At 31.9% G+C, this 144179-nt stretch overlaps 4 protein-coding genes across 5 annotated transcripts; all 4 read right to left on the bottom strand.

The window, feature by feature from the left end:
* Positions 1–35535: 35535 nt before the first annotated feature.
* LOC143063553 (hepatic lectin-like) lies at positions 35536–45980 on the bottom strand. The gene is made up of 5 exons (XM_076235760.1): positions 45888–45980; positions 44305–44399; positions 43191–43284; positions 37666–37879; positions 35536–35650 (listed from the first exon to the last, which is right to left on the bottom strand). The coding sequence occupies exons 1-5, from the start codon at positions 45925–45927 to the stop codon at positions 35617–35619; spliced, it is 477 nt and encodes a 158-aa protein (XP_076091875.1). The 5' UTR covers positions 45928–45980; the 3' UTR covers positions 35536–35616.
* A 4018-nt stretch (positions 45981–49998) lies between these two features.
* LOC143063552 (uncharacterized) lies at positions 49999–68112 on the bottom strand. The gene is made up of 7 exons (XM_076235759.1): positions 67977–68112; positions 60250–60307; positions 57932–58115; positions 56642–56795; positions 54691–54902; positions 53086–53234; positions 49999–50180 (listed from the first exon to the last, which is right to left on the bottom strand). The coding sequence occupies exons 1-7, from the start codon at positions 68008–68010 to the stop codon at positions 50039–50041; spliced, it is 933 nt and encodes a 310-aa protein (XP_076091874.1). The 5' UTR covers positions 68011–68112; the 3' UTR covers positions 49999–50038.
* Positions 68113–72140: 4028 nt separating this feature from the next.
* LOC143063548 (protein mesh-like) lies at positions 72141–142729 on the bottom strand. 2 transcript variants are annotated; one of them, XM_076235754.1, is made up of 18 exons: positions 142478–142729; positions 141578–141871; positions 140518–140655; positions 138020–138182; positions 136563–136817; positions 135930–136072; positions 135204–135352; positions 133876–134139; positions 132893–133191; positions 131289–131426; positions 130719–130877; positions 127897–128034; positions 126884–127009; positions 125297–125542; positions 124615–124788; positions 123529–123708; positions 122150–122263; positions 72141–73608 (listed from the first exon to the last, which is right to left on the bottom strand). In XM_076235754.1, the coding sequence occupies exons 1-18, from the start codon at positions 142670–142672 to the stop codon at positions 73172–73174; spliced, it is 3612 nt and encodes a 1203-aa protein (XP_076091869.1). In that variant the 5' UTR covers positions 142673–142729; the 3' UTR covers positions 72141–73171. The 2 variants fall into 2 exon arrangements, with proteins under 2 accessions (XP_076091869.1, XP_076091868.1); XM_076235753.1 differs by lacking the exon at positions 72141–73608 and adding an exon at positions 120645–120915 and having other exon boundaries at positions 121303–122263; positions 142478–142728.
* Positions 102225–116660, bottom strand: LOC143063551 (uncharacterized). Its single transcript, XM_076235758.1, has 7 exons — positions 116547–116660; positions 111991–112048; positions 109461–109644; positions 108698–108851; positions 106810–107021; positions 105457–105605; positions 102225–102406 (listed from the first exon to the last, which is right to left on the bottom strand). The coding sequence occupies exons 1-7, from the start codon at positions 116578–116580 to the stop codon at positions 102265–102267; spliced, it is 933 nt and encodes a 310-aa protein (XP_076091873.1). The 5' UTR covers positions 116581–116660; the 3' UTR covers positions 102225–102264.
* Positions 142730–144179: the final 1450 nt, after the last annotated feature.

The following is a 144179-nucleotide window of genomic DNA, read 5'->3' as shown; positions in this document are numbered from 1 at the left end:
GAAAAGGGCAGTGGTCATTGTTAGTATTAGCTTTATTTAAAGTAAGTTCAACAGGATAAATTTCATTAATATACATACTGAAGTCGTCATTATTGAGAGCCAAAATATCATCCAAATATCTAAAAGTATTATTAAATTTGTTTATCAGATGTTGTTTCGATGGGTCTTTGCTTATTTTTGTCATAAATTGTAACTCATAACAATACAAAAACAGGTCCGCAATAAGTGGTGCACAGTTAGTCCGCATTGGAATTCCGATAATCTGACGATATACGGAATCCCCAAAGCGAACAAAAATGTTATCTAGTAAAAATTCAAGGGCATATATAGTATCAAAGCATGTCCAATTAACATAGTTTTTTTGTTTATTGCTACTAAAAAATGACCTAAAAGAGTTTGAACATATATATTCACATTCTGATTTTTTGAATACCCATTTAATTAGGTGTGTGAATTTTTTCTTAATGAGAATGTGAGGCAATGTGGTATACAGGGTAGAAAAATTAAAACTTTGAACAGATTCAAAATCACCAATATAAGCATGCAATTTATCAAGTACTTCTAACGAGTTCTTGACACTCCAAAAGTAATTTATTCCACTATTTTCGAAGGCCTTATTTGAACAATTTATTATCAGGTTTTTAATTGTACCAAGTGTGCTGGTAATTATTTAATTATGTACATTTTGTTGATAATCTTTAGTAAGAAGTGATAGATTTTTCGCAGGATATAACTGTTGGGCTTTTACTTGTGTTTGAACAGTGACGTTCAATTGTAAAACATTTGCACTAATGAAATAAAAAAATCTCTATTTACTGATAAATATCTCTTTTGATATATATGATAATAAACCTTCAAAAGCCTGTATCATTTGTCATGGAACACCAACTTTCACTGGGCCATTAATTTAAATACTCGTGTACTTCTAAGTTAAAGATGTAATTTTCATAATGATATTCAAACATATAAGTACAAGTAGCAGTGCGTGGAATAGGCATACTGACAATGCATTCTATTTTACCAGGAAGTCACAAAAAGGTAGCATGCAAATACATAAATTAAATATATCAATAGGTTTTCAATATACAATTTGATTGATAGCTGGTTCAATAGAAAACATCTATAAATAGTTAATTATGCATTAACAAAACGAAACATGTTACCATTGTATAGGGTATATTTGGTAATTATATTATAAATCACCTACGCACCGAACACTTCAGACATACATTTGCAAGTTTAATTTACATTTGACACTCTCCCTAAATAAAAAAGGGTATTGAATATAATAGTCATTCCTGTTCTGACTGGACGTATTTGTACAGCACTTCATTACTGTGCAAAATAAATAGTATAAACAAAAGAAAACAAAGGAAAAACTAACTAAAATAATATTGACGTAAGAAGAAGACTCGTATTTAAGCTCAATCGTGTAAATTTCAATTTAACTGCTGCTATAATAACACCGAATCATAAAATTGTGGAATGGCGATTTGATTACAATACAATAAAATGGAAACAACGCGTTATAAAATTCATTCGCTCGAAGCGCTTTTTCTTGATTTGCCTTAATCAAGAACGATCAAAAACGAATATTTGAAAGCCAAAGAGGAATAAGAACCGAAACAGTATAGGAACTGCATGACAAAAAAGGACATTTGATAAAAATAAGTAGCCAAATCTTTGTCTGGGGTAGTTGAAACCTTAGTCTCTTTATAATTTTAAAATTTCAGAAAGGTGGTTGGTTATAAATCATGTCAGTACCAAAGTACCAAAGTACTGACTACTGAGCTGGTGATACCATCGGGGACTGAAAGTCCACCAGCAAATGTATCGACCTAGTGCAGTAAATAATGGAATAACAAGTTATCTTACCCTTCCGGAGCACCTGAGATCACCCCTAGTTTTTTGGTGGGGTTCGTGTTGTTTATCCTTTAGTTTTCTATGTTGTGTCATGTGTGCTGTTGTTTGTTTGTCTTTTTCATTTTTAGTCATAGCGTTGTCGATTTGTTTTAGATTTATGAGTTTGACTGTCCCTTTGGTATCTTTCGTCCCTCCTTTATCATTAAATTATATGCGTCCGAAGCACTTTTCTGGATGTACCTCCATAAGGAACACTCAAAGCTAAGTATTTGAAAGCCAAGGATGTATAAGAACCGAAACAGTTAAAGAGCTGTATGACCAAAGAGAACCTTCTAAAAATATGCTACTGTCAATTTTGCCCGAGGGAGTTGAAAACTTAGTATCTTTAGAATTTCAAAATTTCAGAAAGTTTTGTGTTACCCCCCTCGGGGACTGATAGTCCAACAAGGAGAGGTATCGATCCGGTGCTGTGAAAATTAAACAATATGACAGACATGTATTGAAAGCTATATTCCTACTATATAACAATTAAAAACGAAAACACAACAAATAGTCACAAAATGGCTGCAAAAATCACCATGCTTACGAGCAGTCTTGAAGTAAGTATCCTAGATTGTGAATATTAATGTTAGCTTATGAATTTCCAAACCAGTTGTCGAAAAGAATAAACTGCAGTCCGTACATTTTATGCGTAATAACATATTTTGTATATCATAAATCATCATTTGATTATATAATTTACTTCTTTTTCAAATTAAATTATTTTGTGCAAATTTGTTTCTTTAGAATGTTTTGTCGTTGAAGCTAGTCATTGGATATCTAACGTGTATTTTGTTTACATGATAAGTGAACTAAGTTTTTTCTTCTTAATGTTTCTTTATATCTTTTTTTTTATTTCTTATTTAAATTGCTTTTTTTATTTATTATTTAAATTTTTTATTTCTTATTTAAATTGCTTTGATAAATGATGTTTTATCGACTTTTAATGTATACTTCGGCTGTTGTTTGCTCTATGGTCGGGTGGTTGTCGCTTTGACATATTCACCATTTCCTTTCTCAATTTTATTATATAAAACTTGAAATCTCCTCTGAGATAACTTTTAATGTAAGCATTCTTGTAAGTGCTTTTTTCATTATCATATTTTTCAAACATGTGACGAACCATTTACAACTGAGCTGATTTTCTTCAACAGAATATATTAAGGGTACAAAAGCAACGACAAATTTAATATTTAAGTTTGGGAAACCCCGTTACATTCATAAACACTTGGTATGTAAGTAGTGGTATAGGTGGTGTCTAGAGTTTTACCAAATGAAAGCATAGGAGTAATTTACGGCCACTCAAAGCAGTCTGTGTTGTGTACTAATGTATTGATAGTGTGATCTCCGGTGATTTTTCTTTCTTTTTACTTATTGTAATCTATCGAAAATGGGGTAAACTTGTAAATATTTATTGCAGAAAATCTAATCTGAACATACAAATTATTTTTTTCATACCCATGCCCTTATCTGAATTGTTAATTTATAAGAAAATGTTATATTAAGGTATATAGGATTGTTTTTCTGAGACAAGTGCCTGTGCGAAATTCCCCTTCTGTTGACCTGTCAATAATATATCAAATGATTGAAATCGAAATATACAACTGCGTATATAATCATTGACCTGGCATTAAAGTTCATAGGGGGTGTTCACTACAAACCAAATTAAAGTCGTCCATCTTTACTGCGCTAACATACACCCCCAAAAAAAATCAATTGTATATAAGTAAACTCATCATAGATACCAGGACTAAATTTTATATATACGGCAGACGCGCGTTTCGTCTACAAAAAGACTCATCAGTGACACTCGAATCCAAAAAAGTTGAAAAAAAAACAAAGTACGAAGTTGAAGAGCATTGAGATCCAAAATTCCTAAAAGTGTTGCCAAATACAGCTAAGGTAATCTATGACTGAGGTAGAAAAGCCTTAGTATTTCAAAAAATTCAAAATTTTGTAAACAGTTAATTTATAAATATAACAATATCAATGATAATTCATGTCAGCACATAAAGTGCTGACTACTGGGCTTGTGATACCCTCGGGGAAATAAATCTCCGCCAGCAGTGGCATCGAACCAGTTGTTGTAAATAAATTCATCATAGAATACCAGGACTAAATTCTATATATACACCAGACGCGCGTTTCGTCTACAAAAGACTCATCATATTGTTGTCAGGCCAGGCCAGTCATCTTTAATTTGTAGCACTGGATGTCCATTACTAACGGGTAGTACTGATATTTGGTATTCATATTTAGTGGAGATAGTCCGGATTTTTCATACTTTTGACATTATATAAAGGACCGTCCTCTGACTTCAAAATTAAAGAAGAAGAAAAACTAGTCAATTTCTGCTTCGTTAAATGAAGAAAAAAATATATGGAATAATGTGAAAGTGTTTTCCCAAATAACACAAAAACAATTATTAACATAAAAATTTGAAAAGCCAAAATATGAAATAGGATGACAACTAAATGGGTCTTACTTTGCATCAGGGAGTTGCAACCTGAGAGCGAATTCAGTGCTGGATTTCAACTGAATTGTTTGGTATAAAACTGGCTGCAGTTTAAAAGTAACGAATGATAAATCGATTGAAAGAAAAAAATCTGTGTCACAAACCTATACTAGGGGAAACACGTCAACTATAAGAGGAAAACAACGAAACAACAGAAACACTGAAGTGCAACAAAAACGACAATGCAACACACACAGATAAGACATATTAGATAACAATAATCATTTTCCTGACTTGGTACAGGATATTTTAAGAACAAATGTTGGGTTGAACCTGGTTTTGTGGCTAGCCAAACCTCGCGCTTTTTTGAAAATGTTAAATATAACACTAAAATAACAGCATTACATGACAGGAATACAGTACAAATAAATGCAAGATCTTTCAGGACAGGGTTAGGATATCTTAGCTTAGTTCATCCTAAGACAGCTTCGAGATGAGGTCTGAGATATATCCTAGAATAGTCATAAGAGGATCATAAGACATATCTTATAACAGGTCTTAGGATAGCTTTGTGAAACCGTCCTCAGAATTACAACTAAAAACGATAAGACATTTAACAATATCCGATCATAATTACAAATACAACATCATTACTAAATACATGAATGTTGGATAAACAAATACCGTGCCACGTCTTATACCAATGCGAATTCACACTCTGCAAATCTGTCATATTCGAGAATACCGGTAGGTCGTGTTCGGTACTTAGACCAGACGTGTAAATGATAAAACACAATCTACAAAATTTGAGATGGGATAAAAATGTGCTTTGTTAGTGTAGACATAGACACGTCGTATGAATCAACCAATTCGTGATGTTGTCCATAAAATTTACGGAGTGTCATTTATAATCTTTCCCATCATACCTTTGTTGGAGCTGTTTATGCGTAAGGAACACATTCCTGTATATGCAGTCCGTATAGTGTGAACATGCACGAGCACAACGTATCTACTGACATATGCAAGCACCGTATGATGAGGCAACGGGTATATTACTGCTGAGAAATGGCAAATTGATAATTGGGAAGTTGAAATCGTTCCGTTTGTCATAGATTTTATTGTGAAGTCGTTCTAATTTTCAAAAAAGAGATCGAAATCCGGTTTCGGTTTCGAGACAAGTTCGGAACCGGTTCGGTAGATTAAGTAGAAGGTTTATTAAACCTATCATTAACTGAAACCAGTTTTGAGGCAACAAATACGCACACAGTTTTTATAAAAGTACACTTATATATGTATTTGTAAGCTTGAATTACAGACTAATTGTACCATTTAAATATCATGCCTTCCCCGAAGCACATTTGTATATCATGGCAGCCATACCTAATCTCCTCATTTTTATATTTATAATGCAAGAAAGAAGGTTTACATGCAGACAGCGTGTGCTTCAAATTATACAAATACGAAAAAATAATATAGTTATGTCTGTCATTCTTGTTTATTTTGTTCATTTTGATTTAGCATTAATCAAGCCTATGACTATTTTTTTAATTGTTTAAACATTTTTATTACATGCACGGACCTTTTATAGTCTACTTACTTCACGGTATGGGTTTTGCTCAGTCATTGTTGAAGGCCGTACATAATACCCATTAGTCTCATTGGCATTCGTACAACAGATCTCTATTTTGATGTGTTCATTACATACTAGTATGTAATGCTGCTTGTAGTTATCACTTACTCAACAATCATTCTAGTATTAAATAGATACATGTAACTTATGTGACATATACATAAATAGGGAGGATTTTCTTTACGATAGATATGCAAACACCAATAAAAATGAAAGTTAATGACCATATTAAGTTAACTTTACAACGTAAACATGGGGAGAAAGTACACGGTATAATGTTTTATGCTGTTATATTGTATACTTACTTACACACGCTTATGCTTCAGTTGACACTAAACATATAAAGTTAATAGAAGTAGAAAATAAAATATAAAATTTCTTCGGTTTTTTTTTTTAATAAAAATGAAAATTGTTTGTTTGCGTGTAAGATATATCGTATTTAATGTGAACACATTTTTTTTTATACATATATCTATTGAAAGAGTCAATGCTCTTTAACTTCGTACTTTATTTGGCCTTTTAATTTTGTTTATTTGAACATCGCTGATGAGCTTTATGTAGACGTATACATCTATGGAGCGTTTTAATTATTATGCAAGTCTGTCTATAGATAGCTCTTGCAAAAATGAATTTCCAAATCTGCATGTCTCTAACACAGCAACAGGCAATAAAGCATCAATTGGTGGGGAGAAGACATTTTTAGCACTTCATTTCAGCAATGGTGATCTAAGAATTATAACTGCTTTAAGCCATTTTGTACAGAATATTTGGTTGCAATAAAGGAGAATTTATAAGACCTTTGGGTTCTAGAATAAAAAAATGTACAGAAATAACACCCTTTTACATCAATTAGACATCATTCTGTCAGTCTTTATATGTTTGTGTTTTGTCCTATATATTTGCATTGGGGCTTCAAATAACATTTGTATTAACATCAAATACCGTCAAAATAGCACATTTTGAGATCTTGTCATCAATTTTTAGATTTAAGAAACAGCGTTATCGAAAAATAAGTTTTCCTACAAAATGAATTTACCAAAATGCTAATGTTTTTAAAATATCTTTTAGGGTAAAACTATTGCTCATATATATTTTGGCAAAACATTATTGTGAAATAAGCTTTTAACGTTGAATTCGTTTTATCGTATCGAGCACCTAGTAGTAATGTTAATGTTAGCGAGTGAAGTCAAAATTGTAAGCGTGTGTTTTTGAGTTGCTGTGTTGTTTTTTTTTACACGAATGTATATCCAATATCCTTTGTTTTTTTTTTTGTTTTTTTTTATTATATTAAAATATCTTTATGTTAGCAAATATCACCTACTACTTACACACAATCTCTGTTAAAAAATAGCATGAACTTTAGTAAATATTTTGACATGCAAAGTTTCTAGAACCTTTATGTTACCCATTCATATTTTACAACGATAACCCCATAAAAAACAAATACTGAGTATTCAAAAAATAAGAGTATATTTTATTTCAATAAAACGTGAACATTGTTTATGCTTTGAAGAAACATTTAAACTTTCTTCTTATTATATTTTAAATCATACTACATTGTATATAAAATCATGTTGTACTTTAATGTATAATTTAAGAGCTCAGGATCGTTTAGGTGTGACAAAATAAAAATACCACTAAATTCCTGCAATTAAATAGGCTCAATTTATGATGACCACAAAATCCTTTAGGCACGGTACGAATTATCGATCTAATTTTAAGAGCCATTATCAAAAGAAATGTTTGTCTTTTCTATATTAATCCTATAAGCTACTGTGGTATATAAAAGTCAGTTTCCAATCCTCTAAGTAAAGAAGGATTTACCTATGTTTCTTGTATAAGAAGATTTTCCTTTTGTTCAGCAGTCTTTGAGCTTTCTTTAGGGCTTGAAATACGGGGCACTCGGTCAACAATCACGTGACACCCCCAACGATGATCTATTTTAAACTGGGTATATAAAGAGAGCACTCGTGTAGGAAGGTCGTCACAGTAGAAGACAACTTCTAAGTAGCAGCATGTATAGGAAGGTTTAAATCGCTACACACGGATTTTAAATGGTTATATCTTAATATTGATTTTCTGCTTTCTAAAGATCTACAATACGCACATATGTCATTATTAGACTGAACTTTTATTTAAAAGTCCATTAAGTTGGAAACGTTTTCTAATTATCGTTTTTTTTCCCCATTTCGACATACTTCCTATTTCTTAAAGGGTAATTGACCCAGAACATCGATCAGTTAATATATACAATGAACAAATACTTTTATAACTAGCATAGACAGTTAATTGACAGTAAGGTTAATAACAGTCTAGCAAACATATTCATACATGTTAAATTTTTATTTGGTTGTCCTTTATAATAGCCTTGAAAAGTAATCAATGTATGTAAAATACTGAATTACTTTATAAAAGAATTTCTTTAAATGTACCAAGTAAGGACGCACATTTTTATAAATTCCCGACTTGCCTTTGCCTTATGACTTCATTGGACTTTTTCTTACCTACCGAATGATAAAAGTGAATAAAAAAATTCTGAACTCCAAGGAAAATTCAAAACTGAAAGTCTCTAATCAAAAGACAAAATCAAAAACTCAAACACATAAAACGAATGGATAGCAACTGTCATATTCCTAGCTTAATGAATGAATTTTCTTATGTAGAAAATTGTGGATTAATCTTGGTTTTGTAGCTAGCTAAACGCCTCACTTGTATAACAGTTGCATAAAATTCTATTATATACATAACGATGTGTGAACAAAACAAACATACATATTTTAGATGAGTTAAGTATGGCGTTCATTATCACTGAACTATATAGCTAGTATATATATTTGTTTAGGGGCCAGCTGAAGTACGCCTCCGGTTGCGGGAATTTCTCGCTGCATTGAAGACATGTTGGTGACCTTCTGCTGTTGTCTGTTCTATGGTCGGGTTGTTGTCTCTTTGACAGATTCCACATTTCCATTCTCAATTTTATAATAGGTAAAAATGACAACAATAGGGGTACAATAGTCATGTTATAATCTTTTATTAAATCACTGTTAAAACAAGGAAAAACAAAAAGGCATATAGACAAAGATTATTGACAACAACGAAAGACAAGAATACAAAAAATTACAATAGCGAAATAACACAATAACGGGATGTATGTGTACCAAATAGAATTAGCAGTATATCATAGATATGTCCATGGCAATATTCACAACTTATAGGAATAAAAGCATCGATTGGTTATATTCATATCTTACAGGGCTACATGTATATCATTGGTTATATTCACATCTTATAGGGCTAAAACACTGGTTTTATGCACATCATATAGGCTAAAACATTGGTTCCATTTACATCATATATGGCTAAAGCATTGGTTATGTTCATATCTTATAGGACTAAAGCATTGCTACATTTATACTATCCAAACGTGTCATTTATCACAGCAGCATACAATGTCATTGTCCTGAAGTAACTGAAATATACCATTTATTACCCTTGTAAGGAAAACAGTGACATACATTTATTTTACAAAAAAATGTAATAAGAGATGGAACATGATTTCCGAATTAGAGATGTAAACTTTGATGTATAAGCGTAACTATGGTTTAGTGACATTTAACTGGGTATCAAATAAGGCCTCTTCTCTTATTTCATTCCCCGATCAGCGAACTTGGTTTTTATTAAAGGTAAGATGAGCTGCCCCTTTCGACATTAAATTACCACTATATATCATATATACACAATTGATTCTTGTTATACAATATCAACAATGCTACTCAGAAATTAGAAATACTATAAAGTGTAAAAAAGAACGTAAAACCTAGTTTTACATTTCACCAGTCATGCAACACGATACTATAATAGTTGTAGCGACTAATACAAGTCATTGTTCAGGTTCATGAGTTTGATACCTCATTTTACTGTCTAATCATGATCTTAGTAGAATAACAGAATGGGGACATCGCTTTGGCGTGGTTTTAGCATTCAATGAATGTGTACGGTTTGAAATAGTTTATAAAGGATACAATGAAAAACGAAATGAAAATTATTAAGTAAAAGAAAATCACAATGACATCAATATTGCAAATATTTGACAGCATACAATTTGATACAAGAGACTGCACATGCGCGGTTGACAAAAAGGTCTGAAGTCATCAACTGAAATATTTGAAATGGGGATCAGCTTTTTTCACAACGTGCATCATAGTCCGGAAATTAATAAGGGTTGATCGAATTGATAATATACAAAAGGTAACAAGCAAAAAGTCCCTTATTTCTATACAATAAGAAACAAGCAATAGATAGCAAACCAGATATCAAATATATAAAAGTTATGAGATGCGGTAAGATTGCTGATGAGACAAATATCAACAAAGGTCAAATGAAGTGGATGTAAGCAATTATAGGCAACCGTATGGCAGTGAAGAAAATGCCATACCATAATGTCGGCTATAAAAGGACTCGAAATAAAAAATATGAAACTATTTAATTGAGAAAACAAACGGCCTAATTTATAACAAAAACATTTACGGAAAAAACAAAAAGACATTTTTGCAAAGTACAGTAAGTGCTAAGATATCCTTTATAAAATTTCTTACATATTGTGCATGTATCAAAATATTCGATAAGGTCACTTTTAAAGTTTACTTATGGCCTTCATACTTGGCTTATGTTTCCTAAACATATTCGACTTTCGTGTACCAGATGAAAAAAAACCAAGAATCTTTAAATAGTCCTTCCAACTTTAGTAGTTCTTGTTACCGTTACGGAAGGTTTAAAGAGGCATTATCTTTCAAGGTCGCATTTACCGATTTGACTCAAATTCTTATATAAACATACTAAAACGTAAATCCAAATTCCACAATTGCATGACTTCATAATTTGTATCAGCATTTCATGTGTATTTTAGTCAAGACGCCATCTAAAATTCACCATCGAGTTAACCTCCGAAGACTAATCATTAAACCCGATGTAACAATGAATTGAAAAATAAATAAAAACGAGCACCTGTAATTGAAATTTTCTGATTGGATTCTAGTAATCGGTTAAAAATAAGCTCATCGTTGTTTTTACCTGTATAAAAATGATTTTTTGTGTGTGGATCGAATCTGTAAATGAAATTGTTAACCTTTGTTTTACTTTCAGATTTGTCACTTTTTTCATTTTAATAGCTGAACATGCTTAGTATATACGTAACCTATATTCAGCTTAGGGGTTTAGTTGGAGGTCAAATGAATTTGGATTCACATGAAGTTGATTTATTGACAAGTTATACAACATCGATGTTTTGAGCTTATTTTGACAAATTCTGGTCAAACTGACCCGAATTTGTCAAGATGTGCCTGTCCCAAGCCAGGAGCCTGTAATTCAGTGGTTTCGTTTGTTTATGTGTTACATATTTGTTTTTCATTCTTTTTTTTATATATATAAATAAGGCCGTTAGTTTTCTCGTTTGAATTGTTTTACAATGTCATTTCGGGGCCTTTTATAGCTGACTATGCAGTATGGGCTTTGCTCATTGTTGGAGGCCGTACGGTGACCTGTAGTTGTTAATTTCTGTGTCATTTTGGTCTCTTGTGGAGAGTTGTCTCATTGGCAATCATACCACATGTTCTTTTTTTATATTCTTAGTACGAAAAATTTATTCAAAATTCCTCTGTTATTAATTTTCAAAACATATGTTATGTCACTGACACCGTTGACTTTTCATACTGACATTTCCGAATTTTCTGAACATATTCTGTTTTGTTGTTGATGTTCTATGATAGTTTACTGAGAGTATATAATTTTTCTGAACCTAATTGTCCTGTCTGTGATTTCAATGCTGTTCACTCATATACGGTTGTAGGCTAAGCTATCTGCACTACAAATGTTATTATGTATGTTTAACGTCTGTATTTACCTGTTAGAAGCTAGGAGTCTTCAGTGGTTGCTTTTGATTTTCTCGTTTGAGCTGTTATCTTTTTTGTTACGTCGAGGCCTTACTTTTTAGTATGGGTTTAGTCTTTTGTTGATGACCGCACGGTGGCATATAAGTATAAACATCTACGGCATTTGGTCTTTGGTTTATTATAGTTGTTTCGTTAGCAATCGCAACTATTATTCTTATTTTTATATTGATCGTGTTAGGCGTGTAGACAAAATTGCCTGGCATGACAGACTATTCTATGAAATAAAACAATACTTTCAACGGTGGCTAAATCTTTTTTTGTATGCATGATAGATTAAACCGAAAGAAAACACAATGGTTTAAATGCTTGATATATGCTTTTTTCACACATGGCAGATTAATCAGAAAGATGACACGAAGATTTCAATGCTGCTTTATGATTGTTCAGGAATGACAGATTAATAATAAAGATAACACAATGTTTTCAGGCATGACGTAGTAATCAGAAAAGCAACACCATGCTTTCGATGCTGGCTATATGCTTGGTAGGGCATGGTAGATTAATCAGAACGATAACACAATGCTTTCAATACTGGTTGTATGCTTGTTCAGGCATGGCAGATATATCAGAAATATAACAATGCTGGCAATTCTGGCAATATCCTTGCTCAGGCATGGCAGATTAATCAGAACGATAACACAATGCTTTCAATACTGGTTGTATGCTTGTTCAGGCATGGCAGATATATCAGAAATATAACAATGCTGGCAATTCTGGCAATATGCTTGCTCAGGCATGGCAGATTAATCAGAACGATAACACAATGATTTCAATACTGGTTGTATGCTTGTTCAGGCTTGGCAGATATATCAGAAATATAACAATGCTGGCATTTCTGGCAATATGCTTGCTCAGGCATGGCAGATTAATCCGAAAGATAACACAATGCTTTCAATACTGGCTGTATGCTTGTTCAGGCATTACAGATTAATCAGAAAGATAACACAATGTTTTCAATACTGACTGTATGCTTGTTCAGGCATGACAGATTAATCAGAAAGATAACACAATGCTTTCAATACTGGCTGTATGCTTGTTCAGGCATTACAGATTAATCAGAAAGATAACACAATGCTTTCAATACTGGCTGTATGCTTGTTCAGGCATTACAGATTAATCAGAAAGATAACACAATGCTTTCAATACTGACTGTATGCTTGTTCAGGCATTACAGATTAATCAGAAAGATAACACGATGCTATCAAGGCTAGCTATTTGCGTGTTCAGGCATGGAAGATTAATCAGAAAGATAATTCAATGCTTCCAATGCTGGCTAAATGCCTGTTCAGGCATTGCAGATTAATCAGAAAAATAACATAATGCTTTCAATGCTGTTCGTATGCTTGTTCAGATGCAAATGTTTATTGACTATCATAATAATGCATGCAATGAAACTTAAGAGTTTAAGTTTTATGTCTTTACAGTTTGAAAGTGATAATCAATTTAATGCATTTAATCTTCGGTGAATAGCTGATATATGTTAAACAATCGTATAAGCTTACAAACGCAAACATAGTATCTTAGATAAAAATAAATATGGATGAACTATAAAGTCTTAGAAAGATGCCACCGACTAACGTAAGAGTTCATGCAATCCCAATTGTTGTTACTCGTAGTTTTGCAAGTTTGTAACTTGAGTTGCATGGTTTCCACATGAACACTTTTAAAACACAAATTTATACAAAAACTGCTCCAACAGATTTCTGCATAAGAACGACCGAATGTTAGATAACGCATATTGTATGCTTGATATGACGACATTGATTGGCCGAAACGATTTACCTCTATCTCATTAGAGGAATGTTTAACAGTCTTATATCATAAAGAAGCAGAATAGAAACTCCGATCTTCAAGAAGCTTAATCTGTTAAAGCACCTGGTATGGGTTCGTTTGGTTTCAACCGGTTCCATAAGTTTGGTTTATCTTGGTTTGTTTATTAAAATGGATTAACGATATTCAACAATCAGAAAAACGGAAGTACATTACCGCTCGTCTATGAATTATGTCTGCATAGTTTGTCCATTATAAATTGTTTACAAACTCTTATTTTCTCTGAAGATGTTTTAAGTAAAGATATTTAGTTGGAAATTAGATGTTTTCAATTTTTACTGCATTTATATTTAAAAATTTTATATCCGATTTTATTCGGATAATTATATCCTCAAATCGAAGTTGTGAAAACAAATTGAAATGAAACCCTAGTTTCCATTTAATTTCTGTCAACAATTTCCTCCACATGTAAAATGATAAAAATCGCCATATAAAAGTAATATGAAATGATCGCGTTATAACTTTTTAGATCAAATAAAGTTCTTTGTAAACTTTTCACTTCGGATATTTATCCAACTTTTAATGTCTTACACGATCATTCATTCTATTTTAAAGATGCAAATTTTGTTTTTCAGAACTACAAAGTTGTCGTTAAAGAACTAACAAAAAACAAATAAAATATACAGTAAACTAAAATAACCGAATTATAGGCTCTGGTCTTGGGACGGGCACATACATAATGTAGCGAGGTTTGACATCGTAGCGGGAGCTCAACCCTCTCCTAACACGGGAAAGTTGTACAACATCACAAACCAAGAACAAACTGTACACAACAAAAAAATATATGATAAACAGCAACAAACGACTAAATTACAGTATAATGGCTTGTGTCAGGAAAGTTAGAATGTATGGAATAATATTTGCCGTGGCACAATCCAACATTGACCTCAGATAGTGATGTAACAGCACAACATAAGGACAAACTAGAAAATCGTTTTAAAAGGCTTAACTTATTGGGTGGACACAAATTAAACAAAAAGAAAATGATAACTGACAAAACGAGGTATTAGGGCACAAAGTATAAATCTGTCAGTACCGGTCGTTGCTGAATTTTCGTTGGAAGCCAATAACAACTAATAAGTAAATCAATTATCTAAGGCTAAACTATCAATCAGTACACATCCAAGGATTAAGTGTAGTGTCATAAACATTCAGAGAAAACAAACATGACCTAGTATAATGCCAAATTTAGATATCGACATAATGTGAGACCGTAATTGTTCATAGCAAATTACAAAACAATGATAAAACTCAATTATAAGAGAAAGTAAAAAAAAAAACCTGACAAAATCAAGCGTTATCAACTAATGGAACACGCAACCAATTTGCATATTTCTGGCTTGGTACCGACATTTTCCGAAGGAAATGGTGAGTTAAATCTCATTTAAAAACTAGCTAAACCTCTAACTTGTGTGAAACTGAGTTACTTATAGTTCCGACACATTGAACATAATATATATAGTTATGTTTTAATTTTTTGATAAACAATCAATGTTTGTACCAATAAAAACGATACCCAAAGATGTTATTTCAGTGTTAAATTGATAACCTTCCAGAAGAAATGTATTTTAAAGATCAATAAGTTAACATGGATTGTATCGATATCATTACTTTACGAGAAATATACACAACATCACTGTAAACATTCATTTAATCTGTGATTTCCCGATTGCAAATAGTTTTCTACTCTGACGTACAAACACAATCTTAAAAGAATTTAGTAAAGTCATTTGCGGTAACGAAATCCAAGTTTGATGTGTTTGAGCATTTGATTTTCCCATTTGATAATGGACTTTCCGTTTTGAATTTTCCTCGGAGTTCAGTATGTTTGTGATTTTACATTTTACCACTGATACTAGATAACGATCGTCAAAAATTAAAACGTCACTTAAAACACGATCTATGCGAACAAGTTGTGATATGTAAACACCGTAAGATTGGGACAAAGGGACATCTCCGTTAAAAAAAGTAACGATTAACAAAAGGAACTAAACATTTAATGGGCGATTGGTGCCCATAGGAATACCGACAATCTGTCAATAAACTGTATTGCCGAAACATATGTGAATGTTGGCAAGGAGAAAATTTACAGATGTAAATTAGTTTCTCATGATTTACATATTTGAATAAGTGCTTTATAATAGTCAAACATGTTTACCAACGTTGCATCACTCTTTTCTTGTTTAGTAGCTAGTAAATATTGATCAAGAAAATTTTCAGAAAATAGATTCTGTCCTACAAACTTATTTTGACACCTAAAACAAATTGTTTTTAAATTCCCAATTGTTGACTTTGATTATTAAAGAAATCAACATCTCCAATCAAAAATCCGAAGCATGCAATTCATTTACCCAATTACCGCATCGACAATCTCTAGTTAAAATACACATGCATTGTTCATTCCATAAAGAAGAATATGATTTGTAACTTGTGTATATTGATGCGAGTCGTCTGTTACATGTAAAATTCAACCGTTCATATTTTGATATACTTTGTCCTTGATAATGACATGCTGCATGTAGGATGATATCTATTTTCCATTGGTGAAAATAACTTTACAATGATATATCTCCGTTGAGGTGCAGACGGATAACTGTTGGCCTGCAATAAATCAAGATGAGAATACATTGTGGGCGGTTTTGTCGGGAAGGAATTTTAAATTCTATAACAAAAACCCATTAGTTTCACATGGAAGCATACATATTTCATTGAAACAATGGTACACATGTACTAAGGAAACGACCATTCATCAATTGTTCTTTTGTTTCTTGTAACAAAACCTTGATTTCGACTTAAAAAGATAACCAGTTTCATATGAATAATACTTTTGAAGTAGAAAATCAGTTTCGAAACTCAATGAAGATTTATTTTATTGATTTATTTTTATAGCGGAATCGAACACTTTGTTCTCACCTTCACATTGAAACAATTAAGTAAAGATAACTGCATGCATATCATGTATATAAAAAGTCAGAAATATAAACAGTTTGTTAATAATGTGACTATTTTCTTAATGGACTGAGAGGTACATTACAAGAAGCAATAGACTTCTTGATATATTAACAGCAAATGTCAACAACACAAGAAGAACATTAACCCAGCAGCATGATAACCGTATTTTCCAAAGCACAGTGTACTGATACTGATGTATGTGAGTAAAATCAGTATACATTTGTGAATATTGAACAGTTTTATTTATATATTTTGGGTCTATGCCTAATATTAAAATCACCGTTTTGACTTAATGCACCTAGAAGTAGCCACATACAAGGACACAAGACTACATTTTCCCACACCATTGTACGTAAGAAACACTGAACCCACATAATAGATCTTTTAAACATTAACTATTTTATCTCATCTAGAAAAGTTGTATTTCGTTTGTGTTTTTAAGGGAGTTTCTTGTTTCTGTTATCTTTACATACAATCGTTTTGGTTTTCCGGAAACAGACTAAATAGAAAATACAATTCGGCATCCTTGTTATACGACATAAGTATGTTTTGTAAAATAAACATAGATATGTATAGAGAAAGTGAGAAAACACATTTCGCTCTATGTCAGCTAGCTACCTTCGATGGTCTGCATACAACTTATGTTTGTTAAAATATGTAATTGGATCTCTTTTGAACCTATTTATATTTACATACTTTACTTAATAGTTTGTACAGTGACGGAGCAATTTCTTCCTCAAAATGGGTTAACAAGTAACCGTATGTTAAGGTTAGAATATACAGATTGAATAACAAGTTTGGGGGTGGACGTCACATGACCAATTCATTTTGGATGGAAAAAAAAGAAATAAAAATGAAGTTTGTTTTATAATTTGACAATGTTATTCAAGGTATCTCAATGTAAAAAATGTACATTTTTATTTAGTAGTAAATCTTTCGATCAACACAATAAAAAAAAAAACTCACGAATAGTCATTTGATACGGTGCTTTTTTTGTCCGCAATTTGCTTTTTGTCCGCTTCTGCTCCTTTGACTTGTGATTTTTGATTGCGCACTTCTTTAGTGTGTGTGTTGCTTGTTCTTCTAACAGCTTTATTGAACATATACCATTATTTGATATATATCGCTTTCAGTGTATAAAAAAGAAGATATAAACTGACACAGTTTTATACATTCGTCTTGACTTCCCTTGAACTTGCTGTTAAAATGATGGATCCATGCAGAAGTTAACAACAAGCAATAAGAAGCCTTTTACTATTTAAAAAAATATTACGTCACAGTTTCATATATAACTGTTATACAACACCGTGAGAAAGAGCTATTTGTCTCAGAAAACACTTTTAAGGAAATTTATTACAATCTACAATTGTTCGGTACAAGAATATTATACAACAGCAAAACTATCAGTAATATTTTGATACACTAAATTTTCGTTATTTTCAAATTAATTTCTCGAAAGTGAGGCTCTACAAGTCTAAGTTTAGAATTGGAATTTAAAAGATATAACATAGGGAGAAATATTAAAACTTTTAAGTATCACCAAAGGTTAAGTTGCACGAATCTACAATCTTTATATATTTTATAGACATAGCAGAAACCATATAGATTCTAATAGCCTTGTTACATGTCTGAGCCATCGTAGAGATAACAACACCAATGAGATATCGGAAAGGGGAGGACTCGATGACCACTATCCTTCAACACTGAGGTTGTGGGTTCACCTTCCCTCTTGATTGACCCAGTTTTCCTGCCAATGATTTTCATTGAGTACTCCGATTTTATCATTTATCCAACAAACAAATCTTGTCGTTATTATATAGAAAAGAGACCCGAAAAGGGCATTAAACACCAACCACCAATCAACCAATAAGTTCACTTTGTCTTGCTATCGATTGAAAACATAAACTTCATTAATGAACATTAAGTTGGTCTCAGTAAAAACATGAAAATTTAAAACATGGTCGAAATACTACAATGCACAGAAATGATGAAAGTTTTCACTTTCATAATGTTAAAACAAATTTAAAGATATAGGTAATCATCGGGAATGGCCATTAAGCTAAATTGAAAGTTGAAAAAAAATGTATTTATTGATTTATCATGAAGTTACAGTAATAATTTCGAAATGAAAAAATGTTTGTCATTATTTTTTTTTACACCCATTCTCTTGTTTCGTGATGTATTTGAGAACAGTCAAGTTGACACATACGATAAGATCAAATTAAAATTTGAGAACGTGCATTTGGTATAAACGGGAACCAGTACAAGTATACATCCAGTTAGATAACAAATTTAAAATTATGTGTATATTTTGATGTATGAAACAACACATTCTTTTGTTATATATTTGAATTTCAAATTACCACTTCTTACACATTCATATAACGAACTACATTCCAAACTTATCCACAATGGCCGATTTTTTTTATTTTTTTTTGTTATGTAATGTTCGTCCGAAGCCGAAAAAAATATATTGTTCGAAAATGCAGGAAATACGTTGAATTTGTACAAATTTCAGGTGAAAAACTGTATTTAATGCTCATTCAATGTTACAATTTACACATATTTATGCCGTTTTCTCCATGTTCGTTTCATTCTTTATAGATTTAATTGTGATAACATTTAAAAAAAAAACCACTTCCTATTTAAAATATATGTTTAAGACGGTTGAAAAAGTGTATTTTACAGTGGCCGTCAACTTTGTGCACGATTAATCTTACTATGAATGCAAAACAGACACAAAATCTGCCAAAATCGAAGCTTTTCACTTTTTTTAAATGAACCTTTGCGCTTTAATTTTAGGGACATTTAATTTGAGTTATACAATGGTAAAGAGTTTAAAAGTTAATTTAATATAAAAACACACAATACATTCGTATACTTTGTATACAGATAAACTACTTCATTTTTCGCCATCATGCTTGTGTCATATGAGAACGACAACACATCATAAAAGTGCAACTGGAATAAATTCCTTATAACAGCCCTAAATCTTTCTAAAGAAAAAAAAACACGAGCAGCAGGGGTTGAAAAAAAATCATGGTTCGATTTTCTCAATTTGAAACATGCATGCTAGATAAGTCATGGTGGTACAGTTCCATGGAATATTCACGCAATAGAATATATATTTTCAAATTTGAAATTCACGAATTATATAAGCTGATTGACGAATGAAGGTAAAATTTTAAATATTCCACCCTTAAACCCTTCGTTTTCTATACGTTTACCCGAATAATTTTATTCTGATTTTGTCGTTGTTCAGAATAACTTTCAAAAAATATGTGAACATCTGTCCATGACTTTGTTTAGTTGGGTTAAGATTACAGGACAACTATCATAGGTAAAAAGTACAAATTGACGGTCAATTTATTCCAGGTGTATTATACTTTAGAGCGCAAATGTCCTTTCGTGTTACAGGAAATAAAGCGCAAAAATGCAGCGCCCGACAAATGTGAGCTTTTTTTTCTAGGAGATCTTGTCATTAAAATTCAGATATGAGCAACAACTTAACTCAGTCAGATATTTTGCTATAAAACTTTGCGTTTAATTTACATTTTAGGTTAATTTGTTAATCTCCACATGTTAATGCCGTCATAGTGACACCACAAATGACTTTTCTGCACTAAAATGCAGATTATACTAACCTTTAATGTATATAAATAAAATTAACATAAATTAAAAAAATTGTATAAGTTTATTACTTTTTGCAATTTCAGAGTCCAAAAATGGCCCCCTTTAGTTTCAATTGTCTGTCGAAATTTATATTCCACTGTAAAGGTATATAAAATAATAAGGTGGATAAATAAAACTGAAAATAAAAGCTATTTTTAACAGATTGCCGATTGTCGTTTATAAAGTTTATTACGGTATTTGCAGTTTCTCAAACAAATTTTGTAAGCTGTAAAGTATATATAGTTACAAAGTCTAACGACTTGAATTAATATTGCACAGTACATAAAGTAAATTGTAACTATCAAATGAACTCTTGTAATGAAAAGTTCTCTTAAAACGAAGTATTTTACAAAAAGTACTTAATATTTCTAATATTTTTTGTTCAAATTTTATGTTTATAGCTTCATGATTTGCATTTCTTTGATGGGATATTACTTTTATATATAAAACACATCTATGACAATACATTTTTTTTCATCATAAAAACATGAAATTTGAGATTACTGGTTAACACCCAGTTATAAAAATTTATCGACATAATACATAATAACCTGTAAAAATTGTCAATCATTATTATAATAATAAATATTTTTTAATATGTTTTTAAACAAAAAACACTGAGATTAAAGGACTAGCGATGATAAAAGTATCCATAGGTTCTATTATCTCTTATGTTATGAAATAAAATTTTAAATTATCATGCAAATCATCTTTACTTTTTAACTTCATAGAAAACTTACATTACGGAATTTGGGTATTCAGACGTAAGGTTTCATTCAACGCATATGTGTACTGTTATGCCACTAATCGTGGATAGGGGAAAGGTTGAATAAGCAGAACCATGTATACTACTAACCCTACAGAAATAAATGACTCGAAAACAAGTTTTTACGACTAACCAAAAAATCTACATGCCCAGTCCAGTGTAAATGTAGTAGTAGTGCCAGTGAGTTTTTTTTTTTTTTTTTTTTTTTTTTTTTATATAAAAAGAAGTCACAATGCTTTGCTTTAAAAATGCATAAAATTAACGAAAAAAATAAATTGAAAGTTAAAAGTTTTCTCTGAAAACAGAAAACGCTTCACTATATCCTAGTTCATGAGTAAGTGAGACGCAACTTTCTGTGAACAATTTCAAACGGCACAAACACTATAGTCTTTATTACAGCTCACCTCTCTTTTTCTTTCTATTAATGAGAAGAAGAAAACCTAGGCACCGGAAATCTATTTTTAGTATCAAAATGTCTATAGTATTACTCTACAATATCAAGGAATAAATCGTACTAACAAGGTACAACACTAATGGACGATACCATATAAAAATGCTTGCTTATACAGATACTGATTTCAAAAACGCTGCTCTGAAAGTTGAACGCAGGCTTATAATACATATGCACCAACGTTTGAGCAGCAGATACAAAAGATGGAATGTTCGGATTTAAGTTATTTAATTATTGAAAAATACCACTTTGTTAACAATGTCTACTGAATTTTCTCCATTATATTTGATACTAGATCGCTACACTTCAGTTGTTTTCCTTTTAATAAAGATGGACAACTTAGTGTTTATCTTTACAAATATTTACATAAAAAGGACATTTTTATCAGGATCTTCAATCTAAAAGTGGACAATGGGGACATGCTGATTTTTAGATAGAAGGTGTAATTAGGTTGTCCTCTTTACAAAAAGGTGTGGAGTTTGATGGTCAAATGACAAAGGCTTGTATAATTTAAAAAAGGTACTGGTTCAGTCGATATCATCATTAACGGTCAATAAATTGTATATAATCCCGATTTTTTCAATTCCATTGTCCAATATAGGCGTGGTTATTATTTCAAATTTGTCATTAAAGTACAAGTTGTAAATAAAAAAAAACAGTCGTAGCTCAAACCATAATTACACCAGTTTTGATATTTACTATTATAAATCTTTTAACTAAACACTTGAAATAACAATTTTGATTGTTTGATTGTTCAACAAACAACATACAGATTTTATAATTGTCTTCTAGTGTGTGTTATCATTTGTATCTACCCATTCAGTGCATTACGTTTGTGCGCATTACAATTACATTTGCGCGCAGCTTTTGATTACAATTGCGCCCACTTATTTGACATGCGCCCTATCCATTAGCTTCACTTTAACTTAAACTTGTAACCCAAGGGCATCATTTGATAATATTTCTTCTTTATCATGTTTATGTAGATTTCGAATTTTTAGCGCAAAAGTTCCTATGGAAATTGTTAAACTGCAAAATATTGAGAGGGACAATCTAATTAGTATTTTGTGTAATTCCGGTGATATTGACGACGAGTCTCACTATATTTTAGAATGTTCGGCCATAGACGAAAGTAGACAAACTCTACTAAAGCATCAGTTTGTCAACAGACCAAACATTAAAAAAATTCAAGGTCGATGAATAGCAACAATCCGTCTGAACTTTACAGTCTGTGCAAGTTATAAGAATAATTATTAAATGTCTAGAATCTGCTGGGTAACTACTGTATGTCTCTACTTTACATTTGTATCTAAAATTTATAGTATAAAGATATAAGAAGATGTGATATAAGATTGCCAGTGACACAACTCTCCATTCAAATCACAATTGTAAATTTAAAGTAAACCATTAAAGGTCAAAGTACGAACACCAAACTGCAACAGTGGCGGATCCAGAGGGGGGGGTTCCGGGGGTGCGCACCCCCCCCTTTATTTTGGCCGATCAATGCATTTGAATCGGGACATATGTTTTGCACCCCTGCACCCCCCCCCCCCCCCTTTGCCCTGGCCTAGCACCCCCCCTTTCGAAAATTCCTGCATCCGCCACTGCTGCAAGCTATAAGGGGCCCTAAAAAAATCACTAGAGTAAAACCATTCAAACAGGTAAACCAACGGGATAATCTATTATAAAAAAAATGAGAAACGAGAAACACTTATAAACCACATTAACAAACGACATTCACTGAACATCAGATTCTTGACTTAGGTCAGATGTAAACACATGCAGCGGGTTTAAATGTTTTAATAGGTACCAATCTATACTCTACCTGAAACAAAAGTTTAACATCACAACAAAGAAGGACACACTTTAAAAGATCAATTGAAATGGCTTAACTTCATCAAAAGACATATTAAGTGAACATACACTGAACGAATAAATTTTATCTATGACACAATGTAAATACAAAATCAATAAAATAAGGGGAGAGATATAATACAATTTTAGAAAGACAACCACAACATAAATAAATCTTTGAATGTTTAATGAAGTCTCATGATAAGAAACTGATTAAAATGACAGTATTCGTGAGAGGCAATTGATAATTTTAAGTAGAAAAAAAAACTGTTGGAAGAAAGAACTATAATTTCATCACTTCATGCAAAGTCACTGCCGAAATACCCAAGAACTTTCCCAAGTTGTAACACATTATTTTCCCTTGTTACGTTTTCGACATTAAAATATAGGATGGACTGCGATAGTACGTCTAATATAATAAATATTTACTCGGTACATCCTATAAATCCGTTTTCTGAAAATCAACTTTTTTATTGCTTTGAATAATTTGACATACCGTGACATTATAATGTTAATAGCAATCACTAGGTTGACCCCTATGTGTTAGGGTTTTAAGAAAACCCTCAAATTCCGTGACCATAAAGTTTGAGATTAGATTGAAAATTATTTAATTATACTTCATGAACCTTTGACCTGGCTAGGATATTAAATCCAATTCTGAGAAGCGTAAAAGGTCTTCGTGATCGACCAATTTTTTGTTCACGGTATTTTGGTTTCCAATTCGGATATCTGTCGGTAAATGACCAGTCCATTCACACGGTTATTACAAATGAACAGTCATATTCAAATGTTAAATACTTGTTGAAGATTAATCTATTTTATTTAAAAATAGCAAGGTATTTAAACCGAAAACGAATTATAACGATATCAGTCTACATGCGAATGATTGTAAAGTAACGTTAACTTTAATGAACTTTTTCATGTAAATAAATCAATTTTATAGGTAGTTTGTATAATTGTGGTTTTTAAATTTTAAACAAATTCTATTAATTAAAATAACTTTATACATATGTACAACGTTTAAAATTCTGATTTAAAAGTCTGACAAGGAGAATGGGATAATTGTCCTGTTTATACGTGTCACTGGAATTTCAATATTGAAAGATTGTTATATCTACTAAAATAGGTGATTCTTAAAATATGTTTAAAAGATTTTCACCATTTTTATACAAATAAAGATATTTAAACCTTCATGCACCTGTTTCTGTTTTAATTTCGAAATAAGAATGCTAATAATTGCAAATTAACTAAAAGAACAATATATAAGTAAAAGGTTTTTGAGAGACAAAGTATATCATAGTGAAGTTTGGAAGAATGATGCGGTTGACATTTCATTTCACGTTACATATATCATAAAAGACATATGACATGACATGCTATCGTGTCAGAACTTTATAGTGTATATATAGAATAGATCCACGCCTATTCAAGAACAGTTATACGTCCTTGGCTTTCAAATTTATGGGTTGTAGCTTTCGTGATGAAGTAAAATCCATAAAAGAGTTTGGTTGCACCAAATTGAAAAAAATATCATATATAAAGATACGACATTATGAAAGATTCCTTGACCTTTTAAAAAAAATCTTACTTTGAAAAAATTGACTGAGATCTGCCCCATCTAACTGCGGGATCACTAAATATTTTGCATGTAACGAAAATTCCAAATTAGAAGTTATATTTTGTTATCAGTCGAGTTTAGTTAGTTCAAAGATGGTATACGTAATATAAGATACGAACATTCTTGTTGTACATCAGACACTATTACATAGGAGCAGGACAGACATACAAATGACAACAGAGGAAATACATCAAAGTTATATCAATATATAAAACTAGAATTTTGAATATATTGATGTCTCATTTTCACAAGCAATGAACACCTAAAAGCATTGTAAGCTTGAAAAAAGGAGATATTAATCATGAAAGCTTGAAAACTGTTCTCATTTCTGATGCATGATATTAGAAAAAGTATGTCTAAAACAAGCAATTAACCATTAAGTCGTACGCGTGTTATTTATATTATTCAAATTGTGTTGTCTTCATACATGGAAAATGGCAATGAATTTGAAAAGTGACTGAAAACTAGAAAGATTCGATGTCATCTGTCTGAACAATAGGCATAAACTTATCTTTTGATAATGTTAAACATTTAGAAATATCTTATTTCATGTCCTGGTTTAGGCAGTAAAAACCGCCTTTCATTCCTATTACCATACTTCATAGATCGTGATGTTTAATGAATAGATTAGATATCCTATTGTTGACTTGCACGTCAAGGTCTTTAAGAAGTTTAAATAATTAAATTTAGATGAGTGAGTTACGTAATACACATCTATGTGTTCATTAATAAACAAAACACCCACTTAGAAATATTTTTTTTAAATGCAAAGAGGGATTATTGACACAGTAAAGCTACTTTGACAAAAAATGATATTAATGACATTTTCTATACACTATATATAAGCCTTTCTAATGTATGCCAATAATTTACGTAATATGCAAGATTGGTATAAATTTTTCCTAAAAAGGAAATAAATAAATAGCAGTAGTAATGAACTGACATTAGTGAGTAGAATAGAGGATGGAAACGAGGCATGTGTCAACGATGCAATAACCCGACCGAAGAATAGAAAACATCCCAATGGGTCTTCGACGCTGCTTGAAAAAAACCCATTCTAGTTTTGTCCATTACCTTTTACGTCTTATGTGCAAATACGTGACATGGATTGAATTACACTGAAATATCTTATAAGTAACATCCGAACACAGAAAAAAAAAACACAAATATACCAGGCTTATACATGTGTACGACAGATGCGTGTTTTGTCTAGTAGTGCCCGAATCAAAACATTTGGAGGGTCAAATGAAAAACTCAGCTGAAGAGCATTGAAAACAAAAACTTTAATATTTTTTATACGCTCCCCATATTTTTTTCTAACCCAAAAGAGCACGTAAAATGAATATAGATGCACAAAAAATGCAAGATATAATTATAGATGTCACAAAAGGGAAAGAAACTCGCTTAAAAATGAGAATGAATATTCCGTTTTCAAAAATCTTATTGACGAGAATATTCAATTTCATCTATAAGGCAGCATAGACTCCGTGTTCAATATAATTAAAAGTTTTTAAACCTTCCCAATTCATTCGAACGACCTAACATTCCCGGCCATCCGTGTTAAATCTCTTTCACACAATGTCACCAGTATGTATTACATGTACAATATCCAGAGGATACAAAACAAATAATTAGTTCAGTAAATAGGGTCATGACCTGGGTGTAACTGAGACTCTTAATAACGTTTAAAAATTGCCATGTAAGAATTACAAGTTGGGCCAACAATTCGTACATCTATGGCCCTGGTAAAATGGTCGATTAAACAAGAAAATTATAAGTATCAACGATGACCAGACACCTGTGTTCAACGATGACCAGACGGCTATGTTCATCAGTTCTGTTATGTATATCATCTTAACATACTGTAGTCGTTGCGCCTTCTGGTACTTTACGAAAATTTTAAAGACAAATTTCAATATGCCTCATCATCCCCCGAGATAAAGCTGAATTGAGAACTGTCCCATTATTGATTAGTCACATTTAGAGATAGTTTGATATAGCTCTATCGTCATAAAAGCATGAACACAACTTGTAATAAACATTATTGAAATTACATCAAACTTTTTTTTTTTGCGGCAATCAGGTGGTCATCAAGAGTCCCTTAATTCTTTTCCGGCCTATTTCATTTTTTTTATATCCGGTTAGATAGGACCTGTATTTTCAGGTATCAACTAGGACACTAATAGAATAGCAAGTATGTAGACACGAAAACCAAAAGCAACTTTTTATTCTGAAATCCAACGAAAGCATGTTTGATGTTGGTTATAATTTGATTATATGAAAGGTTTTACTCATACATGTACCAATTGTGGGAAAAGTCGATTCAAGAAGTACAAAAAATCTACGGCAGTTTTTTTAGATGAATTCCCCGTGGCAATATATAAACAAAGTCACGGAGAAGACCATAGAACTTTTTGAGAGAAAAATCCATCATATGAACATATTTATTTTTCTTTTATTGCCATAAAACTCCTTCTGTAAAGCTTGGGTGAATTGTTTCTCTCCTTGCACATATGACCAAGGTGTATCTTTATTATATAAAGATCAATTGAAACTTTCTCTATTTTTTTAGATCGAAAATAATATAGTTGGTAATGGTTGAGGGCAACCCATCAAATTTTTTGTTGTTGAAAACAAATTTAAGGGTCATAGAGTATTCTAATAATATTTCTTTCTAAATATTCGATCCTGTCTTTAATTTTGAATTTCTTCTCAGCCACCGAAACGCAAATGGTTGCTCCTATTTGTGTAAAAAACGATATTCTTTATTCGTTAACGCAAAACAGAGCGGTGCACATATAAAATCCTTATAAATTAGTACACGCATACTGAAAAAGTATTGAGTTTCAAATTACCAACAAGTTTTAAATATTTACATTTGAATAACCAAAATCGGATAAGGCTTCCAAAGTATAATTAAAACCCACTTAAAATATGAAATACACAGGCGCACAAATGGTCAGCATTTAATTTTAAAAGTCAACATTTGACACTTTATAATATATGTTAAATGCAGAAGTTTTATTAAATTGCATTAAGATTAAAATCTCCAGATAATGAGCACCTTGCCGGTAAAATATGAAATGTATGTTTAAATTTTAAACAACGTCAAATCCGATCGCGAAAAACAGTTATATCAGTTATTGCTATCTTCATTTCAACTGTATACACCGCCGGTACATGCATTTCGACATTTTGAAAATATTCAGAAGATAAAGATTCTAAATATCTCAGACACAAGTTGATTCTAAACTGTTTTTGTTATCATTTCTATGTACCTTTCGTTGTATAGCTCTTTGATACGCATTCAAATACATTAACACACTTTGCTTTGGAAACTTTTTGGTTCTGATGTTCCTGATGGAAGTAAATACAGAACAATACCATATCTAAAAAGTGTTACTTTGGTTTCAAATTTATTCTCATAAATTTTTCAAATTTTGTTTTGCTTGAAATTTTAGCGGATTTTATGTAAATTTTAAACCGAGTTCGCGTATGGTTGCATTTTGCATTCTTTTAACGGAATTGCGGAACTCTCTCCCACATATATTCCTATTGATTTTAAATTTTCTTTTGGAGGTGTTGGAGTTCGGTTTGATTTTGCATGTTATCGAGAAAGACAAGAATACAGAAAAATACAGCAGTACATTTAATTACGTTATATGCACGATTTTGAATAATAAAAACAACAGTCTGAGACAAAAAAGAAACTTCTCTCTATTCTTTTTGACGCAGGACGAATTGTTACCATTTTTAAATGTCAATACATTATGCGTTAACGTTAACGAATGAAAAGATATTATTTCTCTATAATGATATATCGGCGAATGACTACCTGCTTAATAATATCTCTCATTTATATACTTACTTATTTATAAAGCGTCCCATTTTCTGTCCCACATGTAGCGTATTCATAAGATTGATTAAGCACTAAATGAAAAGAATTTGAGCTCGCTTTAGAAAAAAATAACACGCAATGACAATGTAAGTTGAAATATTAAATAAACCCGTAAAATTTAGAAATGTCTTTTTTTATAAAACTTTTTTCTATATAACAATCTTTTTTCTTGAATAAATATTTCATACTTTAAAAGATCGCCAATGAAATAAACACCTTATTTGTAACATGCATCCGAAGTGCTTTTCTAGATTGGCGAGAAGAAATGTAGAAATATTTGGAGATTTATAGTATGGTGGTATGTTTGTTTTTTTTTAATCTTTTTCTAATTTTTTCCAAAGTATCTTTTTGTAGGATTTCACTAATATATGCTTAGTTTATCTTGTACTTGTATTTAGAAAGTCAATTCCTTTTTATTCCAGTTGAGGTCAATTTTGTCAATGTAAGGAAATGTCTTTTAAAAAACACATTAAAACAGAAGTTTGGTTATCTAGAGAATTGATACACTTTAGAAACGTTAGTACTATAATCAATCTTTTTGGTTGTGAAATTCTACATGTAAGAACCTGCGTAAATTAAGTCATCATAGATACCAGGATTGAATTTTGTATTTGCGCCAGACGCGCGTTTCGTCTACAAAAGTACGGAAGCCGATAAGGGCCATTCAAAAAAAATAAATTATGTCGTAATTACGACATAGCATGTCGTAATTTCGACATAACATGTCGTTATTACGACATCGCTATGTCGTAATTTCGACATAACATGTCGTTATAACGACATCGCTATGTCGTAATTTCGACATCGCTATGTCGTAATAACGACATGTTATGTCGAAATTACGACATGCTATGTCGTAATTTCGACATAACATGTCGTAATAACGACATACACTATGTCATTTTAATGACAGCTATGTCGTAATAACGACATCGCTATATATTTAAAAGAATATGTATTATGATTGCCAAGAGACTTAATGACACAGAAATTAACAACTATAGGTCATCATAATGCCCCCGCATAGTCAGCTATAAAAGATGGACGGTCGAAAGATACCAGAGGGAGAGTCCCCGAAATGCTGTGTGGCAGACAGTGTTATTAATTAATTATTAGCTCCCTTGGTAAAACTCCAAATTTCATATTTAATGTATTTCATTGTCAAATAATTACATGAAGCGTAATAAGTATATATTTGTTAATTGCATAGCTTTTGCTATTTGAATTAATTGGTTAATGATATTTATTTATATTGTAAAGTTTAATTTTTGCATCGTCGCAAAATCTCTGGTACCTTCTTCGGTTACCTTCTGTAAGAAACTTATATATTTTATAGATCCCATTGAAGTTCAACAAAGTTCCGATCGTGGAAGGGCTATATAGCCTGTCAAGGTCAATAAAAACTTCTATTTGTTTCAGTCCTACCAAGGCAAGCCAAGCTGTCCACCTCCCTGTAAAGAAGTGCAAACTACATGGCTTCTTGTAATAAGGGTGAACTGAAGTATTCATTGCTCTATATCTACTTTCAAACGGTGGGCACGATGTTCCTACAACCCCTAGGATTTAAAACAGAATCTTCAAAATTTCATCCGCAAAACAAAATAAAAATGTTAGAAAACACGAACCAATATTAAAACAAAATCAATATATGTTTTAAATTATGTTTTTACAGCTCTTCATCATTTAGTAAGTAATACCTAGTTTATTTGAGGATTAAAATAACAAAGCTATGTGAAAAAAAACGGATGTCCAACGTTACATTTATGAAAAACTGTTTTAACTCTTATGTAAAGTGATCCTATTTCTTATTCTCTGATCTTTTTGATTCTTGGCAGGAACAGCGACATGTGTCGGTTCTTTGTGGCGTTAAAGCCGTTATTTTGCCAAATTTCATTTGACTCGGTGGCTGCATATTAAGCTGGAATAAGAAAAATGTCCAACGACGTATTTCGTTAACTCAACGACTGAAAGTGAATTTTATAAGTAGATATAGCAGAAAATGAATAAAAAGAGTAAGACACCAATAATATCTAACAAAAGTACAAATATTTGCCTCATTGTTCGTGAGTTCAAATATTGCTAATTCAATAAAATCTTCTCTTCACAGTCGTTTTTCTAACGGTAGCCATTTTGTCCACGTTGATATTTCATTTTCAAAGCAGTTAACGCGTATTTTTTGTAATTGATCAAAACAAAAGTTAGATACACGAAGAGTAAAAAATGCCAAGATTCTTTTCTTATTAACTACATATTTGGTGGGTCTTCAAGGAATAAAATGATTCCACGCATTACAAAACGGTAGCCAATTTGTCCAAACATCTGAAAACGTCTAAAATCCGAAAGACGATAATTTCCGACGTTACATATGCTAAAGTTTCAATTAAATGTTCATGATAATTAACAACAAATCATGTTATGAAATTTGGAAAAAAAGGTTGATGATTGCTGCCGAAAAAAAGAATAGTGCATGTTGCTATAGACTCCGCCCGGGGACATAGGTTCGACACAGGTTAAATTTTGCAATTTTTATTAATCGTTTATAGAAATAGCTTTTAACGATTTATTTGATAGAATGGGGAAATGGGGAAAAAATCACATGATCTTCGTCCAACTTTTGCAATGACAAATTGGAGACATCAAGACAGTCCTCTAAATGTAAAATGCGAATTGAAATTTATGTTGCGGAAGTACTCTGAAATAGACAATTTAAAGTCGTCACTTCAGTAAGGTGCAATCACCAATAATAAAAGACTTAATACCAGTTCACGGAATGTTTTAATTCGCAATTTGTCCTGCTATTCATGTTATAACTGTCGTGATGAAAGTAATTCCTGTACTAGCGAAGCCGGAACTTTTCGTCAATATAAACTTGTGCATGAAATGGAGGTAATTGAAAGACGAATCCCAAACAGCGACGAAAACTGTTTCATCGAATTAATAAAAAAACCCGGGATTATATTAGCCGTTTTCGCGGACGACCCAGGAGTAGATTACTATATTTTAAAATGTATATCAGAAGTTGAACACTATAGATGACTTGGGAAATAATTCTCAAGCCAAGGGTCAAGTAATTGAAGGGGTGTATTTCGACAACTTGTGTGCCAGGGAAAATACAATTCTATTCAAATTTAACCAAGGGTAAAAATGTCCGATTTACTTGCAGTGTCAGATATATTTGAATTGGAGTTGAATTAAGATATAGAAATTTTACAATGACAGATGATATGCACCTTGAAAGTTAAACATCCTATGATAAAAGTTTTGTACATCTAAAAAAATTTTTTTTTATTGAAAACCGTATACATGTACTTCCTCCCATCTTTCCTTCCTACATTACTTGCGACAGTTCTGCATTTTTTGTTGAAATAACTTAAAGGATAAACATTATTAAATCGAATCATTTCCACAACTTGAGGTAACTTATGATAAAATGACATCACAAAACGAACAGAACCAGAATCAACCAACATATAAAAAACCGAATAAAATTTGCAAATTAATCGAAGTCAAAAACCCTCTTCGACGCCGCATTTTAAGTGTAACGTGGTGTTGTAGGAACATCGTGCCCAACGTTTGAAAGTAGAAATAGAGCAATCAATACTTCAATTCACCCTAATTACAAGAAGCCATGTAGTTTGCGCTTATTGATTGGGATGTGGAAAGCTTAGTTTGCCTTGGTAGGACTGAATGTCAGTCCACGTATAGTTCCACTTATTATTCTTCCAAAAAATTGAAGTTTTTAACGTCCTTGACTGGCTATGTAGCCTTTCCCCATACGCCGGTAGTTAAATGAACTTCGATGGGTTCTATAAAATATATAAGTTTCTCACAGAAGGAAACCAAAGAAGGTAACCAAAGATTTTGCGACGATGCAAATATTAAATTTTACAATATAAATAAATATCTTTAACCAATGGATTCAAATAGCAAAAGCTATGCAATTAACAAATATATACTTATTAAGCTTCATGTAAATTATTTAACAATGAAATACATTAAATATGAAATTTGGAGTTTTACCAAGGGAGCTAATAATTTATACGTAACACTGTCTGCCACACAGCATTTCGGGGATTCTCCCTCTGGTATCTTTCGTCCCTCTTTTATAGCTGACTATGCGGGGGCTTTTTCTAATTATTGAGGGCATTATGATGACCTATAGTTGTTAATTTCTGTGTCATTTAGTCTCTTGGCAATCATAATACATATTCTTTTATATATATGGCGATGTCGTTATTACGACATAGTGATGTCGTTATTACGACATGTTATGTCGAAATTACGACATAGCGATGTCGTTATAACGACATGTCATGTCGAAATAACGACATCGCGATGTCGTAATAACGACATGTTATGTCGAAATTACGACATGCTATGTCGTAATTACGACATAATTTATTTTTTTTGAATGGCCCTTATCGGCTTCCGTACAAAAGACCCAGTTACGCTCGAATAAAAAAAAGTGAAAAAGGCCTTTAAAGTACGAAGATGAAGAGCATTGACGACCAAAAATTCCTTGAAGTTTTACCAGATACAGCTAAGGTTATCTATTATTGAGGTAGAAAAGCCTTAGTATTTCAAAAATTCAAAGTTTGGTAAACAGTTAATTTATAAGTACTGACTACTCGGCTGGTAAAAGATTAAACGAAAAAGGATTCGTAAATCTATAGCAATAAGTATGAAAGAAATCGTTCCGTACTTAAGGGCTAGCATTTATTGATAAGAGAGAGCAATAGCTCTTGCACGAAAAGACACTCTTAATTGTAGATTTCGAAAAAGAACAGGCTAATGCCGCTACAAGGCAGCACTCGCACCCGCAAAGTGGAAAGGGATTAATATAAGTTGCAATGACTTGTGTCCCAATCCACTATAAATACATATGTTTTAAACTAATATATCTACAGTCTTGTCAAAATTTCTACATTAAACGCTAAGGCCTTTACATTTATAGACTCGATTATCCAGACGCTCGATCCATATGCATATGTTATTGTTGGCTGTAAGAACGATAACTCTGGTGCATCTAGACTATTACATTTATTGTTCAAAATATAAAGAAGTGTTGTGATTTAAATACGTCAAATTTATTAAAAAATGTCAGAGTTATTGCTCGTTGCCCTGTTCCATATTTTCTTAATTATCTTCTAGTAGAAAGTCGTCCTGTATCACATCATATATATTTTTTCTGTCTTGATTGCATAAAGGACAAGGTATGATAAGGGCCGTTTCTGGCCCCCCTTTTTCCAGAATTTTTAAACTTTGAAGTTGAAACCCATCACGCCTGTGTAATGAACTGCAGTATCTGTTCGTCCATGTAGAACCTTATTTTTAGGTGTTATGTACTCAAATATGTTCAAACTTAGACCTTATTTGTTTGCCATTTCAAATGTGTACTTTGTTTTGTCTGGAGTTCTATGTAAGTGACAAAATTTCATGCCAAACCTATACCGATTCCTGGAGTGCAATGATACTTCTTACCTAGCTGTTCAATGTACAGGTAAACTATGGCCTCTTAATTCTATTTCACATTCCCCCCTCCCCTCACGTGACAAAATGTCGAGCACGTTCGTTAATTTGGATCTGTCCGTCCATCCATCCGTCCGTTCGTCTGTTTCTGTCCGGATATATAGGCCCTTTATAGCTTTTTGTTCGGTGTGAGCCAAGGCTCCGTGTTGAAGGCCGTACATTGACCTATAATGGTTTACTTTTATAAATTGTTATTGGGATGGAGAGTTGTCTCATTGGCACTCGCACCACATCTTCCTATATCTATATATGTCTAGCTATCTCCTTCAGTTTTTGAGCTAAACAGCTTTTTTATTTATAATAGAGGTGTGTATGTCTACAGTGTTTTGTTTTTTTTATAAAATTTTCTTTAAATGTCCGATATTTTGACACATTAACTTTTTGGTACAAGCTATGTATATGTTACAGGCATTTTGTAAAATGACTGAATTTTCAGGCAATTTAGAAAATGCCTAACCTTGACAGGCATTATACAAAATGACTAAAAATAACTAGTCATTTTGTAAAATGACTGAAATTTTGAAGCAAAATTCCACAAAGTTTGTCGAAAGTATAGCCATCAAAGGCTAACAGTTAAAAAAGTACCTTTGGGTATAATTTGGCAGTAGATTTTTAACCAAATATATCATAATGATAAAGTAAGTGTTATTGAATTTGTCTCTTTAATGGAACTGACAAAGGTCTTTACTGAGTTTGGCTATAGCTCGTGTTTCAAGTGAGTACAGGTCTACTTTGAATAAACTAATTATATTAGATAACAGCAATAGTTGTTTTTCTGTAGATTAATATAATTTTGCTTTACTCGTGAAACTCTACTAAAATAATTACGATAATAGGAACGATTTGTCGTTCCCTATTGTCAATTTCCCTTTTCTGGACAGTGATGTGGTGTTTATATATCCCAACTCGTTCGCTATGCCCGTGTCTGTAGTGACTTTTTGAACTCAATTAATTATGTATCACTGTTAAATTATCAACTAAAAAAACCCACGAAAGATACCAAAGGGACATTCAAACTCATTGGTCAAAATTTATAACCAGATTGTTTAGTTTTATTTTTAATAACAGAAAAAAATAATAGATATGTATTATTGATATAACACACTTTCTATTAGCCAATGATATTATCGCCATCTCCTGGATATCTACAAAAATAATCGATTGATTACAACTATTTTTTTAAAGTGTCCTTCAATTTGGTAGAATTCTAAATAATAATATAAGTAGTCTGAGTAGAAGTAAAAGAAGAAATAGTAGACCTTATCATTTATTTACTACACGTAAGTATAGTGGCATCACGGTTAAAGACAACACAGTGAACATAGAACACTAATGCATGGTATAGTTTAACGTTAAGGTGACTATTTGTTACAACATCGCTGTAATAATGCATTGAAGTTTAAAAATTGTATATATTATCCAACTTTATTTTTTCAGCATTACTTTTAACCTGAAGGCTGACATATTGACCTGGAGTCATTTGTTTTCATGCAAACAACAAATTCAATCTGTGAACAAAGAATCGTGTTTGAAATATTATTGAAGATTTTTTTCCATGCATGCAATAAGCGGATATTCACGAGTGGACTGGATTGTGACCCTTGTCTAACGAAGATGTTACTAACGTAAAGAAAAAGTTGAATTTGCACAATTAACAAAAGCTTGATATTCAATTAATGCCATATAAAAAAAGTTATGCTGGTACACTTAGATCCATTTCAATGCCGACGTCACAGTCAAAGTAAAGATTAGTTGTTTTTTGTTCACTTAACACAAACTTGACGACTGAGTCTCTGCTAATGTAAAGAGTACTCATTTTGATAGACTTTGCACAGACATAACAACCGAGTCTCTGCCAATTTAAAGAGAAGTTGTATCGATACACCTATCACAAACAAAAAATCTGAGTATCTGCCAACATGAAGAGTATTTGTATATTGTACACTTAACACATACTTAACTTTTTAATATATGTCAATTAAAAAAGTTGTACACTTAACCCTTAACGACGGAGTCTCAGTCAATGTTAAGTGTACACTAAACACAAACTTGACTACGAAGTCGCCCGGTGAAGAGTCATTTGAATTTTAGCACATGTACAGACTTAACGACTGAGTGTCTACGTAAAGGGTAGTTTTTATGATACACTTAGCACAAACTTAACATGGGGTTTATATGTATAGAGTAGTTGTTTTGTACATTTATCACAAACTTAACATGGGGGTTATATGTATAGAGTAGTTGTTTTGTACACTTATCACAAACTTAACGATGGGATCGCTGCATATGTATAGAGTAGTTGTTTTGTACATTTATCACAATCTTAACGATGGGATCGCTGCATATGTATAGAGTAGTCGTTTTGTACATTTATCACAAACTTAACGATGGGATCGCTGCATATGTGTAGAGCACTAGTGCCACTAGTAGTTGTTTTGTACACTTATCACAAACTTAACGATGGGATCGCTGCATATGTATAGAGTAGTTGTTTTGTACATTTATCACAAACTTAACGATGGGATCGCTGCATATGTATAGAGTAGTTGTTTTGTACATTTATCACAAACTTAACGATGGGATCGCTGTATATGTATTATAGTAGTTGTTTTGTACATTTATCACAAACTTAACGATGGGACTGCTGCATATGTATAGAGTAGTTGTTTTGTACATTTATCACAAACTTAACGATGGGATCGCTGCATATGTATAGAGTAGTTGTTTTGTACATTTATCACAAACTTAACGATGGGATCGCTGCATATGTATAGAGTAGTTGTTTTGTACACTTATCACAAACTTAACGATGGGATCGCTGCATATGTATAGAGTAGTTGTTTTGTACATTTATCACAAACTTAACTATGGGATCGCTGCATATGTATAGAGTAGTTGTTTTGTGCATTTATTACAAACTTAACGATGGGATCGCTTTATATGTATAGAGTAGTTGTTTTGTACATTTATCACAAACTTAACGATGGGATCGCTGTTTATGTATTATAGTAGTTGTTTTGTACACTTATTACACACTTAACGGTGTGATCGCTGCATATGTATTAGAGTAGTTGTTTTGTACACTTATCACAAATTTAACGATGGGATCGCTGCATAATAATGTATAAGAGTAGTTGTTTCCACTACACATAAAACTTACTCGTCCTCACAAATGAAATATTCTTCATACGTGCAATGGACGTCATTCCATCTGTAACTTAGACCCGGATATATATGTGCACAGTCTTCATCGTGTGTGCTACCACCGTTACTAGGTTGTCCTGGATACCAGTCAGTATAAGTCAAATTTGCCTCTGTTGTTGCCCATTTCCAGTATCCTTCAACCACATCATCAGTTGAGTCCAACCAGAATCCTTAAAACAAGACAATGAAATATAGTCAAATATATAGAATATTAGAATTCTACATATCGTTATCCTAACCTTAGAATTATAAGAAGTAAACTATTTTCATAAATACATATAAAAACATAGAAAGATCGTCCAAATTGAATATTGTCTTATTCTGCACGAACAATGGCTTTTTAAAATGAAATAACAAAATTAGGCTCAATGTACATTTAAAAATGGTGAAGTCCATGAAAACAGGACTATTTTTTTTAAATACTAAGGCTTCCTACCTTATGAATAGATTACCTTGGCTGTATTTTACAAAACCTTTAGGAATTTGTGGTTAGCTTCTGTAATATATTTGCTATGTAATAATACAATCCAGTTTCTATAACTAATTTATTAACAAGTACATCGTTTGATGGTCAGACTACAGAATGACAACATGTGTATAAGAACTTCAATTGATCTATTTAATTACATGTTTATCTAAGAATGTGCAGACATGTGAGAGTTGCTGATCTGTCAATTATGATTACTGTAACAGATGATACGGTAATAAAGTGAGGTGAACTTTATAACACTTCTCCGGCCTTAGATAAAAACAAATTAAAAACAAATTAACTCAATTACAGAAAATTAATGTCTTTTCACGGCTACTGATTGATAAGTCCATATCAGTTTGAAAACAAATAAAAATGTCTGATCACAAAGATTCATTCGTTAAAGTTTGTCTGCACTGAAAATATAATTATGTCCTACTATGAAAATAAAAATAAAAATGTTCGCACTGGTCTTGTTGTTATTTCTTACACTAATTGATATGTACACACATGCACTGCGAAGTACTTAATGCACTTCAAACGGTTGTGAGGATTATTATGCCTCTTTATAAATCAACCATTTATTTCAACACAACATCCTTTAAATGCGATGGTTCTTTTCTTATTCTCTTCGGATAGCGTGGTTCCATTTGTTCAGTCATGTTTGACGGTTTCTCGGTTTGCGGTTGTTCGGTCTCGGGAGTACTTATCGGTATAGTTATTTCTGGCTCAAACAAATCACTGTCATTGTCACATTTTTCTTCATTTTCGTTGTTTGTGCAATCGAAGTTTCGTACTCTGATGTGGTCAATATGTCTACGAATGACACGTCCATCTTGCAATTTAATATGAAATGAAAGTGGTCCTGATTGTTTTATAACTTCTCCTGGAATCCATTTAATCTTTGAACCAATTGCGAAATTTCGGGCAAATACTCCCTGTCCTACATTAATTTGTCTGTTCACAGATTTCTTATCGTGATAATGTTTCTGTTTTTTGTCTCTCCTGAACTCGCTTCTCGATATTTGGAAAAACTAAATCTAGACGTGACTTGAGTTTCCTTTTCATTAGCAATTCTGACGGTGCCAGTCCTGTCGTTGTTTGTGGTGTAATACGGTAGTTGAAAAGAAAACGGTTCAACTTTTCCTGGATAGTTCCTTCTTTGATTTTCTTCATTCCTTCTTTGAAACTCTGAACTGCTCGTTCAGCACAACCATTACTAGCTGGATGCCACGGCGCAGAAGTGCGATGTTCAATTCCATTTGATTTCACATAATCGGCGAATTCCTTACTAGTAAATGCGGCTCCATTATCTCTAATAATAAGATCACATAATCCATGTGTTGCAAACGTTTGTTGAAGTTTTGCAATCGTAGCTTCGGATGTTGTAGAATTCATAACGTGTATGTCTATCCATTTTGAATACGCATCAACCATGATTAGAAATGTTCATAAATGGTCCTGCAAAGTCTATGTGTATTCTTGACCACGGATGGCTCGGATATTCCCACGGATGTAACGGCGCTTCTGCTGGTAACTTGCGGTTTTCCTGACAACTGTAACAACTAACTACAGTTAATTCCAAGTCATTGTCCATTCCCGGCCACCATATATAGCTTCTTGCTAGACTTTTCATTCCAGTAATCCCTGGATGTCCTTGGTGTAATTCATTTAACATGGCTTCACGTCCTGGTTGTGGTATGATTACTCTTCCTCCCGACAATATGCATCCGTCCTGACTACACAATTCATTTTTTCTGCTATAATACGGTTTTATGTCTTCACTGGGACATTTTGACGGCCATCCATTCAAAATGTATCTAAGCACCATAGACAGTATTGTGTCCTTGCGTGTCCACTTTTGAATTTGTTTAGCATCAACTGGCGTAGTGGCTAAATGTTCCATTAATAATATAGTATCACCTGGCGTTGGTGTCTTTTCAATGTTTGGTTTCAGCGGTAGTCTACTAAGTCCGCATTACCATTCAAACTCCCTTCTTTGTATACAATCGTGTACTCATATGCAGCTAAAGTCAGTGCCCACCTTTGAATTCGAGATGCGGCCATTGTAGGTATAGGTTTATCTTCTCGAAATAAACCTATGAGCGGCTTGTGATCGGTTATGATTGTAACGGGGTGTCCATACAAATATTGATGAAATTTCTTGATACCAAATATTATGGCCAGACTCTCCTTCTCAAGAACGGAACAATTCTTCTCTGCTGATGTAAGTGTTTGAGATGCATAAGCTATTGGTCTGTCGCTGCCGTCGTCCATTTCATGCGAAAGTACGGCGCCTAATCCATATGGTGATGCATCACATGCTAAAATTAATTTCTTTTTCGAATCGAAATGTACAAGTACTGATGCGGATTTCAACAGCTGTTTTGACTCTATGAACGCTTTTTCCTGTTCTTTTTCCCAACTCCATTTTGTGTCTTTCTGTAGAAGTACATGTAGCGGCTTTAACAAGTGAGACAAATTCGCTAAGAATCTATTGTAATAGTTCAGCATTCCAAGATAAGCTTTCAGTTCTGTCACATTTGTCGGACTTGGTACTTTATCGATCGCCTCAACTTTACTCTCAACTGGATATATTCCGTGTTTGTTTATTTTAAATCCCAAATAAACAACTTCTTCGGCCATGAACACACACTTCTGTTTCTTTAACCGAATTCCAATTCTCTTAAATCTAGACAATACCTCAGAAAGAGTATTAAGATGTTTCTCCCTTGTTTTACCCGTTATCAGTATATCATCTACTCGAACCAAAACATTGGCTATACCTTGAACAACATTTTCAAGTGTTCTTTGGAAAATACCTGGGCTGGACGCTACACCATACGGAAGTCTATTGTATCTGAATAAACCCTTATGCGTGTTTATAGTCACATACCTCTTACTGTCCTCATCAAGTTCAATCTGTTGATATGCTTGGTTTAAATCCAATTTTGTATATTCTTGTCCTCCTCCAAGCGTTGCGTATAAATCCTCTGTTTTAGGAATAGGATAATTATCCAACTTTGAAAACGGCATTAACGGTTACCTTGTAGTCACCACAAATTCTAATAGATCCGTTCTCCTTAACTACAGGTACTATCGGAGCGGCCCAGTCGGAAAATTCCACTTGCTGAATCTGACCCTCCTTCTCAAGACGTTCAAGTTCCATCTCCACTTTATCCTTTAACGCATACGGCAAAGGGCGAGCCTTGAAATATTTCGGTACGGCACTCTCATCAACATAAATCTTGGCTTTCATGCCTTTTACAGTTCCAAGTTCATCTTTTAAAACCTCATTATTTGCTTCCAAGATCACATTCAAATCACTTGATTGATTATCACTTCCAACGACGGAGAAAATATCCTTCCAATCCAGTTGGAGTTTGTTCAACCAGTCTCGGCCAAGTAAATTCGGACCTTTACGCTTCACTATTAGTAATGGTAATTTTGGGCTTTCCTTTTTGTAATTGACATTGACGATTGCACGTCCTATTACAGGAATCTGCTCTCCCATATATGTTCGGAGTTTAGCACTTGTCGGTTCGATTCTGAATTTCGACTTGTATTCCTTGTAAGTATCCTCGCTCATGATAGAAACTGACGCTCCGGTATCTATTTCCATGGCTATTTCACATTCATTTACATTGATTTGCACTTTGTATGCCTCATTAGATTTATTTCCAAAATGAAAAACTGAGTAAACTTCATTTTCACTTTCACTACTTTCATCCTGCTCCATGAAATGAGCACGTGGTTTAAAACGTGATTTAAACTCTCTATGATTTTCACTTAAATTCCCATTGGCAGATTTGTTACGGCATTTCTTTGCGATATGTCCTTTCTTTTTACAACTGTGGCATTTTGCATCCTTAAACCTGCATTCAGCGGCTAAGTGATTTCCTCCACACCGGTAACAATCTCCTTGTTTCGAATTTCCAGAATTGTTTCTTGTATATGATTTTGAAACTTTGTTGATTTGTTTCTGAAATGTTCCATTTGTCCCACTCGCTTGGATGTCCTGTGCATTCTTCTCTGCAGTCTCCATAGCGGTAGCAATTTCCAATGCCTTTTCAAATGTTAAATTCGGCTCTGCTAACAGCCTCCTCTGTATGCGGTCACTCTTTATCCCGACGACTAACCTGTCACGTAACATTGCGTTTAACGTGTCACCATAATTATAGTGTTCTGTCAGACTTCTTAGTGCTGCAATAAATGTCCTCACTGACTCGTCGCTGTGTCTTGTCCCACTGTTAAATTTAAACCTCTGAATGATTTCTGATGGTACTGGATCTCGGTGGTCCTTCACTAGTTTTGTTAAATCGGCATAATACAATCCAGTTTCTATAACTAATTTATTAACAAGTACATCGTTTGATGGTCAGACTACAGAATGACAACATGTGTATAAGAACTTCATTGATCTATTTAATTACATGTTTATCTAAGAATGTGCAGACATGTGAGAGTTGCTGATCTGTCAATTATAATTACTGTAACAGATGATACGGTAATAAAGTGAGGTGAACTTTATAACAGCTTCGTACTTTATTTTGTCGTTTCACTTACTTTTCTTTTATTCTAGCGTCACTAATGAGTCTGTAGACCAAACGCGCGTCTGGTGCAATACAAAATTTCAATCCTTGCATCTATGATGAAGTTCTCTATAACTGATGTCCAAGTTTTATCACTATTGGTAGTACGTCCTGGTTGTTGTTAACTTAATAATATTTTTACAGGGTTTTCTCAAACGGCTGAATACCAAACATTTGCAATAGATACATTCGGGTGTATTGGTTCATTTTGAAGTTTGGGCAAAACTAGTTATAAAGGCAAACAATTACAAAGTTGAAGAGCTTTGAGAACCCAAAATTCCAAAAAGTTGTGCCAAATTTAAAAGCTTTATTTGCTGTTATGAAAACAATCTTTTTAATGAAAAACTCAACAAAGAAGACAGGGGAATTTTTGTGTATACTTTTTTTATATAAGATTCAGTTTTTTTTTTAAATGTTTACCTCTTTTTAATGTCATTGATGTGTTCCTTAAGAATATCTCTTCTTCCTTGCTTTCAACAATGACTAGATTTGAATGGTGAGCATTACAAGATGCGTGTTAATTACGAAATACAGACTATTTTATTGATTACAAGAAAATAAAAGTATCTCTATTCGACACTATAAGTACAAAAAGCGTAGAAATTAAAGACATTGACAATTCCTTGTTTATGTGATGTTGTGATTTTCCGAAATTCTCTTTGAAATACTAGTATATATGGAATAATTTCTATACATCCTTTCCGTCACTGAGAAATAATATTGGTTAACGATTAGCATTACATGTGCGCGCTTTTATTTAAGACATGTAAATGATAGTTATTTAACACTGGACACTTTTAATTTGCAAAATACTAATTTGCAAATCCGCCGCCGCCTCAAATAAGAGCTACAATGTCATGTATATAACCAAAATGTGCGGAATTATATGGGATTCAATAATTTCATTGGTTTTCTACTGTTACTATTATATCGATTTTGCTATTTGATTTAGAAAAAGCATGGGATTTTTAATATCCTATTGGACAGGGCAAAATCCCATGGATCGACCATTATCCCATGGGATTTTGGTTAAATCCCATGAGATCTGTTTTGGTCCCATGGGATAATTTATATTGGTTAACGATTAGCATTACATGTGCGCGCTTTTATTTAATACGTGCAAATGATAGTTATTTATCTATTTACCTCAATACGATTTTTTGTTATCTTAAGGTCCCTTCTTGTCATATTGCTAATCTGTTTTAATTTATTTATTCCTTTGCTTTCACATATTTGGTTTTGAGCTTTTCTAATAAAGCCAGGTAAATCATCCTCATCATCTTCAGTATCCTCATCATCATCAAGTATTATATTCTAGAATGTTTTATGTGTTGCCTCAAGAAATCCATGTCTTACATTTTTTGGGTATTTTATTAGTTTGTTACCATTTATTTAGAAATCCATTTACTTTGTCCTAGTAGTTTATTCGTGTTTTGTCTAAAGAAATTAATTTACTATGTCATATTATTTTGCTTGTATAAGTTTATTTTTTCAACAAAATGGGGTTCATATGACCTTATTTGTTTCCACTTACAGCTGCCCTGAACCAGTCAAGCTTGTATGAACTGAAGAGATAGCAAGATTCGGAGAAATAGTACCAACCAAATGGACATCCTGCATTTACTGCACCTGTTGAGAGCAAATAGAAAGTATGCATGAGTTGTTTTAGAAATTTTTGAATTCAAAAAGAAAAAAAGTACAAATAAACACATTCAGAAAGATAAACTAAAACAAATAAATGTGGCAATTTAAAAAATATATTCCAAATGGTATCTCAAATTTTGAGACAAGAGGTCATAAACACTCTATTATAAAATACATGGAAATGCAATTTAATGACAAGTCAGGAGTCTGTAATTCAGTGGTTATCTTTTGTTACTGTGTTACATATTTGTTTTTCGTTCTTTTTATGCCCCACCTACGATAGTAGAGGGGCATTATGTTTTCTGGTCTGTGGCTCCGTTCGTCCGTCCGTCCGTCCGTCCGTCCAGGTTAAAGTTTTTGGTCAAGGAAGTTTTTGATGAAACTGAAGTGCAATCAACTTTTAAACTTAGTACACTTATTGCTTATAAGATGATCTTTCTAATTTTTAAGCCAAATTAGACTTTTGACCCCGATTTCACGGTCCACTGAACATAGAAAATGAAAGTGGGAGTTTCAGGTTAAAGTTTTTGGTCAAGGTAGTTTTTGATGAAGCTGAAGTCCAATCAACTTGAAACTTAGTACACTTGTTGCTTATGATATGATCTTTTTAATTTTAATGCCAAATTAGATAATTACCCCATTTCACGGTCCATGGAACATGGAAAAGGATAGTGCGAGTGGGGCATCCGTGTACTTTGGACACATTCTTGTTTGTAGATACATTAGGCCGTTTGTTGTGCTCTAAAACTTTCTCACCGTCAATAATCATAAATTTCAAAATGATTGCCGAAAACACATATACAATGTCAACGATTATTTCACGCCCATGATTCATAAAAAGTGTCGATGGACAGTGTTTGATGTCTTGGCTTATTTTTAACTTGTACAGTTTCTCTATGACAGTTGTCAAGATAATTGCCTAATTTATTCAACAACATTCAAGGCAATACCGGTAAATGTTATAAGGAGACCATTGACAATAGTTGTTATGATAATATAAGTGAGAGGTTAAGCTAGCTTCAAAACTAGGTTTAATCCCCCATTTTCTACACAGAAAAATGCCTTTACCAAGTCAGGAATATGTGAGTTGTTATCCATTAGTTTGATGTGTATGAGCTTTTGATTTTGTCATTATTAGGGATTTTTCGTATAGAATTTTCCTCTGAGATAGGTATTTTTGTTATTTTACTTATTTGTATATATAACCGTTATAAGAGAGCGGCATTTTGTTTGTAATAAACATAGAATTAATGTTAACGATTACATAGAAGTGTTAGGTACATGCATCAATTTATGGTCTCATATTGTTCTAATTGATATAGAAACATGTCTGTACTAGCCTACATTTAATCTTTGACTTCAATATCATACATGTAAATTGTCTACAATAGAAACATTTGTTTCATTATGGTAAACAGGCTGTCTAATTAAATTAACCAATGTCTCATTATTGAAACTTATCTTTGTACTTACCGGCATAAATAACAAGAAATAAGAAATTTAAAGAGACCATCCTGTGAAAATTTAGTTGTTCAGCGTATTCCTTATCGTAAACATTTACTAACTTTTGATTAGACAAGGTCGCCAAATGTTGATCTCTTCGTTCTTTGAACTTTGGATTGTTCTCAACTGTCTGTTGCTCATTCTTCAATTCATGCTGTTTAATTTTGAGACTATTTTATAAGGGGAATACCGTAAAGCGGGTTATTTTCGCGATTTTCATTGAACTAGTTGGTGGATTCAACATATTTATCATTACCTTTGCATGCATGTATAATTTTAAATTTGCGGAATTTATTTTTGCGATTTTGTTCTATCCCCGATATAAGCAAAATTTGCACCCTGCGGAAATAACCCGCTATACGGTATATTTGTCTTATGAATCGAGGATATATTTTGTCATCCAAAACTTTAAATTCAAACAAGCAGCAATACATGTACAGTATAAATGTGATAATGTATATATAGGCTTTATGGTTTCTATATACTCTATGAGCATAGTTTCCTCGTTTTCGAATGACAGATCAAATCTTCCGCTCTTCATCCCGTTGGACCTTACCTGGAAAAAATACCTTTTGCATAAACTGTTAAAAATTCGTTCATAACATGCATAAGACATGCATAAGATATTAAATCACATACAAATCAAGACAAGAGATGCATTCCGTCATTGTGTTGTTGTGCAATGGTTAATTTTTGTATTCTGGTCTTTCGTATAGCTAATATGCATGCTCTGTATATATGCCTTTATAATTTATTTGATGACATTTTTTTGTTTATAGTTATTAAGATTATAACGCAATATTGGCAGCTATACTTTTTACAATTTATGACTAAAATCAGCAAAGACCCATCGAAACAACATCTGACACAAAAAAATAATAATACTTCTAGATATTTGGATAATATATTGGCTCTCAATAATGACGACTTCAGTATGTATACTAAAGAAATTTATCCTGTTGAACTTACTTAAAGCTAATACTAACAATTACCACTGTCCTTTCCTCGATCTTGATATCTATATCATTAACGGAATTTCAAAGCTTAATACAAACATTTATGATAACAGAGATGATTGTTCATTTCTTATAGTTAATTATCCATTTTTAGATGGTGACGTTCCTTTGTCACCATCTGACGGTGTTTATATATCTCAACTTGTACGATTATACTTGCTCATGTATATAACAACGTTTTTGATTTTAGCGAGAGAAATTTATGTATTACTGAAAAATTATTACACCAGGGTTTTCGATATCACAAACTAGTCAATAGTTATCAAAGGTACCAGGATTATAATTTAGTACGGCAGACGCGCGTTTCGTCTACATAAGACTCATCAGTGACGCTCATATCAAAATATTCATAAAGTACATATTTGAAGAGCATTGAGGATCCAAAATTCCAAAAAGTTTTGCCAAAATACGGCTAAGGTAATCTATGCCTGGGATAAGAAAATCCTTAGTTTTTCGGTAAGTTTTGTATTCAGGAAATATAAAAATGACCATATTATTGATATTCATGTCAACACCGAAGTGTTGACTACTGGGCTGGTGATACCCTCGGGGACGAAACGTCCACTAGCAGTGACATCGACCCACTGGTGTAAATAGTTATCAAAGATACCAGGATTATAATTTAGTACGCCAGACGCGCGTTTCGTCTACATAAGACTCATCAGTGACGCTCATATCAAAATATTTATAAAGCCAAAACAAGTACAAAGTTGAAGAGCATTGAGGATCCAGAATTCCAAAAAGTTTTGTCAAAACATTTACTCAATTTTATCATCGGTACAAGAACATTATTCAAAAATATAACTCAACATGCAGAAATCTTATACATTTAAGTATTTCACAATATGGTAATATTCTTTACAAAGCACAAATATCAGTATTCACCTCAGAAGCTAACAAAACCTTAAATAGAATGATTAAGGAGGGATATAGTTACGATACTGATGTCAGGTCAATAATGATTGCAAATGTTTGCTTTAAAATTGATTCAGTTATAGGGTCTTTGCATCGGAATTGAACACATTTATTTAAAAACCAGTTGTTGGCATGACACGGGTTATGTTCTTGTCATATATTTTATGATGGTATAATACTAAACCCCTAACGGGAGGGATTGTGCCTTAAATTCATATGATGAAGACAATTTTTCAATCAGTTTAAATGAGGTCTGGAGCTGGCATGTCATTTACGGCTAGTAGTTTGTTGTTATCTATGTATTATTGTCATTTTGTTTATTTTCTTTTGTAAACTCTTCTGACATCGGACTCGGGCTTCTTTTGAACTGAATTTTACTCTGCGTATTGTAATGCGTTTACTTTTCTACATTGGCTAGAGGTATGGGGGAGGGTTGAGATCTCATAAAACATGTGTAACCCCGCCGCATTTTTGCGCCTGTTCTAAGTCAGGAGTCTCTGGCCTTTGTTAGTCTTGTATGATTTTTAATTTTAGTTTCTTATGTATAATTCAGAGTTTAGTATGACGTCCATTATCACTGACCTAGTTTATATATTTGTTTAGGGGCCAGCTGAAGGACGCCTCCGGGTGCAGAAGTTTCTCGCTGTATTGTAGACCTATTGATGACATTCTGCTGTTGTCTGTTCTATGGTCGGCTTGTTGTCTGTTTGAAACATTCCCCATTTCCATTCTCAATTTTATATTCTATTTTTGACATATTTACCTATTATGTCTGTATATTTTGTTCACACATCGTTTATATATAATGGAATTTTATACAACCATGTTTTATTGATCATTTTCTACATAAGAAAATACCTGTACTAGGTCAGGGATATGACAGTTGTTGTCCATTCGTTTGATGCGTTTTAGGTGTTTGAGCTTTTGATTTTTTGTCATTTGCTTAGGAACTTTCCATTTATAATTATCCTCTGAGTTTGTTAATTTTGGTATTTTACTTTTTTGTACATATAGAAACTCATGATATATACCAGGATTAAATTTTGTATTTACGCCAGACGCTCATGTCGTCTACAAAAGATTCACCAGTGACACTCGAATCTAAAAAAGTAAAAAAGCCAAATAAAGTACGAAGTAGAAGTGCACTGAGGACCAAAATTCCTAAATGTTTTGCCAAATACAGCTACGGTAATATATTCCTGAGGAAGAAAAGCCTTAGTAATTCAAATATTCAAAAGTTTTATAAACAGTTAATTTATAAATATAACCAAATCAATGATAATTCATTTCAGCACATAATTACTGACTACTGGGTTGGTGATACCCTTGTGGAATTTAAACAACACCAGCAGTGGCATCGACTCAATGATTGTAAATAAATTCATCATAGATACCAGGATTAAATTTTGTATTTATGCCAGAAGCGCATTTCGTCCACAAAAGATTCATCAGTGACGCTCGAATCCAAAAATGTAAAAAAGGCCAAATAAAGTACGAAGTTGAAGAGCATTGAGGACCTAAATTACTAGTACTAAAAGTTTACCCAAATACAGCTACGATAATCTATTCCTATCACCGTTTAAGCAAAAGCAGTAGTACATATATTTGATCATTGAGGTCAATTTATGAATAAAGTTGCTTTGTAAGCAGCATAAAACTTACGGAAGCGTATTAGGGCCATGGGTTTTTTTATTTTTCAAATTGTCGACTTTAATCTTGGAATTTCCAACTTTTATCATGGAATTATCAACTATGCGATACCAATTATAAAGTTTTGATCCTTCGATGAATTTTTGACGAAAGTGTGCTTGCAAGCTATTTTTCATACAACAGTCTGATTTAGAAAGTCGGAGTTTAAAAAGGGAACTACATCAAGTGGTTAAAACTATCCGGGTTTCTTATTTTTCATTCCTTATTCATGTTATTGAATGACGAACTTTACCATTAAGTTCGCATACAGTTTTTCGGTATTCAAAATATATCATTTATTTATTCTCATTAAAAAACAGAAAATGTATTTAACTACATGTATCTTGAAATACAAAGTAAAATCGCATTTCATGAAATTGTCGGTATCTTGAGCTAACAGCGGGATTCTTTTCATAAAAGTCTATTCCTTGAAGGTTCATAGACAAAATGACATACACAAGTGGCTTTCATTATTTATTTAATTAGTTACATTATGTAGTTTTAAATGCATGTTGCAAGGTTCCCAGGTTGGCTAACCTGGTTACTGTCGTAAACCCAAGCTAGAATGTTGTACAGTTCCCTGTCTTTATCATAAATATGACGTCTCTCTGCCATCTCGCTTGAACACTGATGGTTGTTACAACTGTAAAGGAAAATAAAACTTTATAAATGTCATGCGTCAAGATAGCGTTTTTCTTGTTCAAGTTCAAGTGCCATTTGAAACGCAGGGCATTACTTCATGTAATATTTTTCAAGTGTTTGCAGTATTAAGATATAGGAAGATGTGGTATGAGTGCCAATGAGACAACTCTCCATCCAAGTGACAATTAATAGCAGTAAACCATTTATAGGTCAAGATACGGCTTTCAATACGGAGCCTTGCAAGCTATAAAGGTACCCAAAAATTACTAAACTAAGTGTAAAACCATTCAAACGAGAAAACAAACTTGTATATATATATATATATATATAGTTGGCAACGAATACAATTCCATTGTACAGCAAAATGAACATGCACAATTTAACACATATATAAGGTGATAATATGAACAGAAACACTATGGTTTTAATTTTGAAGGACGCAAAAAGTAGGAACATTTTTGCCACACGAAGAAGAACTTCTACCGGTAATTAGAAAATAGCCGAGATATCCTAAATTATCAGATGGTCGTTCGCTAATTGTGAAATTACTAGTAACTCGAATCTAACGTCCCTTAGCCGTATTCTTTAAATCTATCAGTGCTCTTAAATTCTGTGTTTTATTTGGTCTTTGTAACTTTTATGATTTGAGCGTCATTGACACGTCTTTTGTAGCCAAACGCGCGCTTGGGGATACATGTAAATGTTCCAGGATGATTTTAATTACAAAGACATTTTTTGTTCGAAATTGATTATTGCTTGATCCCTGGATTTATCGGGTCAACAAAATAGACCATAAATACATAGCTTACATGTAAAGAAAACCAGAACAGAGACTTTTCAATTGTTCGAGTAATTCTTTGAGACTGTATGTTCAGCAAGAAATCAGCAACCAACTTTTTTGTATATATTTAGGATGCTTTCTCGACTAGAGATCGTGCTTGAAATCTCATGTATAGTTTTACGTTAATCATTTACCCAGATTTGTTGCCGTATAAAATATTACTGTGCATATTGGAAAAGGTATATAAATTAAGTACCAAATCTTAAGAAGCCGCTGCTAGTATTCACATGTTTTTTTTTATATAAACCTTTGTTTTTCAGAGTCAAATGAAAAAAATACCGTACTTCAGGGAAATTTCAAAACGAAAAGTCACTAATCAAATGGCAAAATTAAATGCTCAAACATACCAAATGAATGGAAAACAACTGCCATATTCCTGACTCGATACAGGAATTTTGCTGGTGTGGAAAAGGGTGAAATAAAGCTGGCTTTATAGCTAGCTAAATCTCGCATTTGTACGACAATTGCATAAAATTCCATTATATTGATAATAGTATGTGAACTAAACAAACGGACAAAATAGTTAACAATTTCAAAAATTAGAGTAAATCAATCATCATTGTGTACTAATCTTAATCACTATGAAAATAAAACCAAACAAAGAAATACATAAAGGCATATAGACCAAGTACACAAGCAAACCAAAAAGATAAGAATACAATAAAATATCACAGCATAATAAAACATTAACGGGATATATAAGTACCGAGCCACGTCAAATGTATATTACCAAAAAATATTATTTTATTATTATTACCAACAAATATTATTAAAAAAAATTTACCAAACAGTAATCGTAATATCTTACAAAGACAAATAAAATAACACTATAACACGTAATTACGATCATAAACAATCTATACTTCATGAGCATCGTGTACTATTTCTATAGTTGATAAGGAATATTTATCAACGAGGTCTGGGTATCTTCCAATCGATATCCCTTTTTTTTTAGAAAAAGGCCGAGAAGTTCATTGACATAATCCTGGTTCAATTTTTTTTATCAGACATGGGTGGCGTTTAATTAAGTCTGAGTAGCAACTACAAGCTCTTAAATACCTAATGAATTGGGAACTGTATAGCCCATATGCAGGTTGAGTTGGTATATTGCTACTAAGGTGAAGATGTTTATGATTTTGAAATTCAAATCGTCTCGTATTTATATGTCTTAAATTCTGGTACTTATATGACCGCTTATGTCAAATCGCGGTCTTAAAGGAAGCAATGTTTGTTGTTTTTTTAATTTCTAGTTCTGGGGATATATCAATGGAACCCATTTGGAAAAGTTTGGATTGTTAATGAATAGTAAATTCATCAAAATGTTTGAATGCTTCGTTAAATGATCTTGCTTCTTTGGTCTTGTCTTTTACAAGTGTCTGAAGGAACACTGACTCATATCGAAATAAGAAGAGGTCGGCAAGGAGAGGCTCGCAGTTCGTGTCCATAGGAAAATACCGACTATTTATTGAAAAAGTCGACCTCCAAATTCAACAAATATGTAGTGAATAAGAAAACATTCAATTACCAACATTTCTTTCTAGTTCACGTTTGTATATAGTCTTTTAATCATGGGTTCCATCGCATTTGCCAACTACGGTTGCCGAAGTTCTACCGGGCGGTCTCGTTATTGAAGACAACAATTCAAAGGCAGTATATTTCTACAGATTTTGATAGAATAATAAATTTTCTTTTAAAAGAAAGTTCATGTTCACATTTTTGCCCTCGTACAGCTAACCAATTCAAGTAGATAAAACATATTCAACTCTTTATTTTGAATTTAAAGTATCAGAAAATTATGGAATGAAGAAGCACTTTGTAAATGTATGGCGTCCATAGTCAAATTTCAACTTATGACAAATTTGTCTGAGTGAGTTGGAGACATAATTTCTTAATAGAGGCTCGAAAGATACTAGAAGGACATTCAAACTCATAGACGTCGAATATGGTTGAAATTGACAAAGTAGAATACTAACCCTTTGATCGTTTAAAGGGGGTTTACAAGGTAAGACAAGTACAGAACAAATCAAAAACAAGCTTCGATAAAAGCCATAAAACTAGTACTTACGATGACATTATATTTCCATGTGGGTTTCTATGATCTGCGTTGAACCAAGCTGATGTACCTTGCGCAAAATATTCTTGTTCGTTGGACATTGCATACGATGATGCACTCCAAGTACCACGACTTCTGGCGGCGTTATATGCGTTAGTAATCTTAAAAAGTAGGAACATACAATATATATTTATAATTCGTCTGATTAAATTAATATTTAATCAATATAAGTATATTATTAGATGCCTTTATAAGAATTCATTTTGATAAAAAAAAAAGTACAGTAGAGGTGAAATATTAATTGACAATTGGTATACATGTATAATTACTACTTTATGTGTCTATTATGTCTATTGTGTCAATGAAAAAAATCTAATATATCATTTCTTGAATTTACATTTACGGATATTCTCAATTGAAGAAAAAAAATCACGTGAAACGTTTTGAAGCTAGAATAAAATTAATTGCTCTGAAAGGTCTCGTCCGCATCCGTCTAAAACGCCCATTCTGACAAAATTTAGGTCACTGTATTGAAACAAGTAAAAATTATATCATTATGCTGTAGTGGAATCTGAACCTCTGTTTGGATTAGATAATTCATTTACTCTTAATCTGTATAGTATGTATATTGATTGGTTTCTAAGTCTGTGAATATGAGATTTTATTTGTTAATTGTACTAGGCTTTGAACTACACTTTTCCAACGGATTCTAAAGAGTGTACGTTTTTAATTTTTTAATTTTATATTTTCTTGTTATACCACTATCACAGGTTGTTGCAGATGGGTTTGACGCTCACAGTTCAACCACTGAATAAATGTCCGGATTGATATTTTAGTCCTGACTTTGTTTTATTGTGGTTTAAGGGCTTTGTAACGACGATTATCCTAATATCGGTATTTGGTGTTTTGCCTGTCCCACAGAAGCTTAGTATTTACTGTCAGTAAAAACAGTTGAACTATATTCAAATACAATGATTTTGTTTTTGATAAATCAAAAATTGCTAGACTGTCACGTTACAAAACTGTTTACGTGGATTTTACTAACTGTTGGTGAGTTGTCTATTGACTGTTTCATTAATAGTCATAGACGAACCAATAATTCATATCGATCAAATGATACACTAGCCATAACTTGTCGCACGGTCTGGTGTGTAAATATCGAAGGTACGATGTTCTTCATGCAGAGCTTTCGTGTAACGGGTGTATCGGGTTTTTGTTTTTAGAAGTTTATAGATTACCTTAGCCGTATTTGGCACAACTTTTTGGGAAATTTGAATCCTCAATGCTCTTCAACTTTGTACTTGTTTGGCTTTATAAATATTTTGATATGAGCGTCACTGATGAGTCTTATTTAGACGAAACGCGCGTCTGGCGTACTAAATTATAATCCTAGTACCTTTGATAACTATTTGAAATAGTATAGAAAGGCATGAACAATTTTACGAAATAGCATGATTATATATGCAAATGACAAAAATTCTCATATTAATTCGAAAATATATAGGGTTTATCAAATGAAGTTTTGTAATAGCTACCGGAAGGTTTTATCGGAGTAGTATTTAGAAAGTATTATGACTATTTGCAAAACATGCTCTACATAAGCAAACCTGTTTTTACCCGTGTTTTCATTGATCCATCAAGTGCATAACCGTGAATTGTATGACCGAATTCATGTATCAGAACATTGAAGCCATGATGATAGGGATCTCGGCTGTCACATAACAGATTGTCATCTAGAATGGAAGCCAAACGACCACCGGAACCAGCTGTAAGTGACCACTTCCTACCATCAAACGTACATGTTGATGCACAACCACCACTACAGATTCCTTAAAAACGATTTGAATAATAAAAGTAGATCACAAGTAATTGTGAAAAATCGTAAATAAAAAATTTCAAAGACAAATGACGATGAATAAATGAAGACAGTGTAAAAAAGTGATTCTTTACAAGATTTTGCTTTCATTTTCCATTTTTGCCGATAAGATACAAAGATACAACTGTTTTGTAATGCATGGAGCAAATTATCTTTCTTCCTCTTTCTGGCAAAATTCTAACCCATTCTCTTATTGTCATAGGTTTGATTATGACTTTGGAACTTCATTTATAAAGAATTAAAAAAAACCGTGATATAGTGATACACAATTATATAGAAAATATCAGAAACTATTGTAATCATAAACATGTTTAAAAGGTATTTAGTGGATTTTTAAAAAGTATTATTAAGTACAATAGTTATTTAACAAATAGGAGGAGTATCGGATTTCATTTATGATATATTTCATTTGTACGATTACTGGGCAATTGAATATGTATCCTGATTTATGAAAAATTAGTAAAAAAATTACAAAAAGGGCAATCCAATATAAATATGAACGAAAACAAAATAAGTTGATTGTGAGATTTTAAGGAGAAACCCATGTTAATCTATTGCGTTGATAGTTTGAAAATGTATTACAATAAACGGGTATAGCTTTATATAGAACATTAGTTTCTGCAGTGTTCACACTTAACATGATCATAGTTTGTTGAAAGTCAAATTGATAAAATTTCAAAGTTGTCGAGATATGGTATATTGTTTGTTGCTTGTCAATGAATTGTGATCTTGAACAAATATATAAAAAAGAAGATGTGGTATGATTGCCAATGAGACAACTATCCACAAAACACCAAAATGACACAGACATTAACAACTAAAGGTCACCGTACGGCCTTCAACAATGAGCAAATCCCATACCGCATAGTCAGCTATAAAAGGCCCCGATAAGACAATGTAAAACAATTCAAACGAGAAAACTAAAGGCCTTATTTATGTAAAAAAAAATGAACGAAAAACAAATATGTAACACATAAACAAACGACAACCACTGAATTATAAGCTCCTGACTTGGGACAGGCACATAATTTATTCCAAATAAAGACATCATAAAGATAAGTTCAAATATGGAAAGGTATGTGGTCAACATAGAAATTTATACAACGAAAAAATAAAGCATAAACGAAAGCAATATATAAAACTTAAGGCAACATCCATACACGAGATTGGGACGAAACTTACACCTGTAGCGGTTAATCGAAATAAGATACTGCCCATAAAACTTTAGAAGTTTTAATTTGAATTCAATTAGCAAAGAGGCCACCCAAAATCGTATTAAAACGCCATATGTAGGTGCTGCTAGAAAATGTTGCTTAAACCTAGACAATCATTTATATTGAACTCTTGGTTCGACACCTGTCGTTTTTGTAATAACTTATAACAGTTTCTGTCTCTCCTTAGATTACTGCTTTCTTTCTACATGTGCCTTTGTAATTGTTCATAAGGTCAATTTCTATATGTTTACTTGTGTTTCTTTTAAATTACTTTATCAATCGATTATAACAACATTTTGAAATAAACTTTGTCTTGCCAAAGATGTGATATAATACAGTTAATTTGGGTTGAAACTCTATTGAAAATACGCAATTTTTAAGATTTAGGCGCGCGGAACATTCTGTATTTACACAATTACCTCTACATGATGATGGAAGTTTTGAACGACTTTGACTGGCTATAAAGCCCTCGTCTTACCTCTACATTCTGGTCTATCTGCCATATAAGCGTAATCAGGATAAACTGCCATTGATTCGGCTTTTGTGAACACACCAACTTGTGCTCTTGCGGCAAGAGTGTGACAATATGTTGAAGGCATATGTGCTATCATTCTGCTGACAATTACTGCAGCCTGGAAGAAGTTAGAGGTTCTAAATATCATGTATTGTATAACTGGTTTACAACAGAGAAATACACGAACAAATGCATATTAGTTTTTAATGCAGTGCTATTTGGTAAAAATAATTAATTTTCAAATATTTTAGTTACACCAAGTACAGGCCTTAGTCGCAATTTTTGACGACATGCTTGCTAAAACATAGTTATGGAAAAGATTACGTTTAAGGAATTCCGTCAACTGAGGTTCATTATGACTACGTAGTTCATTTTCCATGTTTTGTCATCTTAGATGACCGTAATTGGACCCAAATATGAAAGAGGACTTAGAAGTATTCAAGCAAAATTAGGTTTAACTTGGTTGTCAACTGTTGTTGTAGACGAATGTTGAAACGGTCTATTAGAGATTTTCATTTCAGGAAATATATAATTGTTAAGATGTTTAACGCGAGTGCGAATTTATTCAATTGTGTTTTGTCAACATTTTACTAGATCGAGTATCGTCTTTATAATCATTCAACAAATATTCACTTCAATAACCGTCTGCTTCTTTATCAAAGGAGAAGGTCCGATTTCGGCCTCAAATTTCAGGTTCATCTGACGAAAGATTTTGACCACTTTTTAAACACTTAAGTGTCTATTTTATTTGAATCAATTAGTTTTTGTGAAAGATTTTAACTGATTTAATCATATGCCGAAAAATGTCACTTTTCAGATAGTTTTTGTCAAAAATGAAAGTGGCCGCATCCGTGTTCATCCTCAACCTTTATATATGTTATGTATTATCATAATTTACAACTTACATTTTAATATTAAGGATGAACACGAATGCGGCCACTTTCGTTTTACACGAAAACCGTCTAAAATTCAACTAAAATGCTAGAATTGTGAAGATTTCAGTAATTTAGCATGACTTTGTGGTGCTGGTACCCGATATATTTTCATTGTAATGTAAAAAAAAAAAACAGCCCATATTTATGTAGCAGAATCGTTCTTCTGTCCAATAAATAGCTGTAAGTTTACATTTGAACAATTTTGTAAAACTGCTATATTTTGGGGCCAAAAAGGGGTCTTACTGGACCTACTCCTTTGCGAATATTAAATATCTTGTCGTTGAGAAAAGTAACAACACATTACAGATAAGTTAAATACCTTTTGGTGTGCAGCATTAGAACTAGCTGCTGTTGCTTGAATGTCTATACTATTTGCAGAATGGTAAGATACAATTGATCCACTGCCACAGACGACATATTTATGTTTGAAGGATGTTCTTTTTGTTGATAATTGAGCAGAATGTTTTGAACCTGAATCTGTTATTCTAGTGAAGTCCTCCGACCTGAAAGGATCAATCGAAGGAAATGAAGTAGTTATGTTGCGCCTTTAGGAATAATTACTTGTACATAAACATTAGGAATAATTGAGAATTGTGTATTTGTTTGTTAAGAAAACACCGATAAACAACGCTTTTTTTTAAATTCGTGGTCGTCGTTCTAATTGTTATCGAACGTGTGTGGGTAACTTCATATGTGGATTGAGTGGTTCATGTTGATTTTATATTTCTGTGTCTAAAATCATAATAACGTGATGCATTATTAGAATCAAACCTTTAATCGGTGTTGTAAATGTAAAAAAAAACCAAAGCAATTCAAAATAAAACAAACAAAATAGATTCAGAAATGTAGCAAAAACAAAAGATACGAAACAGAAAGAATTCGAGATCCAAATTAGAAAGAAAAACAGTGACTAATATAAAAAAAAATTGGAAAATTAACTACAAGCAACATGAACACCACAACTTAATTGGATGAACTCAAATGAACTTGGAGATAATCAATTGCGTGTCCTACAATATCAGATACCGTAATATTAAAAGCAATTGTCAAAATTAACAAAATGTCGTAAAGTAGGTAAAGGAACATTAAGAAAGGACAACAGTTCAAACTACTGTGAGGCAGACATAGTGTACTTATAGGAAAATAGATTTGTCAGGAACATGTAAAATTTCGTTGAGTAGAGATTTTCAAGCAGCCACATTGCTTCCTCGTAAATTGCTCTTCTGTGCTTAAAAATGTTTTTGGCAATAACAACCTTGATGAAAGTCTATGTGAGATAAAAATTTGTAGATGTTCAATGAAACCCACCGGTCTCTCGTGCCATACTGTTTTCAGTGTAATAGCGTAATGTGGATTCCCAAATCAAAACTATCATTATACAGCAAAATACAGAAATTAAAAAAAAAAGTATTTTTCTCAAGAATTTTATTTCAAAGCTTCAAAAGGTGGTACGAAAATATTCTAAAGTAAAATTGAAATCTAAAAAATGTAATCCTAGACTGTATGTAAATAATGATAACAAATAGAAACTTACTTGATTAATCAACAAAATAAGAAAATATTAATTCAGATAAAATTTCTGCCAAAGTGTTCTAAATTCTTTTAAAATCAAAGTTTTACAAATTTATTAATTTAGGATTTTTTTAATCTCAGACTATCTTTATGTTTACTGCAAAAAGAAGTAATACGGAAAAATAAAACAAAGAACTCTTGATTTGAGTCTAGATATTGTGTCTTTTGGACATTATTGTTATCTTTTCTAGGATGATTAAATTCCAAGAGGTTTCACTAAATGATTAAAGTCTGCAACTAATTCAACCACAGACTAAACTTAACTATTAACTTTGTCAACGATGCCAATATTGACGACGTCGTGTGGGATCGCTGTTCCCCCTCCAGCGTCAAAATGTCGTGGTTTCATTTTTTCAACACTGAGGAAGTGTAGGTTATTGTAGATTTCTGAACAAATGGGTCAAAAAGTGTACAAAAATTGTTCTTGACAAATCTATTTCCCGGTAAGTACGATGTGTCTGACTCAAATAATCAGTTTGAATTATGGTGAGGGCTGTCATTGAACATATGAAAGGACACTATAAGCATTGTGAAATAAGGTGTGCCAACTTTCGCTTACACGTTTATAAACATGTAGTATTTATCTCTCGCGTTCGTTTATAGATTTACAATTCTTAGGTACGTACTGATTTTTTATTAGTTGTATTTGCTTTTGAACTAGCTGTTACTAAATGATTTATTGGTTTCGTTATTTGTTTAGTGCTTTTAATCGATTTTATAAGCAAACCCATTTCAATAGATTCGTGTAGTTTGTTTTTTCTGTTCTCATGCCGTTAGTCTTGTCGTTTGAATTGATTTGTCATGTTTTGGACTTTTATAGCTTGATATGCAGTATAGGATTAGCTAATTATTGAAGAATGCATGGTGACCTATGGTTACTTACTTCTAAATATTTGGTCATTTTGTCTTCCAAGGAAAGCTGTCTTATTACAATATACCATCTCTTCTTCTTTAAATTACACAATAAAGATTTTTCTGACACGCCTTATCATCAAAATAATTGAGGAAATTTAATAAATGAAAATACATGAAAAAAAGAAATATGTTGTTGTTGTTAATACTTACGACAGGAACTTCATCAATGCAGCTTCTTCGTTAGTTGGTGGAGGGGTGCAAAGCACACCTTAAAAAAAAACAATTTTAAAGTATAAATTGTTTTGTTCACACATTTTTGTCATTAAAAGAGTTGTATGCGACTGTCATGCAAGTAGAAGGTTTAGCTAATGATAAAACCAGGTTTAATCCACCATTTTCCTCATCAGAAAATGCCTAGACCAAATCAAGAATATGACAGTTCGTTTGATGTGTTTGTGCTTTTGATTTTGGCATTTGATTACGGAATTTCCATTTTGAATCATCCTCGGAGTTCGGAATTTTTGTTATTTACTTTTCACATTGAAAATCAATTAACTTGTTAGGGGTACGTGAAAAGGCTTGAATGATCATGTTCTTATCAATTTAAGATGGATCATGAGTATATTTTTCCTCACAAAGAATTTTTTTATACTTAGCCATCATGAAGATTTTACTTTGCCTTCAAAAATATAACTAGAGGCTCTAAAGAGCCTGTGTCGCTCACCTTGGTATATGTGCATATTAAACAAAGGACACAAATGGATTCATGACAAAATTGTATTTTGGTGATGGTGATGTGTTTGAAATTCTTACTTTACTGAACGATTTTGCTTCTTACAATTATATCTATAATGAACTTTGCCCATTAGTAACAGAGAACTATATTTGGTAAAAATTTACATAAAAATATCAAATTAATGAAAATTGTTAAAAATTGACTATAAAGGGCAATAACTCCTTAAGGGGTCAATTGACCATTTAGGTCATGTTGACTTATTTGTAGATCTTACTTTGCTGAACATTATTGCTGTTTACAGTTTATCGCTATCTATAATAGTATTCAAGATAACCAAAAACGGCAAAATTTCTTTAAAAATTACCAATTGGAGGGCAACAACCCAACAACCAGTTGTCCAATTCATCTGAAAAATTCAGGGCAGATAGATATTGACTTGATTAACAATTTAACTTCTTGTCAGATTTGCTCTAGATGCTTTGGTTTCATAGTTATAAGCCAAAAACTGCATTTTACCCCTATGTTCTATTTTTAGCCGTGGCGGCCATCTTGGTTGAATGGCTAGGTCATCGGACACATTTTTCAAACTAGATACCCCAAAGATGATTGTGGCCTAGTAGTTTCAGTGGAGATTTTGTAAAAGATTACTTAGATTTATGAAAAATGGTTAAAGATTGACTATAAAGGGCAATAACTCCTAAAGGAGTCAACTGACCATTTTGGTCATGTTGACTTATTTGTAGATCTTACTTTGCTGAACATTATTGCTGTTTACAATTTATCTCTATCTATAATAATATTCAAGATAATAACCAAAAACAGCAAAATTTCCTCAAAATTACCAACTCAGGGGCATCAACCCAACAACCGATTGACCGATTCATCTGAAAATTTCAGGGCAGATAGATCTTGACCTGGTAAATATTTTTATTCCCATGTCAGATTTCCTCAAAATGCTTTGGTTTTTGAGTTATAAGCCAAAAACTGCATTTTACCCCTATGTTCTATTTTTAGCGGTGGCGGCCATCTTGGTTGGTTGACAAGGTCACGCCACACATTTTTTAAACTAGATACCCCAAAGATGATTGTGGCCAAGTTTGGATTAATTTGGCCCAGTAGTTTCAGAGGAGAAGATTTTTGTAAAAGATTACTTAAATTTACGGAAAATGGTTAAAATTGACTATAAAGGGCAATAACTCCTAAACGGGTCAACTGACCATTTTGGTCATGTTGACTTATTTGTAGATCTTACTTTGCTGAACATTATTGCTGTTTACAGTTTATCTCTATCTATAATAATATTCAAGATAATAACCAAAAACAGCAAAATTTCCTCAAAATTACCAATTCAGGGGCAGCAATCCAACAACCGATTGACCGATTCATCTGAAAATTTCAGGGCAGATAGATCTTGACCTGATAAACATTTTTATTCCAGTCAGATTTCCTCAAAATGCTTTGGTTTTTGAGTTATAAGCCAAAAACTGTATTTTACCCCTTTGTTCTATTTTTAGCCGTGGCGGCCATCTTGGTTGGTTGACCAGGTCATGCCACGCAGTTTTTAAACTAGATACCCTAAAGATGATTGTGGCCAAGTTTAGATTAATTTGGCCCAGTAGTTTCAGAGGAGAAGATTTTTGTAAAAGATTACTTTAATTAACGAAAAATGGTTAAAAATTGACTATAAAGGGCAATAACTCCTAAACGGGTCAACTGACCATTTTGGTCATGTTGACTTATTTGTAGATCTTACTTTGCTGAACATTATTGCTGTTTACAGTTTATCTCTATCTATAATAATATTCAAGATAATAACCAAAAACAGCAAAATTTCCTCAAAATTACCAATTTAGGGGCAGCAACCCAACAACCGATTGACCGATTCATCTGAAAATTTCAGGGCAGATAGATCTTGACCTGATAAACATTTTTATTCCCATGTCAGATTTCCTCAAAATGCTTTGGTTTTTGAGTTATAAGCCAAAAACTGCATTTTACCCCTTTGTTCTATTTTTAGCCGTGGCGGCCATCTTGGTTGGTTGACCAGGTCATGCCACGCAGTTTTTAAACTAGATACCCTAAAAATGATTGTGGCCAAGTTTAGATTAATTTGGCCCAGTAGTTTCAGAGGAGAAGATTTTTGTAAAAGATTACTTTAATTAACGAAAAATGGTTAAAAATTGACTATAAAGGGCAATAACTCCTAAACGGGTCAACTGACCATTTTGGTCATGTTGACTTATTTGTAGATCTTACTTTGCTGAACATTATTGCTGTTTACAGTTTATCTCTATCTATAATAATATTCAAGATAATAACCAAAAACAGCAAAATTTCCTCAAAATTACCAATTCAGGGGCAGCAACCCAACAACCGATTGACCGATTCATCTGAAAATTTCAGGGCAGATAGATCTTGACCTGATAAACATTTTTATCCCATGTCAGATTTGCTCTAAATGCTTTAGTTTTTGAGTTATAAGCCAAAAACTGCATTTCACCCCTATGTTCTATTTTTAGCCGTGGCAGCCATCTTGGTTGGTTGACCGGGTCACGCCACACATTTTTTAAACTAGATACCCCAATGATGATTGTGGCCAAGTTTGGTTTGATTTTGCCTAGTAGTTTCAGAGGAGAAGATTTTTGTAAAAGCTAACGCCGGACGACGACGGACGCCGGACGCCGGACGCAAAGTGATGAGAAAAGCTCACTTGGCCCTTTGGGCCAGGTGAGCTAATAAAACGTATGGGTCATCAACCTGAAAATCGTGCAAAATTGATCATTAAAAAATAAATATTGGAAGATAGTTTTTTTTTATTATGCTTAGGGAAATAAAGAGAAAATATTGAATTCACCAAACTAGATTTCTTGCTACAAGTAAAAACTAAATGTTATTATAATTTCAATATTTTTTTTACTATAAGAGTTATCTTAAATTGTTAAATTAAAAAAACAATGATTTGAAAAACACATTTTTTTTTTTATTCGTTGAATATTTTTTGTAAATGCATTAAATCACTTCTTTTAGTTTATATGATTAAATAGTCTTACACATGAATTGCAAATATGTCTCAATTGCAGATTGCTGCACAGAACAAGACTGATAAAGTACTGCTATAGTTCAATCCATGATGACGGTATACAGCGATTCTACCTTAAATTTGCAATTGTTACATGTTTTCATCAATACAAATTAGATCGATTTGCCTTAACGGAATAACACACGGCTATATTTTATATCATTGGAAAGAGGACAAGCCTCATGGAAATATCGTTGTCGTCGTTGTCTGCCGTGGTCACGTTTTTTTTTAAATCAAGGTCAAAGCAAAAATTCCAGAAAAATGCACAGTCACATTTAGATAACTGGTTTCTCCTACATATATGCGTTCGGAGCAAAATAAAAATAACAAATTTATAGAGAATATCATTTGTATATACATTTAGAACTTATTTTATATTTTTATCGCTAAAAAATACTTTAAATCTACTTTTTTTGCAAAAAAGGTGCAAATTTGAAATTTTCAAACAACTGTTAAATAACAGTCACTTTAACCTATTTCAATTTCTAAATTTGAAATTTATGTATTCAATTCATTACAAGTAAGATCTAAAGATGTTCTTTTTTTAGATCTTAACTTTTATAGTTTGTCGAAAACAAAATATGTTTTTGACGTCTTTTAATAGGAAGGTATTCGTCAATTTCTAGGTATATATCAAATTTCTGTTATTGGGTGTATATATAAATGATTTGTTTCGAAATTTGTGCAACATTAACGTCAAATTTGGTTGAATATAAACTCAAGCTCTGTGTAGAAGAAAAAATTACTGAAAACGGAGAAAAAGGGGGTTAAATGTTTAAAAAACAAAACGTCTATTAGATACCGGTTAAACACCCAATCCTACATATACAGATGAGTAAATGAGCAACATTTGGCTATAATGTTTACAAGTATTCAAAAAATATCACAAGGAAGAGGGTTATGTACAGGACCGATGTATTTTACAAACAATTGCAAACAAAAAAGGCGTGAGAAACCACAGGGACATTAAAAACTTATAAAATGAAGGCAAGCTGACAACAGCATGGCAAAAACACGAAAAAAAGAACAAATGCAAATAGAAAATTATGATCAAAGCTCGTATTATCTACTTTGTTATATGGTCTCCTGTAGTTTAAGCCCACCTAACCACGTCAAGGTCAGAGACCATATGGCAGGGATTTTTTGGTTTTTTTACATATTTTTTCCAACTAGATAGATTATTACTATATTTCCCACGATTTCAAAATTGAGCATATGTTTTATTTATTGTTTAGAAAATATTATGGACTGCTAAATTTTCATTCGATAGCTAACAATGATTCATAAGGCACAAACAGAAAAATGAAATCTTATATGTATCGTCATCTTTGTCGCCATCAATGTTTTTAACTGCAACCAGACGAGTATTTACATTTTGACATATGTCATTTGCCTGACATAGGCATAAATCTGTACATGAAAGATTTTGTTCGAAACAAATGCAATCCTTTGAAAACACCGATTTCCCCTTATCAGTACTAGCAAAATATGACATATATGACATATGACTTTCGAGATAGACTTAGAACAAGTCATTCTTCTTTTCCAATCCGAACTGAAGAGGAGAATGTAATATTGTGCTATATGGAAAGAGATCAAATTTATGTCTGGAGTGAAGCTCTTATTTCATATTGTTTAAAAGTAGATTCACAAGGAGGAAGTTTGACAAGGGAGAAATTTTAAATTGTAGCCAATTTTACCCTATTTTTTTTTATGGTCACAATGATCTATTTTGAGTTTTGACTTGAGATCATTCAACCTAACAACAAGATCTCGAGCTGCATCTATAGATTCATCAATGTCACAATTAGAAAGGATTGACAAATCGGTGAAATCATCTGGGTTGTCCTTCAAAACTAAAAAAAACAATGCTCTTACCGATCCAAAACAGGGATGATGTTGTATCGCATCATGTTACAGCATGTGCGGCTGGTAGAATGTGGGGTTCGTGTTGTTTATTCTTTAGTTTTCTATGTTGTGTCGTGTGTACTATTGTTTTTCTGTTTGTCTTTTTCATTTTTAGCCATGGCGTTGTCAGTTTGTTTTAGCTTTATGAGTTTGACTGTCCCTTTGGTATCTTTCGTCCCTCTTTTACATATGGCAAACTCGAGACTTTTACATATTTCGTGGACAGGTATATAGCGGCGCAAATCCTGTGTGCAAGTTATATATAGTCCCAAGTCAGAAGCCTCTGGCCTTTGTTAGTCTTGTATTATTTTTAATTCGATATGTATATTACAATTATAACAAAACTATCTTTTTAAAAAAACAATTAAAGTTATAAAAGAACACAAAAAAAAATATTTCCTAAGACAAAACAACGGTCTTCAAACTAACTGGAGTATTCAAAACATTCAAATCGACCATACAACAAAAAAAAAGAGAATTGAGGTTAGTGACAATTGTCCTAGTTAATGACTTGATAGTGTAAGCTACAAAACAATTAACGGCACGAGAAAAGGCGTGTTTGATTCCAGGCAGAATTATCACTTAATTTGTGTTTTAAATTGCTATTTTTTCACACCGATTAACAATACACGAAAGATATTTGGCACAAATATGAACAATGTCTAATTGATGTAATTAAAGTAAAAATCCCGTGAAAGTAACACGCAATAAAGTTTCTTTCGTTCAAAATGTGGTAAATTTTAGCTAAAAAAATAGTCTTACTGAAATCAGGAAATACTTATACTTAAATTTTATAAATCTTTTCAGCTTTCGTTATATTATGAATTTAATTGTTAAGCTAAATGATAAGTATCATTTGAACAAATAACGCAAAAAGCAATAATTCTAATTTTCGTGTTGAAGATGGGTACCCTAAGAAACAACAAAATTTTGAAAAATATGACCACGGTAGCTTACGACGACATTCATGATTGGAAAATATAATGATTTTCGAATAGTTTGCATGTACATATAGCCGTGTGTTATCCGTCAACTTAGACTCGTTAACAAGACGTCTTTTTCTATACTGGGCACCCTACTAATTGCGCCATCCTATAGCAAGATATTTTTTTACCTCTCAAATGCAGGTGGAAAATTATATCTGACTATTATGAATATAATTTAACTATATAAATCAGGGTCTGAAGAAAAGGGTGCTAAGCGTAACATTCTAAAAAGATAAAAATATAGATCATCACGAACATCACAAAAACTGGTGAAATGAAGATATGTCCAAAGAAAATTATCTTTAAATTTGTAGATTTGTATGAAAGAAGATATTGCTTACACCGTTGAAGAAATTCCATACAAATTACAGAAATAAGGTGATTTTGATAATTCAGTAAATTGATATTAAAAAGTAATAAATCTAAACAATAGATCAAAGCTACTATGCAAGTGTTTTATTGAAAAATGAAACCATATTTTCAGCAAGATATATTTCGATTGACAGCAAAACATTGTTTTCATATACTAGTAATGTTTCATACAGATTGTTTTGACCATATTTTAGCAGAATAAGTTGGGTTTTTTTCAAACTCTTTGGATATAATTGTAAGAGTTTAACTGTTAAACAAATAATTACAATTTTGTCCTGTATATCTTGTAAAACCTTGTGAAAGTAAATCAAGGCAACTTGATGATGATTTTATTAAGGAACTCCATTTCATCATGAATTGAAAGACCGAGATAATTTCTGAAGAGAGTATTTCATCTTTATCTATACTCTGTGCTTTTACTTTGAAAGAAAAAAATATAACCTATAAAATTTGAACTAACTGATAGTGGCATTTTATTACCTATCGGATATACTTTCTTTGGGCACATATATCTTTATTTTTCAAAAATACTATATCGTTATTTTTCTGTGAAATTATAACATGTTATGGTCAATTTATCTTGTTATCTTACAACAATACAATGTAAAGAAGTACGCGTAGTCAGACACCTGATCAACTGCCAATAGACCAATTAAAAGATTACTTGAACATGTGTGAAATTGTGTTGTCCACCAAAAAGTATTTAGTATCTAACTAAATACACAGGGCAAACATGCGCTCCAAATTTCATAACTATTTTTTTTCCTTGACTTACCTTTTCTTCTTTAAGTTGTTAATTTAATTACTGTCATCTTATATGTCTTATATACAGAACTTATATATTTTGTATAGTTACCTGTCATAAAGCCCAAAAGCAAGAAAACTCTCATCGTACGTTCCTCTAACTAAACCAGACCAACAACTAAAGGTTTGGTACTAGACTTTTGATATAAGTCATACAATTTGATCTTTACTTGATAATTGTTGGTTCGTCGATAAGATAAGAAAGTGCATGGTCAACAATGAGAACGAATGTGTTCAAGATATGTGTGCCTTGTTCGGATTTGATCCATGTTGTTTTATTATACTATATCAAATGTTACAATTACAATTAAAACAATACCATTTATATTTAAAACATATAATCAACAAAATTTCATGTTACTAATCCATTTTGCAGCATGTCTGATACTAAGATATTCATGTATGTATGCTGTATTTATTAAATGTCTTTTTTTCATGTCGAAATCATTATCATTATAATCTACTATTGCTTAATTAAATAAATTAAATTAACTTAGAAATAATTATATTACATACCTCTACAAAAAAGTTGTTCGTTCATGGTGGAGAACTTCTAGAGCTTATTTTGTATCACAAAGGTAATTCAGCGCAATTGTACGTTTCAAAAATTGTGAAAAAGAAAGTGAGGGATAAAACTTAACTGCCCATTACCGGATGATGTGATAAAAGTATTAGAAAAGTAGTTTACTAAACATTACAAATCAAATAAGGTCAACAAGAAAATGTTATATAAACTGTATATAAATGCAATTCAATGCTTTATTTATTCATGCGATTTTCAACTTAAGGATGTATTCTTCTGACGTTTCAGTCTCGTTAAAATCTCGTTCTAGAATTATTTCCAAAACATGGGATACAAGTAGAAAATATCAATGAATTTTTAAAATATAATAATTAAACATAACTCTGTGAAAAAAATGTGTATTCACAATTAATAGTTTTTGAGTTATCCAGTTTTCAAATTTTACGACCAATCAAGTCAGTCTTTACAGCCTAAATTTAGAGAAAATGGATGAGGAGTACAAAAACTGATTTTACAAGAATCGTGTACATCCCATATCAATTTTGTCTTGTCAAATTTCTTGCATGTATTTTTTCTATCATTTATGACACAAAAGTTGAAATGATATGTATTTTGTTGACAGCATGGTAAATTTGACACAAATAAGCATCAAAATATGATAAAACTTTCTTATATTAACACCTACCTATAGTTCTGTTTTAGTTAAATTTATTCAGATTGGTACGGTCCACCTCATCTTTATTGAAAGTATAAAAAAAAGTTTAATTGTGGAAAAAAAATAAATACAAAAATAGTCCAAATATAGGTAAAAATTTATGAAAAAGGGGAAATACTATAATCAAAATTGGGTATTTTGAAAGTGCCGTAGCAAAAAAAGAAGTGCACCACCATATGATTTTTTCTTCACCAATTATTTTTTACAGTGTTATAACCCCAAAATCAGGTTAAGAAAAAAAGTTTAATTCTAGAAATGTTTGGCTCTTCAGAGGTGAACATCCTTAACACGTTTTTTAAATTCTTTTTACATTAACAAAATGTACTTCATAAATATTTTGATTTGGTTATAAAACCAGCAGTGTCAATCAGATGAGGTTTCTTAAACGTTCTACAGATCCATCGTTACAAAGTCCTGCGCTAATATTTCCTTTTTTCTACATTGAGTTTGGTGGATTTATATTTCAACAAACAGTTTGTATTCTAATATGTAATACTTGTGTGCACCTTCTAACTTGAAACGAATGAGATTGACACTAAATGAGATTTACAGTTACCATCATGGATCGGCTGACCAATGTGATAGGTATGTGTCTCAATTAACTAGCGACACGTTTTCGCAGTCATAATTATTTAGATACAAGAATAGATTATTCTGTAATTTTACCAATTATCTTCTATTCCCAGTTGTGATTTTTTTACTTAGTGTATATTTGCATCATCATGCAAAAATTTCCAAAAATTTGAACCAGCCATTTTATCAGAAAAATTACACTGGTTATTTTGATGTTAAACAAACATAAATTTTTATCATTGAGAAGCTTCATATTTCCTTAAAATCACAACGTAATTAAAACGTTTAGCTAATTTTAGAGAGTTATCTCCCTGTAGTGTTAGGTACCACCTTAAACATCGATAAACTCCTGTTTCGAACTTTATTGCTGTTTTATTTGTTATATCTGAATGACGCTATATTAACCCTGAATTGTATATAGCTTTTTTCATTCTTCAAACAAAAAATCATTCCAAATGTGGAAGCGTACAATAGCGAGCTGCTTCTGTTTCCGTGGCCAATCTGTAAAATGGTATACTTTCAGGAATCTCACTCCTTTTTTGTAGATCAGTTAACTTGACTACAAATCGTCGCAATTGCAGATTCAGTTAAATCTTTAATTTTTGACAAAAGATATCCTATTTCTATTATAAAATGTCGTATTATCACTGGGATGAATCACTCGAATTAAGAAAAAAAAATTAACGATTGGTGTCTCTGGTGAAAAGAATTTCTGCTTTATCTGCACAATTTATTCCACTTCAGTTTCGTAATTTTAGTCCTATATATGAATTTCTTTCTTAAAAACTCACATGTAATGGATATTGTTTTACATGCCTGCTAACTGTTATGTTACTTTTTAAGTATCCACTTCGACTATTTGATTTCAATTCTTTCCCGAATAGGCATATATATAAATTTTATACACGGTAATTTGAGAAGTTATTTTTATAAAAACAGGAATACAAAAATTGCTTCCCTCTCGTTTTGTTGGTTGATAACGTTTGATGTTGTCAGTTTTCATGAATAGCCTTATTTTTAAATTACCTTGGAGGTCGGTATGTTTTGTTACACTTTTACATTTAAGTGCTTGACAGTAGTAGTTGTTTTTTTGTTTGTTAGTTGAAGTTACAATCTCAAATCAATATACGTTTTAAGCAAACATAATTATACTTTTTCAATTGTTTACAGAAAAAGTCTAAGAGGTACTTCTTTTCTCAATATAAATGAGTGAAGTCTTGTTTAATGCTGTATTAAAATTGCGCTATCAAGGTTCTTTGAAAATTGATTGTTGCTTTTGCAATTGTTGGTGATTGATTTTGTTAACACCAGTGCACGTAGGTTTTGATATTGAAGACTTGATTACTGTAATAGTCCACGTGATACCAAGCATTGCTCTAATGGCTAATACTAATCCCGACAACAGCAATTGAAAAATATTGATCATTGTCTTCTTTAACGTCTAAATTTCCCATATCAAGATAGTTGCTTAGATATATTCGTGATAAACTGTGTTATCGGCCTAATACGATTGATTATATTTGAATTGTTTCACTTGGCTGGGCGGGTTTAACCGGTTTGCTTATTTAAGACCAGTCCATCTTTAGGCAGGTGTCCCGGGATCAACTCATCAATGAAGTGTCCAGTTATTCGTCCAATATGATACAATCAGCTCAATTGTATATCCTTTTGGTGACATTGATAGGTGATTAGAAATCAATTATAATCTTAACGGCCATCATCCTTATCAGACACATCTTCGAATAGACTATTCTTATGCAAATCAAAATGTAAGCTCTTTCCGATCAGTTGAAATAATATTGGTAATACGAGGTTAGTATATTCCATATGGTGGTCATACTTCGCTCACTCTCGCCCAAGGTGGAATCTATTGATCCCGTATATATCAAATCAATTTACTAGCAAACTTTGTAACTTATAAAATTTTAATTCTGGCAATTGATAAGATAAATTGTCAGAGCTCTGACAAATCATAAACAAAAAGTAAAATCACAATCACAAAAAAAACTGAACTCCGAAGATAATTCAAAACGGAAAGTCCGTAATCAAATGGCAAAATCAAATTCTCAAACACATCAAACGACTACGAACAGATAACAACATCTGTTAAATGTTTCAACTGTCATATTCCTGTCTAGGTACAAGCATTTTCTTAATAGAAAATGGTGGATTAAACCTAGTTTTATGGCTAGCTAAACCTATAAAAAGTTTGGTATTAGATAATGAATTAATTCACCAGCCTCCTTTATCCATCTTAAAACACAACATACCAAAGTTTCCCATTTCTATCCAAACAAAAGTATGCTGAAGGATCATGGCAACCACCTGATAATATTTGTATACAATATCATCCTTATCAATAGACCTCCATATACCCACACAATAAATTGATAAGATAAAAAAAAAACAAGAGAAATTTTGTTTATTCCAAAACAAGATATGTAAATACTAGTTCATGTGATATCTTTACTGTAAATGTACAATAAAATTTATATGTCCAAATATTTTTCACGTAATAGTGCTTTGGCTAAAAAAAAACGCAGAGAAGATATTTCTCTACACAGAAAAATAAAGGCAACAGTAGTATACCGCATAAATCCATGGACAAAAACAAAAATGGGGTAACAAACTAGAACTGAGGGAAACGCACCAAACATAAGAGGTGAACAACGACACAACACTACAATGTAACACACACAGAAACGAACCAAGCATCAGACAAAATCCCACGAGAATAACAAATATAACATCAAAACCAAATACATGAATATGGGATAGACAAGTACCGTGACACGTCTTATCGCAATATGAATTTACACTAAAAAATAAGAGAAAACAAATGACGCAACGTTAAAATGTAACACACACAGAAACGAACTATAATATAACAATGGCCATATTCCTGACTTGGTACAGGACATTTTTAAAGGAAGAAATGGTGGGTTGAACCTGGTTTTAAGGCAGAAACATTATTATGACTCTATTTCTATCAGTCTTTGCTTTTACTCATGCATGCCGCGTGCCTTTTTTGTAGAGATGTAACTACCAATTTACAAAATATTGGTTTGACTTCGCTGATAATTGAACACAAGACCTCTCAAACTCGACTGAGGCACTAGACCACAATTGCGGTTAATTTAATTAATCAATGTATGTGTTGAAGTGTTCCAATTATGATCTCTTTCGAAATCGTAAAATTATTGTTTCAGCATTAAACAACTTCATTGCATTAGTATGGACTTTGTCCCATTTTATCAAAGTTCTGCTTTTACAATTATATGAGTTTTTACCTATTCTGTAGGATAACCAAAATAAATATTACAATTAAACACTCATACAGTCAGAGATTTTTTTACAGAGTATGTATATAGTTAAATACAATCTTAAAAAAAAGAAGTTGCACCTACAAAAATTCAATATTTGTTAATCCGTTACACTAATAATACATAAGAGCATTGGTAATAACAATCATACAAGCTGTCAAAGTTACAATTTTCAATGCATTGTACTTATATGGAGCAAAAGGTCTTGATGCATCGGATGTAGGTATTGTTGATGTATGAATTGAGGTTGATACGCTGCTGGTCGAATCTATCTCCCCATGTTGATAGTTTTTTGATACTTTACCTGCTGTAGAAGTAACCAAATTGTCAGTTGAGAGAGATGTGTCTTCCGTTGTAATAGAATCATTAGTTGTGGATGATTGTTTTACAGTAGAATCCTTAATTGTTGTGGATGATTGTTCTACAGTGGAATCCTTAATTGTTGTGGATGATTCTTGAACAGTGGAATCCTTAATTGTTGTAGCTTGTTCTGTAGTTATTGTTTGAGGTGCTGTATAAGTTGTTTGGGGTTCTGTATTAGTTGTTTGGGGTTCTGTATTAGTTGTTTGACCAGTAAGTGTATTTCGGTTATAGGTTGTGTGTTCTAATGTGGATACCATTGATGATGAGGATGAAGTTGTCACTATTAAATCAAAAGAAATAAAACATATACTAATATTTAAATATTGTTGCACAAAAAAAATTAAAATACATTTGTATTCGATAAAGATTAAAAATATTATATACATACAAAAAGTTATTTTATCAAAACATGTTTCTTTGGACCTAATTTTCTATTTCTTTGAATGTGCCATTTGGTCTCGTGTGGAGAGTTGTGTCGTTGACGATCTCTTTTTTATATTGCGAATGAAACATGTACTGAATGCATATTAAATTTGAACAATTCTAATGAAGGTATTGATATCCTTATGGTCAAAGTAGTTCATCTGCATTGATAACTCACCTGACGACTCACGTGAATTAATTTTGAACGTTGTCCAGGTGTTCAACCCCTATCTGATTTAATGGGGCTCCTGGGTATAAATCAAATTTGTTTTCTAATATAGGATTTCGCTATATTTTTTCATAAATGAACTTTATCATATACTTAAAAAAAAGTAAAATGAAATAAAAAAATGGAGTCACCGTTCATTTAATCTCACAATCTGCCTCCGAAAGAAGCATACATTTTTGTTAGTGTCCTTATTTCTGTTGAACTAATAGGAGAAATAGAGGTAATAACGAAACAAAAAAATAACCTAATTACAGAACTCGCTTAAATTTTACAATTATTTAGTTTATGTACAGCTTATATGAAAACAATATTAAAAAATATAGGTCACCGATGAGTTCAAAAAGATATTTCAAATTTAATGCCAAAAAATGGCATTTTTGCACCAAAGGAAGATAATTTGGAGCTTTTTCAATGATATAAACATTTTAAAAGTCATCTGGGGCCAAACCGAATCGATTTTTTGGGTTGAATTTTTTACCATATCATAAAGTAATAACTAATAGTGTAATAAATAAAATTTGTAATGAAAAAATAAAGGTTCAATTTATTGCTGAAATTTTTGTACCCATGAGCCACCTTAAAAAGAAGTGGCAGTTTTTCTGACAAAGATCGATGGTTAGAGCAAAAAAAAAAAATCCTCGAACATTAAAATTTTGTGGCCGTACTATATATGTATCCAGAGTCAATAAAAGCTGTCTTTAACACAAACAAACAAATAAAAAAAAGAAAAATTATTCTAGTATTATCAACGCGTTTTGTTTTTTTTTTTGTGATCACGCACTGATCTTTCATATTCTTTTAATTATAAAATGAAATTGTTAACAGTTTCGTTTCAACAAAGCCTTTGATTAACCAACAGAAAATGGAGTTAAATGCCTTTCTAACTACCTATATTGCATTGTACTTCAACGTTTGTCCATGTACCATTCAATGAACAGATTATTCGGACTTTTTCAATTGGCGTATAATAACCATCTTTGCATTGAAGAGTAGCCCTTCGTCGATCAGTTCCTTCTACGGGTACCCAATATCCATTTGCTACCACTTGAGGTTTTCCACACGCTGGTACTGGTAAATAAACCATAATGCATATAGCTTTAGTTAACTTTTTTAGAGATAACACATTTCATTATTTTATGAGAGAAAAGAATTATCAATGATTTCGTGTTTTGACAAATTTTGTAAGCAAATCTATTGGATCGTATTTTTGAAGGCTGTAAAATAGGAAATGTCAAATGTAAATGCAAAAAAAAATGAAATAATATGTGCTTTATTGAGTATACCTGCGACATATAAAGGTTATAAAATACAGACACTCATTGGTAAAGACTTGCTGTACTACAGAAATATTGCAGGAATAATTTAATTCAGGTAATTTTGCAAAAACGAATTCGAAGTTTGGATTCAATTTTTGTTTGTTGCACTGTCATTTCTAAAAAATAGATGTAATTGAACATTAATTCATATATTTTCTGTCGTCTCCGTATTGGTTTCCATATAACAAGCTGTTACTGTATTCAATTGGAGGCAAAACACCGAATATGTCTGTGTCAGAAAGTATGCAACCAGTATGTGATACGTTATTTTTGACATTCATCCCCAGAAGGTCGTTTTGTATTTTGTCCCGTCAGACATATAGTGTAAATGGTCGTATAAATGGCAAATCTTTCATAGTCTTCATCACCACTGAAGACGAGTATAAAATTGAGACATGCCATGCATGTAATTTTCGTTTTTATTTGTCCAATGGATTAATGAATTATGGGTGTTGAACCCCACTCCTTTTAGTTATGAATGATTATACCAGTTCTATAACGTAGAAGTCTAATGAACTGTTAATAACCAAAACGTTAACTATTGTCAAACTAGAAAACATTAAAAACGTTCAAGTGCCATTATGGTTTCATTTGATGATGCTGAGGAGGAGGATGAGGAGGAGGAGGATGCAATAACTTACATGGCATACAAGTAACATTGAAGTCCGACCAGTTTCCAGAAGGCGTGCATGTTATAACTACGTCTACTTGGAAAAAGTTTCGGTTGCATAATAATCTTGCTGACGATCCCTGTGTGTAGCCGTCCGCTACCCAAACTGCATCACTTACGTTTGATGGGAATCCGCATGTAGCAGCTATAGAAATTAGAAATTATAAAATATAAAATATAACGTCCCTGGCTATGATTATTTACAATTTGTTGACTCGTGTTTTAGATTCTAATCTATATATGTACATTATTCACACATGATCTTAAAACTTAACGTATTGCCATTATTGTTTGAAAGTCCGGATGTTATTTTTTCTCTCTAAAAACAAATAGTCTATTTATTTAACTTCAGGAATCGAGTTATCCTTTTAGGGCTAGACGTTATATGTTTAAAGTATTGCTAATGCAAATGCATAATATCTGCCCTAATGTTTTTTTTTCACAGACAGTGTATCACTGTAGTGTGCCACTTTCTTCCATGAAGGGCGAATGTCCTTAATTCATTATTCCCTTTGGGCAATAATTTCTTATCTTGATCTAATCTTTTTTTTAAACAGTGTACATTGAATTTGAATTTGTCTCTCAAAATAATGTTTACATGCAAAGCAAAATAGATACAACAAAACAATGCGTTTTTTTAAAGGCAAGGCTCACCTGGGATAGTATAACTAGAAATTCTTGCAAATTCATCAGATACGTTTGCCGACATTTGGCCAAATCTACGATTTGCAGTCACGTAGTAATCATATATACAGTCTGAATTTGATTTACACAGTTGGGTTATTGTGGGATCAATATTAGCAGGTATATCAAATGTAGGAACGAAGTTCAAATTCTGATATGACTCGTAAGTTCTGCCACCCGTGTAGGTGAATAATGATTCATTTTCTGCGGCTCTCCCTACAATGACAGTTAAAGAGTACTAAAAAGTAAAATCACAAAAATACTGAACTTAGAGGAAGATCAATTGGGAAAGTCCATAACCACATGGCAAAATCAAATAACAAAATGCATCAAAAACGAATGGACAAAAACTGTCATATTCCTGACTTGGTACAGGCATTTTCTAATGTAGAATTTTTTCATTTTCTAATGTAGAATCATTTTCTAATGTATAAGCATGTGCTATCAATTATACATGTTCTTTTGTTATACTCCTAAGCATGTATTGGATATTTAATAATGTTTTTTTTACATAAAGTATTACTCGATTTATTTCACTTGACTGGGCGGAGTTTAACCGATTCACTCACAATAAACCAGTCCATCTATATATAGATAGGTGTTTTAGGATAAACTCATCAATGAAGTGTCCAGTCATTGTTTTTTCAAATTCCTTTGATGGCACTGATAGGTGATTAGAAATCAGTAATAATTATAACGGCTATCATCCTTATCACACACATCTTCAAATAGACTGTCCTTATGCAAATTAAAACGTAAGCTCCGCCCGATCAGTTGAAATGACATTGGTAATTCTAACACTTGTTAAAAGAGGTGGGGCTAATTTCATACACGGTCAGTAGTGGTGTTACGTTCCTTTATCAAAACAAAACGGGCCTGAGAACAAATCTTAAAGGTTTCAACAGACGAATAAATTGATGATTAAGATTGATTAAAATAAATTCATAAAACACATTTAAACCTAACAGGTTGTTATTGTTGGCATTTGTTTTTGTAGAATCAATGGAAGTAGTTTCTTAATACTAACAGTATTGAAGACTCATTTTGATAGGTCACTAATCTAAATTCCACACGTTAAGATATAGTTGGTAAGATAAATTCGTTACATAGTGTGCTAGTGACGTAATACGGTATATATGGGGTCAGTAAATTCCATGTGAGTATTCGAGCTTCGCTCTCATCCCATTTTGAATTTACTTACCTCATATATATACCATATTAGGTCACTAGCACAGTATGTAACTAATAGTATTGTGTCTGTATAACGAACGATACTAAAATATCGGATCAGGAAATAAATAGTTCTATCTAAAAAGTTAAAGTGTTATTTTATTTTCTCTCGTTACATTTCTATACTAGTTCGAATTTGCATGGTGGTTCATGTTTGAAAACTAGGAGACAATTACTTTATTGGTGCATGTGGGTTTTTTGTTTTTGTTTAATGTGAATGTTATTTCATTATATATATGCGCATCATTGGTACACATTCAAATGAAGTTAAGAGTTTAAAACATTTATCAAGCTAAACCTATATAAACAATAAAATCAATCCAAACTATCTTCTCCTGACTTGAAAAAAATCTTAGTTTTATTCAAAAGAAAAATAAATTGTTGACACTATATCAACACGATTAAATAAGAAGCAGCGCCGAATACTTGTATCTTAAGTAATTCGCTTTAATTTATGTATTATCTTATTTATTTTGTTAATTGTTTTTATCTTCAGCTTATACTGCAAATACAACAGGGACGCTAACTATTATTTATATAAAAGAAACCTTACATGATAATCCAAAGTCATTATGAATTGTGACCATTGAGGCATTGCCTTGTGTCAAATCATTATCCTTGGAATGCAAATCATTTCCTACGTCTCCGTCGTTATCTCCAAACAGACCAGTTAGATTTCCTATATATACATATACAAAAAAAGAGAATACTTATAGATCAATTAATCTGATTTTGCCATTTTATTACTAGGTACTTACCTTTTTAAATTTTCCTCGGAGACCAGTATGTTTGTGATTTTACTTTTTGCAATTGACTTAAAATAAATTCGGGTAGTATATGTAGTTGCATACTCCGAACTGATAATAATGAAAAAATGTACCAGCTGGGCTTAGTCAAGCCTATGCTTTACATAAAACAAATACTAATCTTTTCTTGTAGTGACATCAGATTACAATGAATTTTAATTAAGCTTTTTAAACGCGAAAAGCCTCAATTAAAGATGCACATTTTTTTCTAAACCATGAAAAATCTCTAATTGTGCACGTTATTCGAAAGAAAAAGAAAACAGAGCTAGCTGCCAAATAATAATATCCACATACATTATCAGTTATTCTATCATGACGTCATTGTTACGCTTTGTAAACAAAGATTTGTTCTAATTAGCTCAAAATATGTTTGACACATGCACACAAATTTGCTGTATATATTTTTGTTATTTTCATTGTTATTGTAATAAAAAACATATCCATTTTAATAGCTTACATAAACTTTAATTCTATTATGTTTATAAAAAAATATGATTACCCTGCTTTTAGTTTTTGAACTGATTAAATATGAAAATTTAATATACATACTCCATAGGGAGAAAACGAGAACAGCCAAACATTTTAAAGGTAAATGCCTTACGCTTCGATCTATCAAAATACTGTATATGTCCTACTAGCTAACGGTCGGTGTAAAATTTCGACAAATGTAATGCCTACCCGTGTTAAAATGAGCATAGAGCATGACATGAAGAAACTATTTCTTTAATTATGACTTTACCTGTGTGTCGGTCTGGGGATGTCATTATTACTAAATTAAGAAGGGAAATCATACTGGTTGCAATAATAGATATGTCTTCTGTGTAAAATGTAGCTATAACCGTCGGTGGAGAGTCCGATGTTTTGACTATTGTTGATCCTGAAAGGAAACAAAGATACAGTGTATTTGCAAACATTAAATATAATGTCGATATAACTCTCAATACTTTAAATAAACTGAAGGAGTTTGGCATTCAATGCGCAATAACATGTATCCCGATTAAACCTCCAGCAGGTATGCTTGAAAAACACAATGAGAAGATAATTGAACAAAACGGTATTATACAAAATGGTTAAGCATTGCATAGCACAAATTCTCATTCTATACATGAAGGTTATGAAGCAAACAAACACACGACTATGACTCGAATGAAGTTTTGAGGAATATTTCAATATTCAAGCTGTTGTTTGTCTTTCCGTCATTTTAGCTCACCTGGCCCGAAGGGCCAAGTGAGCTTTTCTCATCACTTTGCGTCCGTCGTCCGTCGTCGTCGTTTGTTAACTTTTACAAAAATCTTCTCCTCTGAAACTACTAAGCCAAATTTTACTAAACTTAGCCACAATCATCATTTTAGAATGTAGTTTATAAAATGTGTCCGGTGACCCGGCAAACCAACAAAGATGGCCGCGATGGCTAAAAAATAGAACATAGGGGTAAAATGTAGATTTTGGCTTATAACTCTGAAACCAAAGCATTTAGAGCAAATCTGACAAAGGGTTAAATTGTTTATCTAGTCAATATTTATCTGCTCTGAAATTTTCAGATGAATTGGACAATGGGTTGTTGGGTTGCTGCCCCACAATTGATAATTTTTAAAGAAATTTTGCTGTTTTTGGTTATTATCTTGAATATTAGTATAGATAGAGATAAACTGTCAACAGCAATAATGTTCAGCAAAGTAAGATCTACAAATAAGTCAACATGACCTAAATGGTCAGTTGATCCCCTAAAGAGTTTTTGCCCTTTATAGTCATTTTTGAACAATTCTCATTAATTTTATAAATTTTTGTAAATTTTTACAAAACATTTTCCTCTGTGTAACTAAAAAACCAAGTTTATTATAGATAGAGAAAATTGTAAGTAGTAAGAATAATCAGTAAAGTAAGATCTACAAACACATCACCATTATCAAAACACAATTTTGTCATGAATCCGTCTGTGTCCTTTGTTTAATACATGTATGCACATAGACCAAGGTGAGCGACACAGAGCCTCTAGTAAAATTTTTGCGTCGTTAAAGTCAGTTCGTTTTCGAATTTTGAATTTGAATGTCCCTTTGGTATTTTCCGCTTTGCATCATCATTTAGAGCTATTGGATTGACAATTTTGTTTAGTTTGCTTTATTAAAACATTTAGCATGTTAAACATTTTTCTGGTAGGAAAAAAAAGTTGATACCAGTGCAATTTAGAGCTTGCTAACCAAATTGATCTTAGTGAACTGTTTAAACATACCTTAGATTATGCTACATTGTTACATTTGATACATTGTATACATTTGATACAATCCCATAGTTAATTCACTAAAAATGTTTTAACATAACATGTACCGCAGTATTGGCAACATGAGCATCAGTAGCGGTACTCGGCATAGGAAGACAATCGGTGCCAGAAATAAATTTGAATTAGAAAATCAAGTATTGAAGTATATTAATAAATGAAGAATTTCTTATCCTATATTAGCGTAAATTTAATTTATATATGCATGTGTATATTCCAAACAATTCAATACAATTTTGGAAAGTATGCATTTCTTCACCTTTGTTTTAAGACTTAATAGTTAATATTTTTATTACTGGGTTTGCATGTTTGTATTAACATGAACAACACGACGGTGTCACATCGTAGCAGGATCTGCTTATCCTTCCGGAGTACCTGAGACCACCCACATGTTTGGGTGGGTTTCGTGTTGATTAGTCTTTTGCTTACTGTGTTTTGTTCTGTGTACTTTTGTTTGTCTCTAGGTTTTCTTTTTTTCTTTTTTTAACCATGGCGTTGTCAGATTTTTATCGACTTATGAGTATCCTCTTGTGTCTTTTACCTTAAAATCGACTATAATATTAAACTTTTGCACATTCTTTCAATAAACTCATCATAGATCATATCAATTTTGCTATATTCTGTATTACTATTACAAGCAAATTCATACATTTGAACAGAGAAGCGTGGAAAATACAGTTTTGATGACTTTATTCATTCAGTGGAGTTTATTTAGAGACAAATAAAGGCATAAACAAAATCAAATGAGCAACATGCGCCATCGATTAAGCAGAATTTTTTTTTTTTTAAATGTTCAATCAACGCAATGCCATATTTATACATAAATTATATTTTACGAAATTATGCAACAATTCATTATTATAAATGTAATTCTGAAGAAATACTTACCCTCCGCAGATATGACCGAAGCAGACATACTTTCGGATGAATTAAAATCAATCAATTCTCCGTTTACTAAAACATCAATTCCACGAATGGTGTTTGGTTGCACCTCAATAACATCAGCTGTTGGATAAGGTTGCGCCACAAATGAAGTTACAATACTGGCTATATAATATAGAACAATTTACAGATACTGACTGTGTATAGAGCGCTTTGTATGAATTATCTGTACGATTAATTTCCTTATAGTTAAATATAGGCAACTGAAAATTATTAACGTAGCCTATGTTATAAACATATCCCTTTGTGTATTTGTTGCGTCTGAAGTGGTTTTTGAATTATTTTTCATCGGGAACGATGAAGCCATAAAGCAAAAAAAATATATATTAAAGATTAAATACTTGAAGAAACCGAAAGTATACATGTGTATCATCAGACAGTATTTGTAACAGTATTTCACTGAGTTTCAACAATAAAAGTTCTAGATTATACCATTTTTAGAAAAAGTAAAAACCAAACAATAGAATAATTTAAATGTTTATAAACATATGGCATTTTTGTCCTTTTCTGCCATTCAATTATACCTCGAGTATTAGTAAACTGTTCCATTCGCAGCTGCAAGGAAAAATTTCCATTTGAAAGTGCTGTAAATTCTCCAACTGGATTAAATGTATATGTTTGTCCATCGAATGTTACAAAGTGGGGGTCACCGGATACTCTAGCTGCCAATACCAAACATAGAAATCAATTATAAAATGATCATATTGATAAATGAAAGATTTGTATGACAAAAAGACTTTCAAAGTGAACAGAAGTTTTGGTTCTTATAATGTGTGTATAAAACTATTTAAAACATTGATACAATTACAGTTATTCATTACATAATTCTAAAAATCGGGTAAAATTTTCAAATTTATGTTGATCCAGGGTTTTACTTCTTGTCTCAGTTTTTAGGGGCCTTTAATCTGATGAGTTAAGCCTTTTTTAACTAATTTTTATAGTTCGTTCTTATGTTGTACTGTTATACCACTGTCCCAGGTTAGGGGGAGGGTTGGTATCCTGCTAACATGTTTAACCCCGCCACATTATTTATGTATGTGCCTGTCCCAAGTCAGGAGCCTGTAATTCAGTGGTTGTCGTTTGTTTATGTGTTACATATTTGTTTTTCGTTCATTTTTTTACATAATTAAGACCGTTAGTTTTCTCGTTTGAATTGTTTTACATTGTCTTATCGGGGTCTTTTATAGCTGACTATGCGGTATGGGCTTTTCTCATTGTTGAAGGTCGTACGGTGACCTATAGTTGTTAATGTCTGCGTCATTTTGGTCTTTTGTGGATAGTTGTCTCATTGGCAATCATACCACATCTTCTTTTTTATGTTTACAGTCCTTTTTTCAGATTCATTATTTTTAAGATTACACTTCTTTTTTAATCACCCATACGATTAATTTACAGTAGTGCTTTTTTAAATAACATAAATGTTTTTTACAGTAACATCGTTAAATGTTCTTTAAGAATATTCTGCTTCTTTTGTAATACAAAGAGCGCCTAGCATCATGGATTCGTCCTAGATTTGTAGTTGATTTCTTTTTTTTATAATCATTGATTCGTTTTTATAATTATAAAAAAGAAGATGTGGTATGATTTCCAATGAGACAACTCTCCAAAATGACAAAGAAAACAACAACTATAGGTCTCCGTTCGATCTTCAACAATGAGCAAAGTCCATACCGCATAGTCAGCTGTAAAAGGCCCCGAAAGGACAATGTGAAACGAGAAAAACTAACGGCCTTATTTCCATGGTGGTGAGTAATTTATTTTGATAATTTCAGTGCGTGTGGAGTGGAAGAGTATGGTGATTGTTTTTATTCCTTTTATAGATAGTTTTGATTGTAACCAGGTTATTTCTACTTCTTTAAAAGTATCATTTGAGACTGATTAAAACGCAATAAATGGAGTTGTTTTCTTTTAAATGTAATAAAAAGGTGCAATCAGTACAAGATAAACAGCAATACCTGGTCTTGGTGGAATGTAATTCATGCATGAATTCGGTGGTCTCCTGTCAAAAAATAATGAACATTGCTTTCGTGCTGTATCCATTTCGTCAGGCCCGAAATCTTGGAAAGGGAACATACAACAATGCATATATGGTACTACGTCAAAAACAAAATTAGAAAGAAAAGGAACATTTGAGTCGCTGCTCCCTTGAAAGTGATATCTGTTGACATATCCACTGCCATCTGTTGAATCTCCATTCGGATTCATCAATACTCCAGACTTATCATAGCAACACTGATGGTCATATCCAGATGACCTGTTTAAAGGTTATAAAGTACAAAATATTTGAAAATGAAACAGATTAATTTCGTAAATTGGATATTTTTATCAGAAAATAAAAGCATTAAAGATAAACAAGAAATATCTGTTGGTCACTGTGGTTTATACTGATTATCAAAACAGGCGATGCTTATTTAACAGCAGGATAATAAACAGGGTTTCACTCTGTTTGGACCAAGTGAAATTCTTTTAAAACTACTCTTATGTTCATCTTGATTAGTAAACCATCTTTGTATTTACCAATAAATAAATGCGCATTTAGAAAATCAAAACAAAATTTTTGACCGACTACTTTTTGAAAATTACATTAAACTTTTGGTGGGAGTAGAGCTACTTTATACATGTTATATCTAGTTTTATATATATTGTTTCCCTTCTTTTAAAAAAATGTATCAAAAAGGTTTGACAACATTTAAATAAGCACGTATTTATAGTGATTGGCTTTTAAAAGCGACACACATTTCGTTAATTTGTATCATCAAATCATGATTTATCGTCATAATACTAAAATTCATGCTGTGAATGAAATTTGTGCTTAAATATTGAAAAAAAAATTATTTTAAAATATTATGTATATCATCGTCTCATGGGTTTTCGTTATATTAAGAATGCATTATGACGTCACTATTTCCATTGGAAAAGCATGCATAGTACGAAAACATATGATGTACGAAAACATATAATCTGACCATACGTTAAGTAGTTATCAAAGGTACCAGGATTATAATTTAGTACGGCAGATGCGCGTTAAGATTAGATGCATTTATAAACTTTCAATTCTTACTTACGATGGTATATTCAGACGATAACAAACTTTAGCATTTGGTTGAAACTGACAAACAAATTCAGATCCCTCTATCCTATAACACTGTGGATCGACACTAAATCTTGCTGAATCAATGTTAGCCACTTCAAGAGTACAAGGACATGGATTGACGTCTTTACTAGTAATTGTTTGTTGGTTTAAATCCATGCTCCACCATTCATAACAACTTGCAGTACTATTTTGACGGTTTACATTAACAGTAAACATGTCTGACCAATAGTATGGACTACCAAAAACAAATAATGAAACATGTTTAACATGTATATAATTTATATGCCTGTACCAAGTCAGGAATATGCCAGTTTTTTTTATGAGTTTGAGATGTTGCCATTCGTGAAGGGACTTTCAGTTTCAAATTTTCCTTGGAGTTCGATATTTTTGTTATTTGAGTTTTCAGTAATTTCTTCTGATCAAGTGTTCGTTTGAAGGATTTAACCACATTCAAATGTATATGATTTGTCGAATTGCTCCTAACGTTGCATCGTATTTACGCATCCATGGATTTTATAAGGTTTATGTTTGAAGATTTATGATGAAGTAAATCCAGAAAAGCGCGTCGGATGCACGACATATCAAAATATCTGGAGAAAAAAACAGACAAACAGTCAACAAATGTACAGCAGACAATAAGAGAAGTACAACGTTGCAAGGTTTTTACTTTTCAATATGTCCAAAGCTGATCGCAAAATAATAACAAGAGAATTTATTATTATAATCTATTAATAAAACATAAATGTCCTTTAGATAGCCAATTACGAGTAGAAAAACGTAAGAGACCGAATAATCTATCAAAATATTCACTACAGAAAAGACAGACTAATAAATATCATACTTGACTTAAATACTAAAGCTTTAATCAAATTTATATGTTATCGTATTTGGGTTCTTTTTATCAACTTATTTTTGTCTATTTTATGAACGTTTTTTTTATTAGTTTGTATGTTAACCTTCTGATTGTATACACGTTTATTTTCTTTATGACGCAGTAGCTTCGATATTTTATTTAGTCAGTAATAATGTAAATAATCAACTTTTAAAAAATGTAGATTAACTACGATCATGCATTTTACGCATTATTAAGGAGGGTCACATTACAGAAATGATGGTGAGTGACTGTTGATGGCCATAATGTAACCGATTAAGTTACCTTTTAGGATTGTTTGTTGACATTTTTATTATTCCTGCGTCTTTTGAAAACTGTAGGTTGAACGTATGCTTCCCATTTGCAAACTCTGCAGAGCTTAATGTAGATATCTTGGAATGGTAGGCCAGTACAGGATATATTAGGTTTTCTTTCTACAAAAAAAAGTAAAATCACAAAAATACTGAAATTCAAAACGTGAAGTCCCTAATCAAATCGCAAAATCAAAACTCAAACACATCAAACGGATGGATAACAACTGTCATATTCCTGACTTGGTACAGGCATTTTATAATGTAGAAAATGGTGGATTGAACCTGGTTTTATAGCTAGCTAAACCTCTCACTTGTATGACAGTCGCGTCAAATTCCATACAGCTTAACTAGTTAACAATGAATAGTTACATTCATAGAAAAATCTGAATAAGAATTAAAGAACACAACTAAATGAATAGCTGTTAGATTTAATATATCGCATTAAAAATAGAATGTAAACAAAGCAACATATCCCTAGAACGATACTGATGAAAATCATTGAAATATCAAATTCAATCAGCAACATTTAGCACTTAATCTTAAAATTTAATTCATATGAAACAAGTTCAAGGCATCAAGTCAATGCAATCTTAATAAACGTTGTCTTTTTTGGAAACATACGATTGGTTTTGTTTTTCATTTTCATAAATGTGTAATACTGGTAGCAATTAAAAATATCAGTAAATGTGTACATCTTACCCTAATAGTATATAGATGTAGACTAATTTCTTCGTTGCTAGGGAAATTTAAAACTGTTGGGTTCCAATTGACACTAACTTGACTATTGTACTTCCATTGCTTAGGTTCTCTTTTCAAACCTTGTTTTGCTATAGCAGGATTAACTGAATATAAAAAAAGGCGGGCTTTCATTATATAAAAAAAAATCTTATTCTTATACAGTTTATTTGTATTCTTTAGTTGTTTGCATAAACACTTTCTTATAGAGCCAACTGCTATGATTTGTTTTCGTTATCATACACTTTAAACCCTCAAACTTTAGAATAATCTTAATTAAAAATATATATACTTCTCATAAAATTTTTGATACCTGCTTTATTCTATTATGATATCTTCGAATGGAGTGTAAGTACTATACTCACAAATGTATGAATACCTATCAAACAAATATGTTGAAACAATGAAGCAATTGTTTCCTCGTGTGTCTGACTGTACCAATTGTGTCAATGTAACAGCATTCTTTAAATGGTGTTTTCTGTAATGAAGATTTCAATGTAAAGTAAGCTAGTTAAGAGCTCGAGATGCGTACCAATAGTCAACGTTCCTGGAAATTTGGTTATTGTCTGAGAGAGCTGAACATGTAATGACTCTCTATGTTTTCCAATGTTGGTAACCATAGGCGAAATACAAGATATACTGAAATCCGTCAACAAATTACAAGAAACTTCATTGTAATCTGACATGTACAATTTGATATTTTTGGCCATGTTGAAGCAAGGTCCAGAAATAATTAGTCTCGTTCCACCAAACATTAAAGCTTCTCGAGGAGTTATTGTTAATGTACCTAAAATATATTCAGAAAACTCTTCATAATCATTTCAAAATTATTAGCTTTTTATGTATAAGACAGATTTGCAGTAGTTGCATTACATAAAAAAAAATAACTATTAGGTGTGCTGTTGCGAAGGAAAATTTCCTGGTTTAAACCTCCATTTCTTTTGGAAATGCCTGCGCAAAAAACTAGGAATATGACAGTTGTTTTTCATTCGTTCCATTGAGTCATAGAGTGGAGCGTTTTCAGGTTTAATGAACTTCACCTATTCTTAAATTTGGTATGGAGTTTCGGTATTTTTGTTAATATTTTGTTAATATTCTTTACTAATTTAGTGTAAAATTACAGTAAATGGGATCGGTCACAGATTCTAGTAAAATTTTGCAAACCAATTTGGCTTGTTGAACTGAAATGAAAATCCAAAAATTTTGCATTTATTTTTTTTATTTCTGAAATATTACTGACTGAATTCTTTCAAAAAAGGTAAACATTTGTAAAGAAAACACATGAAATCGACAAAAAAAAAAAACGACCTTAAATTTGTCTTAAAATCATCAAATACATTTTTTTTTTCGTAATAAACTACATGTTGCTGGTATATAAATTTCCATTCTAATGGTATGTAAAATGAGAATAGGGTCTCCAATCTCATTTAAACGGTATACATTATTCAATGTGATGTTCTAAATGAAACAAATACCACAAAACGTCGAAATCGTCGTAACGTCATCTCGTCGTTGGTCGTAAAATGTCGATTTTTAACGTTCGTAGCTACCATCTAGGTAACAGATTGGTTAAAATATGTTAACTAAAAATAGAATTCAATGACCATATCACCCTTTCATATCATTAAAACGGACATTTATGTACCGATAAGATAAAGTATTTTTAAAGAAAAATATATGTATGTAAAATAGGAGCGTTCTTCTCCGATGTTTAAAAAAAATACGTACTTTGAAAGAATTCAAGCACTTATGTTTCAGAATATGAAAGAGATAGATGCATTATTTTTTCGATTTACTGTTAATGTCTCACTTGCCAAACTTGCATGCCAAATTTGACTAAAATCTGTGAAAACGCCCATTTCTGTTATTAGACCTTACTAGATTTTTATTTTTCTGTAATCGAGTCCACTGAAGATGTAAAAAATCAGGAATTATATTCTGATGTGTTCTTCTTTTTGTTCTTTTATTTTCTTTATTATATAAAACCAGATATTTTCAGATATCATTTTCATACCATTAACATTGCATCCTCCTTGTTCTATTGTCGTTGAATCGACACGGAATATATATTTTCCTGGGATATCTACGTTGGACATCTGTGGTATGTTAATGATGTCTGCTGTTCTAGAAGCATTTACTGCAAAATAGTTGATACCATCACCTGCATCAAACCCTACCTGTAAATAAAATTACCAGAGATATCCGGTTAATTTTTTTTAAGTGCAATTAAATTTCTTTAAATAGTTTGGCATCCGTCATTTCGGGGCCTTTTGTAGCTGACAATGCGGAATGTGCTTTGTTGATTGTTGAAGGCCACACGATTACGTATAGTTGTTAGTTTCTATGTCATTTGGTCCTTTTAAAAAAATGTCTCATTGGAAATCAAATCACATCTTCTTTTTTAAATTCATTTACATAATATCAACAAATAAAATTTATAAGTTTCAGGATTAAAATTAAAGGTCTTATAAGAATAATAGTACTGATTGATTGTTGCTTTCTATAGTCCAGTGGCAAATAGTTCATGAATATCTTGATCGAGAATGAAGTTACAAATGAAACAAGTGTAGGTTCTAAAATGCAGGTATACTGATATGGATGGTTGGAAAATTTTGACTTCTTCTTATATATGTAAGATAGGGACAGACAAATGCCACCTACAGATCCCTCAGAGCGTTGAAACGGTTTTTAGTAACATAGAAAGTACTAAAATCGTTGATCTCAGGATTCTCGATTTAAAAAGCCTTGAATTTCGAACGGATCTAAGATTATATTCAGATATAGAAGCTCTGCAAAAGAGCTCAATGACACACTTTGTTATTAAATGAAGGGAATCCCGGTCTCTTGTTGATAACATACTATCAAGTTTTGTGACATTAAGATAAACCAAGTAAAATTAATACCTATATCATTATGCGATGATTTTATGTATTCTGATTTTAAAATCATATATTTACAGCTAATTACCTGTGCCGGGGTATCTCCAAGCCCAGTTGAACTGCTTCCACCACTTGCCGTGCCTGTTGTCCATTCAATCTTATCATATAGAAACATAGCGAATGAATGTCTGCCATTTGTGATCAATACACATTGGTAAGTTTTTCTCTGAAAGTGTAAAGATTAATCGTTGTACAAAGAATATCAATGGCAAGTGACTTCTAATAAGCAATTTCTCTATGGAATATTTGTTCCTTCAGAAACAGATATTATGCATTATTTATAACAAAGTTTCCAGAGAAACTTGTTATTCGAAACAAATATACTGTGACAGTCTTGTCTCCTGTTTCGTCATTTTACATGTATATACTGCACCAAAAATAGCTCAAAAACAACTAAAGCAAATTCCACTATGCATTTATAAAAGCTTAATACTTCAAACAGTTTTTGTTATGCACTTAGTTATTGTCTTTATTTGTTTTTGTTGTTGTTATATGTCACAAACTGTATTGTTTATATGGCAATAAAACTTTGAATTGAATTGAATTGAATTGAAAAATTTATTTACACCAATATGCCATTCATCAAATTACAAAAAAATATTTATCATTTGTGTTTTGTCGCCATTTGTGGTCATCATTGATTACTAGATTAAACACTCAGTGATGTAATTGATTTACCTTCTGTTTACCAATAGAGTCGGCACCAAAAAATGCTACCTCTTTCCATGTACCGATAAACATCCATGATGCTTTAAAATTATATTGTCGTGGAAATATCCTTTGTATTTCTTCTGATGCTTTTTGTAATAACGTAGAATTTGTTGTTTCCCGATACCAGATGTCACCTCCATTTCTTGTATCTATGTCAGCCCAATATCGCGCTTCTAATCTTTTGTTACTGCCTAAAGGAAATGGAGTTGGTGTATACGAACTCATTGTTCCAAGAAAGGAAATGACTCCATTAGTATAAACCTGCAATCAAAAGATACTATGTACTATTCCTCAAAATCAATAAAAGAAGATTTTAAATATCCATTATTCTATGTTTTATCATTTCTATTTCGTTTCGTATATTTTCATTATCTTTTTTTTGTAAATTTATTATTTGTATTGCTTAGAATAGTTTACCATAAAGTAACAACTAACCAGTGGCTATACAGTCACTGTTACTGTCCAATTTTCATCAGTCAACGATGGAAGAGCAATCAGTAAGTCGCAATAGTATCACTTGAAAATTTGAATTTAGTTTATAGCGTGGTTTAGTCATTTTCAAAGACCAAATTTTCTGTTATCGCGACTTTGCTGATTCTATTAAAAAAAGCAAAACAAGTTGAAGCACTTATTTGACAAAGAATCAACCCCTGATGTACACAAAACCGAGATTCTGATTAATAGCGTTAGTGTTGAATAAGACTAGCACGATTGTAAAATGCCTAGATGAACAAAAAACAAGCAAGCAGTCTGACATTCTGCGTAATTTTCGAGCACACGTATGTGTTTTCAAAAACATAGAATTTAAATATATGTCACTTTGAAATTCATTTTCTAAATATATGAAAAAATATACTTACAATTAGAGAATCATGCTGGTGATTGAAAAATGGAAACAGACTGCTAACTGATATTGGAGATGTTGATCCATCGAAGTTTTGTAATCAGGAAATATAAAAATGACCACATTATTGATATTCATGTCGACACCGAAATGTTGACTACTGGGCTTGTGAGAAGAAGTAGCATCGACCCAGTGGTGTAAATAGTTATCAAAGATACTAGGATTATAATTTTGTACGCCAGACGCGCGTTTCGTCTACATAAGACTCATCAATGACGCTCATATCAAAATATTTATAAAACCAAACAAGAGCATTGAGGATCCAAAATTCCAAAAAGTTTTGTCAAATCATTTACTAAATTTTATCATCGGTACAAGAACATTATTCAAAAATATAACTCAACATGCAGAAATCTTATACGTTAAGGTATTTCAAATCCAATCTTTTATGGTAATACCTCACAAAGCACAAAAATGTCAGTATTCACCTCAGAAGCAACAAAAACCTTTAAATAGAATTATTAAGGAGGGATATAGTTACGATACTGTTGTCAGGTCAATAAAGATTGCATATGTTTGCTTTAAAACTGATTCAGTAATAGGGTCTTTGCATTGGAATTGAACACATTTATTTAAAAACTAGTTCTTGGCATGACACGGGTTATGTTCTTCTCATATATTTTATGATGGTATAATACTTAACCCCTAACGGGAGGGATTGTGCCTTAAATTCATATGATGAAGAGTTTAAATGAGGTCTGGAGCTGGCATGACATTAACTACGAGTAGTTTGTTGTTATTTATGTATTATTGTCATTTTCTTTATTTTCTTTTGTTACCTCTTCAGACATCGGACTCGGACTTCTTTTGAACTGAATTTTACTCTGCGTATTGTAATGCGTTTACTTTTCTACATTGGCTAGAGGTAAAGGGGAGGGTTGAGATCTCATAAAACATGTTTCACCCCCCCCCCCCACATTTTTGCGCCTGTTCTAAGTCAGGAGTCTCTGGCCTTTGTTATTCTTGTATGATTTTTATTTTTAGTTTCTTGTGTATAATTTACAGTTTAGTATGACGTCCATTATCACTGACCTAGTATATATATTTGTTTAGGGGCCAGCTGAAGGACGCCTCCGGGTGCAGGAGTTTCTCTCTGCATTGAAGACCTATTTATTGATGACCTTCTGTTGTCTGTTCTATGGTCGGGTTGTTGTCTGTTTGACACATTCCCCATTTTCATCCTCAATTTTATATTCTATTTTTGACATATTTACCTATTATGTCTGCATATTTTGTTCACACATCGTTGATATATAATGGAATTTTTATGCGACTGTTATACAAGCGAGAGGATTAGCTAGCTATACAGCCATGTTTTATTGATCATTTTCTACATAAGAAAATACCTGTAACAGGTCAGGAATATGACCGTTGTTGTCCATTTTTTTATGCGTTTTAGGTGTTTTACCTTTTGATTTTTTTTTGTCATTTGCTTAGGAACTTTCCATTTATAATGATCCTCTGAGTTTGGTATTTTTGGTAATTTACTTTTTTGTACATATGGTCCGAGACCACAATTGTCGTCCCTTGATTTTCGTTGTTCACGAATATAGTCCCTAGTGTTAACAGTGGGTTACTTGCCAATAATTTTTATACCCCTTCCAAATTTATTTCTCCAAGTTTAATGCCTCAAATTGTAAGTAAGGGGGTGAAATTACACTGTAAAAAAATTTGGGTCCAGAATTTTACAGGAAAGTAGTGATTTGGTCCAGATGAAAAAGGTTAAAAATTAGCACTTCGGAAGCTGTCAAAAGATTTCAAGACACCCTAAACACAAAATTGTCCATATTTTGAGTTAGAGGCGATGAAGTTTTCTATAATTTTGATATAATTTGTCCCAAAAGTAGTACAACACACTGTAAAAGTTTCATTGGGAAAGCGCAGGTGGGATTTTTTTTATTTTCATTTATGTTCTAAAAGAAATGCACTACGAATTAATTGTGTTCTCGGACCTAAGAGGTGAAGTCTGTAAATATAGAATCTGAACTTTGGCAACTTCCCTAAATGATTTGGTGGTGTCACTTTGTCAAATAGCATGAAACTAAAGGATTTAAACTTTTATTTTATAGAATTTCTGCAAAAATGACCAATTTTGGCATTTTATGGTCAAAATAGGCATTTCAAGGCTTTTTCAATATTGATGCATTCATGGCATCCTGACTTTCTATCTGACAGGTTTTCATGTGTGAATACTTGTGTTTATGTGCCTTCATCTAGTACTTTTACTTGTTTATGAACTCAGAATCTACAGAAAAGAAGGTTATTTCAGATAATATGTACAAAATGTGTTGTATAAATGACCCTTGTCTAACGCCCTGTTTGGATGAAGTCAAAAGTGGGGTTCTTGGTATATAAAATTTGAAGTCTACAATAAAGACCTCACTAAATTTGTATCAAAAGCACTTTACAATGTCTAATGTACCTGTTCCATTTCACATAATATCTTTCTTTTCTTCTGTAGGATAGCAAGTGGTTTAAATATAAGCCTGTTGAGACTAAAATTGCATTCAAGTTTTTATTAAAAAGGCAAAAATCTTTGTATCAGACCATACTGTCTGTAAGAAAAGTTAATTGCAAGAGCCTTTTTGTGCTCAGATTTGTTGTATCATGTCACATGAGTATAGAAATGATAAAAAGGACACAATTTTTTATTTCTTATAGCCTCAATATGCATTTTTTAATGTAAATATGTGGCACGGCTTAAATTGACCCTTATTTTTTTCCAGTCTTGCTTGGCTTAAGACCCTTTTAAAGTAATATGATATGCTATTTGTAACTTTTCTTTCTATTTAAAGTACATTCAATACATATGTAAGGATTATTTATAACCAAAAAGCTTCACAAATTTAAAATTGCTGGAATATATTACATCTTCATGTAAGGCCCCCTTTCATTGAAAAACCTCAATTTTTAGGCCCAGGCTGATATAAATTTGACTTTTGAATAATTATGCTAAGTCTGATAAATCAAATGAGTACTCTATTGCTTTTAGTACATAATAAATGATATATTAGGGCATTTGAAAAGTATTTTTTTGCAACATTTTAATTTTCAAAGCCCAAAATGTTGATAGTTGAAATTTTTCAATTTTAACGTCAAAATTTAACACGCAAAGATGAGTATAGAATTTAACATAGTGTCTATAATATATATCCTATTGTTATGAAACTTTGCAAGCAGTGTTATAATTTATTAAGCTTTGGTCATACCAAGTTTTTTTAAGATTTGTCAACTCTTTCTATCCTATTAGGTCCGAGACCACAATTGTCGTCCCTTGATTTTCGTTGTTCACGAATATAGTCCCTAGTGTTAACAGTGGGTTACTTGCCAATAATTTTTATACCCCTTCCAAATTTATTTCTCCAAGTTTAATGCCTCAAATTGTAAGTAAGGGGGTGAAATTACACTGTAAAAAAATTTGGGTCCAGAATTTTACAGGAAAGTAGTGATTTGGTCCAGATGAAAAAGGTTAAAAATTAGCACTTCGGAAGCTGTCAAAAGATTTCAAGACACCCTAAACACAAAATTGTCCATATTTTGAGTTAGAGGCGATGAAGTTTTCTATAATTTTGATATAATTTGTCCCAAAAGTAGTACAACACACTGTAAAAGTTTCATTGGGAAAGCGCAGGTGGGATTTTTTTTATTTTCATTTATGTTCTAAAAGAAATGCACTACGAATTAATTGTGTTCTCGGACCTAAGAGGTGAAGTCTGTAAATATAGAATCTGAACTTTGGCAACTTCCCTAAATGATTTGGTGGTGTCACTTTGTCAAATAGCATGAAACTAAAGGATTTAAACTTTTATTTTATAGAATTTCTGCAAAAATGACCAATTTTGGCATTTTATGGTCAAAATAGGCATTTCAAGGCTTTTTCAATATTGATGCATTCATGGCATCCTGACTTTCTATCTGACAGGTTTTCATGTGTGAATACTTGTGTTTATGTGCCTTCATCTAGTACTTTTACTTGTTTATGAACTCAGAATCTACAGAAAAGAAGGTTATTTCAGATAATATGTACAAAATGTGTTGTATAAATGACCCTTGTCTAACGCCCTGTTTGGATGAAGTCAAAAGTGGGGTTCTTGGTATATAAAATTTGAAGTCTACAATAAAGACCTCACTAAATTTGTATCAAAAGCACTTTACAATGTCTAATGTACCTGTTCCATTTCACATAATATCTTTCTTTTCTTCTGTAGGATAGCAAGTGGTTTAAATATAAGCCTGTTGAGACTAAAATTGCATTCAAGTTTTTATTAAAAAGGCAAAAATCTTTGTATCAGACCATACTGTCTGTAAGAAAAGTTAATTGCAAGAGCCTTTTTGTGCTCAGATTTGTTGTATCATGTCACATGAGTATAGAAATGATAAAAAGGACACAATTTTTTATTTCTTATAGCCTCAATATGCATTTTTTAATGTAAATATGTGGCACGGCTTAAATTGACCCTTATTTTTTTCCAGTCTTGCTTGGCTTAAGACCCTTTTAAAGTAATATGATATGCTATTTGTAACTTTTCTTTCTATTTAAAGTACATTCAATACATATGTAAGGATTATTTATAACCAAAAAGCTTCACAAATTTAAAATTGCTGGAATATATTACATCTTCATGTAAGGCCCCCTTTCATTGAAAAACCTCAATTTTTAGGCCCAGGCTGATATAAATTTGACTTTTGAATAATTATGCTAAGTCTGATAAATCAAATGAGTACTCTATTGCTTTTAGTACATAATAAATGATATATTAGGGCATTTGAAAAGTATTTTTTTGCAACATTTTAATTTTCAAAGCCCAAAATGTTGATAGTTGAAATTTTTCAATTTTAACGTCAAAATTTAACACGCAAAGATGAGTATAGAATTTAACATAGTGTCTATAATATATATCCTATTGTTATGAAACTTTGCAAGCAGTGTTATAATTTATTAAGCTTTGGTCATACCAAGTTTTTTTAAGATTTGTCAACTCTTTCTATCCTATTAGGTCCGAGACCACAATTGTCGTCCCTTGATTTTCGTTGTTCACGAATATAGTCCCTAGTGTTAACAGTGGGTTACTTGCCAATAATTTTTATACCCCTTCCAAATTTATTTCTCCAAGTTTAATGCCTCAAATTGTAAGTAAGGGGGTGAAATTACACTGTAAAAAAATTTGGGTCCAGAATTTTACAGGAAAGTAGTGATTTGGTCCAGATGAAAAAGGTTAAAAATTAGCACTTCGGAAGCTGTCAAAAGATTTCAAGACACCCTAAACACAAAATTGTCCATATTTTGAGTTAGAGGCGATGAAGTTTTCTATAATTTTGATATAATTTGTCCCAAAAGTAGTACAACACACTGTAAAAGTTTCATTGGGAAAGCGCAGGTGGGATTTTTTTTATTTTCATTTATGTTCTAAAAGAAATGCACTACGAATTAATTGTGTTCTCGGACCTAAGAGGTGAAGTCTGTAAATATAGAATCTGAACTTTGGCAACTTCCCTAAATGATTTGGTGGTGTCACTTTGTCAAATAGCATGAAACTAAAGGATTTAAACTTTTATTTTATAGAATTTCTGCAAAAATGACCAATTTTGGCATTTTATGGTCAAAATAGGCATTTCAAGGCTTTTTCAATATTGATGCATTCATGGCATCCTGACTTTCTATCTGACAGGTTTTCATGTGTGAATACTTGTGTTTATGTGCCTTCATCTAGTACTTTTACTTGTTTATGAACTCAGAATCTACAGAAAAGAAGGTTATTTCAGATAATATGTACAAAATGTGTTGTATAAATGACCCTTGTCTAACGCCCTGTTTGGATGAAGTCAAAAGTGGGGTTCTTGGTATATAAAATTTGAAGTCTACAATAAAGACCTCACTAAATTTGTATCAAAAGCACTTTACAATGTCTAATGTACCTGTTCCATTTCACATAATATCTTTCTTTTCTTCTGTAGGATAGCAAGTGGTTTAAATATAAGCCTGTTGAGACTAAAATTGCATTCAAGTTTTTATTAAAAAGGCAAAAATCTTTGTATCAGACCATACTGTCTGTAAGAAAAGTTAATTGCAAGAGCCTTTTTGTGCTCAGATTTGTTGTATCATGTCACATGAGTATAGAAATGATAAAAAGGACACAATTTTTTATTTCTTATAGCCTCAATATGCATTTTTTAATGTAAATATGTGGCACGGCTTAAATTGACCCTTATTTTTTTCCAGTCTTGCTTGGCTTAAGACCCTTTTAAAGTAATATGATATGCTATTTGTAACTTTTCTTTCTATTTAAAGTACATTCAATACATATGTAAGGATTATTTATAACCAAAAAGCTTCACAAATTTAAAATTGCTGGAATATATTACATCTTCATGTAAGGCCCCCTTTCATTGAAAAACCTCAATTTTTAGGCCCAGGCTGATATAAATTTGACTTTTGAATAATTATGCTAAGTCTGATAAATCAAATGAGTACTCTATTGCTTTTAGTACATAATAAATGATATATTAGGGCATTTGAAAAGTATTTTTTTGCAACATTTTAATTTTCAAAGCCCAAAATGTTGATAGTTGAAATTTTTCAATTTTAACGTCAAAATTTAACACGCAAAGATGAGTATAGAATTTAACATAGTGTCTATAATATATATCCTATTGTTATGAAACTTTGCAAGCAGTGTTATAATTTATTAAGCTTTGGTCATACCAAGTTTTTTTAAGATTTGTCAACTCTTTCTATCCTATTAGGTCCGAGACCACAATTGTCGTCCCTTGATTTTCGTTGTTCACGAATATAGTCCCTAGTGTTAACAGTGGGTTACTTGCCAATAATTTTTATACCCCTTCCAAATTTATTTCTCCAAGTTTAATGCCTCAAATTGTAAGTAAGGGGGTGAAATTACACTGTAAAAAAATTTGGGTCCAGAATTTTACAGGAAAGTAGTGATTTGGTCCAGATGAAAAAGGTTAAAAATTAGCACTTCGGAAGCTGTCAAAAGATTTCAAGACACCCTAAACACAAAATTGTCCATATTTTGAGTTAGAGGCGATGAAGTTTTCTATAATTTTGATATAATTTGTCCCAAAAGTAGTACAACACACTGTAAAAGTTTCATTGGGAAAGCGCAGGTGGGATTTTTTTTATTTTCATTTATGTTCTAAAAGAAATGCACTACGAATTAATTGTGTTCTCGGACCTAAGAGGTGAAGTCTGTAAATATAGAATCTGAACTTTGGCAACTTCCCTAAATGATTTGGTGGTGTCACTTTGTCAAATAGCATGAAACTAAAGGATTTAAACTTTTATTTTATAGAATTTCTGCAAAAATGACCAATTTTGGCATTTTATGGTCAAAATAGGCATTTCAAGGCTTTTTCAATATTGATGCATTCATGGCATCCTGACTTTCTATCTGACAGGTTTTCATGTGTGAATACTTGTGTTTATGTGCCTTCATCTAGTACTTTTACTTGTTTATGAACTCAGAATCTACAGAAAAGAAGGTTATTTCAGATAATATGTACAAAATGTGTTGTATAAATGACCCTTGTCTAACGCCCTGTTTGGATGAAGTCAAAAGTGGGGTTCTTGGTATATAAAATTTGAAGTCTACAATAAAGACCTCACTAAATTTGTATCAAAAGCACTTTACAATGTCTAATGTACCTGTTCCATTTCACATAATATCTTTCTTTTCTTCTGTAGGATAGCAAGTGGTTTAAATATAAGCCTGTTGAGACTAAAATTGCATTCAAGTTTTTATTAAAAAGGCAAAAATCTTTGTATCAGACCATACTGTCTGTAAGAAAAGTTAATTGCAAGAGCCTTTTTGTGCTCAGATTTGTTGTATCATGTCACATGAGTATAGAAATGATAAAAAGGACACAATTTTTTATTTCTTATAGCCTCAATATGCATTTTTTAATGTAAATATGTGGCACGGCTTAAATTGACCCTTATTTTTTTCCAGTCTTGCTTGGCTTAAGACCCTTTTAAAGTAATATGATATGCTATTTGTAACTTTTCTTTCTATTTAAAGTACATTCAATACATATGTAAGGATTATTTATAACCAAAAAGCTTCACAAATTTAAAATTGCTGGAATATATTACATCTTCATGTAAGGCCCCCTTTCATTGAAAAACCTCAATTTTTAGGCCCAGGCTGATATAAATTTGACTTTTGAATAATTATGCTAAGTCTGATAAATCAAATGAGTACTCTATTGCTTTTAGTACATAATAAATGATATATTAGGGCATTTGAAAAGTATTTTTTTGCAACATTTTAATTTTCAAAGCCCAAAATGTTGATAGTTGAAATTTTTCAATTTTAACGTCAAAATTTAACACGCAAAGATGAGTATAGAATTTAACATAGTGTCTATAATATATATCCTATTGTTATGAAACTTTGCAAGCAGTGTTATAATTTATTAAGCTTTGGTCATACCAAGTTTTTTTAAGATTTGTCAACTCTTTCTATCCTATTAGGTCCGAGACCACAATTGTCGTCCCTTGATTTTCGTTGTTCACGAATATAGTCCCTAGTGTTAACAGTGGGTTACTTGCCAATAATTTTTATACCCCTTCCAAATTTATTTCTCCAAGTTTAATGCCTCAAATTGTAAGTAAGGGGGTGAAATTACACTGTAAAAAAATTTGGGTCCAGAATTTTACAGGAAAGTAGTGATTTGGTCCAGATGAAAAAGGTTAAAAATTAGCACTTCGGAAGCTGTCAAAAGATTTCAAGACACCCTAAACACAAAATTGTCCATATTTTGAGTTAGAGGCGATGAAGTTTTCTATAATTTTGATATAATTTGTCCCAAAAGTAGTACAACACACTGTAAAAGTTTCATTGGGAAAGCGCAGGTGGGATTTTTTTTATTTTCATTTATGTTCTAAAAGAAATGCACTACGAATTAATTGTGTTCTCGGACCATATAGAAACTCATCATAGATACCAGGATTAGATTTTGTATTTACGCCAGACGTCCATTTCGTCTACAAAAGACTCACCAGTGACACTCGAATCCAAAAAAGTTAAAAAGGCCTAATAAAGTACGAAGTTAAAGTGCACTGATGACAAACATTCCTAAATCTTTTGCCAAATACAGCTACGGTAATCTATTCCTGAGGTAGAAAAAGCCTTAGTTATTCAAATATTCAAAAGTTTTATAAACAGTTAATTTATAAATATAACCATATCAATGATAATTCATGTCAGCACATAATTGGTCACTACTGGGCTGGTGATAATCTGGGGGAATTCACCAGCAGTGGCATCGACTCAGTGATTGTAAATAAATTCTTCATAGATACCAGGATTTAAATTTTGTATTTACGCCAGACGCGCGTTTCGTCTACATAAGACTCATCAATAACGCTCGAATCCACAAAAGGAAAAAAAGGTCAAATAAATAAAGTACGAAGTTAAAGAGCACTGAGGATATAAATTCCTAACAGTTTTGCCAATACAGCAAATGTAAGCTATTCCTGAGGTAGAAAAGCCTTCGTATGTCAAAAATTCAAAAGTTTTGTTATCAGTTAATCTATAAATATTACAATATCAATGATATTTCATGTCATCATATAGTTGCTGACTACTGGCCTGGTAATACCCTTGAAGAATTAAAACTCCACCAGCAGGGGCATCGACCCAGTGGTTATAAATTGTAAATAAACTTATCATAGACAATTTTTGTATTTAGGCCAGACGCGCATTTCGTCCACAAAAGACTCAGTGACGCTCGAAATCAAAAATGTAAAAAATGCCAAATAAAGTACGAAATTGAAGAGCATTGAGGACCTAAATTACTAGTACTAAAAGTTTACCCAAATACAGCTACGATAAAAGAGGGACGAAAGATACCAAATGACAGTCAAACTCATAAATCTAAAACCAACTGACAACGCCATGGCAAAAAATGAAAAAAAGACAAACAAACAACAGCACACATGACACAACATAGAAAACTAAAGAATAAACAACAAGATAATCTATTCCTATAACCGTTTAAGTAAAAGCAGTAGTATATATAGTTGATCATTGAGGTCAATTTATGAATAAAGTTGCTCTGTCAGCAGTATAAAACTTACACGGGAGTGTATTAGGGCAATGTTTTTTTTTATTTTTCAAATTGTCGACTTTAATCTTGGAATTTCCAACTTTAATCATGGAATTATCAACTATAATATTGGAATATTAGCTGAAGTTAGGGTGATTTTTATTCATTTGTAAGATGTTGAGAAACCTCTATTAAGGGCTTACGATACAATTGATACAGTTTTGATCTTTCGATGAATTTTTGACGAAAGTGTGCTTGCAAGCTAATTTTCATACAACCGTCTGATTTAGAAAGTCAGAGTTTAAAAAGGGAACTACATTAAGTGGTCAAAACTATCCTGGTTTCTTATTTAACGTTGGTTATTCATGTTATTGAATGACGAACTTTACAATTAAGTTCGCATACAGTTTTTGGGTATTCAAAATATATCATTTATTTATTCTCATTTAAAAACAGACAATGTATTTAACCACATGTAACTTGAAAAAAGTATAATCGCATTTCATGAAATTGTTGGTATCTTGAGCTAACAGCGGGATTCTTTTCATACAACTATTCCTTGAAGGTTCATAGACAAAATGACATACACAAGTGGCCTTCATTATTTATTTAATTAGTTACATTATGTAGTTTTAAACGCATGTTGCAAGGTTCCCAGGTTGGCTAACCTGGTTACTGTCGTAAACCCAAGCTAGAATGTTGTACAGTTCCCTGTCTTTATCATAAATATGACGTCTCTCTGCCATCTCGTTTGAACACTGATGGTTATTACAACTGTAAAGGAAAATAACACTTTATAAATGTCATGCGTCAAGATAGCGTTTTCTTGTTCAAGTTCAAGCATTTGAAAGGCAGGGCATTACTTAAAGTTATATTTCCTTCAACTGTTTGAAGTATTTAGATATAGGAAGATGTGGTATGAATGTCAATGAGACAACTCTCCATCCAAGTGACAATTTATAACAGTAAACCATTATAGGTTAAGGTACGGCTTTCAACACGGAGCCTTGGCTCAAACAGAACAGCAAGCTATAAAGGGTCCCAAAAATTACTAGACTAAGTGTAAAACCATTCAAACTAGAAAACCAACTTTTATATATATATATATATAGTTGGCAAGGAATACAATTCCATTATACCAGCAAAATGAACATGCACAATTTAACACATAAAGTGATAATATGAACAGAAACCCTATGGTTTTAATTTTGAAGGACGCAAAAAGTAGGGACAATTTTGCCACATGAAGAAGAACTTCTACTGGTAATTTGAAAATTGCCGAGATATCCTAAATTATCAGATGGTCGTTCGCTAATTGTGAAATTACTAGTAATTCGAATCTAACATCCCTTAGCTGTATTCTTTAAATATATCACTGCTCTTTATTTCCACATTTTATTTGGTCTTTGTAACTTTTATGATTTGAGCGTCATTGACACGTCTTTTGTAGCCAAACGCGCGCTTGGGGACACATGTAATGTTTTTATGCTGGTATCCAGGATGAGTTTAATTACAAAGACATTTTTTGTTCGAAATTGATTATTTCTTGATCCCTGGATTTATCGGGTCAACAAAATAGACCATAAATACATAGCTTACATGTAAAAAAAAAAACACAACAGAGATTTTTCGATTGTTCGAATTATTCTTTGAGACTGTTTGTTCAGCAAGAAATCAGCAACCAACTTGTTTGTATATATTTAGGATGCTTTCTCGACTAGAAATCGTGCCTGAAATCTCACGTATAGTTTTACGTTAATCATTTACCCAGATTTGTTGACGTATAAAATATTACTGTGGAAAATATTACATATTGGAAAAGGTATATAAATTAAGTACTAAATCTTTAGAAGCCGCTGCTAGTATTCACATGTTTTTTTTTTTTTTTTTTTTTTTTTTTTTTTTTTTTTTTTTTATAGAAAACCTTTGTTTTTCAGAGTCAAATGAAAAAATTACCGAACTTCAGGGAAATTTCAAAACGGAAAGTCACTAATCAAATGGCAAAATTAAATGCTCAAACACATCAAATGAATGGAAAACAACTGTCATAATCCTGACTTGATACAGGAATTTTCTGGTGTGGAAAATGGTGGAATAAAGCTGGTTTTATAGCTAGCTAAATCTCACACTTGTACGACATCGCATAAAATTCCTTTATATTGACAAAAGTATGTGAACTAAACAAACGGACAAAATAGTTAAAAATTTCAAAAAATTAAAAATCAATCATCATTGTGTACTAATCTTAGTCACTATGAAAACAAAAACCCAATATATATGTCAACAAAGAAATACATAAAGGCATATAGACCAAGTACACAAGCAAATCTAAAAGATAAGAATACAAAAAAAAATACCATAGCATAATAAAACATTGACGGGAAATATAAGTATCTAGCCACGTCAAATGTATATTACCAAAAATATTATTTTATTCTTATTACCAACAAATATTATTAAAAAAAAAAAATACTAAACAGTAATCGTAATATCTTACAAAGACAAATAAAATAACACTATGACACGTAATTACGATGATATACAATCTATATTTCTTGAGCATCGTGTATTATTTGTATACTTGATAAGGAATATTTATCAACCAAGTCTTGGTATCTTCCAATCGATATCCCTTTTTTCAGAAAAAGATCGAGAAGTTCTTTGACATAATCCTGGTTCAATTTTTTTATCAGACATGGGTTGCGTTTAATTAAGTCTGAGTAGCAACTACAAGCTCTTCAATACGTAATGAATTGGGAACTGTATAACCCATATGCAGGTTGAGTGGGTATATTACTACTAAGGTGAAGATGTTTATGATTTTGAAATTCAAATCGTCTCGTATTTATATGTCTTAAATTCTGGTACTTATATGACCGCTTATGTCAAATCGCAGTCTTAAAAGAAGCATTTTTTGTTTTTGTTTTTTTCATTTCTAGTTCTGGGGATATATCAATGGAACCCATTTGGAAAAGTTTGGATTGTTAATGAATAGTAAATTCGTCAAAATGTTTGGATGCGTCGGTAAATGATCTTGCTTCTTTGGTCCTGTCTTTTACTAGTGTCTGAAGGAACACTGACTCATCTCGAAATAAGAAGAGGTCGGCAAGGAGAGGCTCGCGGTTCATGTCTATGGGAAAATACCAACAATTTAATGAAAGAGTCGACCTCCAAATTCAACAAATATGTAGTGAATAAGAAAACATTCAATTACCAACATTTCTTTCTAGTTCACGTTTGTATATATTCTTTTAATCCTGGTTTCTACCGCATTTGCCAACTACGGTTGCCGAAGTTCTACCGGGCGGTCACGTTATTGAAGACAACAATTCAAAGGCAGTATATTTCTACATATTTTGATTGAATCACATTTTTGCTGTCGTACAACTAACCAATTCAAGTACATAAAACATATTCAACTCTTAATTTTAATTTGAAGTATCAGAAAATTATGGAATGAAGAAGCACTTTGCACTTTTGGTTTTACCAGGAACGCATATAGCTGATCATTTGATAGCAGGGACATTTCAATGTCAGAATATTTGGGGAGAAATATGACAAAAAAGTGGACATTAAAAGAATAGTCAAATTTCAACTTATGACAAATTTGTCTGAGGGAGTTGGAGACACAATTTCTTAAAAGAGGCGCGAAAGATACCAGAAGGACATTCATACTCATAGACGTCGAATATGGTTGAAATTGACAAAGTAGAATACTAATCTTTTGATCGTTTAAAGGGGGTCTACAAGGTAAGACAAGTATAATGAACAGACAGAATAAAGTAAAAACAAGCTTCGATAAAAGCCATAAAACTAGTACTTACGATGACATTATATTTCCATGTGGGTTTCTATGATCTGCGTTGAACCAAGCTGATGTACCTTGCCCAAAATATTCTTTTTCGTTGGACATTGCATACGATGATGCACTCCAAGTACCACGACTTCTGGCGGCGTTATATGCATTAGTAATCTTAAAAAAATAGGAACATACAATATATATTAATAATTCGTCTGATTAAATTAATACTTATACAATATAAGTATATTATTAGATGCCTTTGTAAGAATTCATTTTGATAAAAAAAAAGTACAGTAGAGGTGAAATATTATTGTTATACATGTATAATTTAATTTTGAATGTAACGCGTCTCCTGATTGGCTGACGTTATTTTGTTATGAGCTCATAGACATAATTTAGTCATGTGACCGTGACGTCATCAACGTTTTTTCATGGTTTTCTACGGTTTAAAATGGAATTTAGAATTAAATTATAAAAAATGACTGTAATATTTTTTCTGTCTATTCGAAATAACATAAAAAATGTGGTGCACACTTTTAAATAACCCTCTACGCGCGTTATTCAGTGTGCACCAAATTTTTTATGTTATTTCTTCATAGATAGAAAAAATATTACAGCCCTGTTATACCACTATCACAGGTTGTTGCAGATGGATTTGACGCTCACAGAAACATGTTTAATCACTGAATGAATGTCCGGATTGATATTTTAGTCCAGAATTTGTTTTCTTGTTGTTTAAGGGCTTTGTAACGACGATTATCCTAATATCGGTATTTGATGTTTTGCCTGTCCCACAGAAGCTTAGTATTTACTGTCAGTAAAAACAGTTGCTCTGGTAGTTTCAAATAAGCAATTATCGGTTCTTCTGTTTCATATAAAAGCAGGAACTATATTCAAATACAATAATTTTGTTTTTGATAAATCAAAAATTGCTAGACTTGTATCGTTATCACGTTACAAAACTGTTTACGTGAATTTACTAACTGTTGGTGAGTTTTCTATTGACTGTTTCATTGATCGTCATAGACGAACCAAGATTTCGTATCGATCAAATGATACACTAGCCATAACTTGTCGCACGGTCTGGTGTGTAAGTATCGAAGGTACGATGTTCTTCATGCAGAGCTTTCGTGTAAGGGGTGTATCGGGTTTTTGTTTTTACAAATTTTGGAATATTATACAAAGGCATGATCAATTTTACGAAATAGGATGAATATATATGCAAATGACAAAAATTCTCATATTAATTTGAAAATATATAGGGTTAATCAAATGATGTTTTGTAAAAGCTACCGGAGTGTTTTATCGGAGTAGTATTTAGAAAGTATTATGACTATTTGCAAAACATGCTCTACATAAGCAAACCTGTTTTTACCCGTGTTTTCATTGATCCATCAAGTGCGTAACCGTGAATTGTATGACCGAATTCATGTATCAGAACATTGAAGCCATGATGATAGGGATCTCGGCTGTCACACAACAGATTGTCATCTAGAATGGAAGCCAAACGACCACCGGAACCAGCTGTAAGTGACCACTTCCTACCATCAAACGTACATGTTGATGCACAGCCACCACTACAGATTCCTTAAAAAACGATTTGAATAATAAAAGTAGATCACAAGAAATTGTGAAAAATCGTAAATAAAAAATTTAAAAGACAAATGACCATGAATAAATGAAGACAGTGTAAAAAGGTGAGTCTTCACAAGATTTTTGTTTTTCATTTTCCTTTTTTTACGGATTAGATACATTTTTTTAGTGCATGAAGTAAATTATCTTTTTTTCCTTTTTCGAGCAAAATTCTAGTCCCATTCTCTTATTTTCATGTTTTTTTTTTATTATGGCTTTGGAACTGCATTTATAAAGAAATGAAAAAAAACGTGATTGAAGTGTTATACAATTAAAGAAAATGTTGTATTCATAAACATGTTTAAGTGCTAGTTAATGTAATTTGAAAATAATTATAAAGTACAGCAGTTATTTAACAAATCAAAAGTATCGGATTTTATTTAGGATATATTTCATTTTTTACGATTACTGGGCAATTGAATATGAATCCTTATTTATGAAAAGTTAGTAAAAAAAAATTTAAAAAAAAGGGCCATCGAATATAAATATGAACGAAAACAAAATAAGTTGATTGTGAGATTTTGAGGAGAAACCTATGTTAATCTATTGCGTTAATAGTTTAAAATTGTATTAAAAAATATATAACACTAGTTTTTGCCGTATACACACACTTAACATGATGACAGTTTGTTAAAAGTCAAATTGATAAAATTTCAAAGTTGTCTTTGATCTTGAACACAGCACTAATCTATTCCAAACAAAAAAGAAGATATTAAGACATTGTACAGGTAAGTTCGAAATATGAAAAGGTATGTGATTAACATAGAAATTTATACAACGAAAAATAACGCATAAACGAAAGCAATATATAAAACTAAAGGCAACCTACATAGAACCCACCGAGATTGGGACGAAACATTCACCCGTAGCAGATACTGTAGAAACATTAACTTTCGTGGGTGGTACAATTTCGTGGTTTTGTCTCTCCATAAGATTTCCTGGGAATTTAATTTCGTCGTTTCCTTTTATGTAAGTGGTATTTTACATGCTATATGGAGGTTAAATTTTGTCTTTATTTTTTAATTTCGTGGATTTATTCTTTCCACGAAATAAACAAAATTAAATCTTACATGAAAATTTCTGCCTTTACAGTAACCGAAATAGGATAGATCCCATAAAACTTCAGAAGTATTGAGTTGAATTCAATTGGCATGAATCTACGTATAAGTAGTTCTCTCTTTAGCCGCAAACCGTTATCCAGAAATTATAGATAAAATGTAGAGGCCATCCAAAATTGTATTAAACATGCACGCCATACGAAGGTGCTGCTAGAAAATGTTGTTTAAACCTAGATACTCTTTAATATTGAATTCTTGGTTCGACACCTGTCGTTTTTGTATTAACTAATAAAAACAGTGTTTGTCTCTCCTTAGATTACTGCTTTCTTTCTAAATGTTCCCTTTCAATTGTTCATAAGGTCAAGTTTTATCAATCAATTATAACAACATTTTGAAATAAACTTTTTCTTGCCAAAGAGGTGATATAATAAAGTTAATTTGGGTTGAAAATCTATTGAAAATATGCAATTTTTAAGATTTAGGCGCGCGGAACATTCTGTATTTACACAATTACCTCTACATGATGATGGAAGTTTTGAACGACTTTGACTGGCTATACAGCCCTCGTCTTACCTCTACATTCTGGTCTATCTGCCATATAAGCGTAATCAGGATAAACTGCCATTGATTCGGCTTTTGTGAACACACCGACTTGTGCTCTTGCTGCAAGAGTGTGACAATATGTTGAAGGCATATGTGCTATCATTCTGCTGACAATTACTGCAGCCTGGAAGAAGTTAGAGGTTCTAAATATCATGTATTGTATAACTGGTTTACAACAGAGAAATACACGAACAAATGCATATTAGTTTTTAATGCAGTGCTATTTGGTAAAAAATATTTAATTTTCAAATATCTTAGCTACACTAACTACAAGCCTTAGTCTCCATTTTTGTCAACATGCTTGCAAAAACATAGTTATGAAAAAGATTACGTTAAAGGAATTCCGTCAACTGAGGTTCATTTTGACTACGTAGTTCATTTTTCATGTTTTGTCATCTTAGATGACCGTAATTGAACCCAAATATGAAAGAGGACTTAGAAGTATTCAAGAAAAATTAGGTTTAACTTGGTTGTCAACTGTTGTTGTAGACGAATATTGAAATGGTCTATTAGGGATTTGAAATATCAGGAAATATGTAATTGTTTAGATGTTTAAAACGAGTGCGAATTTATTTAATTGTGTTTTGTCAACATTTTACCAGATCAAGTATCGTCTTTATAATCATTCAACAAATATTCACTTCAATTACCGTCTGCTTCTATATCAAATTTGCGAATATGAAATATCTTGTCGTTGAGAAATGTAACAACACATTACAGATCAGTTAAATACCTTTTGGTGTGCTGCATTAGAACTAGCTGCTGTTGCTTGAATGTCTATACTATTTGCAGAATGGTAAGATACAATTGATCCACTGCCACAGACGACATATTTATGTTTGAAGGATGTTCTTTTTGTTGATAATTGAGCAGAATGTTTTGAACCTGAATCTGTTATTCTAGTGAAGTCCTCCGACCTGAAAGGATCAATCGAAGTAAATAAAGTTGTTATGTTGCGCCTTAAGGAATAATTACTTGTACATAAACATTAGGAATAATTGAGAATTGTGTATTTGTTTGTTAAGAAAACACCGATAAACAACGCTTTTTTTTTTTAATTCGTGGTCGTCGTTCTAATTGATATCGAACGTGTGTGGATAACTTCATATGTGGATTGAGTGGTTCATGTTGATTTTATATTTCTGTGTCTAAAATTATAATAACGTGATGCATTATTAGAATCAAACCTTTAATCAGTGTTGTAAATGTTAAAAAAATAACAAAGCAATTCAAAATAAAACAAACAAAATAGATTCAGAAATGTAGCAAAAACAAAAGATATGAAACAGAAAGAAATCGAGATCCAAATTAGAAAGAAAAACAGTGACTAATATAAAAAAACATGGAAAATTAACTACAAGCAACACGAACACCACAACTTAATTGGATGAACTCAAATGCACTTGGAGATAATCAATTGCGTGTCCTACAATATCAGATACCGTAATATTAAAAGCAATTGTCAAAATTAACAAAATGTCGTAAAGAAGGTAAAGGAACATTAAGAAAGGACAACAGTTCAAACTACTGTGAGGCAGACATAGTGTACTTATAAGAAAATAGATTTGTCAGGAACATATAAAATTTCGTTGAGTAGAGATTTTCAAGCAGCCACATTGCTTCCTCGTAAATTGCTCTTATGTGCTTAAATATGTTTTTGGCAATAACAACCTTGATGAAAGTCTATGTGAGATAAAAATTTGTAGATGTTCAATGAAACCCCCCGGTCTCTCGTGCCATACTGTTTTCAGTGTAATAGCGTAATGTGGATTCCCAAATTAAAACTGTCATTATACAGCAAAATACAGAAATTAAAAAAAAAAAGTATTTTTCTCAAGAATTTTATTTCAAAGCTTCAAAAGGTGTAACGAAAATATTCTAAAGTAAAATCGAAATCTAAAAAATGTAATCCTAGACTGTATGTAAATAATGATAACAAATAGAAACTTTCTTGATTAATCAACAAAATAAGAAAATATTGATTCAGATAAAATTTCTGCCAAAGTGTTCTAAATTCTTCTAAAATCAAAGTTTTACAAATTTAGTAATTTAGGATTTTTTTAATCTCAGACTATCTTTATGTTTACTGCAAAAAGAAATAATACGGCAAAATAAAACAAAGAACTCTTAATTTGAGTCTGGATACTGTTTCTTTTGGACATAATTGTTATCTTTTCTAGGTTGATTAAATTCCAAGAGGTTTCACTAAATGATTAAAGTCTGCAAATAATTCAACCACAGACTAAACTTAAATATTAACTTTTTCAACGATGCCAATATCGACGCCGTCGTGTGGGATCGCTGTGCCCCCTCCAGCGTCAAAATGTCGTGTTTATAGGTTTCATTTTTTCAACACTGAGGAAGTGTAGGTTACTGTAGATTTCTGAACAAATGGGTCAAAAAGTGTACATAAATTGACAAATCTATTTCCCGGTAAGTACGATGTGTCTGACTCACAGAATTAGTTTGAATTATGGTGAGGGCTGTCATTGAATATTATGAAAGGACACTATAAGCATTGTGAAATAAGGTGTCCCAACTTTCCCTTACACGTTTATAAACATGTAGTTTTTATCTCTCGCGTTCGTTTATAGATATGCAATCCTTAGGTATGTACTGATTTTTTATTAGTTGTGTTTGCTTTTGAACTAGTTGTCACTAAATGAGAGAACCCTCTCTTTATTGTTTTCGTTATTTGTTTAGTGCATTTAGTCGATTGTATAAGCAAGCCCATTTCAATAGATTGTTGTAGTTTGTTTTTCTGTTATCAGACCGTTAGTCTTGTCGTTTGAATTGATTTGTCATGTTTTGGACTTTTATAGCTTGATATGCGGTATAGGATTAGCTAATTATTGAAGAATGCATGGTCACCTATAGTGAAAAGTAAAATCACAAAAATACTGAACTCAGAGGAAAATCAATTCGGAAAGTCCATAATCACATGGCAAAATCAAATAACAAAACGCATCAAAAACGAATGGACAAGAACTGTCATATTCCTGACTTGGTACAGGCATTTTCAAATGTAGAAAATGGTGGATTGAACCTGGTTTTATAGCTAGCTAAACCTCTCTACTTACTTCTAAATAATTTGGACATTTTGTCTTCCAAGGAAAGCTGTCTCATTTCAATATACCATCTCTACTTCTTTAAATTACACAATAAAGATTTTCCTGACACGCCTTATCATCAAAATAATTGAGGAAATTTAATAAATGAAAATACAGGAAAAAAAGAAATATGTTGTTGTTGTTAATACTTACGACAGGAACTTCATCAATGCAGCTTCTTCGTTAGTTGGTGGAGGAGTGCAAAGCACACCTTAAAAAACAATTTTAAAGTATACATTGTTTTGTTCACACATTTTTGTCATTATGCGACTGTCATGCAAGTAGAAGGTTTAGCTAATGATAAAACCAGGTTTAATTCACCATTTTCCTCATCAGAAAATGCCTATACCAAATCAAGAATATGACAGTTCGTTTGATGTGTTTGTGCTTTTGAATTTGGCATTTGATTACGGAATTTCCATTTTGAATCATCCTCGGAGTTCGGAATTTTTGTTATTTACTTTTCACATTGGAAATCAATTAACTTGTTAGGGGTACGTGAAAAGGCTTGAATAATCATGTTCTTATCAATTTAAGGTGGATCATGAGTATATATTTCCTCAGATAGAATTTTTCTTATACTTAGCCATCATGAAGATTTTACTTTGCCTTCATAAATATAATAAAACGTATGGGTCATCAACCTGAAAATCGTGCAAAATTGATCAAATTTGCATAGATTGTTCATGAAAAAAACACGTTTTCGTATGAGATAGCATTTTGAAAATAAATATTGGAAAATAGTTTTTTTTATTATGCAATTGTTACATGTTTTCATCAATACGAATTAGATCTATTTACCTTAACGGAATAACACACGGCTATATTTTATATCATTGGAAAGAGAAAAACAAGCCTCATCGAAATATCGTTAACGTCGTTGTCTGCCGTGGTCACGTTTTTTTTTTAAATCAGGATTAAAGGTCAAAGCAAAAATTCCAGAAAAATGCACAGTCACATTTAAATAACTGCTTTCTCCTACATATATGCGTTTGGAGCAAACTAAAAATAACAAATTTATAGAGAATATCATTTGTATATACATTTAGAACTTATTTTATATTTTTATCGCTAAAAAATACTTTAAATCTACTTTTTTTGCAAAAAAGGTGCAAATTTGAAATTTTCAAACAACTGTTAAATAACAGTCACCTTGACCTATTTCAATTTCTAAATTTGAAATTTATGTATTCAATTCATTACAAGTAAGATCTAAAGATGTTCTTTTTTTAGATCTTAACTTTTATAGTTTGTCGAAAACAAAATGTGTTTTTGACGTCTTTTAATAGGAAGGTGTTCGTCAATTTCTAGGTTTATATCAAATTTCTGTTATTGGGTGTATATATAAATGATTTGTTTCGAAATTTGTGCAACATTAACGTCAAATTTGGTTGAATATAAACTCCAGCTCTGTGTAGAAGTAAAAGTTACTGAAAACGGAGAAAAAGGGGGTTAAATGTTTAAAAAAACAAAACGTCTATTAGATACCGGTTAAACACCCAATCCTACATATACAGATGAGTAAATGAGCAACATTTGGCTATAATGTTTACAAGTATTCAAAAAATATCACAAGGGAGAGGGTTATGTACAGGACCGATGTATTTTACAAACAATTGCAAACAAAAAAGGCGTGAGAAACCAAAGGGACATTAAAAACTTATAAAATGAAGTCAAGCTGACAACAGCATGGCAAAAACACGAAAAAAAGAACAAATGCAAATAGAAAATTATGATCAAAGCTCGTATTATCTACTTCGTTCTATGGTCTCCTGTAGTTTAAGCCCACCGAACCACGTCAAGGTCAGAGACAATATGGGAGTGATTTTTTGGTTTTTTTTACATATTTTTCCAACTAGATAGATTATTACTATATTTCCCACGATTTCAAAATTGAGTATATGTTTTATTTATTGTTTAGAAAATATTATGGACTGCAAAATTTTCATTCGATAGCTAACAACGATTCATAAGGCACAAACAGAAAAATGAAATCTTATATGTATCGTCACCCTTGTCGCCATCAATGTTTTTAACTGCAACCAGATGAGTATTTACATTTTGACATATGTCATTTGCCTGAAAGATTTTGTTCGAAACAAATGCAAGCCTTTGAAAACACAGATTTCCCCTTATCAGTACTAGCAAAATATGACATATATGACATATGACTTTCGAGATAGACAGGAACAAGTCATTCTTCTTTTCCAATCCGAACTGAAGAGGAGAATGTAAGTTATTGTGCTATATGGAAAGAGATCAAATTTATGTCTGGAGTGAAGCTCTTATTTCATATTGTTTAAAAGTAGATTCACAAGGAGGAAGTTTGACAAGGGAGAAATTTTAAATTGTAGCCAATTTTACGCTAATTTTTTTTATGGTCACAATGATCTATTTTGAGTTTTGACTTGAGATCATTCAACCTAACAACAAGATCTCGAGCTGCATCTATAGATTCATCAATGTCACAATTAGAAAGGTTTGACAAATCGGTGAAATCATCTGGGTTGTCCTTCAAAACTAAAAAAACAATGCTCTTACCGATCCAAAACAGGGATGATGTTGTATCGCATCATGTTACAGCATGTGCGGCTGGTAGAATGTGGGGTTCGTGTTGTTTATTCTTTAGTTTTCTATGTTTTGTCATGTGTACTATTGTTTTTCTGTTTGTCTTTTTCATTTTTAGCCATGGCGTTGTCAGTTTGTTTTAGATTTATGAGTTTGACTGTCCCTTTGGTATCTTTCGTCCCTCTTTTTCATATGGCAAACTCGAGACTTTTACATATTTCGTGGACAGGTATATAGCGGCGCAAATCCTGTGTGCAAGTTATATATAGTCCCAAGTCAGAAGCCTCTGGCCTTTGTTAGTCTTGTATTACTTTTAATTTTAGTTTCTTGTGTACAAATTGGAGTTAAGTATGGCGTTCATTATCACTGAATGTGTGCCATATTCCGGGTCTGAAACGTGACCGAAGGATTCGATATGTATATTACAATTATAACAAAACTATCTATTCAAAAAAACAATTAAAGTTATAAAAGAACACAAAAAAAAATATTTCCTAAAACAAAACAACGATCTTCAAACTAACTGGAGTATTCAAAACATTCAAATCGACCATACAAAAAAAAAGAGAATTGAGGTTAGTGGCAATTGTCCTAGTTAATGACTTGATAGTGTAAGCTACAAAACAATTAACGGCACGAGAAAAGGCGTGTTTGAATCGAGGCAGAATTATCACTAAATTTGTGTTTTAAATTGCTATTTTCCTCACACCGATTAACATTACACGAAAGATATTTGGCACAAATATGAACAATGTCTTATTGATGTAATTAAAGTAAAAATCCCGTGAAAGTAACACGCAATAAAGTTTCTTTCGTTCAAAATGTGGTAAATTTTAGCTAAAAAAATAGTCTTACTGAAATTAGGAAATACTTATACTTAAATTTTATAAATCTTTTCAGCTTTCGTTATATTATGAATTTAATTGTTAAGCTAAATGATAAGTATCATTTGAACAAATAACGCAAACAGCAATAATTCTAATTTTCGTGTTGAAGATGGGTACCCTAAGAAACAACAAAATTTTGAAAAAAATGACCACGGTAGATTACGACGACATTCATGATTGGAAAATATAATGATTTTCGAATAGTTTGCATATACATATAGCCGTGTGTTATCCGTCAACTTAGACTCGTTAACAAGACGTCTTTTTCTATACTGGGCACCCTACTAATTGAGCCATCCTATAGCCAGATATTTTTTACCACTCAAATGCAGGTGGAAAATTATATCTGACTATTATGAATATAATTTAACTATATAAATCAGGGTCCGAGGAAAAGGGTGCTAAGCGTAACATTCTAAAAAGATAAAAATATAGATCATCACGAACTTCACCAAAACTGGTGAAATGAAGATATGTCCAAAGAAAATTATCTTTAAATTTGTAGATTTGTATGAAAGAAGATATTGCTTACACCGTTGAAGAAATTCCATACAAATTACAGAAATAAGGTGATTTTGATAATTCAGTAAATTGATATTAAAACGAAATAAATCTAAACAATAGATCAAAGCTACTATGCAAGTGTTTTATTGAAAAATGAAACCATATTTTCAGCAAGATATATTTCGATTGACAGCAAAACATTGTTTTCATATACTAGTAATGTTTCATACAGATTGTTTTGACCATATTTTAGCAGAATAAGTTGGGTTTTTTTCAAACTCTTTGGATATAATTGTAAGAGTTTAACTGTTAAACAAATAATTACAATTTTGTCCTGTATATCTTGTAAAACCTTGTGAAAGTAAATCAAGGCAACTTGATGATGATTTTCTTAAGGAACTCCATTTCATCATGAATTGAAAGACCGAGATAATTTCTGAAGAGAGTATTTCATCTTTATATATACTCTGTGCTTTTACTTTGAAAGAAAAAAATATAACCTATAAAATTTGAACTAACTGATAGTGGCATTTTATTACCTATCGGATAGACTTTCTTTGGGCACATATATCTTTATTTTACAAAAATACTGTATCGTTATTTTTCTGTGAAATTATAACATTTTATGGTCAATTTATCTTGTCATCTTACACCAATACAATGACTAACCTTTTCTTCTTTAAGTTGTTAATTTAATTACTGTCATCTTATATGTCTTATATACAGAACTTATATATTTTGTATAGTTACCTGTCATCAAGCCCAAAAGCAAGAAAACTCTCATCGTGCGTTCCTGTAACTAAACCAGACCAACAACTAAAGGTTTGGTAGTAGACTTTTGATATAAGTCATACAATTTGATCTTTACTTGATAATTGTTGGTTCGTCGATAAGATAAGAAAGTGCATGGTCAATAATGAGAACGAATGTGTTCAAGATATGTGTGCCTTGTTCGGATTTGATCTATGTTGTTTTATTATACTATATCAAATGTTACAATTACAATTAAAACAATACCATTTATATTTAAAACATATAATCAACAAATTTCATGTTATTAATCCATTTTGCAGCATGTCTGATATTAAGATAATTATGTATGTATGCTGTATTTATTAAATGTCTTTTTTTTCATGTCGAAATCATTATCATTATAATCTACTATTGCTTAATTAAATAAATTAAATTAACTTATGTTTCAGAAATAATTATATTACACACCTCTACAAAAAAGTTGTTCGTTCATTGTGGAGAACTTCTAGAGCTTATTTTGTATCACGAAGGTAATTCAGCGCAATTGTACGTTTCAAAAATTGTGAAAAAGAAAGTGAGGGATAAAACTTTGTAGGTTTTTTATCGAAAGAAAGTTTACCAACCTAAACTGTCCATTAACGGATGATGTGATAAAAGTATTAGAAAAGTAGTTTACTAAACATTACAAATCAAATAAGGTCAACAAGAAAATGTTATATCAACTGTATATAAATGCAATTCAATGCTTTATTTATCCATGCGATTTTCAACTTAAGGATGTATTCTTCTGACGTTTCAGTCTCGTTAAAATCTCGTTCTAGAATTATTTCCAAAACATGGGATACAAGAAGAAAATATCAATGAATTTTTAAAATATTATAATCAAACATAACTCTGTGAAAAAATGTGTATTCACAATTAATAGTTTTTGAGTTATCCAGTTTTCAAATTTTACGACCAATCAAGTCAGTCTTTACAGCCTAAATTTAGAGAAAATGGATGAGGAGTACAAAAACTGATTTTACAAGAATCGCGTACATCCCATATCAATTTTGTCTTGTCAAATTTCTTGCATGTATTTTTTCTACATTTATGACACAAAAGTTGAAATGATATGTATTTTGTTGACAGCATGGTAAATTTGACACAAAAAAGCATCAATCTATGATAAAACTTTCTTATATTAACACCTACCTATAGTTTTGTTTTAGTTAAATTTATTCAGATTGGTCCACATCATCTTTATTGAAAGTATGAAAAAAGTTTAATTGTGGAACTGTGCTTTTTTTACAAAAATAGTCCAAAAATAGGTAAAAATTGATGAAAAAGGGGGAAATACTATAATCAAAATTGGGTATTTTCAAAGTGCCGTAGCAAAAAAAGAAGTGCACCACCATATGATTTTTTCTTCACCAATTATTTTTTTACAGTGTTATAACCCCAAAATCAGGTTAAGAAAAAAAGTTTAATTCTAGAAATGTTTGGCTCTTCAGAGGTGTACATCCTTAACACGTTTTTAAAATTCTTTTTACATTAACAAAATGTACTTCATAAATATTTTGATTTGGTTATAAAACCAGCAGTGTCAATCAGATGAGGTTTCTTAAACGTTCTACAGATTCATCGTTACAAAGTCCTGCGCTAATATTTCCTTTTTTCTACATTGAGTTTGGTGGATTTATATTTCAACAAACAGTTGGTATTCTAATATGTAATACTTGTGTGCACCTTCTAACTTGAAACGAATGAGATTGACACTAAATGAGATTTACAGTTACCATCATGGATCGGCTGACCAATGTGATAGGTATGTGTCTCAATTAACTAGCGACACGTTTTCGCAGTCATAATTATTTAGATACAAGAATAGTCTATTCTGTAATTTTACCAATTTTCTTCTATTCCCAGTTGTGATTTTTTTTACTTAGTGTATATTTGCATCATCATGCAAAAATTTCCAAAAATTTGAACCAGCCATTTTATCAGAAAAATTACACTGGTTATTTTGATGTTTGACAAACATAAATTTTTATCATTGAGAAGCTTCATATTTCCTTAAAATCACAACGTAATTAAAACGTTTAGCTGATTTTAGAGAGTTATCTCCCTGTAGTGTTAGGTACCACCTTAAACATCGATAAACTCCTGTTTCGAACTTTATTGCTGTTTTATTTGTTATATCTGAATGACGCTATATTAACCCTGAATTGCATAGCTTTTTTCATTCTTCAAACAAAAAATCATTCCAAATGTGGAAGCGTACAATAGCGAGCTGCTTCTGTTTTTAGTGGCCAATCTGTAAAATGGTATACTGTCAGGAATCTCACTCCTTTTTGTAGATCAGTTAACTTGACTACAAATCGTCGCAATTGCAGATTCAGTTAAATCTTTAATTTTTGACAAAAGACATCCTATTTCAATTATATTATGTCATATTATCACTGGGATGAATCACACGAATTAAGAATTTCTTTCTTAAAAACTCACATGTAATGGATATTGTTTTACATGCCTGCTAACTTTTATGTTACTTTTTAGGTATCCACTTCGACTATTTGATTTCAATTCTTTCCCGAATAGGCATATATATAAATTTTATACACGGTAATTTGAGGAGTTATTTTTATAAAAACAGGAATACAAAAATTGCTTCCCTCTCGTTTCGTTGGTTGATAAAGTTTGATGTTGTTAGTTTTCATGAATAGCCTTATTTTTAAATTACCTTGCAGGTCGGTATTTGTTGTTACACTTTTACATATAAGTGCTTGACAGTAGGAGTTGGGCTTTTTGTTAGTTGAAATTACAATTAAAGTATCGTTTCTCAAATCAATATACGTTTAAAGCATACATAATTATACTTTTTCAATTGCTTACAGAAAAATTCTTAGAGGTACTTCTTTTCTCAATATAAATAAGTGAAGTCTTGTTTAATGCTGCATTAAAATTGCGTTATCAAGGTTCTTTGAAAATTGATTGTTGCTTTTGCAATTGTTGGTGATTTATTTTGTTAACACCAGTGCACGTAGGTTTTGATATTAAAGACTAAATTACTTTAATAGTCCACGTGATACCAAGCATTGCTCTAATGGCTAATATAAATCCCGACAACAGCAATTGAAAAATATTTATAATTTTCTTCTTCAACGTCTACATTTCCCATATCAAGATAGTTGCTTAGATATATTCGTGACAAACTGTGTTAGCGGCCTAATACGATTGTTTATACTTGAATTATTTCACTTGACTGGGCGGGGTTAACCGGTTTGCTTATTTAAGACCAGTCCATCTATAGACAGGTGTTCCGGGATAAACTCATCAATGAAGTGTCCAGTTATTCGTCCAATATGATACAATCAGTTCAATTGTATATCCTTTTGGTGACACTGATAGGTGATTAGAAATCAATTATAATCTTAACGGCCATCATCCTTATCAGACACATCTTCGAATAGACTATTCTTATGCAAATCAAACTGTAAGCTCGTTCCGATCAGTTGAAATAACATTGGTAATACGAGGTTAGTATATTCCATATGGTGGTCACTCTCGCCCAAGGTGGAATCTACTGATCCCGTATATATCAAATCAATTTACTAGCAAACTTTGTAACTTATAAAATTTTAATTCTGGCAATTGATAAGATAAAATGTCAGAGCTCTGACAAATCATAAACAAAAAGTAAAATCACAAAAAAAACTGAACTCCGAGGATAATTCAAAACGGAAAGTCCGTAATCAAATGGCAAAATCAAATTCTCAAACACATCAAACGACTACGAATAGATAACAACATCTGTTAATTGTTTCAACTGTCATATTCCTGTCTTGGTACAAGTATTTTCTTATATAGAAAATGGTGGATTAAACCTAGTATATAGCTAGCTAAACCTATAAAGAGTTCGGTATTAGATAATGAATTAATTCACCAGCCTCCCTTATCCATCTTAAAACACAACATACCAAAATTTCCCATTTCTATCCAAACAAAAGTATGCTGAAGGATCATGGCAACCACCACCTCATAATATTTGTATACAATATCATCCTTATCAATAGACCTCCATATACCCACACAATAAATTGATAAGATAAATAATAACAAGAGAAATTTTGTTTATTCCAAAACAAGATATGTAAATACTAGTTCATGTGATATCTTTACTGTAAAAGTATAATCAAATATGTATGCCAATTCCAAATATTTTTCACGTAATAGTGCTTTGGCTAAAAATCCGCAGAGAAGACAGTTCTCTACCCAGAACATTATTCTTACTCTGATTCTATCAGTCTTTGCTTTCGCATACATGCCGCGTGCCTTTTTTTGTGGAGATGCAACTACCAATTTACAAAATATTGGTTTGACATCGCTAATGGTCCGAGTACACAGTTATTTCGTAGTGCATTTCTTTTAGACAATAAATGAAAATAAAAAAAATCCCACCTGCGCTTTCTCAATAATATTTTTACAGTGTGTTGTACTACTTTTGGGACAAATTATATCAAAATTATAGAAAACCTTATCAGCTCTAGCTCAAATATGGACAATTTTATGTTAAGGGAGTCTTAAAATCTTTTGACAGCATCCGAAGTGCTAATTTTTGACCTTTTTCAGCTGGACCTAATCACTACTTTACATTAATATTTATGACTCAAATTTACAGTGTCATTTCACCCCCTACTTGCTATATGAGCAATAAAACATGGATAAATAAATATTTATTGTGCATCAAAGGACGATAACTGTGTACTCGGACCTGATGATTGAACACAAGATCGACTGGAGCACTAGACCACCATTGCGGTTAATTTGTTTAATCAATGTATGTGTTGAAGTGTTCCAATAATGATTTCGAAATCGTAAAATTATTGTTTCAGCATTAAACAACTCCATTACATTAGTATGGACTTTTTGTCCCAAGTTTTTGCTTTTACAATTAGATAAGGTTTTTTTCCTATTCTGTAGGATAACCAAAATAAATATTACAATTAAACACTCAAACAGTCGGAGATTTTTTTTTACAGAGTATGTATATACTTAAAGACAATCTTAAAAAAAAAGAAGTTGCACCTACAAAATTTCAATACTTGTTAATCCGTTACACTAATAATACATAAGAGCATTGGTAATAACAATCATACAAGCTGTCAAAGTTACAATTTTCAATGCGTTGTACTTATATGAATCAAAAGGTCTTGATGCATCGGATGTAGGTTTTGTTGTTCGCTCCTTAACAGATGATGTAGTCGACGACTTAGTTGTTTGAGTAGTTGATGTTCTAATTTTAAATGTAGTTGTCGATTCTATATTGTCTTGTTTTATTGTTGATGTATGAATTGAGGTTGATACGCTGCTGGTCGAATCTATCTCCCCATGTTGATAGCTTGTTGATACTTTACCTGCTGTAGAAGTAACCAAATTGCCAGTTGAGAGAGATGTGTCTTCCGTTGTAATAGAATCATTAGTTGTGGATGATTTTTCTACAGTAGAATCCTTAATTGTTGTGGATGATTGTTCTACAGTGGAATCCTTAATTGTTGTGGATGATTCTTGAACAGTGGAATCCTTAATTGTTGTAGCTTGTTCTGTAGTTATTGTTTGAGGTGCTGTATAAGTTGTTTGGGGTTCTGTATTAGTTGTTTGACCAGTAAGTGTATTTCGGTTAGAGGTTGTGTGTTCTAATGTGGATACCATTGATGATGAAGATGAAGTTGTCACTATTAAATCAAAAGAAATAAAACATATTCTAATATTTAAATATTTTTGCACAAAAAAATATTAAAATACATTTGTATTCGATAAAGATTAAAAATATTATTGGCACTTATACATACAAAAAGTTATTTAACAAAACATGTTTCTTTGGACCTAATTTTCTATTTCTTTGATTGTGCCATTTGGTCTCGTGTGGAGAGTTGTGTCTTTGACGATCTCTTTTTTATATTGCGAATAAAACATGTACTGAATGCATATTAAATTTGAACAATTCTAATGAAGGTATTGATATCCTTATGGTCAAAGTAGTTCATCTGCATTGATAACTCACCTGACGACTCACGTGATGTAATTTTGAACGTTGTCCAGGTGTTCAACCCCTATCTGATTTAATGGGGCTCCTTGGTATAAATCAAATTGTTTTTCTAATATAGGATTTCGCTATATTTTTTTTATAAATGAACTTTATTCTATACTTAAAAAAAAGACAATGAAATAAAAAAAAATGGGGTCACCGTTCATTTAAGCTCACAATCTGCCTCCGAAAGAAGCATACATTTTTGTTAGTGTCCTTTTTTTCTGTTGAACTAATAGGAGAAATAGAGGAAATAACGAAATAAAAAAATAACCTAATTACAGAAATCGCTTAAATTTTACAATTATTTAGTTTATGTACAGCTTATATGAAAACAATAATAAAAAATATAGGTCACCGAAGAGTTAAAAAAGATATTTCAAATTTAATGCCAAAAAATGGCTTTTTTGCACCAAAGGAAGATAATTTGGAGCTTTTTCAATGATATAAACATTTTAAAAGTCATCTGGGGCCAAACCGAATCAATTTTTTGGGTTGAATATTTTACCATATCATAAAGTAATAACTAATAGTGTAATAAATAAAATTTGTAATGAAAAAATAAAGGTTCAATGTGTTGCTGAAATTTTTGTACCCATGAGCCACCTTAAAAAGAAGTGGCAGTTATTCTGACAAAGATCGATGGTTAGCGCAAAAAAAACCAACCTCGAACATTAAAATGTTGTGGCCGTACTATATATATATCCAGAGTCAATAAAAGCTGTCTTTAACACAAACAAACAAATAAAAAGAAGAAAAATTATTCTAGTATTATCAACGCGTTTTTTTTTTTGTGATCACGCACTGATCTTTCATATTCTTTTAATTATAAAATGAAATTTTTAACAGTTTCGTTTCAACAAAGCCTGTGATTAACCAACAGAAAATGGAGTTAAGTGCATTTCTAACTACCTATATTGCATTGTACTTCAAGGTATGTCCATGTACCATTCAATGAACAGATTATTCGGACTTTTTCAATTGGCGCATAATAACCATCTTTGCATTGAAGAGTAGCCCTTCGTCCATCAGTTCCTTCTACGGGTACCCAATATCCATTTGCTATCACTTGAGGTTTTCCACACGCTGGTACTGGTAAATAAACAATAATGCATATAGCTTTAGTTAACTTTTTTTTAGAGATAACACATTTCATTATTTTATGAGAGAAAAGAATTATCAATGATTTCGTGTTTTGACAAATTTTGTAAGCAAATCTATAGGATCGTATTTTTGAAGGCTGTACAATAGGAAATGTCAAATTTAAATGCAAAAAAAAAATGAAATAACATGTGCTTTATTGAGTATACCTGCGACATATAAAGGTTATAAAATACAGATACTCATTGGTAAAGACTTGCTGTACTACAGAAATATTGCAGGAATAATTTAATTCAGGTAATTTTGCAAAAACGAATTCGAAGTTTGGATTCAATTTTTGTTTGTTGCACTGTCATTTCTGAAAATAGATGTAATTGAACATTAATTCATATATTTTCAGTCGTCTCCGTATTGGTTTCTATATAACAAGCTGTTACTGTATTCAATTGGAGGCAAAACACCGAATATGTCTGAGTCAGAAAGTATGCAGCCAGTATGTGATACGTTATTTTTGACATTCATCCCCAGAAGGTCGTTTTGTATTTTGTCCCGTCAGACATATAGTGTAAATGGTCGTATAAATAGCAAATCTTTCATAGTCTTCATCACCACTGAGGACGAGTATAAAATTGAGACATGCCATGCATGTAATGTTCGTTTTTATTTGTAAAATGGATTAATGAATTATGGGTGTTGAACCCCACTCCTTTTAGTTATGAATGATTATATCAGTTCTATAACGTAGAAGTCTAATGAACTGTTAATAACCAAAACGTTAACTATTGTCAAACTAGAAAACATTAAAAACGTTCAATTGCCATTATGGTTTCATTTGATGATGCTGAGGAGGAGGAGGAGGAGGAGGAGGAGGAGGAGGAGGAGGATGCAATAACTTACATGGCATACAAGTAACATTGAAGTCCGACCAGTTTCCAGAAGGCGTGCATGTTATAACTACGTCTACTTGGAAAAAGTTTCGGTTGCATAATAATCTTGCTGACGATCCCTGTGTGTAACCGTCCGCTACCCAAACTGCATCACTTACGTTTGATGGGAATCCGCATGTAGCAACTATAGAAATTAGAAATTATAAAATATAAAATATAACGTCCCTGGCTATGATTATTTACAATTTGTTGACTCGTGTTTTAGATTCTAATCTATATAAGTACATTATTCACACATGATCTTAAAACTTAACGTATTGCCATTATTGTTTGAAAGTCCGGATGTTATTTTTTTTCTCTAAAAACAAATAGTCTATTTATTTAACTTCAGGAATCGAGTTATCCTTTTAGGGCTAGACTTTATATGTTTAAAGTATTGCTAATACTAATGCATAATATCTGCCCTAATGTTTTTTTTCACAGATATTGTATCACTGTAGTGTACCACTTTCTTCCATGAAGGGCGAATGTCCTTAATTCATTACTCCCTTTGGGCAATAATTTCTTATCTTGATCTAATCTTTTTTTAAAACAGTGTACATTGAATTTGAATTTGTCTCTCAAAATAATGTTTACATGCAAAGCAAAATAGATACAACAAAACAATGCATTTTTTTAAAGGCAAGGCTCACCTGGTATAGTATAACTAGAAATTCTTGCAAATTCATCAGATACGTTTGCCGACATTTGGCCAAATCTACGATTTGCAGTCACGTAGTAATCATATATACAGTCTGAATTTGATTTACACAGTTGGGTTATTGTGGGATCAATATTAGCAGGTATATCAAATGTAGGAACGAAGTTCAAATTCTGATATGACTCGTAAGTTCTGCCACCCGTGTAGGTGAATAATGATTCATTTTCTGCGGCTCTCCCTACAATGACAGTTAAAGAGTACTAAGCATGTTATACTCCTAACCATGTATTGGATATTTAATAATGTTTTTTTTACATAAAGTATTACTCGATTTATTTCACTTGACTGGGCGGAGTTTAACCGATTCACTCACAATAAACCAGTCCATCTATAGATAGGTGTTTTAGGATAAACTCATCAATGAAGTGTCCAGTCATTGTTTTTTCAAATTCCTTTGATGGCACTGATAGGTGATTAGAAATCAGTAATAATTATAACGGCTATCATCCTTATCACACACATCTTCAAATAGACTGTCCTTATGCAAATTAAAACGTGAGCTCCGCCCGATCAGTTGAAATGACATTGGTAATACTAACACTTGTTAGAAGAGGTGGGGCTAATTTCATACACGGTCAGTAGTGGTGTTACGTCCCTTTATCAAAACAAAACGGGCCTGAGAACAAATCTTAAAGGTTTCACCAGACGAATAAATTGATGAATGAGATGGATTAAAATAAATTCATAAAACACATTTAAACCTAGCAGGTTGTTATTGTTGGCATTTGTTTTTGTAGAATCAATGGAAGTAGTTTCTTAATACTAACAGTATTGAAGACTCATTTTGATAGGTCACTAATCTAAATTTCACACGTTAAGATATAGTCGGTAAGATAAATTCGTTACACAGTGTGCTAGTGACGTAATACGGTATAGATGGGGTCAGTAAATTCCCTGTGAGTATTCGAGCTTCGCTCTCATACCATTTTGAATTTACTTACCTCATATATATACCATATTAGGTCACTAGCACAGTATGTAACTAATAGTATTGTGTCTGTATAACGAACGATACTAAAATATCGGATCAGGAAATAGTCTGATCTAAAAAGTTAAAGTGTTATTCTATTTTCTCTCGTTACATTTCTATACTAGTTCGAATTTGCATGGTGGTTCATGTTTGAAAACAAGGAGACAATTACTTTATTGGTGCATGTGGGTTTTTTGTTTTTGTTTAATGTGAATGTTATTTCATTATATATATGCGCATCATTGCTACACGTTCAAATGAAGTTAAGAGTTTAAAACATTTATCAAGCTAAACCTATATAAACAATAAAATCAATCCAAACTATCTCCTCCTGGCTTGAAAAAAATCTTAGTTTTATTCAAAAGAAAAATAAATCGTTGACACTATATCAACACGATTAAATAAGAAGCAGTGCCGAATACTTGTATCTTAAGTGATTCGCTTTAATTTATGCATTATCTTATTTATTTTGTTGATTGTTTTTATCTTCAGCTTATACTGCAAATAAAACAGGGACGCTAACTATTATTTATATAAAAGAAACCTTACATGATAATCCAAAGTCATTATGAATTGTGACCATTGAGGCATTGCCTTGTGTCAAATCATTATCCTTGGAATGCAAATCATTTCCTACGTCTCCGTCGTTATCTCCAAACAGACCAGTTAGATTTCCTATATATACATATACAAAAAAAGAGAATACTTATAGATCAATTAATCTGATTTTGCCATTTTATTAGGTACTTACTTTTTTAAATTTTCCTCGGAGATCAGTATGTTTGTGATTTTACTTTTTGCAATTGACTTGAAAGTTATAATTTATCGACTCCATTGAATAAATTCGGGTAGTATATGTAGTTGCATTCTCCGAACTGATAATAATGAAAAAATGTACCAGCTGGGCTTAGTCAAGCCTATGCTTTACAATAAACAAATACTAATCTTTTCTTGTAGTGACATCAGATTACAATGAATTTTAATTAAGCTTTTTAAACGCGAAAAGCCTCAATTAAAGATGCACATTTCTTTCTAAACCATGAAAAATCTCTAATTGTGCACGTTATTCGAAAGAAAAAGAAAACAGAGCTAGCTGCCAAATAATAATATCCACATACATTATCAGTTATTCTATCATGACGTCATTGTTACGCTTTGTAAACAAAGATTTGTTCTAATTAGCTCAAAATATGTTTGACACATGCGCACAAATTTACTGTATATATTTTTGTTATTTTCATTGTTATTGTAATAAAAAATATATCCATTTTAATAGCTTACATAAACTTTATTTATATAATATTTATAAAAAAATATGATTACCCTGCTTTTAGTTTTTGAACTGATTAAATATGAAAATTTAATATACATACTCCATAGGGAGAAAACGAGAACAGTCAAACATTTTAAAGGTATTGCCTTACGCTTCGATCTATCAAAATACTGTATATGTCCTACTAGCTAACGGTCAGTGTAAAATTTCGACAAATGTAATGCCTACCCGTGTTAAAATGAGTATAGAGCATGACATGAAGAAACTATTTCTTTAATTATGACTTTACCTGTGTGTCGGTCTGGGGATGTCATTATTACTAAATTAAGAAGGGAAATCATACTGGTTGCAATAATAGATATGTCTTCTGTGTAAAATGTAGCTATAACCGTCGGTGGAGAGTCCGATGTTTTGACTATTGTTGATCCTGAAAGGAAACAAAGATACAGTATATTTGCAAACATTAAATATAATGTAGATATAACTCTCAATACTTTAAATAAACTGAAGGAGTTTGGCATTCAATGCGCAATAACATGTATCCCGATTAAACCTCCAGCAGGCATGCTTGAAAAACACAACGAGAAGATAATTGAACAAAACGGTATTATACAAAATGGTTAAGCATTGCATAGCACACATTCTCATTCTATACATGAAGGTTATAAAGCAAACAAACACACGACTATGACTCGAATGAAGTTTTGAGGAATATTTCAATATTCAAGCTGTTGTTTGTCTTTTTGTCATTTTAGCTCACCTGGCCCGAAGGGCCAAGTGAGCTTTTCTCATCACTTTGCGTCCGTCGTCGTCGTCTGTTAACTTTTACAAAAATCTTCTCCTCTGAAACTACTAAGCCAAATTTTACTAAGCTTAGCCACAATCATCATTGGAGAATCTAGTTTAAAAAATGTGTCCGGTGACCCGGCCAACCAACAAAGATGGCCGCCATGGCTAAAAAATAGAACATAGGGGTAAAATGTAGATTTTGGCTTATAACTCTGAAACCAAAGCATTTAGAGCAAATCTGAAAGGGGTTAAATTGTTTATCTAGTCAATATTTATCTGCTCTGACATTTTCAGATGAAATGGACAATGGGATGTTGGGTTGCTGCCCCACAATTGATAAGTTTTAAAGAAATTTTGCTGTTTTTGGTTATTATCTTGAATATTAGTATAGATAGAGATAAACTGTCACAGCAATAATGTTCAGCAAAGTAAGATCTATAAATAAGTCAACATGACCTAAATGGGCAGTTGCCCCCCTAAAGAGTTTTTGCCCTTTATAGTCATTTTTGAACAATTTTCATTAATTTTATAAATTTTGGTAAATTTTTACAAAACATTTTCCTCTGTGTAACTAAAGGACCAAGTTTATTATAGATAGAGAAAATTGTAAGTAGCAAGAATGTTCAGTAAAGTAAGATCTACAAACACATTAATTTAGTAATAATGACATCCCCAGACTGACACACAGGTAAAGTCATAATTAAAGAAATAGTTTCTTCGTGTCATGCTCTATGCTCATTTTAACACGGGTAGGCATTACATTTGTCGAAATTTTACACTGACCGTTAGCTAGTAGGACATATACAATTTTGTCATGAATCCGTCTGTGTCCTTTGTGTAATACATTTATGCACATAGACCAAGGTGAGCGACACAAAGCCTCTAGTAAAATTTTTGCGTCGTTAAAGTCAGTTCGTCTTCGAATTTTGAATTTGAATATCCCTTTGGTATTTTCCGCTTTGCATCATTATTTAGAGCTATTGGATTGACAATTTTTATGCCCCACCTACGATAGTAGAGGGGCATTATGTTTTCTGGTCTGTGGCTCCGTTCGTTTGTTCGTTCGTTCGTCCGTCCGTCCGTTCGTTCGTTCGTTCGTTCGTTCGTTCGTTCGTTCGTCCTGCTTCAGGTTAAAGTTTTTGGTCAAGGTAGTTTTTGATGAAGCTGAAGTCCAATCAACTTATAACTTGGTACACTTGTTGCTTATGATATGATCTTTCTAATTTTAAAGCCAAATTATACTTTTGACCCCAATTTCACGGTCCATTGTTTTTAGTTTGCTTTATTAAAACATTTAGCATGTTAAACATTTTCTGGTAGGAAAAAAAAGTTGATACCAGTGCAATTTAGAGCTTGCTAACCAAATTGATCTTAGTGAACTGTTTAAACATACCTTAGATTATGCTACATTGTTATATTTGATACATTGTATACATTTGATACAATCCCATAGTTAATTAACTAAAAATGTTTTAACATAACATGTACCGCAGTATTGGCAACATGAGCATCAGTAGCGGTACTCGGCATAGAAAGACAATCGGTGCCAGAAATAAATTTGAATTAGAAAATCAAGTATTGAAGTATATTAATAAATGAAGAATTTCTTATCCTATATTAGCGTAAATTTAATTTATATATGCATTTGTATATTCCAAATAATTCAATACAATTTTGGAAAGTATGCATTTCTTCACCTTTGTTTTAAGACTTAATAGTTCATATCTTTATTACTTGGTCTGCATGTTTGTATAACATGAACAACACGACGGTGTCACATCGTAGCAGGATCTGCTTATCCTTCCGGAGTACCTAAGACCACCCACATGTTTGGGTGGGGTTCGTGTTGATTAGTCTTTTGCTTACTATGTTTTGTTCTGTGTACTTTTGTTTGTCTTTGGGTTTTCTTTTTTTCTTTTTTTAACCATGGCGTTGTCAGATTTTTATCGACTTATGAGTATCCTCGTGTCTTTTACCTTAAAATCGACTTTAATATGAAACTTTTGCACATTCTTTCAATAAACTCATCATAGATCATATCAATTTTGCTATATTCTGTATTACTATTACAAGGAAATCCATACAGTTGAATAGAGAAGCGTGGAAAATACAGTTTTGATGACTTTATTCATTCAGTGGAGTTTTTTTTAGAGACAAATAAAGGCATAAACAAAATCAAATGAGCAACATGCGCCATCAATTAAGCAGAATTCTTTTTTTTTAAATGTTCAATCAACGCAATGCCATATTTATACATAAATTATATTTTACGAAATTATGCAACAATTCATTATTATAATGTAATTCTGAAGAAATACTTACCCTCCGCAGATATGACCGAGGCAGACATACTTTCGGATGAATTAAAATCAATCAATTCTCCGTTTACTAAAACAGCAATTCCACGAATGGTGTTTGGTTGCACCTCAATAACATCAGCTGTTGGATAAGGTTGCGCCACAAATGAAGTTACAATACTGGCTATATAATATAGAACAATTTATAGAGACTGACTGTGTATAGAGCGCTTTGTATGAATTATCTGTACAATTAATTTCCTTATAGTTAAATATAGGCAACTGAAAATGATTAACGTAGCCTATGTTATAAACATATCCCTTTGTGTATTTGTTGCGTCTGAAGTGGTTTTTTAATTATTTTTCATCGGGAACGATGAAGCCATAAAGCAAAAAAAATATATTAAAGATTAAATACTTGAAGAAACCAAAAGTATACATGTGTATCATCAGACAGTATTTGTAACAGTATTTCACTGAGTTTCAACAATAAAAGTTCTAGATTAGACCATTTTTAGAAATGTAAAAACCATAGAAGAATTTAAATGTTTATAAACATATGGCATTTTTGTCCTTTTCTGCCATTCAATTATACCTCGAGTATCAGTAAACTGTTCCATTCGCAGCTGCAAGGAAAAATTTCCATTTGAAAGTGCTGTAAATTCTCCAACTGGATTAAATGTATATGTTTGTCCATCGAATGTTACAAAGTGGGGGTCACCGGATACTCTAGCTGCCAATGCCAAACATGGAAATCAATTATAAAATGATCATATTGATAAATGAAAGATTTGTATGACAAAAAGACTTTCAAAGTGAACAGAAGTTTTGGTTCTTATAATGTGTGTGTAAAACTATTTAAAACATTGATACAATTACAGTTATTCATTACTTAATTCTAAAAATCGGGTAAAATTTCAAATTTATGTTGATCCAGGGTCACACACTCCAAATTTATTTCGATAAAGAAAAGTGTTGCCTTTATTCAAAGTTCGGATTCATTGTCCGTGATTTGTTTTACTTCTTGTCTCAGTTTAAATTACAAACGTTAATGTTATCTAGTATTGTATGTTTTTAGGGGCCTTTCATCTGATGATTGATTTATATAGTCTTTACGTCCACTCTGTGTAGTATTTGTATTGTATCCATCTGATGAGTTAAGCCTTTTTCAACTAATTTTTATAGTTCGTTCTTATGTTGTACTGTTATACCACTGTCCCAGGTTAGGGGGAGGGTTGGGATCCTGCTAACATGTTTAACCCCGCCACATTATTTATGTATGTGCCTGTCCCAAGTCAGGAGCCTGTAATTCAGTGGTTGTCGTTTGTTTATGTGTTACATATTTGTTTTTCGTTCATTTTTTTTTACATAATTAAGACCGTTAGTTTTCTCGTTTGAATTGTTTTACATTGTCTTATCGGGGCCTTTTATAGCTGACTATTCGATATGGGCTTTGCTCATTGTTGAAGGTCGTACAGTGACCTATAGTTGTTAATGTCTGTGTCAGTTTGGTCTTTTGTGGATAGTTGTCTCATTGGCAATCATACCACATCTTCTTTTTTATGTTTACAGTCCTTTTTTCAGATTCATTATTTTTAAGATTACAATTCTTTTTTAATCACCCATACGATTAACTTACAGTAGTGCTTTTTAAATAACATAAATGTTTTTTACAGTAACATCGTTAAATGTTTCTTTAAGAATATTCTACTTCTTTTGTAATACAAAGAGCGCCTAGCATCATGGATTCATCCTAGATTTGTAGTTGATTTCTTTTTTTTTTATAATCATTGGATTCGTTTTTATAATTATAAAAAAGAAGATGTGGTATGATTTCCAATGAGACAACTCTCCAAAATGACAAAGAAATCAACAACTATAGGTCACCGTACGATCTTCAACAATGAGCAAATCCATACCGCATAGTCAGCTGTAAAAGGCCCCGAAAGGACAATGTAAAACGAGAAAAACTAACGCCTTATTTCCATGGTGGTGAGTGATTTATTTTGATAATTTCAGTGCGTGTGGAGGGGAAGAGTATGGTGATTGTTTTTATTCCTTTTATAGATAGTTTTGATTGTAACCAGGTTATTTCTACTTCTTTAAAAGTATCATTTGAGACTGATTAAAAAGCAATAAATGAAGTTTTTTTTTAAATGTAATAAAAAGGTGCAATCAGTACAAGATAAACAGCAATACCTGGTCTTGGTGGAATGTAATTCATGCATGAATTCGGTGGTCTCCTGTCAAAAAATAATGAACATTGCTTTCGTGCTGTATCCATTTCGTCAGGCCCGAAATCTTGGAAAGGGAACATACAACAATGCATATATGGTACTACGTCAAAAACAAAGTTAGAAAGAAAAGGAACATTTGAGTCGCTGCTCCCTTGAAAGTGATATCTGTTGACATATCCACTGCCATCTGTTGAATCTCCATTCGGATTCATCAATACTCCAGACTTATCATAGCAACACTGATGGTCATATCCAGATGACCTGTTTAAAGGTTATAAAGTACAAAATATTTGAAAATGAAACAGATTAATTTCGTAAATTGGATATTTTTATCAGAAAATAAAAGCTTTAAAGATAAACAAGAAATATCTGTTGGTCACTGTGGTTTATACTGATTATCAAAGAAGGCGATGCTTATTTAACAGAAGGATAATAAACAGGGTTTCACTCTGTTTGGACCAAGTGAAATTCTTTTAAAACTACTCTTATGTTCATCTTGATCAGTAAACCATCTTTGTATTTACCAATAATAAATGCGCATTTAGAAAATCTAAACAAAATTTCTGACCGACTACTTTTTGAAAATTACATTAAACTTTTGGTGGGAGTAGAGCTACTTTATACATATTATATCTAGTTTTATATATATTGTTTCCCTTCTTTTAAAAAAATGTATCAAAAAGGTTTGACAACATTTAAATAAGCACGTTAAATATTGAAAAAAAAAATTGTTTTAAAATATTATGTATATCATCGTCTCATGGGTTTTCGTTATATTAAGAATGCATTATGACGTCACTATTTCAATTGAAAAAGCATGCATAGTACGAAAACATATGATGTACGAAAACATATAATCTGACCATACGTTAAGTAGTTATCAAAGGTACCAGGATTATAAATTAGTACGGCAGATGCATTTATAAACTTTCAATTCTTACTTACGATGGTATATTCAGACGATAACAAACTTTAGCATTTGGTTGAAACTGACAAACAAATTCAGATCCCTCTATTATATAACACTGTGGATCGACACTAAATCTTGCTGAATCAATGTTAGCCACTTCAAGAGTACAAGGACATGGATTGACGTCTTTACTAGTAATTGTTTGTTGGTTTAAATCCATGCTCCACCATTCATAACAACTTGCAGTACTATTTTGACGGTTTACATTAACAGTAAACATGTCTGACCAATAGTATGGACTATCAAAAACAAATAATGAAACATAACATGTTTAACGTGTATATAATTTATATGCCTGTACCAAGTCAGGAATATGCCAGTTTTTTTTATGAGTTTGAGATGTTGCCATTCGTGAAGGGACTTTCAGTTTCAAATTTTCCTTGGAGTTCGATATTTTTGTTATTTGAGTTTTCAGTAATTTCTTCTGATCAAGTGTTCGTTTGAAGGATTTAACCACATTCAAATGTATATGATTTGTCGAATTGCTTCTAACGTTGCATCGTATTTACGCATCCATGGATTTTATAAGGTTATGTTTGAAGATTTATGATGAAGTAAATCCAGAAAAGCGCGTCGGATGCACGACATGTCAAAATATCTGGAGAAAAAAACAGACTAACAGTCAACAAATGTACGGCAGACAATAACAGAAGTACAACGTTGCAGTGTTTTTACTTTTCAATATGTCCAAAGCTGATCGCAAAATAATAACAAGAGAATTTATTATTATCATCTATTAATAAAACATAAATGTCCTTTAGATAGCCAAACAGAGTAGTAAAACGTCAGAGTCCGAATAGTTACATTTTAGTGTTATGTCGTTGTTCTCCTCTTATATTTAATGCGTTTCCCTCGGTTTTAGTTTGTTACCCCGATTTTGTTTTTTGTCCATTGATTTATGAGTTTTTAACAGCGGTATACTACTGTTGCCTTTATTAATCTATCAAAATATCCACTACAGAAAAGACAGACTAACTGATAGCATACTTGCCTTAAAAATACAAAAGCTTTAATCAAATTTATATGTTATCGTATTTGGGTTCTTTTTATCAACTTATTTTTGTCTATTTTATGAACGTTTTTTTATTAGTTTGTATGTTAACCTTCTGATTGTATACACGTTTATTTTCTTTATGACGCAGTAGCTTCGATATTTTATTAAGTCAGTAATAATGTAAATAATCAACTTTTAAAAAATGTAGATTAACTACGATCATGCATTTCACGCATTATTAAGGAGGGTCACATTACAGAAATGATGGTGAGTGACTGTTGATGGCCATAATGTAACCGATTAAGTTACCTTTTAGGATTGTTTGTTGACATTTTTATTATTCCTGCGTCTTTTGAAAACTGTAGGTTGAACGTATGCTTCCCATTTGCAAACTCTACAGAGCTTAATGTAGATATCTTGGAATGGTAGGCCAGTACAGGATATATTAGGTTTTCTTTCTACAAAAAAAAAGTAAAATCACAAAAATACTTAAATTCAAAACGTAAAGTCCCTAATCAAATCGCAAAATCAAAACTCAAACACATCAAACGAATGGATAACAACTGTCATATTCCTGACTTGGTACAGGCATTTTATAATGTAGAAAATGGTGGATTGAACCTGGTTTTATAGCTAGCTAGACCTCTCACTTGTATGACAGTCGCGTCAAATTCCATACAGCTTAACTAGTTAACAATGAATAGTTACATTCATAGAAAAATCTGAATAAGAATTAAAGAACACAACTAAATGAATAGCTGTTAGATTTAATATATCGCATTAAAAATAGAATGTAAACAAAGCAACATATCCCTAGAACGATACTGATGAAAATCATTGAAATATCAAATTCAATCAGCAACATTTAGCACTTAATCTTAAAATTTAATTCATATGAAACAAGTTCAAGACATCAAGTCAATGCAATCTTAATAATTGTTGTCTTTTTGGAAACATACGGTGTTTTTTTCTTCATTTTTATAAATGTGTTATACTGGTAGCAATTAAAAATATCTGTAAATATGTACATCTTACCCTAATAGTATATAGATGTAGACTAATGTTTTCGTTGCTAGGGAAATTTAATACTGTTGGGTTCCAATTGACACTAACTTGACTATTGTACTTCCATTGCTTAGGTTCCCTTTTCAAAACTTGTTTTGCTATAGCAGGATTAACTGAATATATATAAATAAAAAAAACAGAAATAGGCGACCTTTCATTATATAAAAAAAACATTATATATAATTCTTATACAGTTTATTTGTATTCTTAAGTTGTTTGCATCAACACTTTCTTATAGAGCCAACTGATATGATTTGTTTTCGTTATCATACACTTTAAAACCTCAAACTTTAGAATATTCTACAATTCAAATACACGTATATGTACATCTCATAAAATTTTTGATACCTGCTTTATTTTATTCTGATATCTTTGAATGGAGTGTAAGCACTATACTCACAAATGTATGAATACCTATCAAACAAATATGTTGAAACAATGAAAAAGTAAAATCACAAAAATACTGAACTCAGAGGAAAATCAATTCGGAAAGTCCATAATCACATGGCAAAATCAAATAACAAAACGCATCAAAAACGAATGGACAAGAAGCAATTGTTTCCTCGATTTCAATGTAAAGTAAGCTATTTTAGAGATGCGTACCTATGGTCAACGTTCCCGGAAATTTGGTTATTGTCTGAGAGAGCTGAACATGTAATGACACTCTATGTTTTCCAATGTTGGTAACCATAGGTGAAATACAAGATATACTGATATCCGTCAACAAATTACAAGAAACTTCATTGTAATCTGACATGTACAATTTGATATTTTTGGCCATGTTGAAGCAAGGTCCAGAAATAATTAGTCTCGTTCCACCATACATTAAAGCTTCTCGAGGAGTTATTGTTAATGTACCTAAAATATATTCACAAAACTCTTCGTAATCATTTCAAACTTATTAGCTTTTTATTTATAAGACAGATTTGAAGTAGTTGCATTACATAAAAAATAACTATTTATTGTGCTGTTGCGAAGGTTTAAACCACCATTTCTTTTGGAAATGCCTGCGCAAAAACAGGAATATGACAGTTGTTTTTCATTCGTTCCATTGAATCATAGAGTTGAGCGTTTTCAGGTTTAATGAACTTCACCATTTTGTTTTTATTTGCTTTGGAGTTTCGGTATTTCTGTTAATATTTTCGTTAATATTTTTTACTAATTTAGTGTAAAATTACAGTAAATGGGATCGGTCACTGATTCTAGTAAAATTTTGCAAACCACTTTGGCTTGTTGAACTGAAATGAAAATCAAAACAATTTGCATTAATTTTTTTCATTTCTGAAATATTACTGACTGAATTCTTTCAAAAAAGGTAAACATTTGTAAAGAAAACACATGAAATCGACAAAAAAAAAGACCTTAAATTTGTCTTGAAATCATAGAATACATATTTTTTTCTTAATAAACTACATGTTGCTGTTATATAAATTTCCATTTTTATGGTGTAAATAAGAACAGGTTCACCATGCAACCTCATTTAAACGATATACATTATTCAAGGTGGCGTTCTAAATGAAACAAATACCACAAAACGTGGAAATCGTCGTAAAGTCATCTTGTCGTTGGTCGTAAAATGTCGATTTTTAACGTTCGTAGCTACCATCTAGGTAACAGATTGGTTAAACATGTTTACCAAAAAAGAATTCAATGATCATATCACCCTTTCATATAATTAAAACGGAAATTTATGTACCAATTAGATATGGTATTTATAAAGAAAAATCTATGTATGTGAAATAGGAGCGTTCTTCGCCGTGTCAAAAATAAAATACGTACTTTGAAAGAATTCAAGTACTTAGGTTTCAGAATATGAAAGAGATAGATGCATTACTTTTTCGATTTGCTGTTAAAGTTCAACTTGCCAAACTTGCAAAATTTTACTAAAATCTGTGACATAGCCCATTTTTGTTCTTTGAACTTAACTAGCTTTTTCGTTTTCGTTAATCGAGTCCACTGAAGGTGTAAAAAAAATCAGGCATTATATTCTGATGTGTTCTTTTTGTCTTTTATTTTCTTTATTATATAAAACCGGATATTTTCAGATATAATTTTCATACCATTTACATTGCATCCTCCTTGTTCTATAGACGTGGAATCGACACGAAATATATATTTTCCAGGGATATCTACGTTTGACATCTGTGGAATGTTAATAATATCTGCTGTTCTAGAAGCATTTACTGCAAAATAGTTGATACCATCCCCTGCATCAAACCCTACCTGTAAATAAAATTAACACATATACCATCCCATGCATCAAACCATACATGTAAATAAAATTAACATAGATACCATCCCATGCATCAAACCATACATGTAAATAAAATTAACATAGATACCATCCCATGCATCAAACCATACATGTAAATAAAATTAACACAGATACCATCCCATGCATCAAACCCTACCTGTAAATAAAATTAACACATATACCATCCCATGCATCAAACCATACATGTAAATAAAATTAACACAGATACCATCCCATGCATCAAACCCTACCTGTAAATAAAATTAACATAGACACCATCCCATGCATCAAACCATACATGTAAATAAAATTAACATAGATACCATCCCATGCATCAATCCATACATGTAAATAAAATTAACACAGATACCATCCCATGCATCAAACCCTACCTGTAAATAAAATTAACACATATACCATCCCATGCATCAAACCATACATGTAAATAAAATTAACACAGATACCATCCCATGCATCAAACCCTACCTGTAAATAAAATTAACATAGACACCATCCCATGCATCAAACCATACATGTAAATAAAATTAACATAGATACCATCCCATGCATCAAACCATACATGTAAATAAAATTAACACAGATACCATCCCATGCATCAAACCATACATGTAAATAAAATTAACATAGATACCATCCCATGCATCAAACCATACATGTAAATAAAATTAACATAGATAGACTATAAAATTGAGAATGGAAATGGGGAATGTGTCAAAGAGACAACAACCCGACCATAGAAAAAACACAACAGCAGAAGGTCAACAACAGGTCTGCAATGTAGCGAGACATTCCCGCACCTGGAGGCGTTCTTCAGCTGGCCCCTAAACAAATATATACTAGTTCAGTGATAATGAACGCCATACTAATTTCCGAATTGTACACAAGAAACTAAAATTAAAAAAATACAAGATTAACAAAGGTCAGAGGCTTCTGACTTGGGACAGGCGCAAAAATGCGGCGGGGTTAAACATGTTTATGAGATCTCAACCCTCCCCCTATACCTCTAGCCAATGTAGAAAAGTAAATGCATAACAATACGCACATTCAAAATTCAATTCAAGAGAAGTCCGAGTCTGATGTCAGAAGATGTAACTAAAGAAAATAAACAAAATAACAATAATACATAAACAACAACAGACTACTAGCAGTTAACTGACATGCCAGCTCCAGACTTCAATTAAACTGATTGAAAGATTATGATTTCATCATATGAATATCAGGCACAATCCTTCCCGTTAGGGGTTTAGTATCATACCATCATAACATATATGAGAAGAACATAACCCGTGTCATGCCAACAACTGGTTTTTTTAATAAATGTGTTTAGTTCCGATGCTAAGACCCTATAAGTGAATCAATATTAACGCCAAAATAAGCAATCTTTAGTGACCTATCGTAACTATATCCCTTCTTGATAAGTCTATTTAAAGGTTTTGTTAGTTTCTGAGGTGAATAATGACATTTTTGTGCTTTATAAAGAATATTTCCATAAAAAATTGGATGTGAAATACCTGAACGTATAAGAAGTCTGCATGTTGAGCTATATTTACGAATGATGTCCTTATACCGATGATAAAATTTAGTAAATGTTTTGACTAGTTTGTGATATCGAAAATACCTAGATTAAAATGTGTTAAGTGCAGTTAAAATTCTTTAGATAGTTTAGCTTCCGAACAAACTAATCCATTGAGTTGGGTTTTTTTTAGGTTTTTTTATTTCTTTAAAAAAAATAACTCGATTTAAGTATAGTAGGTTCTGAAAGGTAGGTTCATTGTAACGGATGTGTGGAAAATTTGAGAGAGAGAGAGAGAGAGAGAGAGAGAGAGAGAGAGAGAGAGAGAATACGATAATCGCTTTACACAACCCATGCGATTAAAAACGCCTCTAATTTTGACCTGATTCAGGATTCAGAGGCAGATCCAGAAGTTTTCATAAGGGAGTGACGGGCGGGCACTGAATGTCTAAGAGGGGGGCCACTCCAGCCATGCCCCTGTGATTCCCAATATGATTGAGAAACATTTTTTCCACAAAAGAGGGCCTGTGCACCCTTCCACCTGCCCCTAAAATCGTCACTCAGATTATATCCAGACATATATTTTTTTTAAAAGAGCTAAAAAAACACTTTGTTTGTAAAATGAAAGCAATAACGTGCTCTAGTTGATAACAAGCTATCAAATTTTGATTCATTAAGGTACACTGATGTGACGCTTTTACGTAAAATCAATACCTAGCAATGCTTTAATGTATTCTGATTTTTAAAATCATATATTAACAGCTAATTACCTGTGCTGGGGTACCTCCAAGTCCAGTTGAACTGTTTCCGCCACTGGCCGTACCTGTTGTCCATTCAATCCTATCATATAGGAACATAGCGAATGAATGTCTACCATTTGTGATCAATACACATTGGAATGTGTTTCTCTGAAAGCATAAAGATTGATTATGCTACAAAGTATATCAACTCTAATATGCAAAATATATAGCACATTTTAAACGAATATAAAGATAAAATTATATCTACTCATTTTATAAGTTCGAAATGAAAAAAATATTCAGGAATAGTATTTCGATGAAACAAATGTTACACTATTGGTTTTTTACAAATATTATGCCATTCACTTAACAACAAAATTTCCATCAAAACTCCGTAAGATTCGTTGATAGCATCGTCTCCTGTTTTATCAATACGTATATACTGCATTAAAAGATAACTCAAAACAACTAAAGAAATTCCAAAACGTGTGTATTAATGCTTAAAAACATTAAACAGTTTTTGTTGTGCATCTCGTCAAAACCACAAATACCATCTTTCAAATTATAAAATGTTATATATATATATATAAGAAAATTATTAAAAGATAATAACGGTTTCAATGCATCACTTTTTTACTAGTACTTTCACTGCTTTCGCAGATCTTCAGGTAATGTATATATAACATTTCCAACTTCATGTAATTGTAGCTGCAAACATATTGTATGCAACATCAATCAATATGTTACACTTTTTCTCAACTCTTGATTGATTAAGCTACAAAAATCTTTTTTGTCATGCATCCGATTTCACTTTGAGAGATGCACACGTCTGATGAAGCTAATTTGTTTAGCGAAATATTGCGTATTTCTATTTAACATCTAATAGAACTTTTTAATGTATTAATTAGCGTGTTTAAGTTATATTCTTAGACATTTATATAATTTTAATTCAGTAACTGTATCAGTTTATTTTCACAAACTGATCCACGCTTAAATAGATTGAATGTTGATTGTTGCTATATATATCATGTGTGTTCAGTTTTCGTCGATCTTTTTCATAATTACTCATTATATTAAACACTTGATTTACCTTCTGTTTACCAATAGAGTCGGCATGATAAAATGCTACTTCTTTCCATGTACCGATAAACATCCATGATGCTTTAAAATTATACTGTTTTGGAAATAGCCTTTGTATTTCTTCAGACGCTTTTTGTAATAATGTAGAATTTGTTGTTTCCCGATACCATATGATACCTCCATTACTTGTGTCAATGTCAGCCCAATATGGTGCTACTAATCTTTTGTTACTGGCTAAAGGAAATGGAGACGGTGTATAAGTACTCATTGGTCCAAGAAAGGAAATGACTCCATTAGTATTAACCTGCAATCAATTAAAAGATACCATGTACTATTCCTCAAAATCAATAAAAGAAGATTTTAAATATCCATTATTCTATGTTTTATCATTTCTATTTCATTTCGTATATTTTCATTATCTTTTTTTTTTTGTAAATTTATTATTTGTATTGCTTTGAATGGTTTACCATAAAGTAACAACTAACCAGTGGCTATACAGTCACTGTAACTGTCCCATTTTCATCAGGCAACGATGGAAGAGCAATCAGTAAGTCGCAATAGTATCACTTGAAAATTTGAATTTAGTTTATAGCGTGGTTTCGTCATTTTCAAAGACCAAATTTTCTGTTATCGCGACTTTGCTGATTCTATTAAAAAAAAGGCAAAACAAGTTGAAGCACTTATTTAACAAAGAATCAATTCCTGATGTACACAAAACCGAGATTCTGATTAATAGCGGTAGTGTTGAATAAGACAAGCACGCTTGTTAAATGCCTAGATGAACACAAAACAGGCGAGCAGTCTGACATTCTGCGTACTTTTCGAGCACACGTATGTGTGTAATCAAAAACTTTAAAATTATATGTCACTTTGAAATTCATTTTCTAAATATATGAAAAGATATACTTACAATTAGAGAATCATGCTGGTGATTGAAAAATGGAAACAGACTGCTAACTGATATTGGAGATGTTGATCCATCGTCGTTTGTTGGAGCTCTTGTATCGCCATTTTCGGAGCCAAAAGAATAAAAATCAGCTGTGGATATACAATAAGTATAATCTAATGAAAAAAGAAAAACCAAAACAATATCAAATAATTTCATTTTGAATACAACGTTCTTGTATGCCTACTCTGCTTCAGTGTAGTGATAGTTAAATGAGTGTGATAGTTTTCCGGTTGTTTTTAAACTTTTTGAATGTTGTTATTTGTTTCCTTTTTTACGTCGTTATAATTATAGTTATAAAATAAACAACTTAACATAACAGTTTTTTATTTGATACGTAACTTTTTATTTTATACTTTACTTTTTATTTGATACATAACTTTGCTTTTCTATTTCCTCGAACACCTTTTTTCTTCTTCTAGGAAATACATATATTTATAGACTTTATTATTTTATGTTAATTATAACGATTCGTTTTAAACCTGTTACCTTTGATAACTATTTACACCACTTGGTCGATGCCACTGATGGTGAACGTTTCGTCCCAGAGGCTATCACTAGCCTATAGTAGTTTTCACTTCGGTGTTGAAATGAATATCGATTATATGGTCTTTTTTTTCATAAATTTACTGTTTGCAAAGTTTGAATTATTCGAAATACTAAAGATTGTCTTATCCCAGGCATAGATAACCTCAGCCATATTTGGAATTTTGGGTCATAAATGCTCAACTTTGTTCTTGTTTGACTTTCTCACTATTTTGATCTGAGCGTCACTGACGACTCATATGTAGAAGAAACGCGCGTCTTGTATATTAAATTATAAGCCTGGTACCTAATAACTATTATTATATATGCAAGAACTACATTATTAGAAAACTTCTTAATTATTCAAATGTATAAACATCGATGTAACAAAAATGCTCATAAAAAAGGAATGGTAGTAAATCGTAAAGAAATCAGGAGATATCTTTCAAGAGATTATTCATGTAAAAATCAATTACATTGTATTTCGAACTTGATGAAGATGATAATAAGGATGGTAGTTTTTAACTTCCATGACTGGCTATACAGCCCTAGAACGGTCGGTTAACTTTCGAACTTTTTAAGGGCGGAAGGCGTTTGTTAGAATTAACCTTTTTTGATGAAAGCATTAACGAAATAGACGAACTGACAACATAACTGAAGTTTGCACTTTGACATTTACAGACGAGTATTTCGCGAATGCATGTATGGCATTTTGATTTACAAATTCACGAACGGAAGTTTTCAGTCTGTTAAAACATGCAGTGTTTCTACATTAAACTCGTGTACATTGTCGAAAACAATTGAGACGCCAACTATTTTCTTACATAAAAAAAAAACAAATAATCAAGTGACCACATTGTAGTTACATGCGTACTTCCAGGTATGTATTACACCACATCCCGTCGTCTAGTTTGAACAGGACAACTGACAATTTTGATAAGACATGTACATGTATATGTTTCCGCTATATGTTAATGAATTTATTCATTTGAAGGTCAAGTGTGCATCAATTTGAATTTTATTATGTTTTCTTATCCTTGTCATATGATTTTAATTATAAAATTATGATTTACGTTCATCTGATATGAACTATTAAATCTTACGAAGCCAAAAACAACTTTTTTGAAGAAAACATATATAT

The sequence above is a fragment of the Mytilus galloprovincialis genome, chromosome 2 (genome assembly GCF_965363235.1).
Source record: "Mytilus galloprovincialis chromosome 2, xbMytGall1.hap1.1, whole genome shotgun sequence".
NCBI classification, from domain to species: domain Eukaryota; kingdom Metazoa; phylum Mollusca; class Bivalvia; order Mytilida; family Mytilidae; genus Mytilus; species Mytilus galloprovincialis.
The sequence above is the reverse complement of the archived record's forward strand: the minus strand, read 5'-3'. Positions and strand labels throughout refer to the sequence as shown.

Bases quoted from the DNA above. Each gene is read 5' to 3' on its own strand.
- LOC143063552 (XM_076235759.1), bottom strand. From the start codon at position 68,010: ATGAGAGTTTTCTTGCTTTTGGGCTTTATGACAG. The intron at 56,796-57,931 runs GTATTTAACTTA...AACTTCTTCCAG, and splicing joins CTAATGCTGCACACCAAAAG to GCTGCAGTAATTGTCAGCAG. The intron at 54,903-56,641 runs GTAAGACGAGGG...ATCGTTTTTAAG, and splicing joins AGATAGACCAGAATGTAGAG to GAATCTGTAGTGGTGGTTGT.
- LOC143063548 (XM_076235753.1), bottom strand. From the start codon at position 142,672: ATGAAATTATTTGATATTGTTTTGGTTTTTCTTTTTTCATTAGATTAT. The intron at 141,872-142,477 runs GTAAGTATATCT...AATTGATTGCAG, and splicing joins ACCAGCATGATTCTCTAATT to GTTAATACTAATGGAGTCAT. The intron at 133,192-133,875 runs GTAAGTAAGAAT...ACCTTTAAACAG, and splicing joins TATCGTCTGAATATACCATC to GTCATCTGGATATGACCATC.
- LOC143063553 (XM_076235760.1), bottom strand. From the start codon at position 45,927: ATGGTCTCTTTAAATTTCTTATTTCTTGTTATTTATGCCG. The intron at 43,285-44,304 runs GTAAGTGGAAAC...CGTAATTAACAC, and splicing joins TTGACTGGTTCAGGGCAGCT to GCATCTTGTAATGCTCACCA. The intron at 35,651-37,665 runs GTAAGTTTTATG...TTATTTTTGTAG, and splicing joins TATTTCATTTGTGAGGACGA to ATATCCAGGAGATGGCGATA.
- LOC143063551 (XM_076235758.1), bottom strand. From the start codon at position 116,580: ATGAGAGTTTTCTTGCTTTTGGGCTTGATGACAG. The intron at 108,852-109,460 runs GTATTTAACTGA...AACTTCTTCCAG, and splicing joins CTAATGCAGCACACCAAAAG to GCTGCAGTAATTGTCAGCAG. The intron at 107,022-108,697 runs GTAAGACGAGGG...TCGTTTTTTAAG, and splicing joins AGATAGACCAGAATGTAGAG to GAATCTGTAGTGGTGGCTGT.